This window comes from Nelumbo nucifera, chromosome 2 (genome assembly GCF_055504915.1).
Source record: "Nelumbo nucifera cultivar China Antique chromosome 2, China Antique-T2T, whole genome shotgun sequence".
Classification (NCBI taxonomy): domain Eukaryota; kingdom Viridiplantae; phylum Streptophyta; class Magnoliopsida; order Proteales; family Nelumbonaceae; genus Nelumbo; species Nelumbo nucifera.
In genome coordinates, this window is record NC_142650.1 from 38,936,240 (window position 1) to 39,080,418 (window position 144,179).

The 144,179-nt window shown below is 38.6% G+C and overlaps 3 protein-coding genes across 5 annotated transcripts; all 3 read left to right on the forward strand.

The window, feature by feature from the left end:
• The first annotated feature begins 9,476 nt into the window (after positions 1 to 9,476).
• LOC104599141 (Galactosyltransferase family protein) lies at positions 9,477 to 10,742 on the forward strand. The gene has a single exon (XM_010261540.3). It carries the CDS (start codon positions 9,616 to 9,618, stop codon positions 10,588 to 10,590), a length of 975 nt encoding a protein of 324 aa, XP_010259842.1. The 5' UTR covers positions 9,477 to 9,615; the 3' UTR covers positions 10,591 to 10,742.
• Positions 10,743 to 20,486: 9,744 nt separating this feature from the next.
• Positions 20,487 to 114,915, forward strand: LOC104599142 (SET domain-containing protein). Its single transcript, XM_010261541.3, has 12 exons — positions 20,487 to 20,740; positions 22,123 to 22,215; positions 25,505 to 25,633; positions 25,808 to 26,099; positions 26,279 to 26,397; positions 80,349 to 80,481; positions 95,729 to 95,805; positions 96,057 to 96,254; positions 97,182 to 97,371; positions 113,440 to 113,606; positions 114,305 to 114,399; positions 114,485 to 114,915. The coding sequence occupies exons 2-12, from the start codon at positions 22,144 to 22,146 to the stop codon at positions 114,642 to 114,644; spliced, it is 1,632 nt and encodes a 543-aa protein (XP_010259843.1). The 5' UTR covers positions 20,487 to 20,740; positions 22,123 to 22,143; the 3' UTR covers positions 114,645 to 114,915.
• Positions 114,916 to 128,314: 13,399 nt separating this feature from the next.
• On the forward strand, positions 128,315 to 134,941 carry LOC104599143 (Syntaxin/t-SNARE family protein). 3 transcript variants are annotated; one of them, XR_016082584.1, is made up of 7 exons: positions 128,319 to 128,760; positions 128,969 to 129,083; positions 129,261 to 129,956; positions 130,107 to 130,212; positions 134,178 to 134,242; positions 134,558 to 134,598; positions 134,671 to 134,941. XR_016082584.1 is itself a non-coding variant. In XM_010261542.3 (6 exons), the coding sequence occupies exons 1-5, from the start codon at positions 128,678 to 128,680 to the stop codon at positions 134,201 to 134,203; spliced, it is 1,026 nt and encodes a 341-aa protein (XP_010259844.1). In that variant the 5' UTR covers positions 128,315 to 128,677; the 3' UTR covers positions 134,204 to 134,242; positions 134,558 to 134,941. The 3 variants fall into 3 exon arrangements, 2 of the variants coding, with proteins under 2 accessions (XP_010259844.1, XP_088754439.1); XM_010261542.3 differs by having other exon boundaries at positions 128,315 to 128,760; positions 134,558 to 134,941; XM_088898313.1 differs by lacking the exon at positions 134,178 to 134,242 and having other exon boundaries at positions 134,558 to 134,698.
• Positions 134,942 to 144,179: the final 9,238 nt, after the last annotated feature.

Below are 144,179 nucleotides of genomic sequence, written 5' to 3' on the forward strand. Positions count from 1 at the left end.
AATCGGACCGGACCAGATGGTCGGACCAAAAAAACCAGGAACCGATTAGGTGGTCAGTTCCGTTTTACCCTAGAACCTTATTTTGCCAAAAACCAAGAACCGATCAGGTGACCTGAATGATTGAACCATTTGAATCATCTAACGGTTTGACCATTTTTTATTTTTTTTTTAAATTTTTTATCAGAACGGGCCATTCATTTGATTCAAATAATCGAACCATTCAACCTAAAAACCGAATCTCTGACCGGTTCGTTGTCCGGCTCAATTTTAAAAACCTTGGTTTCACGGGTTAATGACCGACTTGCTCCCTCCTGAACTTTATTATTCATCAAACGTTCAATCCAAAGATTAGGAAGAGCATATGATAGTGACATAATTTCTATTTGGACACGTTTCCTACCGTGGTGTCATGGTATGCCCTAAGGTCTTTTTCTTAGGGCCACTGTTGTATTTTAATTTTCCAAAATACCACTTTAGTCCAACAGACGTTACAGTGGATGGTAAAATTTTAAAACTGCGTTTTAGTTCTAGATGTCATGAAAGTTAAACTTATGTACGTACTTTCTTGGAGAAAATTATCCAAGTTTGAATGGCAAAAGATACTTATTTCTTTGGAAGAAAGTAAACTCTGTTTGGATTTTTACCTATTTTAATCTCTCAGCAAAAAAAAAAAAAAAAAACTCTCAACATTAATAATCGCACCAAAGGAATTGAATTTAGGTCATCCGGGAACATGCCTTCAAGGAAAGAGACGTCAAATTCTTCCGGCAACACATGTATGGTGATGGATGCGAAACAACAGAATTGATGGATACATTACATTAGTGAATCTAAGAAATACATCAAACATTTATAGACTGAAAGACCAATTCAAACCAAACTCTATCAAACAATCCTAATGCCTTTCAATCTTATTATATCTATAAGTACCAGTTTCTTATAAATATAATTTGATCTTGTCGCCAAAAAGATATTGTAATAGTAGAGCATCATTATCAATATATATATATATATATATATATATATATTAATATTTGCTATAAATCATTAATTGCAAGAGTTAAATAGCAGATTCTAAAGGTGAGCATTCGCTTTATTCTGTTAAAAACCGAACTGAATAAATCAAAATTTTTAAAACTGAAATAATAAAATGACAACCGAAACTAAAACCGATTTTTAATAAAACCGAAATAACCTATAAAATATAAATATATATACATAATAAAATTTAATTTCATTATAATGCATTATATATAATATATTAATATATAAATATATAGCATATTATATATTGTATATTATATTTTATATATTATATACTGAATTTTAACTAATTTGGTTTTTTCGATTAACCGAATTTCTAAATCTGAAAACCAAAACCGAAATTGTTAAAAACCGAATTAAACAAAAACTGAAAAAACCGAACCAAAATTTTTGGTTCGGTAATTCGGTTTTAACCAAATGATGTTCACCCCTAGCAGATTCAATGAGCAATCAATAGAGTTTCTTGTTTTGAGTTCAGCTTTGGATCCTATGGATGTTTATAAATCCTTCAAAGTTGATGATATATGTAATTTGGTCGATAAGTTTTATCCTTTATATTTTTTTATCAAGAAAAAATTCAATTAACATATCAATTATAGCATTATAAGCTTAATGTGCCCAACCATCCAAATTTGTAAAATTTACTTGTTAAAGGTTGATGGAAACTAGAGCGTCAAAAGTTTATATTTTAATTGATAGACTGATTTGTCTTATTTTGATTATTCTTGTTTCAACGACAACTACTAAGTGAGCTTTTTCAGTCATAAAAATTGTTAAATCGGCTGCAATATGATAGAGGATGACTTTATCATAGATTATTTGATTGTCTACGTTAAGAGGGAAATTGCTGAAAAAGTTTTAGTAGACATGATTATAGATGATTTCTACTTGATGAAAGGACGATAAACCCAACTTAAATAGTAAGAATATATAAAGTTATTCTCAATCTCTCATAATAGAATATACAAGTTACTTACATACCTAACTATGTATTCTATAATTCTTTATTTTGATATTTATAATCATGTATTAGATTTTGTTAGTATTGCTGTTCAAGTAAAGATATTACCTTTTGGCATATGAACGAATTCTCTCACTTTTCATTTGAAAGAAGTCCCTTCAAGTAAAGTTGTTGTATCTCATTTTCTTAATACAAGTCATTATTTATCATGAGGGATTCATCTTTATGTAAAGAAGAAAGTGAAGTATATTTTTTATTTGAAAAGAACCTTTGGCTTCTTCCCTTAATGAGTTAATCCTTGAGCTTTTTAGTACAGCCTTTGTGGAACTTTTATGCGTAGAGAGATCCGAATAAAATCTCTCAAGAGGATCTAGCAAACCCACTCCCTCACGCCTTGTAGTAGGCAGAGTGTCTTCTTTCTAAAAAAATGACAAATGTTAGGTGGCATATCCTGTCCACCGCTAGCTCCAGCGTCCAAACATGTCAATGACTCAATGGTCTTAAGTTAACTGCATAGATTAAACACCACTTGCCAGATCAAATTTACTAAAGCATTATTTTAGATCCTAAACAGTTGGTTATTAAAACTTTCAAGAAAACGTATGGTTATTAATAGTCAATTAGTGTGAACTTTTGGTTTCTCGTTGAAAGGGCTGCCCTACATTTGGATGGTCCAAGGTTGCTTTTTTATGTTTTTTAAGCAGCTTTTTATGTGTTTTTTTTGGATTTGAGCTTTTGAAACTCAAAAAACACAAAGCTCCATTTTAGGTTTTTTAGGTTGGGGCTTAAAATTGTTTTGGCTCATGAGATTGTCATTTATTTATTTGGTGTTTGGAAGCGTGAACGCTTTTTGGGACCAATTTTTAAGAAAAAATGTCCATGCTTCCAAGACCCGTTTCTCACAAAATTATATTTTTGCCACATAGGTAGTAAACAACACTATGTTATTTAGTAAGGTGATTTTCATCATCGATTTTCATGTATGTACTGACAGATAAGCACCACATAGGATACACATCAGTCAACCGTTGGGGGAAATGGTTCACTGATTTCATGCATTAGTGGGGTCCTGATTTTTGAGATATGCCCGATTTTTTTAATAATCAGCTGAACCAAACAATGAGATACATGGGTGTTTGTTGAAACGCCTATATAGATCCGACGTGGCACCGCTTTTATGAAAAATGGCCATGGTTCCAAACATCCCCTTAGAAGAAGGGTAAAAGGCTTAAACCTCTATTCATGTTTATTTATACTAAATATTATCACCTCCCTTTTATTTTCAAAATGTACAAATAACTCCCTTATCAGGTTATGTCATTTAACAAAAATCTCTCTTTCGTTAAAAATCTGTTAAGATGCCATCGCATGTGATTTCATGTGTGGCTAATGGCCCATTCATTTTTGGGATTTTGAGAGTGGGGAAATTAGTCAATGGGATTTTGGTTCTTATTGGTCAACACTTGGATAGGACAAAATTACCCCTTTTAATAATGATTTTTTATAGTTAAAATATACATAAGAAATAAAAGAACATGGGTTAAAACTTTGCTTTCAAATCGCTGTTGAGCTGGATGGTCAGACCATTTGGCCTAGGAACCGTCCAAGCAACCAGTTCCATTTCACCCTCAACCCAATCCTTAGCAAAAATCCATTGATTTGATCAATGACCCACTGACCAAATATCATGGTCTCATGGGAGGTTTAAGTCATTTAGGCTCAGTTTGGAAAGAATACAAATGCAAATATGTACATTATAAATACATAAAAAAATAATATAAAATAAAATGTTTTGTATTCTACTTAGTGTACTATTTGTAGTCTTTCCAAACTGAGCCTTAAAAGCAAATATTACTATACACTTTGGTTCATAGTTTAAAGGGTAAATTACTGAAACCTCCCCTAAAGTTTGATAAATGCAACTGCCTCTCTTGAACTTTCTGATACAGTTGCAAGTAAACCCCCTCTATAATCTTCCAAAAAGAGACATTAAAATGTCCAAAATACCTGACATTTACTATTGAGGCTGGTTCTACAGAAAAAATAATACAAACTTTATTAAAAAAAAAAAGAGAATTTAAAAAATTGCAACTTTACCTTTGAGTGATTGATCTAAAGGGCAAATTTGAAAAATAAATTAATTTTAGAAAAGAGATTGAAAGGATTTGGGGTAGTGATTCATAAATAGAGAAAACTTGAAAAATCAACATTTTGATCAAAGTAACTGCTTGGGTATTTTGGACATCTTCATGTCTGTTTTTACAGGATTTTAACAGAAGGGATCTAATTGCAACTATGTTAGAAAGTCCAAGAGAGATTTTAGCAATAACCTAAAACTTCAGGGGTGGTTTTAGCAATCTACCCTTTTTTAAAATCAAAAGCTTCCTAGCTGAGGCTGCTAAGCATAAATTGGCAACCCAGAGTCCTAGACTGTACCGCAGTATGAAAAGATTAGAAAAAGAAGTCCTGGCCCATTGGGCCAAGGTCAAGCATAGAAAACTCTTTCCAAGTTGGCCTGTCCATCCAATAAGGTCTACATAATGGACAAGCCTGAATGGATGTTCGTTCTAGGCCTTTGTAACGTTTCCCATCGTCCAGTATTTATGTTCAATTGGTGGCGCACCCATGTAACATGTATGGAGAGAGATATAGAGGAAACGTCACCTACACGCACGATAAGAGTAAAAGCAGTGAACATTCACAGCAAAAACGTGAACAAGGCACATGGATTGAATGAACTTCTCAAGTAACAGCCCCACATGGGCATCTTTCTATTAAGAAAGATTGCTAAAGAGAGAGGATATGGCGTTTCTCTTAAGTATGGTTTAGAGTACACAAGCAGTGACCTGCATCATGTAGCATTGCCATGTGTGAGCTTTTCTAAGCTACAGAGTCTTTGTAATGAATGAAGAATTAAAAAACAAACAAAACTTAAAATACCAATTGAGGGGTCGCTCGTTGATTTGTTATCTGATTCGTTCCAGTATTGACGTAGTATCGATTCGGGAAAAAAAAAAAAAAAGAAGGAAAGAATCCCAAAAAAACAGGAAGTTTAAAATAATAAGTTTGGGTCCAGTCTTGGTATGTTCTCTCAGGATCCACTGAACGGATGAACCCCAAAAAATCCATAATTAAGGCTGTGTTTTGGACCGGTAGAAAATAAGTGAAAAGCGGAAAGCATTGGTTAAAAGAGTTCACATCTCCACTGTACATTCCTGCGTGCATTAGAAACATCTCTTGATGATAATACCGGTTCTGATGATATCATCATTGGGAGATGTTCCTAATACATGGCAGTGATGTGCTGTGGGGCGTTGTGGGGAGGCTCCTTATGGGGTGGAGATGTGATCTCGGGTTGAAAATGGCCCCAAACCGATCTGAGACAAAATTACAATTTACCACCCCAAGCCCATGCAAAAATACCTAACGCTACGTGTTGACCTTGGACTTCTAAAAAAGAGTACAATATACTGAAGTGGAGCTGAAGTTAGGCTCAGCTCCATTACCTTTTTCCGTCTTTGAATTTTTTGTAGTTGCATAAAACCCAAGGAAGAAAAAAATCTAGTTTTACAACTTATTAAGAAACCGAGTCGACTGTCCAGCCTTTATTAGTCGCCATTGACCAATCTAACCTTACCGGTTACAATTAATGGGATCGGGTCTCATGCGTGTCAGGTAGCCCTGGTCCCGACCCCTGACCCGATAAACAGCCAGTCTCGATATAGGGCTATCAACGGGTCGGGTATGGTTAGGGACAGCTTGTATCACTCTTGAACCATTATTAACCGGGGCAAATCGATAGACCCTGAACGGTCTCGATTATTAATTGGGATAATCGATTAGACCCGACTATTATACTGACATTTTATGTAAATAACAACTTAAAGTTTGATTTTTGATAAAATTACTCCAATAAATATGACAGTAAAATAGTAAATTATTTATATGTCAATAAATCAAGTGATTTTAATCAAAACTATCTTATATTTTTTTTGTCAACCTGTAATTAAGTACGTGTATTTGTATATGGAAATTTTAAATTATAAAAACAATTATTACTATTATTATTATTATTAAACATTGTATTCTATTTCTGGAATAAATAAAAATAATTTTTATTTTAATAATTATTTTTATTTAATATGATGAATATACAACATTAGAAATGTTTCCAAATGTTTTCGATAAGATTCTGTACTTTTTTGTTTTTTGTGTTCTATCTTTTTTAGAATATTTATTATTCCATTATCACATCATGAGTTTCTTTAAAAAGTTGGATCATTGACCCACCATCTAAATAATAAAATAGCATTGCTTTCTGATCAGTTTTAAATTATATATTTCATCTTATTATATAAATAATTATTTATCACACTTGACTTTTATTTAACATAATTAATATATTTTTATATATTATTTTGAATATTTGTACTTTTTTATTTTTTTAAATATTTATTATTTAACTATCGTATTATCAACTAATCTATTTGACCCAAACCACTAACCCACCACTTGAAAAGAAAAATAGTTTGATTTCTAGGTTGACATTAAATTTTGTACTACATCTCTATCATTGATAAAATTATTTCCTATGTATAATACTTATTTTTGTTCAATATAATGATTGCATAATATTAGAGATGCACCCAATATTTTATTTTTATAAATATATAACATTAAATATGTGCAAAAACTTTTCTCTATTTTTTTATTTTAGTGATTCTTTGTATTTTCTGTTTTTTAAAAAAATATTATTTGATTATGGCATCATTTTATTTCTATGTTGATTTTAAATTTGGTATTCCATTTTCATCATTAATAAAAATACTTATTACATTTCATACTTATTTTTGTTTAGTATAATGAATATATAATATTAGAGATATGTCCAATTTTTTTGTATTATATATTTTATTATTTAATTATAGCATTATTTATTAACCCATTTAATCCTAAATGATTGAATACTTGAATTGCTTACCCACCACTGGAAGGGAAAAATGGTTTTGTTTTCAAATTACTTTTCAAAATATTTATTTTTATGCTATTAAAATTAATATTTTAGATTTAATTAGTTTAATTTAATGATAAGAAAAAATATCTTAAATATAGGATTTAATGAGAGAATATACCTTAGATATGAGATTTAATGAGGGAGAATAGGAAAATAGTTTTATTTTCAATTGGTTTTAAATTTTACATTACATTTCCATCATTAATAAAAATATTCATTATTTATCATACTTATTATTGTTTGATATGTTGAATATATGATGCTAAAAATGTTTCCAATTTTTTTTTTGTATTTTATCTATTATTGAATTTTATCATTTAATTGCTACAACATGGATATGCCCATTTGACCCAAAGTGGTTTAATTTCTTACCACTACTTAGACGAATACACTATTTTTTTTTGAGGTAGATTTTAAAAGTATAAGTTTTTATGTTATTGGAATTATTAGTTTATTATATATTAATTTAATTAATAGAATTTAATGATGAGAAGAAACAAAAATGCCTTAAAATATATGATTAAATGAAGGTGAATGCAAGTTAATACCTTAAATGTTGGATTTAATGAGAGGGGATTGAATGCATTAAATATCTTAAAATTACCTCTTTTCTACTCATTTAATATCAATAAGTCCAAACCAAATTTGACCAAATTATTTATTAGGACAAAATCATAAAACCAAAATAGATATAATCAATTTGGTTTGGTTCAATTGGTTGGATAGAATTGACCCTTTGACAACCCTAGTTCCAAACTAGACCATGTGGGGTTTGTAATTGGAACTATTGAGTCTAACCAAATAAGACCCAATTACAATATAATAGATGCTTAGACAATTGTACTTTGGGTTAGTTACTTAAATAGACCCTATAATGTGACCAAACTACTTAAATATACCCCATGGTTTCAAAAGCTACTTGAATATCACTTATAAGATGGCTCGACATAATACAAATAGGCCTTCCCTTAGGCTATGTTTGGTTTGAAGGAAAAGGTAGGGAAAGGTATAAAGACCTATACAAGGTTTTTTAAGGTTTTCCTGCCTTTCTTTTCCTTTTCCTACTATTTCCTTCAAACCAATCACAGCCTTAAAAGACATTTAGAATTGTTTTACATGCCTATTAGATTTTCTTATAATCTCAATTTTACCCCTCATTCTTCTATTATAACAAACAAGAATGTTTGGTGTTGAAGCAACAAAGGGATGGTTGACCAATTGGTCGTGTTTGATACCATTTCCACTTTACTTGCAAGGTTTTAAGATGGTCAATATAAAATTTTGAGAAATTGTCTTATCACATCATACCAGATAACCACATCCACTAAAAAAATATAGGCAACGAAACACAAATTTGATACTTTTTGAAGAAATAGCAATGGTATCAAACATTGTATTAATAACTCAAAGCATTTGTGGTAGAAGAAAAATATATTCTCATCAAATTTGTATTGACCAACCTAATACCAAATACATTTTGTGTTTTTACCTAAAATGTTTTGGATTGATCAATACAAACTGGTGAAAGATATATGTATTGTCAGGTCGCATGTGAGAGTTACTTCAACTAGAATGATTAGACTTCAACCCCAAAATTTAAAAATGAACTGGAGCTCATCTGAATGGACCTTTTAGAGGTTACTACAATATACTTCTCCGGTAACTGCAACTCTATCATTTTAACGCCCACTTTAACGACTGTTATGCTGATTCACCATTGATAGAATGAAAACAGTTTTGACTTGTGAACTTTATATCACTTTATCCCCCACTTCATATCAACTACTTAACACCCATTTTAACAGCGATTGGAAGGAAGAGGGGTTGTTGAGATCAAGAAACCTCTCCCGCTTTAGTGCCCATCTGAGGAACTTTGGCTTGGCCTGGTGGCTGGAGCGTGAGGTCAAAATGTAATGTTCTATGCTCCCAGAAACGAAGCATTGTGAAAGGCAAAATCTAAGGTTTTCAGTTTGAGAGTTGTTGTACTATAGAAAAGAGAGAGGGGGCTTGGATACAGAAGGCCCGTTTGAAAATTTAATGAACAACTGAGGGCATTCTTGTCCTGTCAATCTTTAACGGTTAGAGGTATTTATTATAAGTAAATATGGAAACCCAAAATATATTTAAGTAGTTTTAATAAAACCACAAGTAATATTTATGTAATTCAACTATAAAACCACGGTTAGAGGTATTTAAATTGACACTTTTTGTTCGGGTCTTATTCGGTTCGGAACAACCAAAACTGATTCCAACCCAATAGTAATCAGGATCAGATAATGGACAGAGACCCACCCTGGGCCACTAGGTTCGGATCTATCCATGTGCCCTACCCATTAACAGCCCATGACGTTTGTGATGGCTCAGAAGGTCATATTAGTCCATTGGCCATACTAAAGTCATGCTTTTCACTATTCCGTCATCTTCCTTCCCGGAAAGAAAGGTCAAAAGGAAGACCCAAATGCAAGAAACTGCCAACTAGTCTGTTGCGCTTGCACCTAAGAAAGTTAGGCCTTAGGAATTAAAAACAACGTGAATTGGTATATATTCAGTCTCCCTGTATCCATGATTCATTTCTTCTCCATCAGCTTCAATCCAGATGATGATGAAGACTACTACTGCAAGGCTCGACCGGCGACAACCGTCCCCAAGACTAACATCCTTCGCTTTATCCACTTTCTTCCTCATCGTATTCCTCTGTGCCTTGGCTTCCATCAACGGAGTGCGATTCGAGGGTCTATTGAACATGTCTTACCAGAACACCACCTCACCTTCTAATGCTTCGCTGCCGGAAAATTCAACTTCAGCGGCGGCACTACCTGAGCTCCGGGTACTCATAGGGATTCCTACGCTCCCGGACCAGTACCACAGGCGCCACTTCCTTCGAATGGTCTACGGCACACAGTCACCAGTTGGCGCACAAGTGGACATCAAGTTTGTGTTCTGTAACTTGACCAAGGAGGATCAAACGGTCCTGGTTGCGCTCGAGATCATGCGCTACGACGACATCATAATTCTCAACTGTAAAGAGAACATGAACAACGGTAAGACGTATACGTATTTCTCTAGCTTGCCTGAATTACTGAATAGCACAGATGGGCCGTACCCACCTTACCATTATGTGATGAAGGGAGACGATGATACTTATTTCAGATTGGATAATTTGGTTCAGTCCTTGAGGCCCTTGCCCAGAGAAGATTTGTATTACGGCTACGTTATTCCTTGCCCAAGCATGGACCCTTTCCGTGAATACATGTCTGGCATGGGCTATTTAGTCTCATGGGATATTGTGGAATGGATTAGTACGTCCGACATACCGAAGAACCGCACAGAGGGGCCTGAAGACAAGGTGTTCGGCGAATGGCTTCGTGATGGGCACCGGGCCAAGAACAGGTACAACGCCAAGTGGTCGATGTACGACTTCCCCCAACCGCCGACTGGATGTACACACGAGCTCTGGCCGGACACGATCGCTGTGCATCGCCTCAAGAATCAGGAGAAGTGGATTCAGACCTTGAAGTACTTCAATGTTACTGATAAGCTTAAACCATCCAAGCTCTATCATATTCCGTAGGTACTGCTTTGCTGGCTGACCATTTTGTTCATTCTTTTTTCAAGTTTATAATCAATAAAAAACCTGATTTGGAGAACAAAGTTTCTCCTTTCTCTTGTAATTTTTGGACCGGGGAGTTCAAATGTAAACCAAAATTTTGGCCTGTTCTTTTCTTTTTTTTTTCATTTGTTTGTTGGGACGGAAAGAACAAAAAAGAAGACATAACATAATCAAAAACTTGATTTTTTTTTTCGCTTTTTGTTGTCTGTTTTCTGAGGTTGAGACGGTTGGACTGGATAGAATCCTAATCTTTAGCATTCTGGTACAAATGTGAGAGCTCGCTAGGGCTTGAACAGGGTCAATGTGGATTTGTTGGAGGTTGTCATTTTATCTTTGCTGAATGAGGAGTTCGGATTGATTAGCTAAACGCCTCGTGCTGTTGAGCAGGCTGTGGGTCCACTTAGCACTCTTTCCGTTAGTTTTTCACGTGAAGCATCATTTTTATGTGCCAATTGCTCTGACAAATCTTATGAGAGTAGTTTGAAATTTGTTGTAACTTCGCCTCCTTAGGTAGAGAGGAGTTCGAAAACCAAGTTATGAGCACTGCTAATGGCAGTCTGATTATTATATCATAATCAATTTCCATATCTTTTATGAGAAATTTAAGCCACAACAACTCACACCCCAAGGGCCATATCCCTATACTCTGCCCTAGCTGAAGATTGGGCAACAACAGACTGCTTTTCCTCCAGGAGACAATGTTTCCAACCATAATGGCATAATAACCCGATGTGGTGCTTCTATCATTTATATTGCCTACCTATTCAGCATTTGTATATGCTTCTAACTTTATATGTCGATGCTTAGCAAAGAATATACACTTCCCAAGAGTCCTTTTAAGATAACACAACACCCTTTCTATAGTAGCAATATGTGTCTCTCTAAGAACTTGCATAAGCTAGCTAATCACACTCATAACATAGGAAATGTTTAGTTGTGTCATACACATGTATAAAAGCTTCCCCAACAATCTCTGAAACACTCCCTTATTGGTCAAGAACTTCCCCATCATCAACCGAAAGCTTAGGATTCACATCAATAGGAGTAGAAGCTGACTTGGCACCAGATTTCCCAATCTTAGTGAGAAGGTCCAACACATACTTTTTTCGAGAGATGAAAAACCCCTTTTTAGACCCATGGTTCAAAGTATCAATACGATACGACTTTCGGTTGTATCGTATCGATACTTAGAAACGATCGGTACATACTTTTTTTTAGTTTTTTGGGAAGCTTATAAGATATTTTTTATTATTAAAAAAATTGGGGGTCTAAAACACCTGGAAACATATTTAGACCTAGCAACCTCAATGCTCAAAAAATACCGCAACTCTCCTAAATCACTAATCTCAACTTTAGAGTTAAGGAAGTATTAGAAGTCATGAATTTCTTGTGCATCACTACTTATGACAACAAAGTCATCCATGTAAACAATGAGGAAGGAGCATGAAAAGCTTTCGTTGTCACAAATAGAATGTGGTTTAATTGTGTCCGTGTATAACCAAACTGAATAAGTGCAGCATAGAATCTATCAAACCAAGTACGAGAAGACTATTTAAATCCATAAAGATATTTCTTCAATTTACAAGCCTTACCTTGCATCTCCTTATCATACATTCCAATGGAATGACCATATAGACCTCTTCTATTAAGTCACCATTTAGAAAGGCATTTAATTTTTATATCAAACTAATAAAGCGGTCAATCATGACTTACTACCAAAGACAATAAAACTCTCAAAGATGTCACCTTAGCTAACGGAGAGAAGGTCTCCATATAATCAATCGTATAGACCTAAGTATACCCCTTGGAAACAAGGTGGGCTTTATACCTCTCAACCTATCTATCGACATGGTACTTTATGGCAAGGTTTTAAAAAGCTAAAGGTGTAGTTGAGGCGTAATGGACCAAAAAGGTGAGGCGCAAGCCTCAAGGTGTTGCAAGACATAAACCTCAAAGTTTAAGAAAAAAATTAATTAAAGTTTATAAATTGATGAAAATAACATATAATATACTAAATTAAAATGATAGAAGGTACATATATCTATAAAATAGGAGTTTATAAGCAATAAAGTTTGACATTTAAGCATTAAATAAAATAATAACTAATCAATTAACAATTATAAACATTTTATATTTCATGTAAAAATAATTCAGAAGAAAGCAAACAACTTAGTTGATTTGATCTATGAAAATATTTTAGAAATTTATAAAAATAAAAATATTAATAATGAAATAATTCTTGTAGTAACTAAAATTTATGAATTTTCATATAATACATATCTTTGAAATTTAAACAGATTTGATATATTTTTATAAATTATCAATTAATATTTTGATTTGCATTTTATAATAACATATTTATTGTTTACCAAAATGAAAATATTGTTCACCAAAATTTTGAGAATTAGTTTTAGTTATCATTTTTGTTAATGTTAAAAATTATAAGTAGTACAATAGAAAAAAAAAGATATAATAACTGAAATATAATAGTTGGATATGTTTTATGCCTTGAACTTTAATATAAAATAAGATAATATTGGCTTTGTGCATGTATTGATTTGTAAAAATATATATAATGTCTCTTGGAATCTTGATTGATGCATATCAATAAAATTGTATGATATCTTTGCATTCGGCTATATTAATTGTAATATATATCTTCATATATACCGCCAAAATATACAATTTTTATGTATTTATAATTTATTTGTAGCTATTGTGACATTAAACATATTGTTAGTAATATATTTATGAAATTACTATTCATTTTCCCAATGTATCCAAGTGTTTTCATGTTTTTCATCTGTATCCATGTGTTTCCAAAGTGTACTCATATTCGTATCCGTATCTGAGCTATCCGATATGATACCCGGTACCGATACTTCAGTCCTTGGTAAGGCATGGGTAGCTAGGTGATCGGCAATTGCTTGGCCTTTGATTGTAATTTGGTGTGTATACTAGATGTCAAATTCATAAAGAATAAGAAGCCACTTAGTAGAGCGACTAGTGAGAGCTGGTTTGTTAAGGAGGTATTTTAAGGGGTCAAATTTATTATTTAACTTGAATTCATGATTAAGTAACTTATGAGCAACGAAGACAACATCTAAACAAGTTTTCTCTAAAGGAGTGTAGTGGCATTCATATTCTACTAAAGTGTGGCTTAGGTAATAGACAAATTGCACTGTGTTGGAAGAGTCATATTGTGCTAATAAACAACCAAGAGTGGCATCACTAACAAAAATATAAAGGAGTAAAGGCTTGTTTGGTTGAGGTAGGATAAAAACAGGAGGGAAAAGGAGGAGAGGGACTTGATGTCTTCAAAAGCTTTTGGACAAATAGGGGTCCACTCGAAGGGAATGTCCTTTTGTAAGAAATCACTAAAAGGTTTGCAATAAAGGGCTTGATGGGGAATAAATCTACGAATGGATGTGAGTCAACCAAGGAAGCTACGCACCTCACTAATAGTTCTAGGCGGTGGCTTGTTTTGAATTGCTTTGATTTTGAAAGAGTCCACTTCAATTCCCCAATGGTTAACTATGAATCCTAAAAGCTTACTGAAGGTAACGCCAAAGACACATTTTTGGGGATTAAGGCAAAGCTTGTAAGATGAAGGCGAGTAAACACTCTTCTAAGGACAAAGAAGTGGGACTCTCGAGTTTTGGATTTAAGTAGGATGTCATCAACATAATCTTTTAAGATGTCATGCATGAGATCATGGAAAATGGTGGTATGTGGTTCCTTCATTTTTTAGACCAAAAGGCATTACTTCATAACAATAGGTGCTCCAAGGGGTTATAAAGGCTGTATGGTCTTTGTCTTTCTCAGCTAGATGAATTTGGTTATAACCAGAGAAGCCATCCATGAAGGACACCATTTTATGACTGGTTGTACTATCCACTAACAAGTCAATGTTTGGAAGGGGGAATTTATCTTTGGGGCATGCACGATTAAGGTCACGATAATCTACACAGATATGAATTGAACCATCTTTCTTTGTGATGGAACTATGTTAGCTACCCAACCGGCATAAACGGTGGAGGAAATAAAGCCTACATCAACTAGTTTTTGAAATTCAACCTTAACATCTATGGCTATGTCTGGATGCATATTCGACGTAGCTTTTGGGTGAGGGGCGAGGTGCTAGGCAGAATGCCAAGGCAGTGGACAACTAAAGAGTGATCTAAGCTAGGCATATCGGTATAAGACCAAGAAAAACTATCTTGAAACTCTCTAAGTAGTCCAATTATGTAGATACATTCAGATTTTGTAAGACAAGCTCCTATTTTAACAATGTGTGGATTTTCTTGAGTACCTAAGTTAATATTAAATGTGTCTTCGGTGAGTGATGTAGGGTCATTTTCTAGTTGGTGAGGGGTTGTGAGCACTATAGGAAAGTTAGTATCACTGAGAAAGTTTATGGTATGAGTGGATAAAGGAGAATGATGAGGTAAAGAGGAGGATTGTAGTGGTGAAGGTAAAAGTGAGGGCTCTAGTGAATGAAAGTTGGCGTTTTTTTTTTTTTGTATCATGGATAAAGGTGATCAATGGAGGAGGACTAGGTAGTGGGGGCAAGTGGTTGGGGTGGAAGTCTATCAAAGGGAGGATGAAGGGGAGGTAGACTGGGACGTGCGTGTGTGTGTGTGTGGATCATGTGAATGGTGTGAGGAGAGTCAGCAAAGAAAATAGGAAAGGTAGAAGCTAGATGAATTGGAGATATAGTTGGTTGAGTAGTATCATATGCTAGTAGGGTGGGAGAGGAAGTGTTAATGCAGGGGCTATGGGAGTGGACCATGTGAGAAATGAAGTTAGGGGTTGAGAAGATAAAATAATAGAAGGGGGTGAGTGGTAGGTTGAGAAGAAAGCATTGTGTCCGTGTGTGAAATTATGTTTTGGTACCTAAATTGGATGTGACTAATGTTGGTGGTAGAAGGAGAATATCCTAAGATGGTTACCGTTAAAGGGGAATTTGACACATTGATGTAAACTAGATGGTATGGCGCCAATGTCGTGGATCCAAGGGCGGCTTAAGAGCATACTATAGGAAGTGGGAATGTCTAGAATATAGAAAAGGGTGGGCGGACTAAGGGACCTACCTATAATGGAAGCCAAATAGTGCCAACTAATGGTCTTGTCATAGGCGGTGATGACTATGGGGCATTCACTAATGTGTGTTGTATCTATGTTTAATTTGTAAAATGTGCCAAGTGTGAAAATGTTGTGTGCTGAACCGTTATCTATTAGGACATTATTAATAGTTTGGTCTTGAATTTTAGTTGGTATGTAAATGGGTTATGTTTTGTGCTTTTTGTAGGAACAAATGTAATGACATTAGGAGTGAGTAGGGGTTCATGCAAAGCATGTAAATCAAAGGCAATAAGGTAGAATGAACATGTGTATGAGCCAAGATATCATTAAAGGTGGTTCTATTGGTGTTTGAGTTTTTAAGGAGCTAGGGGAGTGAAATATGTGTAGCTGTTGGTTGTGATTTAGGGGAAGGTATTGGGGGTCTATTAATATAAGGAATATGGGAAGGGCGGTAGTGAAAGGATTCGATGTGGTGGTGTGGTTACCGAGATGATGGATCCCTAAAGTGTTAATTTGGTGAGAATTAAGTGTTGTTGTGAAAGAAGAGATAGGTTGAGGCATGTTTATGTCAGTTGGGTGTGGAGAGAGTGGGTTTGTAAAGATTCCTACATCAAAAGAGGGTTGGTTGTATGGTGTCCTGGAAGAGTGAGTGGTAGGTGGGGGGATGCCAATTGAGAGTTTTTTTTTTTTTTTTCAATTAAATCTTGGACAAAATATTTAAATGCATTACAATTACCTACAAGGTGTCCTAGTGTGCGGTGGAAGTGGTAGTATTGGTCTTCTCTATAATTTTTATGTTTTGGTGCATCCGGTTTGATTTATAGTGTTGGATCATATTACGTTGGATGAGGTTATGAAAGAAGTCTGCATAATTGATGCTAAGTACTTTTAGTAGTTTTCATTCATTTTTATGTTGGGTTGGTGTATATGTAAAGTGTTGATCTGTGTTATGGATGGATGAGCGGGGTTGGGTGTAAATGCGAGAAGATGTGCCAAGAGATGACCTAAAGGGGAAGGTTCCGTTTTCTTTAAAGGCTCTTTGGATAGCTATACCGTGTTGTATAACTTTTTCAAAGATAAAGAGGCAAAGGATTGATAGTTGAAAGCGAGATTGGGGAACAAGAACACGCATAAAGGTTGAAACAAATAAATATTTCCATTAGTTGCAAAACTAGGCAAATGTTTCATCATTTTTTTTTTGTCTCGTGTTGGTTAAATCATCTAAGGTAACTTCAACTTCAATATTATAAGAAAAATGGTTAATGAATAGGCGTGATAGTTGGAAAAAGGTGGTGATAGATTGGCTAGGAAGATTTTGAAACATGTAAGTGCTAAGCCTGTTAAATTTTGGGGGAAAAGTTGTAAAAGTAAGGTGTCATTGTGCTGAATATTTACATATTTAATGAGGAAAGCTTTTATGTTTGTATAAGGGTTTCCTGTTCCATCATATAAGGTGAATTGGGGAAAAATGAAATTTGGGAGAAAGGGGACAATGCTAATGTGAGAGGGGAAGGAAGGGAACAAAGCTTGTGTAAAGAGGAAGCTTCTAAGGAGGTTTTGTGGTCGTCTAAATATTTAGCTATTAGCTTGTTGACCATTAACTCTATGTTTTCTTGATGTGGGTGGGGAATAGGAAGAATTGCTTTTAGTGGGAGTGGTTAGGTAGTAGGTTGAGTGGGTAGAGGAGATGGTGATTGTGTAATGTGTGATGTGTGTTGTGTGAGTGGTGTATGCATAGATTGTATAGAGGGATAGGATGGAGTTTGTGTGGAATGTGGAGTTTTCTATTTTTAGCGGTCAGTGCGGCTAGGTGTTGATTTAGTGCAGTAATTGCATCTTCGTAAGGTGTAGAAGTAGAATTTATAGGTGAATTGGGCGTTGTTTCAACTATGGTTGTTTGTTGAGTAGGGGGAATGGTGGGGTGGGTGGAATTTTCCAAGTTGAGTTCAGGAAGTTGGAACTTGTTTGATGCCATATTGTGTTTTACGCTTCTAAGTTTTTGTAATTAAATTTATACTAGCATGCAATGTGGAAAATGGGATCAGGTGTGTAGGGAGCATGGGTGTGCCAAAATGAAATCACACAAAATAGAGCAAACTACAAATAAACAGTAATAGCATGAACTGGAGCTTAAAAGTATACAAAGCAGAATTACAGTAGAGAGATATTTACAAGCAATAATAAAACTAAAAGAGGGGGGTGGAGAGACTGTGAACATAAAATATGATGGAGCTAGCTTACAAGTAGTAGTTAAAGCAACTTGATGGTTCAGTAGTGAAACTTTAAGACAAGGAGTAAAATGATGCAATACTAATAAAAGAACAAAAGAAAAGAAGATGCTTGGGAAAGAATCAAATGAGGCTAAGCAAACCAAACAATGAGGTAAAGAGTTAATATGACAATTGTATATAGCTACTCTAATTACGAAGGGAAGATGGAGTGGGGTAAACAAAAGTGACAAATAAATAATTTATACAAGAATATATTGGTGGTAAAGATGATATTAAACTAGCCTAGAGAGTTTGTGAATGAATAAATTTGAATTCCAGCCAACTAACGAATGGTCAATGATACATGGAGAAAGAATAGCAGAATTTCGACAATATTAACTCCTAGTCCAGACCTAAGTATTTTAATGAAGTGAGAGAACAAGAGACCCTGCTATGAAACAAATTGAATGGCTGAGACATTGGATGGTTGAGACCCTGCTATCTCGTGTTTGAGCGTCTTGGATCACTTGGGGAGATGGTGGATTGTGAAGCGGCCCTGCTATGAAACCAATTGGATGGCTGAGACAATGGTTGCCCTAATGAAGTGAGAGAACAAGAGAAGAGAATAGCTGATGAAATTTGAATAGAACTTGGATGTTGAGTGGATAGAGTGTTGTTGATTAGACAATGGTTGCCTCTGTGTTCTGTTGTAGCCAAAGGAGAGATGAGGAACCTTTTCTTTTGGGAGAATGACCAATCAGCCCAGATCAGAATTTTATAGCCCTATAGTACAGGGGGAATGCATTCTGACCGTGAATTGATGCCAAATTCATGGGCAGGATGTGGTTTATAGGAGGGGAGAGGGCTAGTAGTAGGGGGGCTGGAATTCAGAATTCTGCATTGGGTGTTTCTGTACTTCTCCGTTTTCTTTTTTTGGAGTTTAAAAAGTTCTAGGAGGAAGATGTTAGGGCTGGGCATGGGAGGAGAGAGAGGAAAACTAAAATAGAAGGAAGGAAAAAACGATTGGGAGGAGAAGATGGAGTGGAAATCAAAGAGGGTGATTTAGATGGAGAAACGGGCAGAGGGAAGCATCAAGGGAGGAGAAGAGAAAAGGAAAGAAAAGAAAATGAAGGGAAAAAGAGTTGGGCCCCTAGGGGAGGGAAATAACAATAAAATAAAGTAAAAGAATGATGTTTACACCACCATTCCTTCCAATTGAACCAAAACTTATTTGAAAAACCTCCGTATTTTGGAACCAACATCTCTTTCATCTTTTCAATGAAATCTGGTTTGTGGTAGTTGATATATGGTCCTCCATATAAAATCAGAGAGAACAAGACTTAATTGTATGCCCCATCCTTCCATAGAAACTTTTACATGAGCAAACTTGGTTCATCACTCTATGTCTTTCATGTTCGGTGTGTATGGGCAAATGACTATTCAATCCACCTCAGTTAGCCCTATCATACAAGTAAGATGAATCTTGATTGTGGATTGATGTCAAATCCACAAGTAGGGTTTGATTTATATGGGGGCGGGGGCTATTAGTAGACTATGGGGGCTGTAATTTCAAAATTCTGTAATGAAATGCAGTGTACTTCCAAGAGGCTCGTACTAGAAAGCGCGATAGGGAAATCCTATAGATGATGTATACTTTATACTTACAAGATCATGAAGTTTTTCCTTGAATTTTCACTTTGCCGCAAATACCCCTTGACCATTAAGTCAGATGATAAAAAGCATTAAATTACAAAAATACCAATATGAACTTTTCTTATTTTCTTTTCTTTACCCATTTTCTCTTAAACCCTAATTAACACAAAAATACCTCCATTTTTATGCCTCGATCATTTCTCGCCGAAAAACACTTTTGTTGCCACACCAACAAAAAACTCTCTGTTACACTATTGTAGGAGAAGGAAAATTTTTTGGTAAGAGTTAGTTAATCGTGAGTTGATTATCTATATTGCCAAATGTTTTTTGAAATCTATGGAGCACAATCATCACTCTTTCTTTAGATAAACTAATTGTACTAAATGGTCCAGCATGTACTTGGTATGTATAACTCAATATTATATTTAAAAAATTAATTGAATCATAAACCATTCAAATAAATAAGAAAGGTAGTTTGGGGATTTGGGAAACTTAAAACATCCGAATGAAAAATTTTCGAAATTAACCAATGGAGTCCAAACAAAAGGGGTATCCATGGCAAAGTGAAATTCCAAGAGATCTTTTATCTCAAATGAAAAGTTTTTTTTTGGTAGAAAACCCAAAGCCCCATTTACTTTCTGGGAAGTTAGTGTTTCCTAAGAAATACATACTTACCCATGCATATATCCATACTCTTTTATTTTCAATATAAATAAAAAAAGGACCATTTTATCCTCATTGTTCAAAAAGATAATTTTATCCCATCCAAATGTGATAATTTTCACTATGTGGGAGTTACTCATCTAGGAAATGGGTGCCTTCGTAAGATAAAAAATAATCTAAAAAAAGAGTATTGATATCTTCGTCAATGAAATAAAAAATCCCGGACAAACTTTTCCGCTCTCAAAATAATAAAAAAAGAGAACGGCCCAAGTGACAGCGTCAACTCTGGGAACTGACTGCTATCAGCAAAAAGTGGATTCCTCTACTTCTGCTTTCGCTTCCCACTCATACCAGCACTCGCAGTCCCACTTTGTCATTTTTGTTGTGCAGTGCTAAATGTCATTTGGTCTAACTTAAGGATTTACTTCTGGTTTTCTTTCATCCTTCACGCTTTAGCTCTGGTCTGAGTTCTCACGGAGGATCTCCAATGCCCTACTGAGGTAAAACCTTCTTTCTTCTGCATGTTAATCTTTGCAAATTCGTCTAACTCGAAACAATTCTGTTATTCTCCATTTGTTAACTCTTTAGGAGATTGGTTCGTGAAGCTGCATATCAATTTTCAATGCCAAACATGTCTAATTCTCAAATCAGAAAATGAGAACCAATCAAAGATAGAAAGAACATTTTGATCAACTTGTATATTGTACTCTTTGTCTGGTCTTTTTTTTCCTTTGGTTTGTTATTAGCAGTTATTATTTCAGTATTAGTGCATAAAAACTTTGTCATTCTCAATCTATTTTGCAATATCTTTGTCCCTTTTCCCTGTTGCGTTGTATTTTGACTCTGTTTTTGTTTACTAGGTCCATTATGACGTGATTTGTTCCTGGAAACACGCATACAGACACACAAGTGTGAATTTTCTATTTATGCAATTGCCAAATATCTTAGATTCAGACTTGCTTTATGACCAGTGTTTCTTACTCCTAAATAGATGAAGTATGGACTCTTCTAAATGGATGAAGTCTCAGTGTCGAACATGCATAATTCTGAAATTCCAAGGATTCTTGAGGGGCAATACTATGTACCATTTTGTTTTTTATCCATCTTTATTTGACATAAATGAGCAACAAACGTGCATGGAAAAATAAAACTTTCTTTTTATAGAAGAAACTTAGACTTCTATAAGCATTTTAGAATTCCAGCGTTAAGAGCTACTTTAATGCTCTTCACTTTTATCTAGATGTGTACTCCATGCTTCTTTTGTCTTGTAGAGTCAGCTCAATTTAAGAAACTTATAAGATATTGTAATCTCAAATCAAGGAGGGAAATGAAATAAAGAAAGAAGAAGATAGTCTCCTTTAGTTTGTACCTCATACTATTCTCTTCTCCTTTTCTTTTCTTGCTTCCTTTTAGGCTGTTAATACCTATGATATAATTTTAACAATCTGATCTTTCGGGGCTCTAGTACATGAGCTTATTCTTGTATTATCAGCTTTATTTTTCTATCAACTTTTTTAACTGTTGTCTCAACAAAAGTAAGTTTTTCATGGAAAATGAGACACGATTTGTTCAAATGTCTCACTGAGGTGAAATATGTGTATCAATCCCTAATTGTGTTGTATTTTGTTTTTCTTTAACTTTTCCCTTTCAGGTAGGGACCATTGTTTTTGAGGCTTGTTTTCTTTGTATCCTTCTGTTTTGATCTTTAATGAATTCTTCATTTTTAAAATGAAATGGAACAATTGATTTCATCATATTACATCATTTCAAGCTGTTTGAGTGGGGTTTATGTACCAATTATGTTGATTTTATTTATTAATTTATTAGTTTTCATACATATGACTTTTAGAATCTGTAGTACTGATTGAACTTCATTTTGCAGCTACTCTTAAATTGCTGGAATATGGGGATTAATGATAGACATTCCCTAGTCCTCAAAATCTCTAAGGATGATCCATTACTTGAAAAAAAGAAGGTGAGCATTTTCTAATGTCAAAAGCTATCTTATTTGTTTTTTTGCATCCAAATTTACTTCACCAAATTGATACATCCTTATGGATATGGCAGTTGAAATCAGACTCATTAGACACTTGGAGTCTAAAGATCACATATTTTGAAGATAATGAAGGAGCCTACATTTTTTCCTTTTTTTGTCTTTTTCACACTTTTACAAGGTCAACTGAGTCATGCTGCAAGTAGTTATTTAGTATAACTTACCATGATCTTTCAACCAGGAAATAATTGGATGTATGATGTGGGACTATGTAGCTTGGTAGTGACAAACTTTCTATCAGTAGTGTAATGACTTAATGCATGGAAAAAGACCGTTTACATTCACATTCAAAATGTACTCAACAAAAATGAAATTGGCAGCACAACAATGTTTAAATGAAGAAAATGAGCATCAAGAAGCTTGCAGGAAATATTGTTTTCTTTTCACTTTTTGATACTTGTTGTTCAGCATATTGAAATGTAACATATCTGGGTCAAGTGCAAGAGGTCAATCAAAAGTTTTCCATGCAGGTGGAGGACATGACAAAAGAAAACGGAACAGTAAAACTAGTTAAGTTAGGCTTGGTTTGGAGATAGATTAATGGTTGGATTTACAAAATAGTCATTAAAATCAATTCCAAACTCAGTTATAAGGCCTTTAGCTTTCTATAAAAGAGGATTCACAATTATTAAGGTTGAGTGCAACTCATCATTGGCAGATTTAGTGAAAGACTCAAACTTTAGTATTCCTTACTAGACTCAAGCATGACTTTTTCCGGCTTTATTGCTTAAGATCATATTTAGACATTTATTCAGGAGAGCTGATGAGACTGCTACTTGGATAGACTTACAGCCATTATAGATGGAGATGTAGTATGACCCGAGTTTCTTAGTATGAATTTCAGAAGTACTGCTTTAGATGGGAGCTATATCTAGTTTATATTCAATAAAAACCTTATATTTGGTCAATGAGAATTCTTTTGAAGGTCACTTTTACTATTTGTGTCATGTGGAGAAATGATATTGCCAATCCGTGTCTCCTATTGGATAGGGAAACTCTACATTGACATTATTCAATCCTTGAGCCCCATTTATTGGAATTTTCACCAAGTGAGAAGTGAGATTGGACCCAAACTTCAGTTTTGTTCATGAAAAGGGGCTTATTTTGGTGCCCCATGAATAGAGGGTAGGGGGGGGGGGACATGTGGGGACTACTATTCTCTCTCTTTCCATGTTCTGGATTGCTGAGTTGTTTAAGATTTATTTTCTAGATGCATGGTTGATAAAATTCTAAGCAGTAATCTGCAGAGTGCGGCAGATTCGATGGAGCCCATGTCCTATGAGAAATAAATCCTCATACTTTGGTTTCTTTGGAAAAATAGAAAAAAAAAAATTTAACAATCGGTGTCTTCCCCCGTCAAGTATTATTGTGAGAGCTTTGAACTCTTATAAGGAATCATTTTTGTGTGTAGCAAATATTAGCAATCCAAATAATTTAAAATCGTAAAGGCCCATTGTCTGGAAGACACCAAGAGATGGTACTGTCAAAATAAACTTTGATGCATCAAGAAAGGATGATGGGGCTTGTTTGATTGCTTGCATTGCTAGGAACCTTGGTGATGAGCTAGATGCTAAAGCTTATTCAATTGGCATGGCCACTATTAATGTTGCTGAAGCTTGGGCGGCTTGGGAAGCCCATAATGTTGCTTTGAATTTCAGGGACCACCCCATTTGTATTGAAGGTGATTCTCTCCTTGTTATTTCCTGCCTTAAGAAGCTGATCGATGTTCCTTGGAGGCTGAAGACTGTCATTGGTGAATGTTTGAAGCTGGCCGATAGTCTGGAGTGTGGTATCTCCTATGTCCACTCCTTTAGGGAAGTGAACCAAGCTGTGGATTGGATGATGCATCAAGCTCTCTCTTCCTCTACCAATCCTCTAAACTTTTGTATTTTTGCTCTTTCCTAGTGCCTTAATGTATATTTATAGAGGCGATGCTTGGGGCAGTGCTATCCCTCATCTTGTGTAGCTCCTAATCTTACCGAAAAAGAAAAGTTATAAGGTGTCACCTAGGCAACTAGGTGCTCTTCAATGCCAAGAAAAGATAGTTTTAGGTGACTAGGCAGGTGCCTAGAACTAAATATATAATATATAATGCTTATTAAATAAAAACAAATATAAATATATAATATTTTATTGGTTGGTTTTAGTTTTTTATAATAGAACCTGTTGCATGTTATCATGTTTTTGTTGTGAGGAAAGTAAAAACAAACTTTATCTTCGAGGGTTTCACTTTGACAAAAGAATCGAACAGAGGAAGAGGAGAGGACAAGAGCCCTCCATCGTTCCCCACACAAACTTTATCTTCTTCATTTTGTGCTTTGTTTCCTTCCCTTTTGTTGGTTTAAAACAGTGGTTATGCCCCATTTTTTCCCTCTTTCTTTTTGTATCTTTTCCCCAAGCTTTTTGAATCATTTTATTGGACTGAAACAGGGGCTCTGCCCCCTTCTTTTGTTCTTAAATTTCTTGCATTCTTTCAGTTTTTTTTTTTTTTCTCATCATTGGTGTTTGAAACAGGGGCTCCACCTCTTCTTTTCTTCTTCATATTCTTCTTCTATTTTAGTATATGTTCACCAGCTTTTCTTGGTCTAGAACAGGGGCTCCGTGGCCTCCGCCCCCTACCTTTCTTATTCGTTTTCTTCTTTTATTTTAGTATTTGTTCCCTAGGTTTTCTTGATCTAAAATAGGGGCTCTGCCCCCTTCTTCTTCTTATGTTCTTTTCTTTTGTTGGTCTAAAACAGGGGCTACACCCCCTTCAGTTCTTCTTTTAAGTTCTAACTTTGTAAGTTGTAACTCTAATATTCTGTTTTGCCTACTTGAAGCAAGACTGCAAGAAACACTAGCACAGAAGTGAGTTCAGAGGTTTGTAGGTTGATACATAAACCGAAAAAAAACCTAGTTCAGAAGGGGAAGAAATCCATCAGCTTCTTATTTTTAAATTCCATCGCCTAGATGAGGGCTAGACACCTAGGCACCTAGGCGCCCCGTGGTTGCCTAGCCTTTCCTTGGTGCCATGAAAACTATGACTACACTTTGGTGTCTCATGTTGGCATATTATTTTTGTCTTTCTCTTTTTCTGATTCTTGTGAATGTCCAAATATGTAGCTCATTTCTACTTTCCTTTTGTTCATCTTTTAATCCCATAAATCTTTGTGATAGGATGCCATTTAGTTAAATACAGTTAAGTGTTTAATGATGCCTCTCCTTTCAACAGATTTTGATGCATATTAATGGTTCAGAATCTGAAGTTCGGATATACTTCTCAAGTGCCACATGTCCTGAATGGACAAAGATTACACTGCAAGCAGCTCTCCGTTACGCAAGAGTAATACACCTGAATGAGGTAAACTGTGGCTGCTCTGCTCTCTATAGTAGGTCTAGAGGCACAACTAGGTTTCCGTCTTGAGCACTGTTTTTCCTGCCAAAGACCAAAATTTGGGTAAAGCTGCCATCTGATGACTATATAAATGCATTGTATTGTCATCATAATAATGAATGGTGTTCATTGCTGTTTCAGGCAGAACTTTACTTTGGTAGAGGCGATGTACCATTGGACTTCTACAGCACCAGGAATGAGCTGGAGTCTCTTAATTCAATTCTCTCAGTCATTGATACTTTACTCTCAGGTGCTACAAGTAAGAGCAAGGAAGATCTGCAAGACCTAAAGGGTGCAACTATAGATCTGATCAGTTCCTTAGGGGACAAGAATGACGAGGAAATAAGAATTGAAAAGTGTAGCTGCAGCACCGTGGAGCTTCTATTACAGTGGGGGAAAAACAATGGAGTTAAAACAAAACTGCAGATTGCTTGTATGTCTTCATTTTGTGTTACTTTTTTTTTCTTGTGACTGAATTTAAGAATCACAGTTTAAATTGGATTTTCAGTTAAGAATAGGCACAGTATCCAGTAAAACAAAAGAACAAAGAAGTCTTAGTTGTATGTATGTATTTATTTATTTTATTTATTTCCATGCTCTATTGATATATAGATATTGAAGGAGCTGGAAGAGGAGCTGTGGCAATGGAAGATCTGAATATTGGAGACACTGCTTTGGAAATACCCGAATCAATCATCATTTGTGAAGAACTAGTTTATGAAACGGAGATGGTACATTTCAATCTCCAAGCAGTGAAATTGCCTATATTTTCTAGATTACCTTTATCTGATCATACTTTAGACCCTTCAATTATGGTTCTTTTATCATAAATTATCCAACTCTGATCCAAGTGTAAGTAATGTAGTCATGAAATGAAAAAGAAAGGTATATAGAATCATAGAAGAAAGCAGATTCAAGCCCTTCATCCAGAGAATAGACCACATGGATGAGAAAGTTTCTATTCGAACCATTAAGAAATGTTATTAGAAGTCTTACAAAGGATTAACATTTGACAATATTTCAATACCAAGATAATTATATGTGTTGGATTGAAGTCTCTTTATGTATGAGTGTTCGGCTGATAAGAGTTCTTATTAGCCTATACTTAAGTTTAAGTTATCCTGTACTGGGCCTGTGTTAATGGGCCTAAGCCTATTTAATGTTTTAAGTTGTCTGGGTGTCCCATCACTAATCAGGGGTATTCCAGTAATTCCTTGTATCATTGTACTACATTCTAATATAAATAACAGTATTGTCGACTGAGCTATTCAGTTCGACATTCACAGTATTTCAGAGGTCTTCTTCTCTTCTCTACTACTTCGAATACAGCTCCTAAGCTCACATGGTATCAGAGCATTAACTTCTCCCTGGTTTCAGCCGACGCACTCTCTCTTCTCTTGCTGTCTTTTCATCTTCTTTCTTCTTTTCTGGGTTGCTGCAATGAAAACTTAGGGTTGTAAGAGAACAAAGCAAGTCCGAACCTAGGGTTTCCCTTGGTTGTAGGGCTCAAGGGAAGTAAGACCCAGAAGCAGATGCCCTACTAGGTTATTTCCAGCAAATAGTAGCTATTTGGCTACTAAGAGAGGTCTGTATAGGACAAACCTAGTTAAGGACTGATTTCAGCAGTCCTAGCACTAGCTGAAAGGGGGAGAGCTTCTTGTATAGTTGCAGCTTTGAAGCTCCAACAAGACTTGCACAGCATAGTGGTAAAGAACCCTAATTTCAGGTCGGTTATCAGCCCAGAACCTCTCACTTGCTATTGTACCCGAACTGCTTAAGCTCAAGTGAAGTCTACCTAGCGAGCTACCAGCACCTGATTGTCCAGCACTATGAACACTTCGGCCAGCTCTAAACAGAGCCATCTACTCTAAGACTGAAGTCAAGATGTCCTCACTATCCGGAGAAGTTTCCTCTAGAGATTACAGACCTGCTGCAAGGTTCTCAAACCTGGAAAACCCTAATCTGCACAGCTTGCAGATTACAAGTGTGCTGCTGGATGAGTATAACTTCAGAGAGTGGTCCGTTTCAACAAGACTTTTCATTACTTCCCGTGATCTCACAGGCTATTTAGATGGGGACAAGAAGGAACCTGAAGTCGGCAGTCCTGAGCATGCCGTGTGGCGCAAGGAAAATTCCACAGTCATTTCTTGGTTGCTGGCCTCCATGACTCCTCGGGTTGGCAGAACTGTTCATCATTTCCCTACGGTTGCTAAGATTTGGGAAAAGGTATCTAAGACCTACGGGCAGAAGAACAATGCTAGAATCTACAGATTGAACCAAGACATTGCAGCTCTAAGGCAAGGAGATATGACGGTTGCAACATACTTTGCAACTCTGGAAGGCCTTTGGGAAGAGCTTGATCATCATTTGATATTGGATTGGAAAAATGGCAGGGACAAGGAGAGACATGATAAGCAAATTGAAGAGAGCAGAGCCTTCAAGTTTTTGGTTGGCCTAGACCCAGTGTATGAGGGTATAAGGTCACAAATTCTAGGGAGAGATGAATTACCGGAGCTACACCATGTCTATTACTTGGTGAGAAATGAAGAAGTTAGGAGAAAGGAGATGCAAGTTGATTCTCAAACACAGTCAACTGAACTATCTGGAGAACATTCAACCCTAGTCTCCACTAAGGGAAATAGATATCCAGATAAGAAGTCCCTCAAGTGCATCCACTGCGGTGGCGAGAAACATACAAAAGAAAAATGTTGGGTCCTGTATCCTCATCTGAAGCCAGCTGCATTGAGAAAGGACAAGAGACAACATAATGGTCATACGACAAGTGGGAATCTTGCCACCAACAACAACAGTGGTGACAACTCACAAAGTACTCCAACAGTGTCTTCTTCCTCCATAGGGTAGGTTGCTGACTCCTCTAGAGCTGGTACTTTGGGCTTCACGGCTAGTGAAGTAGAGGTTCTCAGCCGGGCATTAGCCTGTCTAAAAAACAAATCTTTTGCTTCCACCTCTCTTGCCAGATCAGGTACAGTCTCTGCCTTTAGTGCAACTAGCTCCATTGATTCTACTTCTTGGGTGATTGATTCCGAAGCAATTGACCATATGACACATATGTCCTCCTTATTCTCTTCATATCATTTGTTGTCTGGCCAGGATAAGATGAGAGTGGCTGATGGGTCTTTTTCCACCATCTCTGGAAAGGGGGTGGTTGACCTAAGCAAGGACCTCTCTCTTAAATCAGTCATACATATTCCTAGTCTTGCCTCTAATCTTTTGTCTGTTTCAAAGCTTACGAAAAATTTGAACTGCAGTATAACTTTTTTCCCTACTCATTGTGTCTTCTAGGATAGATTGTCGAGGAGAACGATTGGGAGTGGTCATGAGTATGGAGGCCTCTACTATTTTGATGCAGACATCGGCTCAGCCCTACAAACTTCTACTGCTACTAGTCCGGAAAGTGTGGAGTCAATAGCTAGGCTGCACCTGGGGCATGCTAGGCTAGGTCATGTGTCTTTCTCTTCATTAGCAATGTTGTTTCCCGAATTGTTTAAGGGCATTCCAAGTCAGAGTTTAATTTGTGATGTGTGTCAAATGTCAAAACAATGTAGAACAATGTATCCAACTTCTAGTAATGAAATTCGAGCTCCTTTTGATTTGGTTCTTTCTGATGTTTGGGGACCTTCACTCATTGTTTCCATTGATGGCTTCCGTTACTTTATCAGTTTTATTGACCATTATTCTCGGTGCACATGGATTTATCTGTTAAAAGGATGAGATGAAGTACCATGGATAACTATGGCTTTTTGCAAGATGATTGAAACACAATTTTATAAGAAGATTAAGCAATTTCGGTCAGACAATGCTGCTGAATACTTTGAAAAATCCCTGAACTCATTCATGGAAGATGCTGGCATGTTACACCAATCATCCTGTGTTAATACCCCTTAGCAAAATGGAGTTGCTGAGCGCAAGAACAGACATCTATTGGAGACAGCTCGAGCCCTACTATTCCAGCACAAAGTGCCCAAGCAATACTGGTCTCAAGCTGTACTCACTGCATCATACCTGATAAATCGGATGCCATCTAAGGTATTGGGTATGAAGACCCCTTTCTCTATTTTGTGTCCCATTCTTCCAGAATTTCCTCTTCCCCCACGGGTTTTTGGCTGTATATGTTTCATACATGTGAAGGATTCAAAGAAAACCAAGCTGGATCCCAAGGCTACAAAGGGAATATTTTTGGGGTACTCTCCTACACAAAAGGGGTACAAGTGTTATGATCCTGTCTCCAAGAAAAAGTATGTCACCAGAGATGTAGTCTTTTTTGAGTCTCAACCCTATTTCCAGTCTTCTTAGAATCCTCTTCAGGGGGAGACTAGTGGATTGGAAGAGGATTTTCATTCTCCCTCATTTTTTGTTCCCCTATCTGACTCAGGTCTTCCATCATCTTCCACTACTCCTAGCTGTGACATTCCGGGTCAACCTAGTAAGGCTCCAAATGTGCCAGTTACTCCTCCTGATGCAACAACTACTCCTGAAGATTCCAATAGGCAACATAAGGAGATACTTACCTACAACAGAAGGAAAAAGGGCTCTCATCCTCATGATTGCAACCAGTTGGAATCAGATCAATTTGTCTCTGCAATTCAAGGTAATTCTGACTCACATACTTCGGATTTGGATCTTCCTATTGCTTTTCGTAAGCCTGTCCGTTCTTGTACCACTCGACATCCCATAGCTGATTTTGTTTCTTACTCACAATTATCTCCTGCCTATCACTCCTTTGTGTCTGCTCTTTCCTCTGTACGTGTTCGTTCTAGGTACTCAGAGGCAACATCTGATCCAAGGTGGAAAGAAGCTATGAATGAAGAGATGAAAGCCCTAATGAAAGCAAGAACTTGTGAATTAGTGGACCTGCCAGAGGGGAAGGACACTGTTGGGTGCTAGTGGGTATTTACAGTAAGGCACGGGGAGAATGGGTCAATCGAGAGGAACAAGGCTAGACTTGTGGCAAAGGGATTTACTCAAAAGGAAGGAATTGACTACAAAGAAACCTTTGCCCCAGTAGCAAAGCTCAACACAATCCGGGTTCTATTGTCACTAGTAGCAAATTTCTCATGGGAACTTCATCAGCTGGATGTGAAGAATGCCTTCCTAAATGGTGATCTTCATAAAGAGGTATTCATGGAACCTCCACCAGGCTATGATGTTGGCAAGAAGGTGTGTAAACTAAGGAAAGCATTATATGGTTTGAAGCATGTTAGTGGTGTTAGTGAAGGGGTATTTCAGTCTTTGTACTTGTTGAGAATGCTGATGTGTACTGTTATATTAGTTCGAGTGCCTCTTACTTAAAGAAGGGCACTCAAGTCTTTTCCAATAAGTTAATAATATAATAACAGGTCTGGCCGAATCAAGGGATTAACTTTTTTCCCTAATTCGAACCAGCTTTTCTCTCTTCTCTCTCTTCTCTCTTTTCTTCTTTCCTCTCCTACTTCTTGCTGTCTACTTTACTCTACAGTCAACGAACAAGACAGAATTCTATGGCAGGTCAAACTTCAACATGGTATCAGAGCTAGGTTCACCAAATCAGACTTGCTAGAATTCTGCCTTCTGCGCATTCGAATTAGGGTTTCACTTGGGGTTCTCAGTTGTGAGTTGGAAACTGGGAAAAGGGCTGAAAAGGAGTGATCGCCCTCTTCCCTAGGAGGTCTCTATGCCTCCGATTGTGTCGTTGGTGATTGGTTGCTGTGGTTTCTAAGCCCTAGTTAGGGCTGGTACGTCTGGTGCAGTGGTGTCTCAGCCCTTCGTATGGTTGGCCTTCAGGCGATGAGGTAAAGTTTTTTTTATATATATTTTTTTTGGAATACATGAGAGGTGTAGTACAGTTCGCATGATGGGTTTTCAGATTGCAGTATGCTAGGGTTTATGCTAGGGTTTATTCTGGTTTGTGTGTGATTCGAATGGCAATAGTGTCTACTGAATGGTGAAGCTTCCTATAGTTGTGGATTAATGTTGGTGGTGTTACTAGTGTAGTTTTCAGCATTTAATACTGCTGAAATCAGTGTACAGATTTCGGTGAGTAGGGTTTGTGGTGTTGCAGTTCTCAGCTGTTGAAATCAGTGTGCAGATTTCGGTGAAGTGTCTGTGTGTAGTGTGCAGTGTGTAATGCTCCTAACTCAGTGCTCAGAATTAAGGGAGTTCGGCAATGGCAGATAATAGTGATAGTAAACCTAGTGTCATGATATCTACTGACTACCTGAATGTCCAAATGACCTCCATTAAACTGAATGGAGAGAATTATGTCCCTTGGGCCAAGTCTGTAGAGGTTTTTCTGAAGGCGAAGAAGAAAGTGAAGCATATAAGAGAGGAGAAACCCCCCGCTAATTCTCAGGAGTATGAAGACTGGGAACAGGAAGATGCACAGATCATTACATGGTTGTGGAACAGTATGGAACCCAAAATCAGTGTGAACTTCAGGTTTCTTGACACAACCAAAGAGGTGTGGGATCATGCTAAGAAACTGTATTTAGGTCAGGATAATACCACTAGGGTATATCAACTGTATCAGGAATACTTCAATCTGCAACAGGGAAATCAGAGCATTGAGGAGTACTATGCCAATGTGAGGAATATCCGTAATGAGTTAAATGTCTATCATCCTCTCACTTCAGATGTCAAAGTTCAACAGCAACAGCGAGAGCAGCTTGATGTGACACGGTTTCTGGTGGGGCTGAAGTCTGAGTATGAACCTGTACGAGCCCAGATACTAGGGGGATCTGCTCTTCCATCTTTAGAGGAGGTGTTTGCTCGTCTTCGGAGGGCTTCCATTGGATCTATGGACTCTAATGTCTCCGATAAATCAGCATTTGCAGTGTCAAGAGGCCGAGGTGGCAGAAGTGGGACTCGAGGAACCCAACCTGGCAGGAGTGGTAGTGGTGGATCTACACATATCCGTGGTGGTGGTCGTACTGGAGGCAGAGATTCAGGGGGAGCTCGTGGTAGAGGACGTGGCTCGGGTCCACGGAAGTGTACTCACTGTGGTTTGGATGGACATACCATTAACTACTGCTATGACTTACTTGGTCCTCCCTCGACGTGGGCCAACCATGCCATGACTAGTGACACCAGTTTCAGCTCTACACAGGAGAAACGGTCAGCTGACCCGATGCCTTCTACTCCCTCAGATGGTCCAGGCAAGGAGATGGTGAGTGTTCCTCGTGATGAGTATGAGAGGTTTGTTCAATCCAAGTCGCAGCAGAACACAGCTTCCTTTGCACACTCAGGTATGGCTTGTTTGGCATTCACACCCAACCCCTGGATTATTGACTCTGGAGCCTCCAATCACATGACGGGAACTCCAGGTGTGTTTTCATCTCTCACTCATTGCTCAACATCACAATCTGTTACCCTTGCTAATGGCTCCACGTCATCTATCTGTGGTGTTGGTAATGTTGACCTAGACCCTGTATCCCTATCCTCTGTTTTATATGTACCTAAGCTTCCATTTAATCTTATGTCTGTTAGTAAGCTGACCAAGTCCCTTAAGTGCTCCATCACTTTTTACCCTTCTATGTGTGTTTTTCAGGATCTCAAGACGAGGATGAAGATTGGTGGAGGGCATGAAGCCGGTGGACTGTATTATCTTGATGGTGGTGGACGAACGTCAACGGCTCTTCAGTCATCCATTTCTCCTCTCCAGTGGCACTGTAGATTTGGTCATCCTTCGCTGAAAGTGTTGCAGTCCTTAGTCCCTTCATTGAGTCAACTTTCTGTTTTAGATTGTGAGTCTTGTCAATTTGGGAAACACCATCGTGTTCCCTTTCGTTCTAGGGTCGATAACCGTGTGTCGAGTCTTTTTTCTTTAATTCATTCAGATGTTTGGGGTCCTTATAAAGTGATGTCATATAATGGATACCGATATTTTGTTATTTTTGTTGATGACTGTTCAAGAATGACGTGGCTCTATTTAATGAAAGAAAGAAGTGAATTATTTTCCATCTTCTAGAAATTTTATGCTGAGATCCGCAATCAATTTGGTATTCACATCAAAATTTTCCGTTCTGATAATGGTCGTGAATACTTGTCTTCATCTTTTCGAGAATACTTGGATCAACATGGCATTATACACCAAACTTCATGTACCTATACTCCGCAACAAAATGGGGTTGCTGAGAGAAAGAACCGCCATCTTGTAGAAACGGCACGCTCCCTCATGCACCACATGAATGTTCCCAAAACTTTTTGGAGCGATGCAATGCTCACCTCTTGTTTCTTAATTAATCGGATGCCCACGTCTATCCTTGATGGTCGTTCTCCTTTTAGTGTCTTATTCCCCAACATGTCTCCGTTTCCGCTTTCTCCTCGGGTATTTGGGTGTGTCTGCTTCGTTCATAATCTGAGTCCCGGGACTGACAAGTTAGATGCACGTTCCGTGAAGTGTATCTTCCTTGGTTATTCCCGAACTCAGAAAGGGTACAAGTGTTATCATCCTAGTTCTCGTCGTTCCTTGGTATGTGCTGATGTTACATTCTTCGAGTCTACTCCGTTCTTCGTGGGGTCCGGTGCTGCTGCTTCCCCCACATCACCATCTCCTCTTCCTCTTCCTGTGGCTGATCCACCTCCTCTGGTTCCAGTCATGCCTACGTCCTTGCCTCCGGTGCCACCATTGGTTGACCGTCCACCCATCCGTCACGTGTATACACATCGCCCACGTGTACCGGCTGCAGCTCCTCCAGCTTCATCACCGTCGACAGATCCAGCTCTAGCTCCGACACCAGCCTCCGACCTAGATCTTCCTGTTGCCTTACGGAAAGGTAAGCGTACTTGCACCCTTCACCCTATTTCCAATTTTGTTTCACTTACCCACCTCTCCGCTTCCCATCGCCAGTTCATATCTTTGTTATCCTCCGTGGTTGTTCCTAAGGATGTCCAGGAAGCCCTTACCTCTCCAGAGTGGTGCCGTGCTATGGAAGAAGAGCTCTCTGCTTTGCATCATAATCACACTTGGGATCTCACCGCTCTTCCTCTTGGGAAGCAGGCTGTCGGTTGTAAGTGGGTGTATAGTGTTAAGTACTTGCCAGATGGTCGTGTTGAGCGCCTGAAGGCGCGGCTGGTTGCCAAAGGGTACTCCCAAACCTATGGCATTGACTACACGGAGACGTTCTCCCCGGTTGCTAAGATAGGGTCAGTTCGTGTCGTCATCTCTCTTGCAGCTATGTCTGGTTGGCCTCTCCATCAGCTCGATATCAAAAATGCCTTTTTGCATGGGGATTTGCTCGAGGAGGTCTACATGGAGCAACCACCTGGGTTTGTTGCTCAGGGGGAGGATGGTAAGGTATGCAGACTTAAGAAGGCTATTTATGGACTTAAACAGTCCCCTCGAGCATGGTTTGGTAGGTTCAGTGAGGTGGTCAAGAAGTTTGGTATGAAACAGTGCCAAGTTGATCACTCTGTCTTCAGTCTTGACTCTTCGGCAGGTAAAATAATATTGGTGGTGTATGTGGATGATATCGTTGTGACTGGGAATGATAAAATGGGCATTGACAGATTGAAGGCATTCCTACAGGAACACTTTCAGACAAAGGACCTTGGCAAGTTGAAATACTTTTTGGGCATAGAGGTAGCAAGATCTAAGCATGGCATTAATTTGTGCCAGAGGAAATATGTGCTTGATTTACTGGAAGAAACAGGATTGTTGGGTACTAAACCGGCTGAGACACCTATGGAAACAAATACGAGGCTGAGCAGTGATATAGGTGAAGTGTTTGAAGAGCCTGGCAGATACCGATGACTTGTAGGCAAACTAAACTATCTAACCATTACTCGGCCAGATATTTCATTTGCGGTCAGTGTGGTGAGTCAGTTCATGCAGAAACCTTTGGTCCCACATTGGAATGCAGTGCTAAGGATTGTGAGGTATCTGAAAGGAGCTCCTGGTCGTGGTTTGCTGTACAGAAGTGGTGGAAAACTGGTAGTAGAAGGATACACCGATGCTGATTGGGCAGGTTCTATGTCTGATAGACGATCTACCACAGGCTATTGCACCTTTCTGGGGGGTAACCTGGTAACATGGAAAAGTAAGAAGCAAACAGTTGTGGCAAGAAGCAGTGCAGAAGCAGAATATAGGGCCATGGCACATACTGCTTGTGAACTAGTGTGGCTGAGGAACCTTCTACAGGAGATAGGATATGACATCAGTACTCCAATGAAGCTCTATTGTGACAATCAGGCAGCGGTTCATATCTCTTCCAATCCAGTGTTTCATGAAAGAACCAAGCACATCGAAGTTGACTGTCATTTTGTGAGAGAGAAGGTGCTGAATGGGGTGATAGAAACTGCATATGTTAGTATGGGAAACCAGTGGGCAGACTTGTTTACAAAAGACTTGAGTCGGGGGAGAGTGGACTACATATGTAACAAGCTGGGATTATATGATATATACTCACCAGCTTGAGGGGGAGTGTTAGTGGTGTTAGTGAAGGGGTATTTCAGTCTTTGTACTTGTTGAGAATGCTGATGTGTACTGTTATATTAGTTCGAGTGCCTTTTACTTAAAGAAGGGCACTCAAGTCTTTTCCAATAAGTTAATAATATAATAACAGGTCTGGCCGAATCAAGGGATTAACTTTTTTCCCTAATTCGAACCAGCCTTTCTCTCTTCTCTCTCTTCTCTCTTTTCTTCTTTCCTCTCCTACTTCTTGCTGTCTACTTTACTCTACAGTCAACGAACAAGACAGAATTCTATGGCAGGTCAAACTTCAACAAAGCAGTTTCCCTGGGCATGGTTTGAGAGATTTTGTATGGCCATGAAGAAAGTGGGGTACACTCAGAGTGGTGCAGATCATACCTTGTTTACAAGGAGACAGGATAACAAGCTTACGACACTCATTGTTTATGTGGATGATATGGTGATTACCGGGAATGACTTGGAAGAGATAAAGAGACTGAAGGAGTTCCTAGCTTTAGAATTTGAGATCAAAGACTTGGGAAATCTGAGATATTTTCTTGGGATTGAAGTTGCTAGATCAAGAGAAGGAATCTACATATGTCAGCAGAAATATGTGCTAGATCTCCTAGAGGAAACATGCATGATGGGATGCAGGCCAGTAGACACTCCAATAGAACAGAATCATGGCCTACAAGAATCAATGGGTGAGGACTACTGTGATAGAGAGAGATACCAAAAATTGGTAGGAAAGCCGATATACTTATCCCTTACTTGGCCAGATATTGCCTATGTAGTGCATGTTGTCAGTCAATTCATGCACTCACCAAAGATCCCTCACATGAGAGCAGTTGAAAGAATTCTCAGGTACTTGAAAACTTGCCTAGGGAAGGGAATTCTATTCAGAAAAAAACAGTAAACTTGAAATTGAAGCCTACACTGATGCAGATTGGGCTGGGTCTGTTGGAGACAGAAAATCAACCTCAGGTTACTGTACATTTGTGGGAGGAAACCTGGTCACATGGCGCAGTAAGAAGCAGAATGTAATGGCTGGATCAAGTGTAGAAGCAGAATATCGAGCTATGGCCCACGGGGTTGCTGAACTCTTATGGCTCAGAACTCTTCTTAATGAGCTTGGCATTAAGGCTGAAGGTCCTCTCAGGCTGTATTGTGACAATAAAGCTGCCATCAACATTGCCAACAATCCCGTGTAGCATGACAGGACAAAACATATTGAGATTGATCGACACTTTGTTAGAGAGAGAATTGTCTCGGGAGAACTCTATGTGCCTTATACTCCATCTGAGATGCAAATTGCAGATGTATTGACTAAAGGGCTGGCAGCAGCAAAGTTGAGGGACATACTTGGCAAGCTAAACATGATTGATATCCATGCTTAGCTTGAGGGGGAGTGTTGGATTGAAGTCTCTTTATGTATGAGTGTTCGGCTGATAAGAATTCTTATTAACCTATACTTAAGTTTAAGTTATCCTGTACTGGGCTTGTGTTAATGGGCCTAAGCCTGTTTAATGTTTTAAGTTGTCTGGGTGTCCCATCACTAATCAGGGGTATTTCAGTAATTCCTTGTATCATTGTACTACATTCTAATATAAATAACAGTATTGTTGACTGAGCTATTCAGTTCAACATTCACAGTATTTCAGAGGTCTTCTTCTCTTCTCTACTACTTCGAATACAGCTCCTAAGCTCACAATATGCATGAGTTTACTAATGTTTATTATAAGCATAAAGATTATGGCAAAAGCTAGGAATTGGGATGTGCTCCTCCTACTGACCTCCCAGCCACATCCCACTGTGTATTGGGAACATCTTCCATGAACAATAATATACAAGGGAGATGTTCCAGATGTGCGGCTGGTACATACTGCGAGGTCTGTGTGAGGAGCACTCTGTGAGGGAGCAGATCTGGACTCATGAGCTAGAACTAAACCAGAACTGCAAAATTAGAAAAACATCAATAAAAAGGTAAATAACATATATTACAGTAGTTGATTACTCTGCCAAACATGAATTAGAACTAAGAGGGAAAAATATGGAAGAGGGCAGCATACAACTCCTGGGATGAAACCTGAGAGCAGATAGTTTTTTGAAACCTGTTATAGAAAGATTTGGAAAGAAACTGGCTGTGGAAAAGAAATTATATCTCTTTAGGGGGTAGAATAACCTTAATCAAATCCACATTAGCAAATCTGCCCATTTACTACCTCTCCAACTTTAGGATCCTAGTCGAAATAGCTAAATAGATTGAAAAAATTATGAGGGGCTTCCTTTGGGAGCCTGGGGATGAAAGAAGGATCACTTGATAAAATGGGAGCAGGTATGTAAATCGAAGGAGCAGGGTGGTTTAGGTATTGGGAATTTTTTTTGATGAATATTGGGAATTTGACCAAGTGGATTACGGCTCTACTAGGGAAGTGGCTTTGGAGATTTCCCTTAGAAGGAGATAGGCCGTGGCACAAGGTCATTTAAAGCATGTATGGCTTAGAGGAGAACGGTTGGGTTGCAAAGCTGAACTCTCACACCTCTTCAATATCTCCTTGGAAAGCAATAATTGCAGTACTCCCTTCTTTTCTTAGTTCCATCCAATTTGACGTGGGTTGTGGGAATAATTCTTTTTTGGGAGGATCTTTGGGTTGGTGATATGCCCCTTTGCCAACAATTTCCAATTCCTTACTCCCTTTCAAACTATAAGTTCAAACCTATTTCCAATTTTGGTGCAACCTCCCAAAATGAGATTAACTGGGATTTTGGGTCCAGGAAAGGCTTAAGGGACTCTGAATGTGATTCATTCATCTCTTTGTTTACTTGTATGGAGACTGTGTTCTTGGACCAAAATTCACCTGATGTCAGGGTCTGGGCTCCGTCCCCTGATGGCTTGTTCTCTTGTGTTTCCTTCTTTAACCTATTAATTAACTCCACCTCCGGGGAGATGACCGTCCCAGTGAAAGAAATTTGGTGTAAACCCATCCCACCTAATGTTCAAGCTCTGCGTTGGGAAGTATTCCTTGGTAAGGTTAACACTTGTGACATGCTACAGAAAAGGAGCCCAATTCTTGCCTATCTCCTCATATGTGTGTTCTTTGTAAGGCTTGTGGAGAATCCATTTCTCACTTATTAATCTCCTGTCCTCTTGTGTTTTATATTTGGGGATATTTTTGTTCTCTATTTGGTTGCAGATGGGTCCCTCCACAAGAATGGTAAGCTTATTCAACTGCAACCTCTTAAGGCTCAAGGAAAAGAGTGGGAAGATCATCTGGAGGACAGTTAGAGCTGCCGTGGTGTGGACAATATGGGAAAAAAGAAATAATAGAATCTTCTGTTGGATTGAAGTCTTTGTATGTATGAGTATTCGGCTGATAAGAGTTCTTATTAGCCTATACTTAAGTTTAAGTTGTCCTGTACTGGGCCTTTGTTAATGGGCCTAATCCTGTTTAATGTTTTAAGTTGTCTGGGTGTCCCATCACTAATCAGGGGCATTCTAGTAACTTCCTGTATCATTGTACTACACCATAATATAAATAATAGTACTGTCGACTGAGTAGAAGGTTCGACATTCCTGCATCTCTTCTTCTTCTTCTTCTCTTTTCTGCTACTTCGGCTACAGTAATTTAGCTTTCATGGTATCAGAGCCAGGTTCTTCCTGGTTTCAGCCGGCACACACTCTCTTCTCTTGTTGTCTTTTCATCTTCTCTCTCCCTTTTCTGGGTTGCTGTAGAGAAGACCTAGGGGTGTAAGAGTAAAGCAAGTTCGAACCTAGGGTTTCTCTTGGTTGTGGGACTCAAGGGAAGTAAGACCCAGAAGTAGATGTCCTACTAGGTTATTTCCAGCAAATAGTAGCTATTTGGCTACTAAGAGAGGTCTGTGTAGGACAGACCTAGTTGAGGACTGATTTCAGCAGTCCTAGCACTAGCCGAAAGGGGCTTAGCTATTTCTACAGTTACAGCTTCGGTGCTCCAGCAAGACTCGCACAGACTTAGCTTCTTCTACAGAGCCCACTGTTCACTTGCTACTGTTGCGGCCTCGAACTGTTCACTCACTACTGTACCCGAACTGTTGCAGTTTTTGGTTCAGCCCAAGTGAAGTCTATCTAGTGTTCTACCAGCACTGTGAACACTTCTACCATCATAGCAATGTGGCAAACAGCTCCAAGTTCAGGGTGGTTATCAGTCCGAAACCCCTCACCACTGCTGTGAGATTACCTAGGGAGCTGCCAGCTCCAGATTGTTCAGCACTGTGAACCCTAGTTGAGGACTGATGTCAGCAGTCCTAGTATTGGCCGCAAGGAAGGGCACTCTCTTTACAGTTGCAGTACTCAAAGTTCAAGTGGAGTCTGCATAGCACAATAGTTGAGAACCCTTAGCTTCAGGTCGGTTACCAGCCCAGAACTCCTTGCTTGCTGTTGTAACTGAACTGTTTCAGAACTGTGACAGTCTCGGCAAGTCTGAAACTGTGTCGAGTGCTGTCAGAACCTGTTGTGGTCATTTCAGCTAATCAGATCTGCTCCAGAACTGGTTCAGAACCTTCAGAACTGCTTCGGCTAGTCTCAATCAGTGTCACCTACACAGTGGCTGCAGTCAAGATGTCTTCAATACCCAGAGATGTTTCTTCTAGAGATAACAGGCCTGCGGCAAGTGGGAATTTTGTCACCAGCAACAATGATGACAACTCACAAAATACACCAACAGTGTCTTCTTCTCCTATGGGACAGGTTGTTGATTCCTCTGGAACTGGTACATTGGGCTTCTCTGCTAGTGAGGTTGAGATCCTTAGTAGGGCATTAGCCCGTCTAAGAAATAATTCTTTTGCTTCTACATCTCTTGCTAGATCAGGTACAGCCTCTACCTTCAGTGCCACTGGCTCTATTGACTCTACTTCTTGGGTTATTGATTCCGGTGCTACTGACCATATGACACATATGTCTTCCCTATTCTCTTCATATCATTTGTTGTCTGGTCAGGATAAGATGAGAGTTGCTGACGGGTCTTTCTCCACTATCTCTGGAAAGGGAATTGTTGACCTAAGCAAGGACCTCTCTCTTAAATCAGTTTTACATGTTCCCAGTCTTACCTCAAATCTCTTGTCTGTTTCAAAACTTACCAAAAATTTGAACTGTAGTATAACCTTTTTTCCTACTCATTGTGTCTTCCAGGACAGATTGACAAGGAGAACGATTGGGTGCGGTCATGAGTATGGAGGCCTCTACTACCTTGATGCAGACATCGGCTCAGCCTTACAAGCATCTGCTGCTAGTAATCCGGAAAGTGTGGAGTCAATAGCTAAGCTGCATCTTTGGCATGCTAGGCTAGGTCATGTGTCTTTCTCCTCATTAGAAATGTTGTTTCCCGAATTGTTTAAGGGCATTCCAAGTCAGAGTCTAACCTGTGAAGTATGTCAAATGTCAAAACAATGTAGAACTGTGTATCCAATTTCCAGCAATGAAATTTGTGCTCCTTTTGATTTGGTTCATTCTGATGTCTGGGGCCCTTCACCCATTGTTTCCTTTGATGGCTTCCGGTACTTTATCAGTTTTATTGACCACTACTCTCGTTGTACATGGATCTACCTGTTAAAAGGACGGGATGAAGTACCACGGATAACCATGGCATTTTGCAAGATGATTGAAACACAGTTTAATAAGAAGATTAAGCAATTCAGGTCAGACAATGCTGCTGAATACTTTGAAAAATCCTTGAACTTATTCCTGGAAGATGCTGGCATACTACATCAGTCATCCTGTGCTTATACTCCTCAGCAGAATGGAGTTGTTGAGCGCAAGAATAGACATCTATTGGAGACAGCTCGAGCCTTACTATTCCAACACAAAGTTCCCAAGCAATACTGGTCTCAAGCTGTACTTTCTGCATCATATCTGATAAACCGGATGCCATCTAAGGTGTTGGGTATGAAAACCCCTTTCTCTGTTTTGTGCCCCACTCTTCCAGACTTTCACCTTCCTCCTCGGGTCTTTGGCTGTATATGTTTCATACATGTGAAGGATCCAAAGAAGACTAAGCTAGATCCTAAGGCTACAAAGGGAATATTCTTGGGGTACTCTCCTACACAAAAGGGTTACAAGTGTTATGACCTTGTCTCCAAGAGAAAGTATGTCACCAGAGATGTGGTGTTCTTTGAGTCTCAACCCTATTTTCAGTCTTCTCAGAATCCTCTTCAGGGGGAGACTAGTGGGATGGAAGAGGATTCTCATTCTCCCTCCTTTTTTGTTCCCCTATCTACCTCGGGTTTTCCATCCTCTCTTCCTACTCCTTGTTGTGACATTCCGGGTCAACCCAGTGAGGCTCCCACTGTGCCGGTTACCTCTCCTGATGCTGCAGATGTTCTTGAAGGCTCCAGTAGGCAACAAAAAGAGATACTTACATACAACAGAAGGAAAAGGGGTCCTCAACCTCATGACAGCAATCAGTTGGACTCGGATCAATCTGTCTCTACAATCCAAGGTAATTTCAATTCTCATACTTCTGATTTGGATCTTCCTATTGCTCTCCGTAAGCCTATCCGCTCTTGCACCACCCGGCACCCCATTGCTGATTTTGTTTCTTACTCACATTTATCTCCTGCCTATCACTCCTTTGTGTCTGCTCTTTCCTCTGTGCGTGTTCCTTCTAGGTACTCAGAGGCTGTGTCTGATCCAAGGTGGAAAGAAGCTATGAATGAAGAGATGAAAGCCCTAATGAAAGCAAGAACTTGGGAACTAGTGGATCTGCCAGAGGGGAAGACCACTGTTGGGTGCAAGTGGGTATTTACTGTAAAGCACAGGGAGGACGGGTCCATTGAAAGGTACAAGGCCAGACTTGTGGCAAAGGGGTTTACTCAGAAAGAAGGGATTGACTACAAAGAAACCTTTGCCCCAGTAGCAAAGCTCAACACAATTCGGGTTCTATTGTCACTAGCAGCAAATTTTTCATGGGAACTTCATCAGCTGGATGTGAAGAATGCCTTCTTAAATGGTGACCTTCATGAAGAGGTATTTATGGAACCTCCACCAGGCTATGACTTTAGTAGAAAGGTGTGCAAATTGAGGAAAGCATTATATGGGTTGAAGCAATCTCCTCGTGCATGGTTTGAGAGGCTCTATGGGGCCATGAAGAAAGTGGGGTACATTCAGAGTGGTGCAGACCATACCTTGTTCATAAGGAGACAGGATAGCAAACTTACTGCACTCATTGTTTATGTGGATGATATGGTAATTACCGGGAATGACTTGGAAGAGATAAAAAGACTGAAGGAGTTTCTAGCTTCTGAATTTGAGATCAAAGACTTGGGTCATTTGAGATATTTTCTTGGGATTGAAGTTGCCAGGTCAAGAGAGGGAATCTACATATGTCAGCGGAAGTATGTTCTTGACCTCCTAGAGGAAACAGGCATGATGGGGTGTAGGCCAGCAGATACTCCAATGGAACAGAACCATGGCCTGCAGGAATCAGTAGGGGAGGACTACTATGATAAAGAGAGATACCAAAAATTGGTAGGGAAGCTGATATACTTATCCCTCACTCGGCCAGATATTGCTTATGCTGTGCATGTTGTCAGTCAATTTATGCACTCTCCAAAGATTCCTCATATGAAAGCAGTTGAAAGGATTCTCAGGTACTTGAAGACTTGCCCAGGGAAGGGAATTATCTTCAAGAAAAACAATAGAATTGAAATTGAAGCCTACACTGATGCAGATTGGGCTAGGTCTGTTGGAGACAGGAAGTCAACCTCGGGTTACTGTACATTTGTGGGAGGAAACCTGGTCACATGGCGTAGTAAGAAGCAGAATGTAGTGGCTAGATCAAGTGCAGAAGCAGAGTATCGAGCTATGGCCCACGGGGTTGCTGAACTCTTATGGCTCAGAACTCTTCTTAATGAATTTGGCATTAAGGCTGAAGGTCCTCTCAGGCTGTATTGTGACAATAAAGCTGCCATCAACATTGCCAACAATCCCGTGCAGCATGACAGGACAAAACATATTGAGATTGATCGGCACTTTGTTAGAGAAAGAATTGTCTCGGGTGAACTCTATGTGCCTTATACTCCATCTGAGATGCAAATTGCGGATGTACTGACTAAAGGGCTGGCAGCAACAAAGTTTAGGGACATGCTTGGCAAGCTAAACATGATTGATATCCATGCTTAGCTTGAGGGGGAGTGTTGGATTGAAGTCTTTGTATGTATGAGTATTCGGCTGATAAGAGTTCTTATTAGCCTATACTTAAGTTTAAGTTGTCCTGTACTGGGCCTTTGTTAATGGGCCTAATCCTGTTTAATGTTTTAAGTTGTCTGGGTGTCCCATCACTAATCAGGGGCATTCTAGTAACTTCCTGTATCATTGTACTACACCATAATATAAATAATAGTACTGTCGACTGAGTAGAAGGTTCGACATTCCTGCATCTCTTCTTCTTCTTCTCTTTTCTGCTACTTCGGCTACAGTAATTTAGCTTTCATCTTCAATGAAAAGAGTAGATCAAAGGAGGAATTGTTGGAAGCTATCCTAGTCGGATCTGCACACTGGGTAAAAACTTTGGAGACTTTCAGAATCTTTTCTGTCAACAATATTTTCAGATCTTGGCCTGTAGTTGCACAAACTGGAAGCCACCCTGAAGAGGTAAGACAGGATTGGAAGGCACTGGCTGAAATTAAATAAAAACGGAACTTTGACGGTAGATCCATGTGTAACCCGGGAAGAGCTGGTATTGGGGGAGTGATTAGAAACTGTCAAGGTTTGGTGGTTGTGATGTATTTGGGCACAGCAGGTTTAGGGGATTCAGTCAAGGCAGAAAACTTGGCACTTCTACAAGGATTGAGATTAGCACAACAGCATGGTCTCAGAAATTTGGAAGTTGAAGGTGATTCACAGTTAGTAATTCATTGGGCAAAGCTCCTCAATGAAGCACCATGGAAATACAGACATACACTTGGGGAGATTGATGTGATTGCAAAGAAATTAAATACAAGCTTCAGCTGGGTGAGAACTGCAAACGGGTAGCAGATGCATTCGCAAAACAGGGAGTAAATAGGCAAAGTATTTTCTGGGCATACTAATATGGAATATAATTCAGCAATACCTTGTTGACCTAGTAAGCTTAGAAGCTAGGGATGAAGGCCCAAGTGGTAGGTGAAGATACATGATAGGCTATAGGATTGCCTGACTTATCAAAGGCTGTAGATGGGCCATTGGGTCCGGGAGAACTCGTATTGCAGCTGCTCTCTAAATGAGACAGAAGACAATTAAGCTTGTCTATATCAGCCCCGGTAATGCTAAGGGCTTCCCATGACTAGAATTCATGCAAGTAGAAGTAATAGATGAAGCCATCTCTAAACCAGCATCAACAATAGCATTAATCCTCTTCGTTCCTCTAAATTTAGTTGGCATAAAGTATGTATATTATTTCCAGAACTTTTCTTTAGAGTGTTTTTTCTTTTTGTAATAAGTCACATACAATCTCTTCTCCATCAGTCATTTGGCCTCCTCTTGATGCACCACTCTACATAGGTTTAGTTGACACCAAAGCAGAGTGATCAGACCCAAAAGTAGGCACCATTGCTGCCTTACGACTCTCAATCTTCAACAAGAAAGTAAACTATGAAAAAGAGCAAAATCTAAGTATTCAATATGTACTTTTTTTGATGAATAAAGATAAAATTTATTCTCAATAAAAGAGACATCAGAAAGGTGATAAGGTATCACCGAGAGAAGAAAAGCAATCTCAAAGACCCTTTGAGAGCCCACTACCGACACAACTTACTAACAAAAATGGACACTCAATCAATTCCAAGCTAAGTTCAAGGAAAAACCCCACACAAATCCCCATTAATACATAGACCATCAGCCCAGTAAGAGTAAACAGAGCTACTGATTTTCCCTGGAAACAAGTTGTTATCAGTTAAGAACACTTTCATTCTTTGTCATGTAAAAATTCTCCAATTAGGAGGAAAAAGAAGAATATATATGACCAGTGAGAAGATGGAGGAAGGAGGTTTCTCACCAGCGAGAAGACGGAGGATGACGTTAAGATTGAAGTGAAGACTTTTGTTTTGGATGAAGTCTGAAAGTAGTGGAGGAAGGTGTCTTTGATTCTTTTATTTTTTTTGAAGAGAATAAAAATTTCATTAAACAAAGAGAACTACTACAATATGAGAGGTGACAATATGACGCCTCATAAAAGAAACATATCAGAAATCTAATCTACTACAAACTGATCAACACTACAAGCTTGAATTTCAAGTGCAATCCAATGGCTGTGGAGATTACCTGTGGAGATAGACAAATTTTGGGCTAAAATGGTGAAAAGCATTAATGGGCTTGAGGATAATGGTTGGGATGCTGGTGTACTAACTAGGGCTACTAGAGCTTTCCTTTTTTTTTTCTTTTTTTTTTTTTTCAGTTTGTCAGGAGTGATCTTTGTTCTGAGAACCATATAAAATTCTAGGAACAATTATGGATGGGGGATCTGTGATGTTTCGGATTTGATCCTTGCCTTTGATGTAATTTTTCTAGACCCTTCCAAATCTGACAGCGGCATCTGGACCTTCTCCCCTTCTGGTGTTTTTTCCTCTGCTTCCTTCTTCAAGGCCTTGATTCAACCTGTTGATAGTTTGGGCTCTCCTTTTCCTATTAAGAGGGTTTGGTGGAAACCTATCCCTCCTGTTAGAATGTTAGAGTGATGTTCGGCTGATAAGAGTTCTTATTAGCCCATTCTTATGTTTAACTTATCTTGTAACTGGGCCTGTGTTAATGGGCCTAATCCTGTTTAATGATTTAAGTCATCTGGGTGTCCCATCACTAATCAGGGGCATCCCAGTAATTTCTTGTACCTTGTACTTCATTCATCTATAAATAAAAGACTGGTCGACTGGCTAGTATAGTTTGACATTCTCTTCATTTCTGTGGTTCTTTTCTCTTCCTTGCTACTTCGAGTATAGCTCCTCAGATTACATGGTATCAGAGCATTAGCTCCTTCCTGGTTTCAGCAGGCGCACTCTCTTCTCTTACTGTCTTTTCATCTTTTCTCTTCCTTTTCTGGGTTGCTGCAGTAAAGACCTAGGAGTGTAAGAGTGTAAGAGTGTAAAGCAAGTTCGAACCTAGGGTTTCTCTTGGTTGTAGGACTCAAGGGAAGTAAGACCCAGAAGTAGATGTCCTACTAGGTTATTTCCAGCAAGTAGTAGCTATTGGGCTACTAAGAGAGGTCTGTATAGGACAGACCTAGTTGAGGACTCATTTCAGCAGTCCTAGAACTAGCCGAAAGGGGGAGAGCTTCCTCTACAGTTGCAGCTTCGGTGCTCCAGCAAGACTTGCGCAGAACAAGTGGTAAAGACTTAGCCTCTTCTACAGTTGCAACTTCGGTGCATCAGCAAGACTCTTACAGAACTGTGGCAACTTCAGTTACTGATTTTCTTCAGGTCGGTTACCAGCCCTACTTCTGCACTGCACAGTTACAGACCTTTACTTGCTACTGTACCCGTACTGTGAACACTTCTACCAGTACTGTGAACACTGTGACCACTTCGGCTAGTCCTAAACAGAACCACCTACAGCACTGTGAACAACTCTTGGACTGAAGTCAGGATGTCCTCACTATCCGGTGAAGTTTCCTCTAGAGATAACAGACCTGTCACAAGGTCCTCAAACATGGAATACCCTAATCTGCACAGCTTGTAGATTACAAGTGTGCTGCTGGATGATGAGTATAACTTCAGAGAATGGTCCGTCTCAGCAATGCTGTTCATTACCTCTTGTGATCTCACAGGCTATTTGGATGGAGACAAGAAACAACCAGAAATTGGCAGTCCTGAATACACCGTGTGACGCAAGGAAAATGCCACAGTCATGTCTTGGTTGCTGGCCTCCATGACTCCTAGGGTGGCCAGAATTGTTCATCACTTCCCTACAGCCGCTAAAATTTGGGAGAAAGTATCTAAGACATACGACCAGAAAAAGAACAATGCTAGAATCTACAAGCTGAACCAAGACATTGCAGCCCTAAGGCAAGGAGACATGTCCGTGGCAACCTACTTTGCAACACTGGAAGGCCTCTGGGAAGAGCTTGACCACCACTTAATTTTGGATTGGGAAAATGCCAATGATAAGGAGAGGCATGACAAGCAGATTGAGGAGGGCAGAGCCTTCAAGTTTCTGGCGGGTCTTGACCCTGTATATGAAGGTATAAGGTCACAGATTCTAGGGAGAGATGAATTACCTGAGCTTCACCATGTCTACTACCTGGTGAGGAATGAAGAAGTAAGGAGAGAGGAGATGCAAGTTGACTCCCAGACACAGTCAACAAAACTACCTGGAGAACATTCAGCCTTAGTCTTCACTAAGGAGAATAGATTTTCAGACAAGAAGTCCCTCAAGTGTACCCATTGTGGTGGTGAGAAACACACAAAGGAGAAATGTTGGGTCTTGTACCCTCATCTGAAGCCAGTTGCTCTAAGGACAAAAGGCAACATAAGGGCCACACAGCAAGTGGGAATCTGGCCACCAACAACAGTAGTGACAACTCATAGAGTACTCAGACAGTGTCATCTTCCACCGCAAGGCAGGCTGCTGACTCCTCTGGACCAAGTACTTCGGGCTTCACAGCTAGTGAGGTAGAGGTTCTCAGCCGGGCATTAGCCCGTCTGAAGAACAATTCTTTAGCTTCCACTTCTCTTGCCAAATCAGGTACAACCTCTGCATTTAGTGCAACTAGTTTCATTAATTCTACCTCTTGGGTGATTGATTCCGGAGCCACTGACCATATGACACATATGTCATCCTTATTCTCTACATATCATTTGTTGTCTGGCCAGGATAAGATGAGAGTAGCTGATGGGTCCCTCTCCACCATCTCTGGAAAGGGGGTGGTTGACCTAAGCAAGGATCTCTCTCTTAAATCAGTCCTACATGTTCCTAGTCTTACCTCAAATCTGTTGTTTGTTTCAGAGCTTACAAAAAATTTGAATTGCAGTATAACTTTCTTTCCTTCTCATTGTGTCTTCCAGGACAGATTGACGAGGAGAACGATTGGGAATGGTCATGAGTATGGGGGCCTCTACTATTTTGGTGAGGATGTCAGCTCAGCCTTGCAAGCTTCTGCTACTACTAGTCCGGAAAGTGTGGAGTCAATAGCTAGGTTGCACTTGTGGCATGCTAGGCTAGGTCATTTGTCTTTTTCTTCTTTAGCAGTGTTGTTTCCCGAACTATGTAAGGACATTCCGAGTCAGAGTTTAATTTGTGATGTGTGTCAAATGTCAAAACAATGTAGATCAATGTATCCAATGTCTAGTAATGAAATTCAAGCCCCTTTTGATTTGGTTCATTCTGATGCTTGGAGACCTTCACCCATTGTTTCCATTGATGGTTTCCGTTACTTTATCAGTTTTATTGACCATTATTCTCGGTGCACTTGGACTTATCTGTTGAAAGGATGTGATGAAGTTCCCTGGATAACTATGGTGTTTTGCAAGATGGTTGAAACACAATTTGATAAAAAGATCAAGCAATTCCGTTCAGACAATGCAGATGAATACTTTGAAAGATCCCTGAACTCATTCATGGAAGATGCAGGCATGTTACATCAATCATCATGTGCTTATACTCCTCAGCAAAATGGGGTTGCTGAGCGCAAGAACAGGCACCTATTGGAGACCGCTCGAGCCCTTCTTTTCCAGCACAATGTGCCCAAGCAATATTGATCTCAAGCTGTTCTCACTGCATCATACCTGATAAATCGGATGCCATCTAAGGTACTGGGTATGAAGACCCCTTTCTCTGTTTTGTGTCCTACTCTTCCAGAATTTTCTCTTCCCCCATGGGTTTTTGGCTGTACATGCTTCATACATGTGAAGGATCCAAAGAAAACCAAGCTGGATCCTAAGGCTACAAAGGGAATATTTTTGGGGTACTCTCCTACGCAAAAGGGGTATAAGTGGTATGATCCTGTCTCAAAGAAAAAATATATCACCAGAGATGTAGTCTTTTTTGAGTCTCAACCCTATTTCTAGTCTTCTCAGAATCCTCTTCAGGGGGAGAGTAGTGGGTTGGAAGAGGATTCTCGTTCTCCCTTCTTTTTTGTTCCCATTTCATCACCTTCCACTATTACTAGCTGTAACATTTCGGGTCAACCTAGTGAGACTCCCACTGTGCCAGTTACTTCTCCAGATTCGGCTGATGCTTCTGAAGGTTCCAGTAAACAAGAGAAAGAGATACTTACATACAGTAGAAGGAAGAAGGGCCCTCAACCTCATGATTGCAACCAGTTGAACTCAGATCAATCTGTCTCTGCAATCCAAGGTAATTCTGACTCACTCAATTCAAATTTGGATCTTCCTATTGCTCTCCTTAAGTCTGTTCGTTCTTGTACCACTCGGCATCCCATAGCTGATTATGTTTCTTACTCACATTTATCCCCTGCCTATCATTCCTTTGTGTCTGCTCTTTCCTCTGTATGTGTCCCTTCTAAGTATTCAGAGACGACATCTGATCCAAGGTGGATGGAAGCCATGAATGAGGAGATGAAAGCCCTAATGAAAGCAGGAACATGGGAATTGGTGGACCTGCCAGAGGGGAAAGGCACTGTTGGGTGCAAGTGGGTATTCACAGTAAAGCATAGGGTCAATTGAGAGGTACAAGGCCAGACTTGTGGCAAAGGGATTTACACAAAAGGAAGGAATTGACTACAAGGAAACCTTTGCCTCAGTAGCAAAGCTCAACACAATCAGGGTTCTACTGCCACTAGCAGCAAAATTCTCTTGGGAAATGTGAAGAATGCCTTCCTAAATGGTGATCTTCATGAAGAGGTATTCATGGAACCCCCACCTGGATATGATGTTGAAAAGAAGGTATGTAAACTAAGGAAAGCATTATATGGTTTGAAGCAATCTCCCTGGGCATGGTTTGAGAGACTTTGTTTGGCCATGAAGAAAGTAGGGTACACTCAGAGCAGTGCAGATCATACATTGTTTACAAGGAGACAGGATGACAAACTTACAACACTCATTGTGTATGTGGATGATATGGTGATTACTGGAAATGATGTGAGAGAGATGAAGAGGCTGAAGGAATTCTTAGCTTCAGAATTTGAGATCAAAGACCTGGGAAATCTGAGATACTTTCTTGGGATTGAAGTTGCTAGATCAAGAGAAGGAATCTACATATGTCAAAGAAAGTATGTGCTAGATCTCCTAGAGGAAATAGGCATGATGGGGTGCAGGCCAGCAGACACTCCAATAGAACCAAGCCATGGATTACAAGAATCAATGGGTGAGGAATACTGTGATAAAGAAAGGTACCAAAAATTGGTAGGAAAACTGATATACTTATCCCTCACTCGGCCTGACATTGCCTATGCAGTGCATGTTGTCAGTCAATTCATGCACTCACCAAAGACCCCTCATATGAGAGCAGTGGAAAGAATTCTCAGATACTTGAAGACTTGCCCAGGGAAAGGAATTCTATTCAGGAAAAACAACAGACTTGAAATTGAAGCCTACACTGATGCTGATTGGGCTGGGTCTGTTGGAGACAGAAAATCAATCTCAGGTTACTGCACATTCTTGGGAGGAAACCTAGTCACATGGCGCAGTAAGAAGCAGAATGTTGTAGCTAGATCAAGTGCAGAAGCAGAATACCGAGCTATGGCACACGGGGTTGCTGAACTCTTATGGCTTAGAACTCTCCTTAATGAGCTTGGTATCAAGACTGAGGGTCCTTTCAAGCTGTATTGTGATAATAAAGCTGCTATCAACATTGCCAACAATTCCGTGCAGCATGACAGGACAAAACATATTGAAATTGATCGACACTTTGTCAGAGAGAATTATTTCAGGAGAACTCTGTGTGCCTTATACTCCATCAGAGATGCATATTGCAGATGTATTAACAAAAGGGCTGGCAACAACAAAGTTCAGGGGCATACTTGGCAAGCTAAACATGATTGATATCCATGCTTAGCTTGAGGGGGAGTGTTAGAATGTTAGAGTGATGTTCGGCTGATAAGAGTTCTTATTAGCCCATTCTTATGTTTAACTTATCTTGTAACTGGGCTTGTGTTAATGGGCCTAATCCTGTTTAATGATTTAAGTCATCTGGGTGTCCCATCACTAATCAGGGGCATCCCAGTAATTTCTTGTACCTTGTACTTCATTCATCTATAAATAAAAGACTGGTCGACTGGCTAGTATAGTTCGACATTCTCTTCATTTCTGTGGTTCTCTTCTCTTCCTTGCTACTTCGAGTATAGGTCCTCAGATTACACCTCCATATATTTGGATGCTTTTGTTGGAATGTCATCCTAATTGGTGCTTATCCCCTCATTGGTGTGTTATATGTAAGGGTAATGGAGAAACTTGCTTTCACTTATTAATCTCTGTCCATTTTCTACTTTTATTTGGGAATTGTTTTTTCTCGTTGTTTGGTGTAGGTGGATTCCCCCTAATGTGCAACGTTTGTTCTTTAGGAGGCCTAAGAAAAGGGGAAATGTGTTGTGGAAATGTGTGAGGGCTGTGGTAAGCTGGACCATCTGGGAGAAAAGGAACTCTAGAGTCTTTTCACATAATGAAAGAAGCAAAGAGGCAATTATTGAGATCATTATGGTTAGAGTGGTTCATTGGGTGAAGTCTTTGGAGCTTTTTTCTGATTTTTCTTATAACAACTTGTTGAAAAAATGAAAGGAAGTGGCTTGCTCAGAGTGTCACAAGGCTATTGCAAGTTCACTTTGGTTTCCTCCAGCCAATGACTATATTCAACTGAATTTTGATGGGAGTAGTGCAGGAAATCTGTCCCTTCTAGTATTGGAGGTGTGTTTAGAAATGGTGAAGGAAAAGTAATTGGCCAGTACTTGTGTCCAATTGGGGTGGGTGACTCACTAAGGGCTGAGATTTTGGCTGTTATGGAGGGAGTGTAGAAGGCAAAAGAATTAAATTTGAGTAAACTGGTGATAGAAGGTGATTCAAAGTCGGTAGTGGATTGGTTGCAAAAGGAAGTGTAGAGAGAATGGGCCGAATGGCCCATATGATGCTTTTATTTGTTTATGTTTCTGTTTCTTTTGTTAATGGGCCTTTTATGCTTCTTTATGTTATGCTTAATTATGTTAATCGCCCAATTAAGGGCCTCTCTGTAAATACCAAAATTTTGTAAATTATGTTTTAACGAAAAGGATTAGGGAACGGAGAAACATTCAATTGACAATTCTCCCAAAACCCTATGCCGCCAACTTCTTCTTCTTCTTTCCTCTTCTTTTCTCTTTACTACTGATATTTAATACTTTTTCACAACTTTTAAATCAGTCCTCTCATTTCTTTGGACTGTTTTTCTTCTTGGTATCAAAGTGGGCTCTCTTTCTCCTTTTTTTTTTCTTCTTTTTTCTCATACACAGTGTGTATGGAGAGCTGAATCAAATGAGTCATTTTAGAAACTTTTCAGTCCAGTTGTTAGTGGATTTTTGGAGAAAAGGATGCTGTCTTGGTCATTATTCCGACAGTCGCTAGAGTTTTTTGCCCAAAACCCTAATCAATTGGAGAGTTCTGTTTGTGGGCCCCACATTGAGCTTCACCTTGGCACTCAGTGATTGAGGGGGTTCTTTCTCTTTTTCTTCAAGATCGATCCAAGTCTTGTGGTGCTTTGTGTAGCCTACAGGGAGCGGCTGCTGTTTTCTAATTTCTCTCGGGTTCCGGGTGAGACTTAGTTGGCTGATTCGACTTCATAGAGGTTGGTACTTGGTGTCTGCTTTTTTTTCCTGTCTTCCTTGCTTTATCATTTGAAGCTGTTTGAAGTTCTTTTGGAGTTGTTTGAGGAAGATGGATACCTCGGGAGTTGAAAATAAGTGTGGGGCTGAATCCGGACAAGTTCCGGGAGCTCCTATAGACTCACTGTTGGCTGTGACCACAGTCAAGCTCGATGGAACCAACTATCTAGCATGGTCACAGTCAGTAAAAATTCATATTTGTAGTAGAGGCAAGTGGGGGTATTTCTCCGGGAGCAAGAAAGCACCTCCGGAAGATGACCCATCTTATGAAAAATGGATGCAAGAGAATTATACCGTCATTGGATGGTTAGTGAACTCAATGCAAACCACAAATCAGTCAACATTATTTATGGATGAATTCAGCCAAGGAAATATGGGATAGTGTGGTTGAAACTTTCTCACAAAAACTGAATTTGGCTAGGGCATATAAGTTAAGGAGTGACGTAAATAATTTAAGGCAGGGGGAGAGACCTTTAGTCGTTTACTTCTCAATGCTGAAATCTCTGTGGCAAGAGATAGACCTAATGGAAATTGTTGTCTAGGAATGCACTAATGATGCTGAAACATACAAGAAATTAGTTGAGAGAAATAGGGTATTTGAATTCTTGACAGGGCTGAATCCCGAGTTTGACATTACCAGATAGAATATCTTAGCCAAGGATAATGTATTTTTGTCTCAGGCCTATGCCATGGTGAGTAGTAAAGAGAGCAGGAGGCTGGTCCAGGTTCAAGGGACCATCCCAAGTGACCATTTTGCTAATATGGGGCTGAAATCGAAGGTGACTACAGGTAGTTCTTGTGGTTTAGGAAAAAGGGAAGTTGTATGCGAGTACTGCAAGAAACCCAAATATACAAAAGATAAATGTTGGAAACTGCATTCGGAACTCCTTACACCTCGTTTTCAAAAGAAGGCTGATAATGGGAAGTTAGGAAGTGTCAACACAGCCACAGTTCCAGATAATGACAGGTGCTTAACTGAAGGATTTCTAATGAGCAGTTAGCAGTTACGGAAGCAGATTATGAGAAGTATGGGAGGATGATCAGTCACCTTGAGAGTGTAACCTCCTCCTCCAACCCTCTGTGCAATCCAACTACTGCATTTGCACATTCAGGTATGCGTGCTATTGCCAATCATGCAACTATCTCAAGTAATCGTAGGATCCCTTGGATTATTGATTCTAGTGCTTCTAATCATATGACCAACATTTCCACTTTGTTTATTTCTTATTGTTGAGTTGGTCCGAGTTGTTTTTTATTTAGTTAGGAAGTTGTTGGGCTTTAGGCCCATTAGTTTATGTTTTTTTAAGTTGTGACTGTTCAGCTATATTAGTAGCCGCCCTACTAAGGGCATCCTTGTAATATCTCATCCTTTAAGTTAAGTATAAATATAATGAGAGGTAAGCAACTATGGTTAATTTTACAATCCTGGTTGACTTTCTCTTCTTTTCTTCTTCTCCTTTCTTCTCTACTGCTGAAATCTTCATCTTCCCCCTCTTTCCTTTCACAAGAAACTCGACTAAATCTGCAATTAGTGATTTCTACTTGGTATCAAAGTGAGCCGAAGGTTCCTTGAAGTTGTTCTCTCATGCAGCCCTAGATCGGCCGATTGCATGGTGATTTAAGAGGCTGATCGAAGCTCTCAGGTAAGCCTTGTTTTTGGATTTTTTTGGTGGATCTGTGTGCCCTATAGCTGGTCTAGGGTTTCTCATCAAAATCAAGAAAAGTTGGAGAAAGGGGAAGAGTCCTGTTTTTGTTAGACTCTTTAATTTTGACCTAGGAAGTGGCACCCTAATTTTTTAAGGTTCCTTGGAGTTTTTTGTAAGGGGTGATTCAAGTCCTGCCTGATTTGGAGGCTTCTAGAGAGAGTGGCTGCCTCTTTTCTCTCTTCTCCCGGTCCACAGAAAACGAATCTTTTGTGGGAAGAAAGTGTTTTGTTTGATCTTGTTGCAAATTTCAGTTATTTTCTTTACATTTTTTGAGAAGCATGAAGGGCCACGGAGTTGAAAATAAGCCCGGGAGTGAAATAGGTCTAGTGGGAGGAGGTGCTGGAGGCCCTTTTGGGGTTGGGACCATTACTACAGTTAGGTTGGATGGTGCAAATTACTTAGTATGGTCACAATCTGCAAACATGGCCATTGGTGCTCGTGGAAAATTAGGGTATATCACTGGTGAAGAGGTGAAACCCGAAAGTAGCAACTCCCGGTGGGTACAGGAGAATTATATGGTGATGACTTGGTTGTGTAATTCCATGTTGCCCCATATAAGTAAAAATTTTTTATAGGCAAATACAACTAAGGAAATATGGGATGGGGTTGCAGAAACCTATTCATAGAGGGAGAATGTTGCTAGGGCTTATCAGTTGAGAAATCAGATTATTTCTACAAGGCAGGGAGATAGACTTGTTGCAGCCTATTTTTCAGCCCTTAAAACCCTATAGCAGGAGATTGACCATTTAGAGACATTTGCTTGGGAAACCACTAAGGATGTAGCTACCTATTAGAAACATCTAGAGAAGTATAGGGTGTTTGAATTTCTTGCTGGCCTTAATCCTGATTATGCTATTGCACGACAACATCTTTCCAGGGACAGTGTTACTCTCTCCCAGGCATATGCCTTTTTTGTCAGGGGAGGAGTGCAGGAGAGATGTGATGATGAAAAACCTTATTCTTGATCAGTCTGCCATGGTAAGTGTTGTGAAACCTAAACAAAGTGGAGATCGGGGTGACAGTGAAATCAAGAAGGAAGATAAAAGAGATTTGATCTGTGACTACTGTAAGAAGCCTAAACACACAAGAGATACTTGTTGGAAGTTTCACCCACATCTTGTGCTGACTAGATTGAAAAATAAGAAGGGAAATGCACACATGGCAGTTACTGGTGACATTCCGGCCCCTCCTACTACAGCTGCTCTGGAGTCTGTTGCAGTTGCTACAGTAAGGGCCGAACTTGAGAGGTATGGGCTACTTCTGAACCAGCGGGATACAACCAATTCCAGTTCAGCCGCAAGCGGACAACAAGGTACTGGTAGCACTGGTGGAGTCCACTCTACTTCCTTTGCTCACACAGGTAGTTCACACATCACTACAAATTATGTTTCTACTTCAGGTAAGGAGGGACTTCCTTGGATTATAGATTCTGGAGCCTCAGAGCACATGACCCAGAGCTCTACTATTTTTTCAACTTACCAGCTCTGTTCTGGCAGAGATAGGGTCTCCACAACTGATGGATCTCATGTTCTTATTGCTGGGAAGGGATCTGTCAAGATTAGTGATTCTATTTCTCTACCCTTTGTCTTTCATGTTCTCAGATTGAGCACTAATTTGTTATCTGTTAGTAGTTTGATTAAGAACCTGAACTGCTCAGTAATTTTTTCTCCTGGTCATTGTATTTTGCAGGATCTGGATTCAAAGAGGACGATTGGGAGTGGTCGTTTAGTGAATGGAATCTACCTCCTGGATGTACTTCCTTCTCATCAGAGTCATCATGTCAGCAGGGATAGTGAGTCAGGGTCTGTGGGTCAAATTATGCTTTGGCATAATCGTTTGGGCCATTTACCTTTTTATTCTTTGAGTTTTTTGTTTCCAAAACTTTTTGAGTCTGTTAGTTTGTCAAGTCTGGAGTGTGAAGGTTGTCAACTTAGAAAGCATTGTAGACATTCATTTAAACCTAGTAATAAAAGATGTTCTTCTTCTTTTGATGTTATTCATTCGGATGTGTAGGACCCTTACCATGTTCCTTCTATGGGAGGTTATTGATATTTTCTCTTATTTGTGGATGATTTCTCACGATACTCTTGGATTTACCTGATGAGATCCCGCGATGAAGTACCATCCTTGGTGAGGCAATTTCATTAGATGGTACTAACATAGTTTGGAACAAGAATAAAGGTGTTCAGATTTGACAATGCCAGGGAATATTTTGAAAGACACTTTGCCTCATATCTGTCTGAATATGGTGTTGTCCATCAGAGCAGTTGTCCCTACAGTCCACAGCTGAATGGTGTTGCAGAAAGGAAGAACAGACACATTGTTGAGATTGCAAGAAGCATGATGATGACATCTACAGTTCTAGTTCGGTTTTGGAGTGATGCAGTTCTCACAGCAGTATATCTGATTAACAGGGTGCCCTCTCGTATATTTGGATTCAACACCCCATTCAATCTCCTTTTTCCTCAGGGGGAGATGTTTCATATTCCTCTCAGGGTGTTTGGGTGTGTCTGCTTTGCACATATCCTTGGTCTTCCTCACCGCTCGAAGCTTGATCCCAAGGCAAAGAAGTGTGTTTTCCTTGGATATGCAGAGAATTAGAAAGGGTACTGCTGTTATGATCCAGTCTTTGGGAGCCGGTATGTTACCATGGATGTCACATTTTTTGAATCCACGTACTTCTTCTCAAAGAATCCTTCTCAGGGGGAGTGTTTTGGGGAAGTGAGTCAGCAGTCTATTCCTCTCCCAGTTCTAGTCCCTGTGTCTACTCCTATGCTTGACCACCACCCTGTGTCACCTACCTTGCCACCTCCTTTGTGTTCTGCTTCTCAGCATTACTTACGACAGAGACTTCACAAGGAGGTTGATTCCATTACAGCAGAACTCACATCACTTCCTGTCGATTCCTTGGAGACTCCAGATTCGGCTGACATGGATTCAGGTATTCCTCTTGGTCCCACTACTATTTCAGTTCCCATTGATTCTACTAACACTGTTACAGATAACCTTGATCTCCCTATTGCTCTTAGAAAAGGGAAGAGAAATTGTACTGCTCATTGTATTTCACAGTACTTATCCTACAGTGGACTTTCTCCTTCCTACCGTGCTTTTCTTTCCTCTCTTGATTTAGTGTTTATACCCAAGGGTGTTAGTGAGGCTCTCTTCAAACCTGAGTGGAAGACAACTATGCAGGAAGAGATGGCAACTTTGATTAAGAATCAGACATGGGACATCGTGGATCTACCAGAAGGCAAGGAGACTTATTGCAGATGGGTTTATACAGTAAAATATAAGGCAGATGGAAATATAGAAAGGTATAAGGCAAGACTTATTGCAAAAGGGTATACACGAACCTATGGCATTGATTACTTAGAGACCTTTGCACCAGTTGCAAAGATGACCTCTATTCGGATACTTCTTTCTCTTGCTGCCTCATACTCTTGGCCCTTGTTTCAACTTGATGTGAATAATGCTTTCCTAAATGGGGATCTGCAAGAAGAAGTGTATATGGATCTTCCTACTGGCTTTTACAATGATACTGAAAAGGGAAAGGTATGCAGGCTTAAGAAGTCACTTTATGGCTTGAAACAATCTCCTAGAGCATGGTTTGACAGATTCAGAAAGGCCTTGATTGCTTTTGGCTACACTCAGACTCAATCCGATCACACCTTGTTTGTGAAGCGAAGGGGATCTTTGGTGTCAGTCCTAATTGTTTATGTGGATGATATTGTTGTCACCGGGAATGATCTGAGTGAGATTGATGGTTTGAGAAAGGGCCTACATAAAGAATTTGAAATTAAGGATCTTGGAGAACTGAGATACTTCTTAGGCATTGAAGTTGCAAGATCAAAACATGGAATTTTTATCTCTCAAAGGAAGTATGTTTTGGATCTTCTTCAAGAGACAGGGAAGCTTGGAACAAAGGCAATCAGCACCCCTATTGATCATAACCATAAAATCAATGCATCAGAAGGTGAACCAGTAAAGGACATTGGGAGATATCAGAGACTTGTGGGTCGGCTGCTATACTTGTGTACGACAAGACCAGACATTTCCTATGCAGTAAGTGTAGTAAGTCAATACATGCATGTTCCACTAGTCTAGCATTGGGAGGCAGCTGACAGGATTCTTGCTTATCTGAAGGGACACCCGGGCAGAGGCATATTGTTTACTGATCATGGACAGTTGAAACTAGAGGCTTATACAGATGCAAATTGGGCACAATCAGCTAAGATGGCTATTGGTGCCCGTGGAAAATTAGGGTATCTCATTGGGAAGGAGAAGAAACCTGATACAAATTCTTCCCGATGGGTGCAAGAGAATTACATGGTAATGTCCTGGCTGTGTAATTCTATGTTACCTCATATTGCAAAAAATTTCCTATGGTCTAATAATGCTAAGGAGATTTGGGATGGAGTGACTGAAACCTACTCTCAGAAGCAAAATGAAGCCAGAGCCTATCAGTTAAAGAATCAGGTGATAAGTATGAAACAGGGAGAAAAACGTCTTGTTGTGTATTTTTCCATGCTGAAAACCCTATGGCAGGAAATATATCACTTAGAAACTGTGGTATGGGAAAGTGTAAATGATGCAACAACTTATCACAAACTGTAGAGAGGTGTTAGCGTAGTGGTATTTCTGTCTTTATACTTAGATTAAGGTTGCTGATCTGTACTATTGTGTTAGAACCAGTACTCCTTACTTAAATAAGGGCACATATGTCTTTTCCATTAATTTTAATAATAAAAGCACATGTCTGGCTGAATGGGAGTTATGTTCTTTGACTTCCAGTTCGAACCAGATTTTCTTCTTTTCTCTCTCTCTTTCTTCCACCTTCCTACCTCTCTCTACGTGACTGATCTCAGGCAAACAGATCTCCAAGGCAGGCCGAATCATAACATGGTATCAAAACCACTCAAATCTGCCTAGATTTCTGTCTACCTAGATTTCTATTCTCTGCGCACCCTATCTAGGGTTTCTCTTGATTTTCCTGCATTCAACTGGAGATGAGGGAAAGGGCTGAAAAGGAGTGATCGCCCTCTTCCCTTGGAGGTTTCTATGCCTCCAGTCGTGTCTTGTGTGGTCGGTTGCCGTGGTTTCTAAGATCGCTCTCCCCTAATCGATGAAGAGAAGAGGGTCGATCTGTGTGGTGTAGTGGCTGTCTTGTGTGGACTGATTTTCTGCTCGTGTGGTTCCTTCAGTGATAAGGTAAGAGATTTCTGTGCATGATTTATGTTGTGAACAAATAGGAAGTATGTTTCAGATCATCTGCTAGGGTTTATGCTGTTTTTGTGTGTTTCGAAGGAAGAGTTGTGATCATATAGTGGTGAGATTTCAGGTAGCCATAGGAGTAAGGTTTGTGGTGTAAAGAGTACACTTTTCAGCAACAACAAGAGCTGAAATCAGCGTGACGAGTGTGACCTAGTCGTGTGCAGTGTGCAGAATTCAGTGGTAATAGAATTCAGCAAGTGTGCAGAGTGATAACAGAATGGGAGATAACAGTGATTGTAAACCTAATGTGATGGTGCCTACAGACTACCTGAATGTTCAGATGACCTCCATTAAACTAAATGGAGAGAATTATGTGCCTTGGGCTAAATCTGTCAAAGTCTTTCTGAAGGCAAAGACAAAGGTAATACATATAAGAGAGGAGAAACCCTCCACTGACTCTCACGAGTATGAAGACTGGGAGCAAGAGGATGTTCGGATCATCACATGGTTATGGAATAGTATGGAACCCAGGATTAGTGTAAACTTCATGTTTCTTGACACTGCCAAAGATGTGTGGGACCATGTGAAAAAATTGTATTCGGGTTAGAAACATACAACCAGAGTGTATCAGCTGTATCAGGAGTACTTTAATCTGCAACATGGCAATCAGAGTCTTGAGGAGTACTATGCCAGTATGAGAAACATACATAATGAGTTGAATGTCTATCACCCTCTCACTTCTGATGTCAAGATTCAGCAACAACAGAGAGAACAACTTGATGTGACTAGATTTTTGGTGGGACTGAAATCTGAATATGAACCAGTACGAGCTCAGATACTAGGAGGATCAGCTCTCCCCTCTTTAGAAGAGGTATTTGCTCAACTCCAGAGGACTTCTATTGGATCTATTGAGAACTCTAATATCTCAAATAGATCTGCCTTTGTTGTGTCAAGAGGCCGTGGTGTTAGAGGTGGAGCTCGGGGAGCTCAGTCTAGTCGTAGTGGTAGTAGTGGTCCGGTGAATGGCCGGAGTGGCAATGGTGGGCCTACTTATAATCGTGGTGGTGGTCGTACTGGGGGCAGAGATTCAGGGGGAGTCCGTGGTAGAGGACGTGGCTCAGGCCCGAGGAGGTGCACTCATTGTGGTATGGATGGACATACCATTAACTATTGTTATGATTTATATGGTCCACCCTCAACCTGGGCCAATCATGCTGTGACTAGTGACACCATTCCCAGCTTTAGACAGGAGAATCGTTCATCTGATCGGATAACTCTTACATCCACAGATGGTCCCGTGAAGGAAATGGTGAGTGTTCCCTGTGATGAATATGAGAGGTTTATCCAATCACAGCAGAACATGGCGACTTTCGCTCACTCAGGTATGGCTTGTTTGGCATCCACACCCAATCCCTGGATCTTTGACTCTGGAGCCTCCGATCACATGACTAGAACTCCAGGTGTGTTTTTTTCCCTATCTCATTGCTCAACATCACAATCTGTCACCCTTGCTAATGGTTCCACATCCTCAATTTGTGGTGTTGGTAATGTTGACCTAGACCCTGTATCTCTCTCCTCAGTTTTGTATGTTCCTAAATTGCCTTTTAATCTTATGTCTGTTAGTAAGCTGACCAAATCACTTAACTGCTCTATTACTTTTTATCCCTCTATGTGTGTTTTTCAAGATCTTAAGACGAGGATGAAGATTGGTGGAGGGCATGAAGCTGGTGAACTGTATTATCTTGACAGTGGTGGAAGAACTTCAACAACTCTCCAGTCATCCCTTTCTCCTCTCCAGTGGCACTGCTGATTTGGTCATCCGTCGCTAAAAGTCTTGAAGTTTTTAGTTCCGTCTTTGAGTCAACTTTCTGTTTTGGATTGAGTCGTGTCAGTTTGGGAAACACCATCGTGTTCCCTTTAGTTCTAGGGTTGATAACCGTGTGTCGAGTCCTTTTTCTTTGATTCATTCCGATGTTTGGGGTCCTTATAAAGTGATGTTATATGATGGATATAGATATTGTCATTTTTGTAGATGACTTTTCAGGGATGACATTGCTCTATCTAATGAAAGAAAGAAGTGAATTGTTTACCATTTTTCAGAAATTTTATGCTGAGATTCATAATCAATTTGGTATTCACATTAAAGTTTTCCGTTCTGATAATGGCCGTGAATATTTATCCTCATTTCAAGAATACCTGGACCAACACAGCATTATACATCAGACCTCATGTACCTACACCCCACAACAAAACGGGGTGGCTGAGAAAAAGAATTGATATCTCTTGGAAACAGCACAATCTCTCATGCATCACATGAATGTTCCCAAACCCTTTTGGAGTGATGTGGTGTTTACCTCTTGCTTTCTGATTAATTGGATCCCCATGTTCATCCTTGATGGTCATTCTCCGTTTACGATCTTGTTTCCCGCCTTGTCTCCGTTCCCTCTAACGCCTAGGGTATTTGGGTGTGTCTGCTTCGTCCATAATCTGGGACCCGGGAATGACAAGTTCAATGCCCGTTCTCTCAAGTGCATCTTCCTTGGCTATTCTCGGACCCAGAAAGGGTATAAGTGTTACCATCCTAGTTCTCGACGGTCCTTTTTGTGTGTTGATGTCACCTTCTTTGAGTCTACTCCGTTTTTTTTTTTTGGTCCGATGATGCTTCTTCCTCCTCATCACCTCCTCCTCTTCCACTCCATTGCCGACCCTCTTCCCCTTGTCCCAGCCGTGACCAAATTCCTGCCTTCGGCGCCACCACCTGTTGAACGCCCACCTATCCGTCATGTGTATACACATCGCCCCCGTGTACCAGCTACTACTCCTCCGGCTACATCTCCGTCGGTAGATCCTGCTCCAGACCCAAACCCAGCATCTGAGCTTGATCTCCCCATTGCCTTGCGGAAAGGTAAACGCACTTGCACCCTTCATCCTATTTCTAATTATGTTTCACATACTCACCTTTCTGCCTCCCATCGCCAGTTTGTCACCTTGTTATCATCAGTTGTTGTCCCTAAGGATGTCCAGGAAGCCCTTGCCTCTCCAGGGTGGTGCCGTGCGATGGAAGAAGAACTTTCAGCCCTTCATCATAATCATACTTGGGACCTCACCGTTCTTCCTCCTGGGAAGCAAGTTGTTGGTTGTAAATGGGTTTATACAGTTAAGTATCTGCTTGATGGTAGTGTTGAACGCCTGAAAGCGCGATTGGTTGCAAAAGGGTACTCCCAAACCTATGGTATTGACTACACAGAGACCTTCTCACCAGTTGCTAAGATAGGGTCAGTTCGTGTTGTGATCTCTCTTGCAGCTATGTATGATTGGCCACAATATCAGCTTGATATCAAGAATGCCTTTTTGCATGGTAATTTACTCGAGGAGGTCTACATGGAGCAACCTCCAGGGTTTGTTGCTTAGGGGGAGGATGGTAATGTGTGCAGACTAAGGAAGGCTATATATGGGTTTAAACAGTCTCCTCGAGCATGGTTTGGTAGGTTCAGTGAGGTAGTAAAGAAGTTTGGTATGAAACAGTGCCAAGTTGATCATTCTGTATTCTGTCATGACTCTCCGGGAGGAAAAATACTTTTGGTGGTGTATATAGATGATATTGTTATTACCGGGAATGATAACATGGGTATTGACAGGCTGAAGACTTATTTACAGGATCATTTTCAGACAAAGGATCTTGGTAAACTGAAATATTTCTTGGGGATAGAGGTAGCAAGATCTAAGTATGGTATTAATCTGTGCCAGAGGAAATATGTGCTTGATTTGCTGGAAGAAACAGACTTGTTGGGTGCTAAACCAACTGAAACACCTATGGACACAAATACTAGGCTAAGCAGTGATATGGGTGAAGTGTTTGAAGACCCTAGCAGATACCGACAACTTGTAAGTAAACTGAACTACCTAACCATTACTAGGCCAGACATCTCATTTGTGGTTAGTGTGGTGAGTTAGTTCATGCAGAAACCTATGATTCCTCATTGGAATGCAATTCTGAGAATTGTGAGGTATTTAAAAGGGGCTCCAGGTCGCGGTTTGATATACAAAAGTGGTGGAAAACTTGAATAGAAGGGTATTCTGATGCTGATTGGGCCGGTTCTATGTCTGATGGGCGGTCTACCACAGGCTATTGCACTTTCCTAGGAGGTAACCTGGTGACATAGAAAAGTAAGAAGCAGACAGTCGTGGCAAGAAGTAGTGCAGAAGCAAAATATAGGGCTATGACACATACTGCTTGTGAATTAGTGTGGCTAAGGAACCTTCTACAGGAAGTAGGGTACAACAACAATACTCCAATGAAGCTCTATTGTGACAATCGGGCTGCAGTTCGTATTTTTTCTAATCTGGTGTTTCATGAAAGAACCAAGCACATTGAGGTTGACTGTCACTTTGCGAGGGAGAAGGTGCTGAATGGAGAGCTAGACACTGCATATGTTAATACAGGAAACCAGTGGGCAGACTTATTTACAAAAGGTTTGAGTCGGGGAAGAGTGGACTACATATGTAACAAGCTGGGAGTATATGATATATGCTCACCAGCATGAGGGGGAGTGTTAGCGTAGGGGTATTTCTGTCTTTATACTTAGAATAAGGTTGTTGATCTGTAATATTGTGTTAGAACCAGTGCTCCTTGCTTAAATAAGGGCACATATGTCTTTTCCATTAATTTTAATAATAAAAGCACATGTCTGGCTGAATGGGAGTTATGTTCTTTGACTTCCAGTTCGAACCAGATTTTCTTCTTTTCTCTCTCTCTCTTTCTTCCACCTTCCTACCTCTCTCTACGTGACTGATCTCAGGCAAACAGAACTCCAAGGCAGGCCGAATCATAACAAGAGGAATAAGGTTTTTTAGTTCTTGGCAGGGCTGAACCCTGAATTCGACATTGCTAGGTAGCATATTCTTTATAGGGAGGGTGTGACACTCTCTCAGGCCTATGCTTTTGTCTCTGGAGAGGAGAGTAGGAGGAATGTAATGCTGAGACAGCCTGGGATTGACCAGTCGGCTATGGTTGGTACAACAAAACCTAAGCCGAATGGAGACAGGGGGAGTAGTGAGACTAGAAGGGAAGATAAGGACTTGGTGTGTGATTATTGCAAGAAGACTAAGCATACCAGGGACACTTGTTGGAAGCTTCATCCAAATCTTATGCCTGCTCGGATAAGAAACAAGAAGGAAAATGCAAATGTAGCCACTACAGGAGACTCTTCAGCCCCTCTCTCCCAAACTGATTAGCAGCAGTGAGAACATAATTGGAGAGGTTTGGACAGCTTATGAGTAAGAAAGATTCACCCAGCTCTAGCCTTCCAGATGGAATGCAGAATGCAGGAGCCAACTACACACTTCCTTTGCACATACAGGTAGTTCATATGCAACTACGAATCTTGCATCCACTTCAGGTAAGAAGGGACCTCACTGGATTATAGACTCAGGAGCATCTAAGCATATGACTAATGCCCTTACCATTTTCAGTTCGTATCAGTTGTGCTCTGGTAGAGACAGAGTCTCTACAGCAGATGGTTCACATATGCCCATTGCTGGGAAGGGGACAGTTAGAGTGACCAATGATATAACTTTGTCCTCTGTTTTACATGTCCCTAGACTTCATACCAACCTATTGTCTATTAGTTCTTTGACAAAAAAAATTGAATTGTTCTGTGACCTTTCTTCCTGGTAATTGTGTTTTGCAGGATCTGGAGTCAAAGAAGATGATTGGGAGTGGTCGTGAGGTGAATGGAGTCTACCTTCTGGATGAGATTTCGAGACATCAGGGCCATCATGTTAGCAGCAGCAGTAGTAGTGGGTCAGAGTCAGTAAACCAGATTATGCTTTGGGACATTTTTCTTTTAGTTCTTTGAATTGTCTTTTCCCAAAGTTGTTCGAGTCTGTTCAGTTATCTACTTTGGAGTGTGAGAGTTGTCAGTTAGGAAAGCATTGTAGACAGTCTTTTAAATCAAGTAATAAAAGAAGTAATGCTTTTAATATTGTTCACACTGATGTATGGGGGCCATATCAAATCCCTTCCATGGGAGGATTCCATTACTTTATCTTGTTTGTGGATGAGTATACACAAAATTCTTGGATATATTTGATGAGATCACGTGATGAGGTTCCTAACTTAGTACGACAATTCCACTAGATGGTTCTCACACAATTTGGAGTGAGAACTTAGGCTTTTAGATCAGATTATGCCAGAGAGTACTTTGAGAAGGACCTAACCACATATCTCTTAGAACATGGTGTAGTTCATCAGAGCAGTTGTGCATATACACCGCAACAGAATGGAGTTGTTGAGAGGAAAAAACAAACACATTATGGAGGTGGCAAGGAGTCTTATGGTGTGGGCTTCAGTTCCTGTGTAGTTCTGGGGAGATGCAGTTCTTACAGCTGTGCATGTGATTAACCATGTTCCTTCACGGACTTTGGGGTTTAAGGTGCCATTTAGCCTTCTTTTTCCAGATGGAGAGATGTTTCATATACCTCTGCGGGTTTTTGGCTGTGTTTCTTTTGTTGACATTCTTGGCCCTCATCGCAAGAAATTGGATCCTAAAGCCAAGAAATGTGTTTTTCTTGGGTATGCTCAGAACCAAAAGGGGTATTACTGTTATGACCCAATGTCGAGGAGCAGATTTGTCACTATGGATGTTACCTTTTTTGAATCCACATTCTTCTTCTTGAGTGGTTCTTTTCAAGGGGAGAGTTTTGGGGAGGAGAACTCACAATTTGTTCCTCTTCCTGTTTCTGTGGTGCCTCCATCAGTTCAGCCACCACCTGCACCTCCAGTTTCATTACCTGAGCCACTACGGGCAGCCTCACAGCAATATCATCGCCGACAGATGATGGTTGATGCCACACATCCTCGACCCACACCACTCTCTGTTAGTCCTTCTGAAATTCCAGATTCGGCAGATACAGTTCCAGGTATTCCTCTTGAGCCTGAGCCTGTTATGTTTTCTGATGATAATGTTTCTGTCCTTAACACCATTGTTGCAGCTGATCCCATTGACCTTGATCCTCCCATTACACTTCATAAGGGGAAGGGAAAGTGTACAACCCACTGCATTTCACACCATCTTTCCTACAGTGCCTTATCACCCTCTTATCGTGCTTTTCTTTCTTCCCTGGATTCTGTGTCTATACCCAGGAATGTTACTGAGGCTCTCTCCAAACTTGAGTGGAAAACAACCATGCAAGATGAGATGGATGCTTTGATCAAAAACCAAACTTGGGAAATAGTTGATCTCCCCCCAGAGAAGGAGACAGTCGGATGTCGATGGGTATTCACAGTGAAGTATAAGGCCGATGGCAAGATAGAGAGGTACAAGGCAAGGTTGGTAGCAAAAGCGTATACTTAGACCTATGGTGTTGATTATCTAGAAACCTTTGCACCAGTAGCTAAGATGAGTTCAATTCGTATCCTTTTATCTCTAGTAGCCACCTATTTGTGGCCCTTGTTCTAGCTTGATGTCAAAATGCTTTCCTCAATGGTGACTTACAGGAGGAGGTATATATGGACATTCCAGCAGGCTTTTATGAAAATGTTGGTAAAGGAAAGGTGTGCGGATTCAGAAAATCTCTGTATGGAGTGAAACAATCACCTAGGGCTTGGTTTGACAGGTTCAGAGGGGCACTCATCCATTTTGGATACACACAGACACAGTCTGATCACACCCTCTTTGTGAAGAGGAGAGATTCTTTGGTGTCAATTCTGATTGTGTATGTGGATGATATAGTGGTGACAAGAAATGATTTGGAGGAGATTGATGATCTCAAAAAATCATTACAGCAAGAATTTGAGATCAAAGATCTTGGTGAGCTCAAATACTTCTTAGGGATTGAAGTTGCAAGATCCAAGCATGGGATCTTCATTTCACAGGGAAAATATGTACTTGACTTACTGCAAGAGACTGGGAAGCTGGGGACCAAACCAGCAAACACTCCTATTGATCCAAATCACAGAATTAATGGTGTGGATGGTGAATTGGTAAAGGATGTGCGGAGATATCAAAGAATGGTGGGCCGACTGCTGTATTTGTGTGACACAACCAGATCTTTCTTATGCTGTCAGTGTTGTGAGTCAGTACATGCGTGCACCTGGGGTTCAACACTGGGAAGCTATTGAGAGAATACTTGCATATCTGAAAAAGCACCCTAGCAGAGGCATTCTTTTCTCAAATCATGAGAATCTGAAGCTAGAATCCTATACTGATGTAGACTGGGCAGGATGCTTAGATGACAGGAAGTCTACATCAGGAGTGTGTACCTTTGTAGGTGGAAACTTGATCTCTTGGAAGAGTAAGAAGCAAGCGGTTGTGGCATGGTCAAGTGCAGAGGCTGAGTATAGATCCATGGCTCATGGTGTCTCAGAACTTCTTTGGGTTAGATCTCTTTTGAGTGAGATTGGGGTGAAAGCAGAGGAACCTATGATGTTATACTGTGACAATCAGGCTGCAATCAATATTGCCCACAATACAATTCAACATGATAGGACAAAACACATTGAAGTTGATAGACACTATATAAGAGAAAGGGTAACAACCGGAGAAGTTTGTTTGCCCTATGTCTCTTCAGAGTTGCAACTGGCTAATGTTCTCACCAAAGGGGTGGCAAGGAACAAGCTTGAACATGATCTACGCAAGTTGGGAATGTGTGACATTTACTCCCAACTTGAGGGGGAGTGTTGAAGATTAATTAGTTTTATGATGTTTTTCTGAGTAGATGTTTTATGTTAGTTGTTAGATAGGAGGTAAGGACCACAATAGTTATGTGAGTCCAAATTTTATTATGTTTTTTGAGTGTTATATATGTTGTTTTATGTTTTGCCGCCCTATAAGGGCATAGTTGTCTTTGTACTGTTCTATTATTTTAGTATAAATAATAAGTGAAGGGGGGTGGCCAGATTACAACTCTCTTTTCTTTCAACTTCTCTTCTTCTCTTCTTCTCCTTCTCTCTTTCTTCTCTCTTCAAGAAACTACTTTTTTTCATATTTTTTAATTTAGCAGATTTCTACTCCATTTACCCTCGATGTGAGGCTATAGATATTTTATCTTGTTCATTGATGATTTCTCACAATATACTTGGTTATTTTTTATGAGATCCAGAGATGAAGTTCCCAAACTTGTGAGGTAGTTCCATGAATTTGTTTTTACCCAGTTTGATACTAGAATCAAAATATTCTGATTTGACAATGCCAAAGAATACTTTAAGAAAAACCTAACCTCTTATCTCAGTGATTTTGGGGTTATTCACTTGAGTTCTTGTGTTTGTACTCCAGAACAAAATGGAGTAGCTGAGAGGAAGAACTGTCACGTAGTTGAAGTCGCAAGAAGCTTCTTGTTTGCCTCACATGTCCCTACAAGATTTTGGGGGGATGTTGTTCTCACTGCAATCTACCTAATCAACCGTATGCCATCTAGAGTGTTGGGTTTTAAGTCCCCCTTTAGCCTCCTTCATCCAGGTAAGGACCTTTTTCCTATTCCCCTTCGTGTCTTTGGTTGTTCCTTGGTTATGCCTATTCCTTGGTTATGCCTCCACACAGAAGGGTTATTATTATTTTGATCCTAACACCGGAACTCGTTATGTTTCAATGGATGTTACCTTTGATGAGTCCACTCATTTCTATGATTCTTCTTTGGGGAAGCATTGTTCACAGGGGGAGCATGTGTCACAGTTGTTTGCACTCCCCTTTCCTGTCCCTATTGAGTCTCCTTCTATTATTAATGAGTCAAGGGAGGAACAATCATCTCATGTTCCTTCCAATATTCCTATTCCTCTATTACCTCATTGTCCCCTCTTTAATCCCAGGTGGTACCAGCGGGAAAGGACCAGAAGTGAGCAGATTGTTTCCTCTACATCACATGAGCTTCATGCACTTCCAGTTACTGAAGAGACAATAGGTACTGATATAGCCCTTTGCAACTACCCTTTCCAGATTTTGATGTCCCTATTGCTATCAGGAAAGGTAAACAGAAGTGTACTACACATTGCATTTCCAAACACCTTTCCTATGGTCTGCTTTCTCCTTCATATTATGCATTTCTTTCTTCTATTGCTTTTAACCCTATACCCAGGTCTGTATCAAAAGCTCTTACTTTTCTAGAATGGAGGGATGCTATGAAAACTGAAATAGATGCTCTGCATAAGAATGACACATGGGAAGTGGTTGATTTGCCTGAAGGGAAGGAGCCAATGGGTTGTAAGTGGGTTTACACCATTAAATACCATGTTGATGGCTCCATTGAGAGGTACAAAGCTTGGATGGTTGCAAAAGGCTATACACAAATTTATGGGATTGGCTATCTGGAGATCTTTGCTCCTGTTGCAAAAATGACATATGTGCGGGTTCTACTATCTTTGGCTGCTCATTCAGATTGGCCACTTTATTAGTTAGAAAATGCATTCTTGAATGGAGAATCAATTGAGGAAGTTTATGTCTCTCCCACGAGGGATGTATGGCACAAATATGGAGGGAAAAGTGTGCAAATTGAAGAAGTCTCTCTATGGACTCAAACAGTCACCTAGGGCATGGTTTGAAAGGTTTAGGGCTGCCCTTGTTAACTTTGGTTACATACAGACTCAGTCTGATCATACCCTCTTTGTGAAGAGGAGATGTTCATTGGTGGCATATCTTATAGTCTATGTTGATGATATAGTAGTGACTGGTGCTGATGTGACGGGGATTGATGATCTTAAATCTTTCCTCCATATAGAGTTTGAGATTAAAGATTTTGGGGAGTTGAGGTATTTCCTTGGCATTACTTGAAAGAAGAAGTAGAATTGTTTATTGTATTATAGGTTTGAAGAGAAGAAGGAAGAGAGAGAGAGAGAGAGAGAGAGAGAGAGAGAGAGAGAGAAAGAGTGAAGAGAAGGGAAAAGAAAGAAGGGGTTCAGTGGTGAATGATCTACTGCCCCATACACTCCTTTATTTATAGCTTTTAGGATCCTTACAAGAATAGGAAATAAACAAAAAATAGAAGCAATAAGGCCAGCCAGCCCAACTTAACAGAATTAGAAACTTCTAATAACAGAAATTAGAAACTACTAAAAAGAAATTAGAAACAACTAGGTGTTGGTATGAATCCACACACACTAGATCCTGAGTGTGGGTATGGAACCCCGCACTTGTGGCTAACCAACTATTTCTTCACTCCCCCTCAAGTTGGGAGTATATATTTGTCATGCCCAACTTGCGTAGATTTGTCTCCAATTTGCCTTTTGTGACTGCTTTGGTGAAGAAATCAGCTAACTGCATGTCTAAGGCAATGTAAGGAAGGCATACTTCTTGAGATGCGACTCGCTCTCGGATAAAATGTCGGTCAACCTCGATATGCTTAGTCCTGTCATGCTGTATTGGGTTGTGGGAAATATTAATTGCAGCTTGATTATTACAATACAACATCAGAGGCTTCACATAATCAACCTCCAACTCATTAAGCAAGGATCTTATCCGTAACACTTCTGCAACACCATTGGCCATGGATCTGTGTTCCGCTTCTGCACTGGAGCGAGCAACAACATTTTGTTTCTTGCTCCTCCAGGAAACAAGATTTCCCCCCACAAATGCACAATATCCAGAGGTGGACCTTCTATCATCAGCACATCTAGCCCAATCCGCATCTGTATACACTTCTATTTTCATATGACCATTATTCTTGAAGAGTATACCTCTCCCTGGACATCTCTTTAAGTAGGCAAGGATCCTTTCTACTGTAAGGAGATGGGTAGTCCTAGGAGAATGCATGTATTGATTGATAATACTGACGGCACAAGAAATATCTGGTCAAGTTAGACAGAGATAAAGAAGTTTCCCAACCAGCCTTTGGTACATAGCCCTATCCTCAAGGAGTACTCCACTTTCTGCACTTATCTTATGGTTAGGCTCAATGTGAGTATCAGCGGGTTTCACTCCTAACTTGCTAATTTCTTCCAATAAGTCCAGAACATACTTCCTTTGGGAGATGAAAATGCCATGCTTATATCGAGCTACCTCAATTCCTAGGAAATAATGTAACTTTCCTAGGTCTTTCACTTTAAATTCCTTATGAAGGTGTTGTTTAAGGGTTTCAAATTGAGTTAGGATCATCTGATGGAAAGCTTGGGTCAGAGAGGGGACTTCATCTCGAGAGTGCATAAGATAGACCCATGAAAAACGGGTATAGTCATCAACAAATAATAAGAAATATTTGTACCCCCCATGGTGGGGGTATGGTAGGGCCCCCAAACATCGGTATGCACAATCTCAAAAGGAAGGTTGCTTCTTTTATTACTTAAGAATAAGATGATCTACTATGTTTTGCAAGTTCACAACTTTCACATTTTAACCTAGACACTTCTATTGACTCAAACAAGTTTGGAAAAAGACTCTTTAAAGATCTAAAAGATAAATGACCTAAGCGGTTGTGCCGAAGCATAATCTTACTACAAGACTAAGAAACAAACAATTTCCCTGCTTCACTCTGCTCCCCCTATGAATGTTCTAGTAGGTAGGCTCCATTCATCTCACGGTCAATCCCAATCACCTTCTTCGTTTCCAGATCCTGAAAAATACACTGATCAGGGAAAAAAAGTTATCGAACAGTTTTGATTTTTAGTAATACTACTGATTGAAAGTAAGTTAGCACTAAGCTTGGGAACATGCAAAGATGAGGATAGGGTGATGGTATCTGATAATTTGATGTCTCCTTTGCCAGAAATTGGTACAAGAGAGCCATCAACAATAGGAACTTTCTCTCTCCCAGTGGATAAACAATAGGTGCTAAATAGAGTAGATATATTGGTCATATGATCTGAAGCACCTGAATCTATTACCTAGGAAGGTCTAGTATTACTTGGGACAGAAGCATGACAAGCAGTAGCTCTTGTACCTGTATGAGCAAGGGCTGAAGTAGGCTATTGAGCCGATGTAGGCTGCGTTGAATTACTAAATTCATTTTCTAACAGAGTCAGAGCAGCTCGGACTGCAGCTAGGGTATCTAAAGGAGTGCCTCTTGTGCTTGATGAAGTTGTACTATTAGTGTTGACAACCATATTAGCATTCCCTTTCTTATTTATGAGCTTTGCTGGAACTAGATGAGGGTACAACTTCCAACAGGTGTCCTTAGTATGTTTAGGTTTCTTGCAGTGTTCACGTACTAAGTCCTTCTTAGCTTCCTTCTTCTCCTTATCTCCCCCCAGATTTAGGTCTAACTGCTATCAAGGCTGATTCGGAGGGCTGTTGCTGCAACATAACATTTCTCTTAGTTTCTTCACTATGCACTAGGGAATAGGCTTGTGATAAAGTCACACTATCTCTTGTCAACAACTGTTGTCTCACAATGTCATATCAGAGTTCAGACCAGCTAGGAACTCAAAAACTCTATTAGTTTCAACTTGCTTTCTATATGTTTGAGCATCTCTCTGACTCTCCACAGGGATTTTAAGGTTAAAAAGTAAAGAAAGACCTGCTTCCCTCCTTGCCTCAGATTTTTAACCTCACATTTTAGCTCATAAGCCCTAGCAACATTAAGAGGCTGAGAGTATGTTTCCTTCATAACATCCCATATTTCCTTAGTTGTTTTAGCCCACAAGTAGTTTCGGCTGATGTGTGACTGCATAGAGTTGCACAACCATGTCATCACCAAAAAATTTTCTTAGACCCACCTAGCATAAGTAGGGTCCTCCTTGGAGGGTTTCTTCACATCCCCTAGCAAGAAGTTCAATTTTCCTCTACCCCCAATAGCCATCATGGCTGATTGGGCCCATTCCAAGTAGTTTGATCCATCAAACTTAACAGTTATAATCTGAAAGGTGTTTTCAGTCATGTTACCTGAATCACCAATCCCAAAAGCACATTTCCCTTGGTTCTTGTACTCCATTCTAAGTTAAGAAGAGGCTTTAAACTACTGTGACAAGAAAAAACTGTATTTCAAGGCTGATAACAGCTGACCTAGGACAATGATTTTGTAGTTAGTTAACAGTCAACTACTGTCCTAGGATTGATATCTGTCCTGGAATGATTGATATCAGTCCTGAGATTTTCTATCCGTACCTCTTTGAATGAATAACAAAGTCCTTTTGAGTATCAATCTCAAGAAAATGTACTTACTTTATGAAGAAAAAAACCCAGAAAACTGATTGCTACCTTCAGTCTTCAAACTTGATCAATCGATTACTATCAGCACCTTGCATCTTGATCAAAGAACCAAGAAAAAAAACTGATCGGAACCTCCAATCTTGATCAAGAATCAATCTTGATCACTCAATTCCTGCTTGATTCTTCCTGATTACAAGAAACTCTCTCCAATCTTAGGACAGCTGCTAAAGCCTTCTTGCAACCTCCAAGAATCAGCCGAAATAAGGATCTTTCTGAACTTTCAGCCCTAAACAATTCTCATGTGGTCGGCTGAATTAAATCCACATGAGAAACCCTAGATCTAAGGCTTTGATACCAACTTGAAAGAAGAAGAACTATTTACTGTATTACAGGTTTGAAGAGAAGAAAAGAGAGAAAGAGAGAGAGAGAGAAAGAGTGAAGAGAGGAGAAAAGAAAGAAGGGGTTCAATGGTGAATGATCTGGTTCCCCATACACTCCTTTATTTATAGATTTTAGGATCCTTACAAGAATAGGAACAAAACAAAAAATAGAAACAATAAGGCCAAACAGCCCAATTTAATAGAAATTAGAAACTTCTAATAATAGAAATTAGAAACTACTAATAAAAGAAATTAGAAACAACTAGGTGTGGGTATGAATCCATACACACTAGAGCCTGAGTGTGGGTATGGAACCCCACACTCGTGGCTAACTAACTATTTCTTTAGCATTGAAGTGGCTCGGTCTAAGGATGGACTTTTTATCTCTCAACAAAAGTATGCGCTAAACTTGCTCACTGAAACATGCAAGATGGGTGCAAGACCAGTGGCTACTCCTATTGATATGAGTCACAACAGGTAATACTGTTTCTTGGAGAAGCAAGAAACAATCAGTTGTTGCCAGATCTTCAGCTGAGTCCGAGTACAGAGCTATGGCTCATGGAGTCTCTGAGTTGCCTTGGCTTCGATCCTTGATGGAGGAATTGCGTGTTGAGTATGATAAGCCATTGATGCTATATTGTGATAATCAGGCTGCCATCAACATTGCTGACAATCCGATGCAACATGATAGGACTAAACATATTGAAGTTAACAAGCATTTTATCAAATAAAGAGTGGCTTCTGGAGAAGTTTGTCTATCATTCATTACATTTGAAGAACAGTTAGCTGACATTTTTACCAAGGGAATCTCCAAGGCCAAACTACAACATGACACTGGCAAGCTGGGCATGATTGACATCTATGCTCAGCTTGAAGGGGAGTGTAGAGAGAATGGGCCGAATGGCCCATAGGATGCTTTTATTTGTTTATGTTTATGTTTCTTTTGTTAATGGGCCTTTTATGCTTCTTTATGTTATGCTTAATTATGTTAATCGCCCAATTAAGGGCCTCTTTGTAAATACCAAAACTTTGTAAATTATGTTTTAATGAAAAGGATTAGGGAAGGGAGAAACATTCGATTGACAATTCTCCCAAAACCCTATTGCCACCAACTTCTTCTTCTTCTTCTTCTCTCCTCTTCTTTTCTCTTTGCTACTGATATCTAATACTTTTTCACTACTTTTAAATCAGTCCTCTCATTCCTTTGGACTGTTTTTCTTCTGGAAGGAAATGGCTTCTGGATCTTTAATGGTGAGCGGAAGAAGTTCAATTGGTTGACATTGAATATGGACGTGAAAGTTAATTTGGACAAATGAACTGCTAATGCCTTTGCTGATGTTCTTGCAAAATAAGTGGTGGGAAGAAGTGAATTATTTTGTGCTCAATTGTAATTGTTTTTTGTTTGTTGAGGAGAGTTAAGAAAGTTTACCTCTCCTTTTCTTGTATTCCTATTGTTTAATTAATAAATTTTTTCTGTTATCGATAAAATAAAAAGAGTGAAGTTGAGAAGCTGAAGAGCAGTGTAGTGCATGATAGGGAAGGGGTTAGGAGGAAGGACAGAAAAAAAGAGATTAGAAGACGGGTGATTCTCAGGGTCTCATCACAGTTTTTTTTCCAATGAAAATTATAAGCTGGAATGTGTGAGGTTTGGGAAGGTAAAGAAAAGAAGATTAGTAAGGGGAGTCCTACAGAGAGAAAAGCTAGTTCTAGTTTTACTTCAGGAAACAAAGGTCTTAAAGTTGTTAAAAGGTGGATTAGGAGTTTTTGGGTTAGTAGGGGCTTAAGTTGGGCATTTACATCTTCTTGGGGTGCCTCAGGGGGAATTCTCAAGATGTGTAAAAATGAAGAAATGGAGTGTCTAGAGTAATTGATTGGACAGTACTCAATTTCAATAAAAGTAAAGAGGTTAAGTGATGGAAAGGAATGGGCTTTAACAAATGTCTATAGCCCCAACTCTGTAGAGAAAGATTTTTTCTCGGAAGAACTAAGTGCCATTAGGTTACTAGAAGAGGAGAGATTAGTTATATTAATAGTGTTAGAAATAACACATACCTTGTAAAATTAGAATTTTCTGAAGCGAAAGAGGCTGCTAAATACTCTGCAACTGACACCATCAGACTCCTAGGAGGTAAGTCCATCTCCGCCAGGTACTCTCATTCTCATTGACCCATTTGTCCCTATTTCTATTGATGTTCTTGGGGATGACCTTGACATCCCCATTGCCCAGAGAAAGGGTGTCATGTCATACACAACAAAATCAAGGAAAATCACACTCACTAACTTTGATTCCCTCAATTGAGAGCTCAAAACTGAGAAAAATTAACTTGGTTTGCATGAATGAGCATTTTTTCAGTTTGGCAGAAAAATTCTCTCTACTCAAAACATCAAAAACTTCACATAGATGTTGTGTGTGTTCATCAATACTTCTACCATAAATAAGAATATCATCAAATTATACAGCAACAAAATTGCCTGAAAAGGGCTGTAAAAGCTGAGTCATCACTGTTATGAAGGTAGATGGTGCGTTGGACAACTCAAATGGCATGACTAGTCATTTGTACAAACCTTCCTTGGCCTTGAAGACTATCTTCCACTCATTGCGTAGCCTGATGCAAATTTGATGGTATCCGCTCTATCTTGGTAAATAATGTGGCTTGACCGAGTTGGTCCAGCATCTCCAATGAAGGTATGGGGAATTGGTTCTTTAGAATGATCTTGTCGATGGTGTGACTATCTACATATTTTCCATGAGCCATCCTTCTTGGGTATGAGGAAGACGGGTACAACGCAGGGGACTCATATTGGGTTGTATTTGTCCTTTTCTGAAGCAGCTCATTGACTTGCTGTTGTAGTTCTACATGTTCTCAAGGGTTGAGCCTATAGTGGGGACGGTTCAGTAGTGGTGCTTAGGGGATGAGATCGGTCTGGTGTTGAATGTCTCATAGAGGGGGAAGATCATCAGGAAGCTTTTCAAGGAAGAGGTGCAAGTACTCATTGATAAGCAATTGTAGGCTTGTGGAGATTGCTAGTGCAACCTTGCAAGATGGACTTGCAACAAGGGCCAGCATCATTCCCTCCTTGATCTCCCACTTAAACGCCTTGCAAGGCATCAATCTGAATGCAATCCCAAGGGTCTTCTGCTGATCTCGTTGGGGTCGCGATGGTCTAAGTATATACTTCGTGCCTTCCTTGACGAGACCATTTGTATTATTTCTCTCATCATGGTTGGCACTTCTGTCATACTGCTACGGTTGACCCAGAAGTAGATGACAAGCATCCATCTGTATAACATCACACTACACTTCATTAGTATAAGACTTACCTATGGCAGAGCTGAACAAACAACACTTAGTGAATTTTACTTCAATACCCTTCTTTAACCAGTGGAGAAAGGGTGGGGATGAGTACTGGTAGGCAACTAAAGCTTCTGAACTGCTTCCTCTAACATGACGTTCTCGCAATTGCTTCCATCAATCACAATGCTGCAAACTTTGCCACTAATAAGGCATGTAGAATGGAAGATGTTGTTGCGAAGCCAGTCTTCTTCCTTCAGGGGTGCCAACAAACTTATTCACATGACTTGGGCTTCTCCACGAACTCAATGTTCTCCTTTGCATATCAGTTGGGAGATCGTTGTGCTGGGGCTCTGCATCGTTGTGCATGACTCATTTCAACTTGTACTCATTGGTGGTATGTCTGATGACCTCATTGCACCTAAAGCATCAGACACCCTTCTATGAGTCTAATCTCACTAGGGGCTTTGTTGAAGATGTTGTGCTTGGGTGGTTGGGGTCGTGGTCACTGGCTTGCTACTCTATGAAGGCTAAGATGTAGCAGGCTTGAGGAGTTTTTAGGACCATAGCTTTTCCATTCCTCATGCTACCTATTGAGCATTAGAGATGGAGTAGATGTGTGGAGCCACTTGCAACTGCTATCTTAAAGCTGGTTTCAGTCCTTTATACTGGATCATGGTGAACTCCTTGGGTTCTTACAAACTCATTCAGGCTGGAAGAGACTAAATCTCGAACATGCACTCGCTCACTGTCTTGGATCCTTGACATAAAGACTGAAACTAGATGAAAAGGCTCTGATGATAGATTGTGGGAAGGAATTCTCAATTTCTTTTTGGCTTTCATAGCATCTTAGGTCTGGATCTTTGGCTTGCCCTGTTGGCAGCAAGTTCCAGGGGAACCTTCTTCTCTTTAGGGACTGACTTGTAGTAAAAAAACTTCTTGACACTGCTCAACCAGTCAACAAAATCCTCTAGGCGAACGGTGCCTGTGAACTCGGCAATCTCACACTTGATACCACCATCCCAGTGACGAGGATGGTGCCTCTTTGCTGTTGCTTGGTGCCTGTGGTAACGGGGTTCTCGTTTTGGTGACTCCCAAGAGGAAGATATTGAGGCTTCTTCATACTCCTCCATGTCAACTCAACAAGGTGAGTGAAAAGGGGATGGAAGGAGAGACAGATGAGCACTTCTGGAAGCTCTCTTGCCTCATTGAAAGCACCCAGTTTGTAAGTTCTTGGACTTGAGTAGAAATCTGGCCAATTCGTCTATCTGTGTTGGATATGCCTTCCTCCAAGTCTTTCATCGAGGGAGCTTTCCTTTGCAAGCTTTGAATGGAGCTTCCTTTGGTAGTGTGCCCTCCACATCTAGAAGCCATTATAGCTCTAATACCAGATGGTGCGGCCGTAGTCCCTAAACGAAGGAAGACTCGCAAAAGACAACCAACGGCAATGTAAACACTGCAACAACTGTAGGGTTCATTACTGGTATGCCCAGATCATGCAATCTTGGTTGGATAGATAACTGAACTATGATAGCTGGATACCCATACAAAGGTATCTATATTGTGTTGGACACTTTGGTTTTTAGTGAAAATTCTATATCAAACACATGGTGTAGCTATGTCCTTAATATATCTGGGTAAATAACTAAATAACCTAATTCAATGGTTCCAAAATCAAGTAAAATGGGCAAGTTTTGATCCTTTAAATTTAGGCCACAAATAGTGTAATGGATCTAATATTTCTCTCTGATTTTAAGTTGGGGCCAACATTACTTTGAAATCATCTCATTTGTATCCTACTTCAGGAGATTCACTCTGGATGCCAAAGATCTAGTAACATGGTGAACCACCATATTTTCTCTTTGCAGTTTCATGTATTAAAAGAAATTGATGGCATATCTGCTGAGACTATGTTGTTGTTGTGGAGCATGAATGAGAGGTACAACCCTGATTCAAAATTCAAGATCTACTTTGAGACATTGCCAGAATCATTTAATACAGGTATTCCATATCTATGTTGTATGCTCTCTTTGCAACATTTGGTTGCCTCTCAGAATGCTTGTGTAACTAATAAGTGTACATGAACTAATTCACTCCTTTTCTTCTTGGCAAGGATTTAACATTTGTTACTTTCATAAAATCAGTGTAATATTTTTTTTCTTTGCAAATTCTCCATTGCTTACAAATGGCATGTTTTCTCAATAAGCTGGAATCATCATCCTCATCATCATCATCAAACCATTAGCTGTCTTGGCAAATCGTAACAAAAAAAATCCTCTTGTTGCCATTCCACTCTATATAGGAAACAAAACTCTGTTAAAGGGAGTTTCCTGTTATTTTTCAACTATTTCAACAGATGTCCTTTTGGCCTAATGCTTGTCCTTTAGAAGCCTTCAATTTACACCAAAGTTTTCATTCTCATGCAATTATTTGTCTTATTTTAGCCCTCTTAATATTTTCTAGTGCATATCTTTTTGACTTTTATCCAAGATCAATATTTCAAATCAAACTTTTTTCCCCCTCCCTGCTTTTACTAGACATCCTTGACAAGGATTTAGGACAGATTTGTAGTGGATCTCTAGTATTAAAGTTGAACAGATCCCACAGAGGTCATGGTTTTAGGGTTTGTAAGGTTCAGTACTTCAACAGTAGCACATTAGGACCATGTTTCACATTTTAGCTTTATTTGATGACATTCACTGAAATCTTGCCATTTTGTCAGATGGCATGAAGCATACATAATTGTTTTTTTCCTTGTATAATCTATATACAATGGATATATAGACACCCTTGACAAGGATTTAGAACACATTTGTAGTGGATCTCTAGTATTAAAGTTGAACAAATCCCAAGGTTTTGTAAGGTTCAGTACTTCAACTGGTGCACGTTAGGACCATGTTTCACATTTCAGCAATATTTGATGACATTCACTGAAATCTTGCCATTTTGCCAGATGTCATGAAGCATACATAATTTCTTTTTTCCTTGTATAATCTATACATAACGGATATTTCAAATGGCAATGATCAACTAAATTCTAAATATTCATGGTTTAAATTTTCAAACATTGCCAATATATCACAGATATTTAGCTAAAATAAGTTGAAGTTCTTGGAAATTATTTTTTAAAAGAAAATGGATTACTATTGTCAATTTGATTTATTATTCACTATAACTCATAAAAGAAAAGGACATTTAATTAGAAAAGGGGTTCTTATTCTAGTAAACACATGTAATAACAAAAAAGGCAGAAACCAAAATATTGCAACTTGGCAAGTGAATGAAATATGTTGAGAAGAGAAAATGACATTATCAAAATAACAAAAAAAAAAGACAAAAGAGACAGACAAACAGACAGGCAGACAGACAGAGAGATTGGTGACTTATTGAATTTTATTAGAAACTGACATGGTTGGGCAAAATATTTTAATTGTGTTGATGTGCAATACCATGGCCATAATACTCATGATAGATATGATTTTGAGTTACTTAAGAACTCTGTGGTATTGAAATCTACTATCAAGGAAGAAGATCAAAATAGAAGAGCTGTACTTGATTATTCATGTTTTTATATGCATATTTTGTATAATTTCCAATTCTAAAGACATGTTTTTTCCCTGATGGTAATGAATAAATGCATCAATTGATTGGTATATCTATTTAAGTCACCTAATCTTCTCTTATTTAATATACAAAGTTGTTTCTCATGGTTTTGTTGAGTATTAAATATACAATTATACTTCTTTTAACAATCCCTAAACTTTCATTAACAAACTCCATGTTTATAGTAATCTTTTGTAAGTTTTCTACATTTTCCATTGTAAGATGTCCATCAATATTGAAACTGTGAACCATGGTTGGGATAAGATTTGATTAGGGTTTGGAATGGAACTTATGACTTTAGTTGCTAGCATTGTTTACACAGAGGATAAAGTAAGAAAACTATCTGGCAATATGAGAAACTTTAGAAAGGAAATGCAAAATCAGTGAAACCAAGGAACTGAAGGGAATTAGAGTGAATGGCCCAAAAGGATTTTTAGGGGAAAGGTTTTTAAAGTGGGTGTCCAGCTGAATTTTGATTTATCTCAAGAGAATTAATGTTGTGTTTGGATTAGGGTTAATATGGAATTTGTGGCAGAACTAGAATTGCCAATTCCTATCTCCCACACAGTATGGCTTCATTTGGCTAGGGGGGATTTTAAGTGTTTGGATTCCACATCCTTTTTTCAGAGCTCAGCATAGAGGGGGCGGTAGTCATTTTAACACTTAGTGGTCTGATGCCATCAAACCCTTTCTTTATTAGAAATTGATTGTTTTATTAATTTAGAAAAGAATGGTATATAAACATGAGTATACTGTGCAGCCCATAGAAGCACTACCAAAGCTATCCCTAAGCACTTTCCTTTATGCTGTTACAAGTTACTCTCTTGGGAGCTCATGCAACAACATAGAGCCTTTGTTGCTCCTTATCTTGCCAATTTGTTTGCCAAATGCCAACCTGGTCATTGACCTATATGTCCATGTGAAAGATATATTAGTCTCCTTTGCCAGCCTTATACCTTCCTTGCTGCTTTCCTATATATGCAGTGCAAGAACCTACATTGCTCTCCTTACACCATCCCACTACTATTTGGGAGTCCCCTTCTGCCAATACATTAGTATATGTAAAGACTTTGCCAACCTTAGATCTTGCATGATAGCCATTGAGTCTATCTTTATGGAGTTACTCACTTTAATAGGACATAAAAATAGTGCTAAAATATTGCTTTTGAAGCCCTTGAACAGGCCACCTATGCTACATATCCCTAGATTACCCAAACTGTAGCCATCAAAGTTCATCTTGATTGAGTTTGCAGTTGGAGGGGTCTAAGTTTAAAGTGACCCTTCTAACAAATTAAATTTTAGCCACGGATAGAAAGTATCAGTAGAGTCATCACCATAGTTTTGAGTAATCCCTTTTTCTACAAGTCTAGCCTTAAGTGTCTCAATAGAACCATTTGGTTATACTTTGTAGTGTATACCTATCTACAACCAACAAGTTTCTTACTAGGGGGAAGAGGAACTGACTCCCAAGTATCATTCAAATGCAGGGCTGGAATTTCCTCTTCCATAGATGCCCTCCACCTAGAGTCAGTCATGGCCTCCTATAAGGAATAGAAATGTCTGATAAGTCTGAAATAAAGGAACTAAAAGAGATAAAGAGGTGTATGAAACAGAATTATTGATAGGATGAGCAGTGCAAGAACACTTACCCTTTTGATGAGCGATGGAATATGAAGATTAGAGGAAGCAGATCCATCAGATGCTTCAGCAGATGATGGTGGAGCTTGAGTAGGACAGTGCTGTGTGTAAACCTGTACAGATGGCTTTGGAGGTAACTTAGGAGAGGAAGGAGGCTCAACAAAAATAGGAATAAGAAGAGGTGAATTAGAGGTAGGTCCAATGGTGCACAAGTAGAAGATAAAAATAGGTACTTGTGGAGATTTTGTGACCTCATGTACTTTCTTTTTGCATTCTGGTAATTGTACATATGAAAATAAAAGAGGTTCTCTGAGGTGGGGGCCCATTCATTCTTGACACTCCTAATTTCTATTTTTAGCTTTTTCATTGTTACAGCTAGGAAAGTTTTGTTTTCTTTTTGATAGGTAAAGAAACTTATTAACAGCAAGGATCAACATTACAAACACCCAGGGAGAGGTGTGAGATTCCCCTCATCCTACAGCAATAAAGAAAAAACAGAAAATCAAATTACATTTGAGCCCAGAATAAGTGATCCCGAATAACCTCTAGCTTGGCTAACAAGTCAGCCATTCCATTGGCTGATCTCCTTTGCCATTGATACACCACTGAACAACCAGTGACAAGCCATTTAACCTTCTTAAGCTCATTCCTAAATTTCCAAGTGACAATCTCCGGATTTTGTAGCCAGCCCATTACTATCTTGGAGTCTCCTTCCACAATTAATCTGTTGAAATTCAACTCCCTTGCTAACTGTAAACCTTGGACAACTGCTAACAAAATTAAGCTTTAAAAACTCATTCACAGGAGGCGTCCAAGACACTACAGTCATCCTCCTTCTAGACGAGCTAGCAGCCACCTCACCCCAATTCCTCCACAAGTCATCAAAAGAAAATTGACAAAAAGAGTCCAAGCCTCCAAGATTTTCACTCAATGTATCACAATTGCCAAAATGCACTCCTTCACAACTTCTACACTCCTCTCCTTCACAAGGAAAATCCTTGCATTCTGTTCTTCCTACATAGTCCACAACACTCTGCCCTTGTGCACCTCCAAAGGATTCTTCACCTCTTCTTAGGCCACTGAAAAATGTGTGGCTCAAACAAACCTCTGACTTCTGTTGGTATAGTCCACCTGCTTCCAAAGAATGAAAAGAAACAATCCCAAATTTCCCTAGCAAAGGGACAAGACACAAAAAGATGGTAAGAATTCTCTCCATTATCCTTGCACAAGATGCACCAATTAGGGGACAAACAAAGATATTGTCTCCTTTTTTTCAAAAGGCGCAAATGTTGGGGGGGATGAGATTGCACCAAAACTCCTTGAAGGGAATAGGAAGAGCCTGGGCTGGAATACAAAGAGAGTTGAAAAACGGGGCACAAGTGAAGAAACCTCTTGGGTGTGGAATCCAAACACGTTTATCAGGCACAGAGCATAGTTTTCAAGGTGCCAAGGCAAGGCTAGGCGACAGGGGGCACCTTGTCACCTAGTCGCCTAGGCGATGGATTTTTTTAAGTAAAAACATGTATCCTAGGGTAGTTCCCTAGGTTCCATAATCATATTTCCTTAATAAATATCCATAATTTTCATAAGAAAAGTATAAACTTCATGTTAAAGTATAGAAAATCAACATATTCCAACATATTCATGAGAAGAAAAAGAAGAAATAAAAGAAAATTAAAAAAATATAGGGACTGAACCCCTATTTCTGTTATAGGAAAGAAAAAGAAGAAAAATCAGTATATACACACACAAAATTAGTAAAGAAAAAGAAGAAAATGTGTTGATTGGACAACATTTTATGTTCTTCCTTTCTTATTGGTTTAGGTTTTGAAGTCTTTTGAGGATTCAATACAGCATTTGGCAATGTTTGTGTTGATTAAACCCTAACAAATAAGAAAATAATAAAAAGAAATTAGTATATAAACACACAAAATGAATATTTTAGTTTAAAAATGTCTTTTATAATTATAACCTCAAAAATTAAGAATATAAAGGTTTTTTATAACACGCTATAGAAAACTTCTTGGCGATTAGATGAGGTGAGCCTCCAAGGGCGCCTTGCTGCCTAGTTGTTGCCTTGACAACTATGGCACAGAGAAGTCAAAAGAAACATTCCCCAGGATCTCAAGCAGCTGAACCAACTCCCCAACCTCACTCTCTCTGAAACCCCTTCTGAAGCCGAAATCCCAATTAGGAGACACGGGAATCAAAGGCTAAGAAAGGAATCTAGAGATAGGTTCCTTTTAAACAAAGAAACAAGGTATAACAAAGGAAATAAATCTTTCAGTGCGGAGTTACCAATCCAAACATTTTCCCAAATAAGATAGAGCTCCCAGAGCAGATATCATACCTGACATGATTTAATTACAGCTAGGAAAGTTAACATGGTATTAGAGCTGGTTGCTCTCTTATCTATTTTCTCATCTCTTGATCCACACTGAAAGTAGTAATCCTATCATCCTATTAAGATTTGCTGCCCTAACTGTTCGGTAAAAGGGATTAGGTCTGTTTTGATCAACCCTAATTGCTATCCTGTCTGTTTTGCACAACCAGCAGGAGAGATTTTATTAGATCTATCTTGGGAGACCTTGGATCTAGGCCAAACTTCAGATCTAGTGTTTCCTAGACCTGATCTATTCACCCTACAAACAACATCTAATTGGGTGAAGTTTTTGAAGGAGTTCAGATCTTCTTTCTGGGGCGGCAACAGTGTACAGTTTGCCTTTTTTGAACTGCAACATCTTCAGACTTCAGGTCTTCTATATAAACCATAATCTAGGCCTTTCTCTCCATATTGAAGGGTTATCTCAAGGACTTTAAGATCTGTGTTTGAATATTCTTTTGGAGTTCTTTTGAAGGCTATTTTGATCAGAACAAAACATTTTGACAATATGAGTGCGATCAAGATAGCATCCAATCCATTTTTTCATGAATGTAGCAAGCATATAGAAGTGGATTGTCATTTCGTCCGAGATCTCCTTTCCGGCCATATTTTTCTTTTCCACATTTCTTTCATATTGCAACTTGCCAATCTATTCATCAAAGCAATGACTCGGGCCAGACACATGTTTCTTATAGACAAACTGATGCTTTTTCTCCAGTATCAGTTTGAGGGGGAGTATATGCAGAGAAGAGATGTAGTTCTGTCTTCTTGTATTCGATTGTATGTGTTAGAGCTAACCGAATAAGGGTAGATTAGTCATTTTATTTCTATTAAGTTATGTGCTTATGTGGCAGTCTTAATAGAGACTTCCTGTCCCATACTTAAGTGGGGGCAGTTTAGTCTTTGTACTACTAATTAGAGGCTAATCCATATTAAGGGCTGACTGATAGGGTTTAATCTATCAAGTTCGACTGTTCTCTTCATCTTCTTCTTCTTCTTCTCTTCTCCTGGTTCGAACTACTGTAGCTACAGAACAAACATGGTATCAGAGCAGGACGTTGCTCTCTAAATCTCCTCACAAATTTGTGACCTCATTTTTTTCTTCTTTCTGGGCTGAAAAATGGAGAACACAGATTCGACCTAGGTCTGAGAACACCTTAGTTCTTTCTCTGCGCAGAACCTGACTGTTTTTTCAAGAGAACAACTTCAGGTGGATGGTCGACTGAAGCTCTCCATCGAAGGTTGGTTACCTCCTTTTTTTTTGTGTTGTTGGTATTTCTGGGTTGAAAGCCTTCAAAATCTGTGGGGACTGATCAGAACCTAGAGAACTAGGTTGTTTGTAGCCTTGGTTCTTGGAAAAAGGTCCAAGAATAGGCTGTGTTTACAGTGGCCGAATGGTGTAAGGGTATGTTTGACCCTTTTTTGTTGGTCTGTAGTTGTTTTGAAGCCCGTGTTGGTCACAAGTGACCTGGATTGAATGACAGGTTACTCAATGGCAATAGTTGATGCTTTCTTTGGACTTATAGTGCCCTCTGAAAAGGTCAGACAGATCTGTACCATGTGTGACAGCTATGGTTGTGTGGTGGTGCTTGTGATGCTCAATCTCTATTGAGCAGCTTCAAGAGGACTTGTATGCAGTCATTGAGTTGCTGAATTAATGTCGGTGTGATTCATGATTTTGTGAAATCAGTAGTGATGTGAACAAGAACAAAAGTTTGTGTACCTATCAACTATGTTTGGGGACTGCTGTAGTGTCTGGAACATCAAACTCCTGACAGCAGTACTTAGTTGGCCACCGGGAATTCAGATTAGAAGTAGCATTGGAAGAGCATCATGGCAGCAACTGGAGATGGTCGTAGTGATCAGAAACCTAGTGTGGTGATTCCCTCTGACTATCTGGGTGTGTAGATGACTTCAATTAAACTTAATGGTGAGAACTATGTACCATGGGCCAAGTCAGTGGAAGTTTTTCTCAAGGCAAAGAGGAAAGTGAAGCATGTGAAGGAAGATAAACCACTTGCTGACTCTTCAGGGTTTGATGACTGGGAACAAGAAGATGCCCAAATCATGACATGGTTATGGAATAGTATGGAACCCAAAATAAGTGCCAACTTTATGTTCTTAGACACAGCTAAGGACATATGGGAACATGCCAAGGAGCTTTATTCTAGGCAGGATAATACTACAAGGGTATATCAGCTCTATCAGGAGTATTTCAATCTGCAGCAAGGGAATAAAACCCTAGAAGAGTACTATGCCAGTATGAAGAACCTCAAAAATGAACTCAATGTCTATCATCCCTTCACTCCATATGTTAAGGTTCAGCAACAACAGAGGGAACAACTAGATGTCACTAGGTTCTTAGTGGGGTTGAAATCAGAATATGAACCAGTTAGGGCCCAAATATTAGGGGGCTCTACTCTTCCTACACTTGAGGAAGTGTTTGCACGGCTTCGTAGGATTTCTTTGGGACCTACAGAGAATCCCACACAGTCTGACAGATCAGCATTTGTGATAGCCAGAGGAGGTGGACGTGGTACTAAAGGGGTCGGACATGCCTCCCGAGGAGGTCGTGGTGGTTCCATATTTGGTTGTGGTGGTGGTCGTGACTCAGGGGGAGGCTGTAGTAAAGGAAAAAATAACTCTACAAGGAAGTGTACCCATTGTGGCAGGGACGGACATTCGGTGAATTTCTGTTATGATCTCCATGGCCCTCCTTCTACATGGACCAATCATGCAATACCTGGTGGGGTTGATGTCAATGATAACCAACAGACAGATCTAACTCCTTCCACATCTACATCTGTTTCCGGGAAGGAGATTGTGAGTACCGCGTGGTGAGTATGAGTGGTTCCTTCAGACTAGTTCACAGCATACTACTGCCACCCTTGCCCACTCAAGTATAGCTTGTCTGTCATCCAAACCCTCTCCCTGGATTATTGACTCTGGAGCCTCTGATCACATGACCGGGACTCCAGGTGTGTTCTCTTCCCTCTCTGAAACTTCCACATCTCAAACTGTTACCCTTGCCAACGGTTCCTCTTCTTCTCATCTGTGGTGTTGGTAATGTTGACACGGCTTCTCTTTCTTTATCATTTGTTCTATATGTCTCTAAGTTTCCATTCAATCTAATGTCTGTTAGTAAATTAACCAAGACTCTTAATTGCTCTATTACATTTTTCCCTTCCTTTTGTGTTTTTCAGGATCTCAAGACAGGGAAGAAGATTGGTGGGGGGCATGAGGCTGGTGGATTGTGTTACCTTGACGGTGGTGGATCGCCAGTTGCACTTCAGACTTCACTCACTCCTCTACAGTGGCATTATCGACTAGGACATCCATCTCTCAAGGCACTCAAGATACTGGTTCCGTCTTTGAGTCATTTGTTGTCTTTACAGTGTGAGTCGTGTCAGTATGGGAAATATCATCGTGTTCCCTTCAGTCATAGAGTTGAAAGTCGTATGTTGAGTCCTTTTGCTTTGGTTCATTCAAATGTTTGGGGCCCGATTAAAATAGAGTCTTATAGTGGTTACAAGTATTTTGTCACTTTTATTGATGATTGTTCAAGGATGACATGGATTTATTTAATGAAAGAAATGAATGAATTATTTTCCATTTTTCAAAAATTCCATGCTGAAATACGTACACAATTTGGTGTTCCAATCAAAGTTCTTCGTTCAGATAACGGTCGCGAATACTTTCTTACTTCCTTTCAACAGTATTTAGAACAACATGACATCATTCATCAAACTTCATGTGCATCCACTCCTCAACAAAATGGGGTGGCAGAACGAAAGAACCATCATCTCCTTGAAACTGCTCGGTCTATTGTTCATCATATGAGTGTTCCTAAACGATTTTGGAGTGATGTTTTACTTATTGTGCGTTTCCTTATTAATCGGATGCCTTCCTTCATTCTTCATGGTCGGTCTTCCTTCTCTATCTTGTTCCCCACCTTGTCTCCCTTTTCATTAACACCTCGTATCTTTGGCTGTGTGTGCTTTGTTCACAATCCGAGTCCTGGAATAGACAAGCTGGATGCACGCTCTATTAAGTGTGTCTTTCTTGGCTACTCTCGGACTCAAAAAGGGTACAAGTGTTACAATCCCATTACTCATAAGTGTTGTCTGTCCTGATGTCACCTTTTTTGAGTCTCTCCCCTTCTTCTCGGGACTTGAAGTAACCGTGTCTCCATCTTTGCTTCCTTTTCCTCTTCCAGTCAGTGATCCCGTTCCGTGTGTTCCAGTTGGGGTTGACCTTTCACCTCCTCCAGTGCAGATCCCTACTGAACGACCACCGATCCAGCACGTGTATACTCATCGACAGACACCGGCTCCTCCTCCAACTTCTACCTTGTCTGCGGATCCTGTTGTTGCTCTTGTCCCTAAACCTTCAGGACTTGATCTTCCCATTGCTTTACGAAATGGTAAACGTAGTTGTACCCTCCATCCCATTTCCAATTTTGTTTCAGTATCTCGCCTTTCTGCTTCACATCGCCAGTTTGTTTCACTATTGTCATCTATTTCTATACCTAAGAATGTCCGAGAGGCTCTTAGCTCACTTGGGTAGCGGCAGACAATGGAGGAGGAACACTCTGCCCTTCAGCATACTCACACGTGGGAGCTCACTGCTCTTCCACCTGGTAAGCATGTTGTGAGTTGTAAATGGGTGTATACTGTTAAATACTTGCCAGATGGTAGTGTGGAGTGTCTAAAGGCCAGACTTGTTGCTAAAGGTTATTCACAGTTGTATGGAGTGGACTATATGGATACCTTCTCTCCAATGGCTAAGATTGGCTCTGTCCGTGTCTTAATTTCCCTAGCAGTTATGTATGATTGGCCCTTGTTTCAACTTGACATTAAAAATTCCTTCCTTCATGGTGACCTTATGGAGGAGGTATATATGGAGCAACCACCTGGGTTTGTTGCTCATGGGGAGGATGGTAAGGTGTGTAGGCTGAAAAAGGCAATTTATGGGTTGAAACAATTGCCTCGTGATTGGTTTGGGAAGTTTAGTGAAGTGGTGAAGAATTTTGGAATGAAACAATGCTAGGTTGACCATTCAGTGTTCAACTATGATTCAGAAGCCGGAAAGATTTTATTAGTAGTCTATGTGGATGATATTGTCATAACTGGTAGTGGCAAATTGGGGATCGATAAACTAAAGGTCTTTCTGCAAAATCATTTTCAAACAAAAGACCTTGGGACATTGAAGTATTTTTTGGGTATAGAAGTTGCTAGATCAAGACAAGGTGTAAACCTGTGCCAAAGAAAATATGTTCTTGATCTGCTGGATGAAACAGGACTGTTAGGTGCAAAATCGGATGAAACTCCCATGGAACCAAATGCTAAGTTGAGCAGTGATACAGGGGAAATATTTGATGATCCTGGAAGGTGTAGACGGCTAGTGGGGAAGCTGAACTATTTGGCTATCACGACACCAGACATCTCCCTTGCAGTTAGTGTGGTGAGCCAATTTATGCAGAACCCTCGGATACCTCACTGGGATGCAGTTCTTAGAATTGTAAGGTACCTGAAAGGAGCTCTAGGCCGTAGGTTATTGTACAAACCAGGAGGAAAACTTGAAGTAATTGGGTATACAAATGCAGATTGGGTAGGCTCTGTGTCTGATAGAAGATCTACTACAGGTTACTGCACATTTCTTGGAGGAAAGCTTGTGACATGGAAGAGTAAGAAGCAGACGGTTGTGGCAAGGAGCAGTGCTGAAGCCGAATACAGAGCCATGGCACACACTACATGCGAATTAGTATGGCTGAGGAATCTCCTACAAGAAATCGGGTTCTCCATGGATAGACCTATGAAATTGTACTGTGACAATCAAACTGCATGCCACATCTCATCCAACCCTGTTTTTCATGAGAGAACAAAGCACATAGAGATTGATTGCCACTTTGTGAGGGAGAAGGTCCTTACTGGAGAGATAAGCACAGAACATGTGGGCTCAGGTGATCAGTGGGCAGATTTGTTTACAAAAGGCTGAACTATATATGTAACAAGCTGAGATTATATGACATATATTCTCCAGCTTGAGGGGGAGTGTTAGAGCTAGCCGAATAAGGGTAGATTAGTCATTTTATTTTTGTTAAGTTATGTGCTTATGTGGCAGTCTTAATAGACTTCCTGTCCCATACTTAAGTGGGGGCAGTTTAGTCTTTGTACTACTAATTAGAGGCTAATCCATATTAAGGGTCGACTGATAGGGATTAATCTATCAAGTTCGACTGTTCTCTTCATCTTCTTCTTCTTCTTCTCTTCTCCTGGTTCGAACTACTGTAGCTACAGAACAAACAATATGCTATTTCTGTAGTGTGTACACTATACAACATTGTATCTCATTGTATTTTTTCTTCTCTTGTAAAGATTTTGTCCTTTTATTCTTTTAATATAAAATACTGTTTCTGGGTTGGATTGACTGATTGAGACCAACCGAGCAGTCTTTGGCTCTTCCTGGTTTCTCTCTTTCTTTCTAGGTTAACAAAAGAAACATTACAGCAGGGATTTTTTGAGAAAAACAGATTTGGCAAGTGGGAGTTGGTGGTAACAAAGTTTGTTTCCAGTTCTTGTGAGCTAGAGATATCTGAATTGATGTCAGATAAAGGAGATGAGGCTATTAAAAGTCAGAAAAATAGAAAAAGATGTTGGGGAAAAAGAATTAAGCATGGAAACAGATAAGACACTTGTTACTATAGTTCATGAGGAGCTGCAGAAGTTGAAGAAGGGAATAGCATAAGAACAGTAAGTAATTGGAGGCAGTTTTTCAAAACTGATGATGTAGGTGAGAAGGAGTTTTGTGGAAATTGTGAGGAGGTAAATGACCTCTGGAAGTAGAGGATGAGGGAATGGTGAGAGGTAATAGAACTGAAATCAGAATCCCACTAAATCCCCCCCCCCCAAAAAAAAAAAAAATGAAGGTATCTAATAATGGTCAGTTGATTCATGTAACAAAGGTCTTTTCCAAATTGAAAGATGGCCTCATTGGCGGAGGCCCAAGTAGTAAATTCAAGAGGATGTACAAAAGAAAGAGAATGGAAGTCATGACCAGCTTGAACAGAAAGGAGGTTGGAAGAGCTCCTTCAAATCAAGTTCCAGATTGTTTGAAGAAGGGTTCAACTTCGGTTGCTCGTGAAGAAGATGTCTCGTTAAGAGAGGAGGGGCTGCCAAGGGCATTGGATGAAATAGAGAAAGAGAATGCAGAAGGGAAAGAGGAAGAAGAGGAGGTGATTGTTGATCAAGTGAGAAAAATAGAGAAGTGTGGATTTGGAAAAGATTGTGGAAATTGAAGTCCAAGTAAGCAAACTGTTGGGGTTATCTTTCATCAGAGGGGAGGAATTTGTGGGGAAAATGTTTTGGGAATTGGAGAAGAAGTTTCCTTTGAGTGGAAATTTCTAATGTGGATCTCTGAATGGTAGATGGTTTTCGTTAAAGTTGGGTATGGTTAATGGAAGGTGTAGGGAGAGAAGTTGGGTCCTTTGTGGGTTTTGGGTTTGACAAGGAAGGGTTTCTTTAATGTTTTAAGGGTTAAGCTCAGGAAAAACTATTGTGTTGTAAGGGCTTGGAGGGTTTTGGATTTTGGGCTTTGAGCTTCTATCTCCTCTGTGTGGGTAATATCATGTCACCTTTTATTTTGTGGTTTTTCTCTTTTAATAAAATTTCCTTTTTTTTATTTATTAACCAAAAAAAAGCACAACATTAAAAGTCTTAGGCCATGTTTGGTTCAATTCTCATTCTTATACAAGACAAAATTTTAAAATGGACAAGAATTGATAAAAATAGGCAGAATGAAAAAATATTGCTATGAACCAAACACTTTTTTTCCTAAATATGAATTCTTTTCAGACTGAAAATTGTCCTATTTGCTCATTTTCATTCTTAAAAAAAGACTGCCAGTATTCATAAACCGCCAGCCTAGGTCTCCAAAACTGTTGATATAGATGTTTACTGGTGGATGGCCGGCAGTCAATGTCTGTCGAGGTGAGTTTCCATGGTAGTCCGCTAATAAACATCTATGGCAGCAGTTTTGTTGTCAGAGTTTCCTCAATGAATGAAAATGAGCAAGATGGGGTATGATTATTTTTCATGATGCAGGCTACCTCAATTTTTGTGCTATGGGATGGTTTTTCTTTCTTAAAAGAATGTGGCCCATGGCAAGAATTTTGTAACCGAACACTCTAATGTTATTCATTCTTGCCCATTCATGTCTAGAATGAGCAAAAATTAAAAGAATGAGGCCCAAAGTAGTTAACCAAGCATGGCCTTAATTGCTCGTGTCCCACACTACCTAAGAGGAGCAACATAAGTACTAAATAGGGATAAGCAAAAACAAAACACAGAGAGAAACAAATCTTCCCATCTACCGACCATTCCCAACACAATGCAAATATGTTCCTGACTTGGTGGAGATAGGAAAGATGGGAGTTTGACCTACACAGAAACCTATTGATCAAAACCAGAGGACAAATTGTTCTGATGGAGATTTATCGGCTAATATTGGAGGTTATTAGAGGCTTGTTGGCAGGCTGCTATATTTGTGTATGACCAATCTAGGTATTTCATATGCAGGGAGTGTAATATGTCAAAATATTTATATCTTAAGAAGCATCTAAGTAGAGGCCTTTTGTTTGCTAAGCATGATCACATGAGGGTACATGCCTTCATATGCTAATTGCGTTATGGTCTTTGGATGATAGGTGATCTACATTTGGTTTTTGCACTCTTGTTGGAGGTATTTACCTTAGAAGCAGTAAGAAACAATCATTTCTAGCCAGATCTAGTACTCAGGCCAAGTATAGAGCCATGACACATGGTGCATTGGAGCTTTTATAGGTTGGATCTTTGCTTGGAGAACTGGGGATATGGACAGAGCAATCACTGATGCTGTATTGTGATAATCAGGCTGCCATAAATATTATAATACTTTCTAACATGAAAGGGCCAAACTTATTGAGATCGATTGACATTTTATTAGAGAGAGTTACTCTACCAGGTGGTTGAACTTTCTTACCATCCTATAATGTCTCATCTGAACACATTCTGACATGACCTCTTGATGTAGCAGAATGTACTTGGTTAGATAATAAACTCTCTCTATCTCGACACCACGAAAGGATTACTTTTAATCTTTTATTACATGGCAGAGTGCAGTAAAAGTTATATTGCAGTCTAATTGTTGGCATAGAGTGGTTCCAGGAGGTCATAACGGCTACAGCTGATCTTTCATAGATCCATCTTCAATTGTTGTTTATTTAGAACTATTATTTTGTTAAATGCACTTCTTGTTAGTTTTTCAAGACATTTATTCTATTATAGAGTGATGCTGTTACAGTGTATGTCCACATTTTGAGTTCGTTTTAAGCACTTGTTAGTTATTTGAACATCACAATTCTTCTTTTCTCGTAGTATCTCACCATGTTATCAGCATTTTACTTTACTGGATGACATTTTATGGCCATTTGCTATTGCTCCGGCTGTGTTTTTACATTTATTTATTTACTTACTTGAATGCACTATTTCAGGCTAACTAGTTGTACTGTACCAAGATTATTAATTATTTTCACTAATGTAGTTACATATTGAAAGTTTTCTTTTTTAATGGTCTGTTTTTTAACAGGGTTGAGCTTTGGACTTGATGCACTTGCTGCTTTAGAAGGAACCTTGTTGTTCGAGGAGATAATGCAAGCCAAAGAGGTTATGAAGTTTTCTTTTATACTACTAGCATTCAGCTTCTCATCCTTCCTAGAAAATTTTATGGTTTAAGATTATGTTTCAAATTATTGTTGTCCAATTTATTGCTTTATCCTTATCATTTCAAGATATTGTTGAGTAAGGTGGAATTTGGATTTTGCCTCATTATATAATTAAAAAAAAAAAAAGATGAAAAAGTTGGGTGGGAGTGCTATTGACCATGTGAATGTAATATCTTTTCCATTTTGTTACAGCACTTACGCACACAATATGATGAATTGTTTCCCATGCTTTGCTGTAATCATCCTGATATATTTAAACCTGAGCTATACACATGGGACAAATTTTTGTGGGCATGTGAGCTCTGGTACTCTAATAGCATGAAGGTTGTTTTTGCTGATGGAAAGCTGAGGACATGCTTAGTACCTATTGCAGGGTTTCTTAATCATTCTGTAAGATATACTTCTCTCCTTGTTCTCAATTTCCTTTTTTTATCATTTCTATTTCTGCACCAGTGCACCTTATGGATGGTTGAAATGGGATTGAAAGAAGAAATCTTCTTAGTGAGAACAGCATTGAGTTGAGCTGCATGGTTCCTAAAGAAAAAATCTGGGAAACTTGCAGGGTTTGTCTTGTGTAATAGACCTTGTGATGCACGGTCAGATGTTGCATCATTACATTTTCAATTATGAGTTTGACATAAATGCCCTTTTTTTATTATATAACACACATTACAGGGGGATCATGGGGTGGAGACAGAGCAGGATGCATGTGAAGTTCACTGACCTTACCACAGAGAGCCTGCCAATGCGCAGGTTCGATCCTGCATCTCCTCTCTTATTGGGATGTTGACTGACCATCCAAACTACTGGGTCATCATCATCATCAACCAAGACTTATCCCAACTATATGGGCTCGGCTACATGAATCCTGTTCTGCCATTCTATTCTCTTTAATGCCATATCCATATCCAAACTACTGGGTGATCGGTAAATATCCTATATTTATTCCTATAAAGGTTGTACTCAAGGTTTTGTTTGTTTGCAGTAAAATTTCATTTACACTAGTACAAATGCATGATAATGCAAATGTGAAGAATGCAAATTATTTTCCACTTTTTCTTTACTGTATATCTGTGCTTAAGGTTTTGTTTCACTTCATCTGCGCTACAAACAAACACTATAAGGTAAAAGTCGAAACAGAAACTTACACTAGTGCAAATGAAATTGCATTGCAAACAAACCAGGCCTAATGTACAAACAAGAAGTAAAATAATGATTTTTCCTTTCCAAATATGAAGAAAAGATTGCACTTAATGTAGTAAAGTCTTCACTGGTATTCTGAACCCTGACCTCAAAGCTTTCCTCTTTTCTTTGCAGCTATGCCCACACATAATGCACTATGGAAAAGTGGATTCAGTAACAAATTTCCTGAAATTTCCTTTATTGCTACCTTGCAGAGAAGGAGAACAATGCTATCTTAGCTATGGAAACTTTTCAAGTTCTCATCTAATTACCTTTTATGGCTTCCTACCAAAAGGAGATAATTCCTGTGATGTAATTCCATTAGGTAATGTTCTCACAATGATGTGTTTCATCAATCACATTTTTTACTACTTACATCTGTTTTGTTGATAACTAGGGTTATTTAGAAACCTCCCAAATGAAGTTTTCACTTGATCCTATTCAGATCGAATAAAATAGAATAATAAGAGGAAAAAGAAGAAGAAATCAGTCTTAGAAATCTCAGCCTTGAAGTTGAAGAGAAGGAATTGGGAGAGAGATAGGAGAACTAGGGATGAAACAATAGAGATTGAAGAGTCAATTTGATCTCTAACTGCTGCCCAGTTTTATTCAATCAATAATAATAAGCAAATTACAACTTTGCAATAGAGAAAGAAAATAACATAATGTAAAATGCCAACACTATAAATTAAAAGAAACAATAAGAGTTAAAAAATAAAAGAAAAGAGGAAGGTCTCTTGAAAGGAGAACAAGAAGTAGAGTTTGAGAGAAGAGGGAAGAGAGCCAATAATGATCCGGCCGCCTCTCCCATTTTCCTTTATACTTAAAGGGTAAAAAATATACAATGTCAAATATGTCCTCAATAGGGCGATTACTGTTGACACACTTAAACATAACCTTAACAAACGTTAAAATCATGGGCCTTGGGCCCAATAACATTAACTAAATAGCAAAAGCATATAATTAGGGTGGCAATTTTTCACCCAACCCGCCCATTTAAATGGGTTGGGTTGGGTTGGGTTGTGGATAACCATTAGGTTAACCATTACAGACATAAGTATTAATCCTTAGCCTTTTTTTAATTTTCTTCATTTGAACTAAATAATTTATAATTAATGCATTAATTTTCTATTAATTATTGACTAAATTTAGTTTTGTCTTGAATCAACACACTTCGCCCAACATAAATCCAAATCAATTTGACCCGAGTTTGGACCAGTTCAATGCAGTCTGACCCGACACAACATATACCGATCTGGGTTGACCCGAATCCGGAATAGAGCCCGGGTGGGATGGTTGGGTACCGCTTGCTCTGCCCGGTTTGGGTTGTCTTGTCCAACCAGTATTCACACAGACCGACCGACCGACCCGATACAAGCCGATCCGGGTCGACTCAAATCCAAAGCAGTTTCGGGAGGGATTGTTCGGTGTCCACATGCTTTGACTAGCCTGGACCGTCCGGCCCGAATATGGACCGACCCGATTTACTTATGTCGATCCGCTTCGGGTCAGTCGGTTCGGTCCCAAACCCGTGCACAAGCCTGATATGGTCCGGTCCAAGTCAATCCACCATCGACTGAACCTGTCCGGTCCGACCAGATTGATCCAGATCTAAACGGCCCAACCACCCTTAATGTGATTAACTCGAAGATAATCCAATTAGATCATTCAAGTTGGTTTGACCAGTTTGAACCTAAGTGGTTCGATCAAACCCAAAATCCGGACATAGTCAAATGGCTTCGCCGCTTGTGTAAAAATAACATGCATGTAATGTGATTTGAACCTTCACCACTTGTGTAAATAGTAACTCCAATTACCACCAAGCTATGACCAACTTATTTGTTAAGAGAGAGTTAGTTTGTTTTTTAAGTCCATAAATATAAGATTAATGGGTTTGGGTGGGTTGGATTGGGTTAAAGCGGGTTTGGGTTGAACCCAACCCATTTAATTTTATATAACCATTAATGGGTTGGCGGGTTAGATGGGTTGGGTTGAAGCTCAACCCAAACCCAACCCACCCAATTGCCACCGCTACATATAATAGTAAATCCTCGACACTCCCCAATTTGGGAATAAATGTCACACATTTCCAACTTGTGTAGATCATGTTCAAGCTTGTTTTTTGCAACTCCCTTGGTAAATACATAAGCTAGTTGTAAGTCAAATGAAACATATGGAAGGCATACTCTTGATTGCTGCTTGATTATCATAGTACAACATCATAGGTTCCTCTATGTCATTCCAAGCTCACCCAATAAGGACTGCTTCCAAAGAAGTTTTGAGACACCATGAGCCATAGATCTGTATTACCTCCAACTAAGGTGCAAAATCCTGATGTAGACCTCCTTTCATCCAATAATCCTACCAAGTCTGCATCTATGTAGGCCTCTTGCTTCATATTCCCATGATTAATGAACTATATTCCTCAACCCGGATGATTCTTTAAGTAGGTAAGAATCCTATCAATGGCTGCCCAATGTTGAACTTGAGGAGCACGCATGTACTTGCTCGCAATCAATAAACTAACCTATGATACCTCCCTACATCCTTTATTAGCTCACCATCTGAGGCATTAATCTTGTGGTTTTGATCAATAGGTGCATCAGTTGGTTTAACTCAAAGTTTTCTAATCTCCTGTAATAAGTCTAGCACATACTTTCTCTAGGCAACGAAGATCCCATGCTTGGACCTTGCCACCTCAATACCTAGAAAATATTTCAATTCTCCAATGTCCTTGATCTCAAACTCCTATTGTAGGGACTTTCTCAAGGCATCAATCTCGTTCAGATCTTTCCCTGCAACTACAATGTCAGCAACATATACTATTAGCACTGACACAAGGTATCCCCTTCTCTTCACAAAGAGCATATGGTCTAATTGAGTTTGTGTGTATCTAAAGCGAGTCAATGCTCCCCTTAACCTGTCAAATCATGTTCTGAATGACTGCTTGACTGCTTCAATCCATATAAGGACTTCTTTAATCCGCATACCTTTCCTCTACCTACACCATCATAAAACCCAGTTGGAAGGTCCATGTACACCTCCTACAATTCTTCATTGAGGAATCCATTCTTTACATCAAACTAAAAAAATGGCCAGGAAATTTTAAGCATATATGAAGATCTAGAAAGAAATAGGAGAAGGATGGAGCGTGCTGGAGGAGACTTCTCACTGGTAGGGAAAAGGAGGAGATTCATCAAGGTGGAATCCAAAGAACTGTTGTTGGAGCAGACATTTCATCATAAGGAAATTGCATTAAAGATTAGGGAGAGTAGAAAAGGGACAGTATTCCTGGTAGGGGAGACGATATTCTGGTTCCAAAGCTTCCTCGATGGAGCAGCGAATGTACGCTGGCGCTTGGAGTGGAGAGACAACTTCAAATCCTCTAGCAAAGAATACCTAGCCAGTAGAAGAAGGAACTCGAGAGGCTGGTTCGTGACCCTGGAAGAGAGATTTGAAAAGGGGAGAAAACAAATGATTGTAATACCAGAAGGTAGAAATCTAGGAGGGTAGATGGGGGTAGTTAATGAGTTGCATCAACTTATAACTGGGATTCGAATGTCAGAGTATCAGGGGTAGTTGGAGAAGCAGAAGCAAGTAGAAGATAGAACGATAGAGAAAAAGTTGGTGCCGAAGGAGGAGATGAAGGAGAGAAGAAAAAGACTAGAGAAGATGGGATTAGAAAATGACACAGAGGAAAATGAAATTATGGTGGTATCCCTATCCACCCCAGTTCCTAAGGTAATGATAGAAGGAGAAAGCAAAGACTGGAGGAGAAGATTACTGCTCTCTACGAAGAACATAGTGAGGGGCTGGAAACAAGTGCTGGAAGAAGTATCGAAGAAGTTGGGGCTGAAATAAACGACTATCCTCTTGTCATTCGAAGCGAACAAGGCGGTGCTGCCTGCTGGATGTGGGATTGGAAGAGGTAGACTTCACCACAGTTGAAACCAAGGAGGGCATTATAGTGGTGGAGAATTGGTGCACCTCATGTAACTCAAAGACCTTCAGCAATGGAGACTTTCGGTTGAAGTTGGTAGTTCTGCCGTTCAATCTGTGGTGTAAATCCTTGCTGGAGAAAATCGCTATCGCGTTGGCTGGAGTTCTCATCTCCTACAAGAAAACAGACCTAAAGGCTGTTGGGTTGATAGCAGGAGTGGAGCCAGATGTCGTCCCATAATCGTTCGAACTGTTAGCTGAAGGCATGTGGAGCAAGGTATGGGTTGCATTGGTATTGGAAGCGACACTATGGAGTGGGAGATCGTAGGTTGAAGAATATGGTGACATGGCAGGCTAGGTGACACATGGTGGTGATAGAGAAACCACAAGGCCCTCGTTTAAAAAACAGGTGGAGATGAGTATTGCTAGGGAAGACAAAGAGTCAAAGCTATGGAAGTTTTGGATTCCAGAATGGGAAACATGTTCAAAAAGTGGGGAAAGGAAGGCAGGAGGATTCTCTTTTAAGGAGATATTAATGAAAGGGACTGGTGTAGGGGGTGGGGTGGGCCAACAAGGGAGCAAGACAAAGGAGTGTCTGAACTCAAACGAGCCGGTGGTTCGAGCCAGGTCTAACACAACTAACTTGGCCCACCGAAAAGATAGTAAGTCAGCACATGACTTGTTAAGTCATCACGTGAAGCAACTTGATGGACCTTTGATAGATAATTTCTAGGGTCTATCATCGTCTTCAACCCCATCGAAGTCGAATGGATTGCAGAAGGGGAGCGGCTTGAGTTGGAATCCGCAGCTAGGGCTGTTCACGGGTCGAGTTGGGTCGGTTTACTGAGATTTTTCCAACCGACCCGACCTGGTCGGGTTACCTGAAATTGAAACCGAAACCGACCCTATGTTAAGCAAAACCAACCTGGTCGGTTTGAGTCGGTTTAGGTCGGTTTCGGCTCTAAGTTCAACATGGTAATAAATTGGTAAATTGGAGAAAGAAGACTGAAATTTGATGTAAAAAAGGACACCTAATTCTATTAGAGAAAGAAGACTGAAATTGGTAGGGGGGGCGAACCAAGTTAGAATAGAAGTTATCAAGAAAATAGAAAGTCAAAATGTATTAGAGAAAGAAGACTGAAATTTGTATATTTCAAGAAACCTTCTAATCTAAGTAAAAAAGGACACCTAATTCTAATTGTAATTGGTTGCCTATTTGGTGTAGAAGACCATAAAAACTAGGATCCTTTGATTCTTTTCTTTAAACTTTTCCAAAAAAATTCCTTGTCTAGTTGTCTTACAATACTTGCCATTAATGTCATTCCTAACTAGAAGACTAGAAATTAAGTTAGGTTGTAACTAGGATAGAGACAACTTAGTTAATTAGGAACTAAGTAGGTTGTAACTACTAACTAGGAGCTAACTACTAACTACTAAGTCGGTTCGGTTTGGGTCGGTTTCGGATGACCCGAACCATCATTTTATGATTTTTTACAACCCGAAACCGACCGGTGCTGAAGAAAACCCGGCCGACTCAGGTTGGGTTGGTCCGGGTTGGTCGGTTTGGTCGAGTTGGGTCTTCTTATGAACAGCCCTATCCGCAGCAAAGGAAGGTGGCCGAGCACCGTAACCCAAGATTTTCCAGACGGAGAAATGAGATACAAGAAGAAAGCGGTTCAGATTGGTGTGACTCGGAGGAAGAATCAGAGCTTTCTAGCTTAGACGAAAACTCCATAGTTGGAAGTGATCAAGTTCAGGAGAGATACGAGCTCTAGGAGTTGGACCTAAACCTAGAAGTCCTCTTCAACATTAATCTAGAAGTTCAAGCCTCTCAGTTTCAGTCCAGCCTAAAGCCGACTATAGACAAAAGGACATCGGGCATTGTAGAAGACCTTCCGTCAAAGGAAAAGGAACCAGACCAAAGCCAGAGACAGCTTTAGGGGACATCTACAGGGATGAGTGAGTCGAGCTAGGACATAAACACAGACTCGCCAAACAAGGTCAAGATGTCAGGTCCAGGCCAAGTCCACATGATTCAGAAAGATATTGACCAACCAGCAACACCCTCTGAGTTGGGAATGACGGATGCCATCCTTGAGCCCTCTCTGAGTCCTCCTACTAACACCCCAGGTTTACCAAGTATCCAAGGTAACTATAAATTTGTTTTCAGTTACTAATGGTGTTTGTGCTATCCCTATAGACGCTACAGCTGAGAACCAATGTCAAAGAGAGCCCCAGAATGCTGAAGGTGCCCAAACTGAAGGGGTAGCTAGTGATGTTGTAGGGGAGGTAGCAAAAGCTGATGATGTAGGGGAAAATAAAGAAGATCCTAGAGGGCAAACAGGGGTAGAAGAAGGTAGAGGGAAAGAAGTTGAGGATCATGGGGAGGGTGAATCTAATGAGGAAATAACACTAAGGAAATGGGCTAAGAAGATGGGGTTGAAAATTTCTTAGCTAGGTCCAGACAAGACTTAGAAGGAGTCTGGAGGGGGAAAACAAGTAAGAGGAAGGTAAGGGAGCTGGAAAAACAAAGAGGTGGGTGGGGCAAGAGGGTGAGGGAAGGTGGGAAAGGTGGAAGGAAAGGCTGAAAATAAAAGGTAAGGCAGGGCTAAGTGATGTGATGGTGAAATGAAGATTGTAAGCTGGAATGTTAGAGGACTGGGGAGAGCATCAAGGAGAAGGCTCATAAAGGAAGTGTTAAGGAGAGAAAAAGTTAGGTGTGGTGATGCTTCAAGAGTTAAAGGCACAAGAGATTGATAGAAGGTGGGTAAGGAGCGTCTAGGGAGGTAGAGGCATTGGATGGACCATGGCCCCGTCGTGTAGTCACTCTGTGGAATGAGGATAGGGTGGAATGTGTGGAGGAATTAATAGGAAGATTCTCAGTGTTAGTAAAATTGCAGAATTTAAATGATAATTTTACTTGGGTGTTAACAAATGTTTATGGGCCTAATTCGTATAGGGAAAGAAACGAGAGGCAGGAAGAACTGGCAGATGTGAGAAGTTTATGGAAAGGTCCGTGGTGCTTGGGGGATGATTTTAATGTGATCAAACATAATGCTGAATCGAATAATCCGAGACAAAGTGTAATCACGAGTATGCGGAGATTTAATAGTTTTATAGACACATTTGAACTGAAGGAAATTGGGACTGGATAAAACAGATACACTTGGACTAATTGTCAGGAGAATCCAATGTGCTCAAAGCTGGATAGGTTTCTTGTTCCTTGGGATTGGGAGGAAAATTGGATTAACATGGTAGGCAGGACATTACCCAGGATCACCTCAGATCATTGGCCAATATGTATCGGACAAGGGCTAAATGGAGAAGGGCCAAGGCCCTTTAGATTTGAGAACATATGGTTAACAGTCCCGGAGTTTGTGCAAAAGATCGAGGAGTGGTGGGAGGAAGATGACCCCCATGCTGAGTGGGAAGGGATTAGATTCCACAGGAAGCTTTGGAACCTAAAAAGAAAAAAAAAATCAAGGAATGGAATCTTAATAAATTTGGGAGGATAGAAGAGAGGAAGGTAAATCTGATAAACAGAATTGAAGAGATAAATAAGGAGGAACCAGGTTCGTTGGAAGTAGGGGAAAGAGATGAGATGTTTAATTTAAGAAAAGAGCTGGAATCCACACTCCTTAGAAAAGAAATGACTTGGAGGCAGAAATCAAGAGTGTGTTGGATCAAAGAAGGGGATGGGAACACAAAATACTTTCACATGATTGCGAATGGAAGGAAAAGGAAGAATCTGATTTCTATGTTAGAATTGGAGGATCACACAATAACTAATCATGATGAGATTGCAAAGGCCTTGGTGAATCATTTTAAATCAATCTTTAAAAGGCCTCTTTTAGGAAGATGGAATGTGGAAGGTTTAGATTGGCCAGTCCTAGAAGATGCCGATAGTAGGAGCTTGGAGAGAAAATTTTACTTGGATGAGGTGAAGAAAGCAATTTTTTCTATGTAACGCTCTAAAGAACCTGGACCCGATGACTTTACTATGGTTTTCTACCAGGACTGTTGGGAGTGGTTAAAGGACGATGTAATGCGAGTCTTTAAGGAGTTTTGTTACAGGGGGATTGTCAATAGAGGAGTAAATGCTACTTTTATTGCATTGGTCCCTAAGAAGTCAGGTGCTTGCTGTCCCAAGGACTTCAAGCCAATCAATTTGGTGACAAGTTAGTACAAAATTCTTGCAAAAGTCCTCTCCCTTCAATTAAAAAAGGTCGTCCCATCAATCATACCTCAATTCCAAGGAGCTTTCATCCGAGATAGGCAAATATCAGATCAAATACTCATTGCCAATGAATGTGTGGAGGATTTCAAGAAAGCTGGAAGGAAGGGCATTGTGTGTAAGTTGGATCTAGAGAAAGCCTATGACTTTGTGGATTGGGAGTTCTTAATTGAGGCATTAAGGAAGTGTGGTTTTGGAGCAAGATGGTGTAAATGGATTGAAGGATGCCTACAATCATCTCACTCCTTAGTGTTGGTAAATGGTGTAGTCAAGGACTTTTTTGGTGCCCTAAGAGGAGTGAGACAAGAGGACCCTTTATCCCCCTTCCTTTTCACCATATTAGCTGAGGTTTTTAGCAGATTGATCTCGAAGGCAGATGAGGTAGGTTTGTTAAAGGGTTGGAAAGTAGGGAAGGAGAGGGTGGTGGTAACTCATCTACAATTCATGGATGACATCATTATTTTTTGTGATAATGTAGACGTGTTAGAAGCAAGAAACCTAAGGATGTTGGTGAACCTTTTTGAAAAAGTGACTAATCTGACGATGAACCTTAATAAAAGTCTGGTGGCAGGGATCAATTTAGCACAAGAAGATGTTAATCTGTGGGTTGAGGAGCTAGGATGTTTAAGAAGTGATTGGCCACTGAAGTATTTAGGCCTCCCCCTTGGTTCAAATCCTAGAAATTTAGATTTTTGGAATCCAGTTGTGGGAAAAGGTTTGAAAATAAACTCGCTGCATGGAAGAGGAATTATATTTCTTTGGGGAGCAGGATTACTCTCATTAAATCTACCCTAGCAAACCTTCCAGTTTACTATCTCTCGGTGTTCAGCGTGCCTCAAGCTGTTGAAAAGAAATTAGAGAGAATAATGAGGGATTTTTTTTGGGAACCAGGAGAGAAGAAGAAAGATCACTTAGTAAGATGGGATCTAGTAACTAGGAGGAAAGAGTTTGGAGGTGTGGGGCTAGGGAGATTAAAGGAAAGGAACGAGGCTCTACTAGGAAAGTGGTTATGGAGGTTCCCACACGAAACAAACAGGTTGTGGCACAAGATTGTGACTAGTATATGTATACATGGGCTCTCAGAGAATGGTTGGGATGTTGGAGTGTCTAGCAGGGTTTCCATCGCTTCACCTTGGAAAGCAATTCACAAACTACTTCCATTGCTCCTCAATCATGTCAGGTTTGATATTAATTCAGGTAACAAAGTTAAATTTTGGGAAGATGTGTGGGTGGGTGACTCTTCTTTAAAGACCTTATCCCCCTCAATTTATACCTTGTCCTATCTTAAGGGCAAACCAGTTGCTGATTTCCTTTCCCCTTCTCCTTCATAGTTTGGTTTTGCTTGGAATCTGGGTCTCCGCAGAAATGTGAAAGATTCGGAGCTGGATTTGGTGTCTTCTATTATTCAGCTGCATGACGGGGTATTTATTGATCCTGCTAAGCAAGATACTAGACTCTGGACTCCTAATCCCTCTAGAGCTTTCAGTTGTGCGTCCTTTTTCAAAACCTTGACCTCTCCTCAACCTGGGGTACAATTCCCAGTCTGAGAAGTTTGGTGTAACCATTTTCCCCCCAAAGTAGGCATGCAAATGGATCGAATTCAAATCAAATCAGGCTAGATTCGAATTCGAAACCGATTATAAATACCAATATCCGAAATCGATTCGATATCCAACGGATATCAAGTATATCAATTCGAATTCGATTTCAATTATTAAATCGAATATTCGATTCGATTCAATCCTATTCGAGTATTCGATTTGAATCCGATTAGAAGCAGATATCAATAGGACACACTGTATACATTTTGAACAGTGGTTTAAAGCAAGCACCATGACATTTCATTACATATAAACATATATAATTCCATTTATACACAGATTTATCTGCATTTATATATAATGCCTCTAAGTAAGGAATAGAATAGAACAACCATAAGTCTATAACCACGAACCAGGAGGAATAGGAGGAGAGATACATAGACAATTCCAATTTCAATACTAAAATATGTACATGTATATTGAAGACTGCCACCAATATATCATTATGAGGCAGCAGCTAACAATGCTCTCCACCTACGGTTGGTACCATGTCATCAGGCGCTAAATCCCTTACTAAGGGAGCTCCAAGAATTGGTGGGAATGCTGGTGCAAGCTTGAGACGAGGCCCCAGCCATCATTTCCTTTGTAACACCAGCGTTACAGATGTTAGCAAGGGAGCGCATGTGTTTCATCCCATACTGAGATAGAGATCCAGAGTGTGTCTCAAATGTTCTCACCTGCACAATGGAGAGTACATACATCATTTTAGAGCAGAAACTGTACCTTGAGTCATCAGTTTAACTACAGGCCTTTAAACTGAAATCAACATAATCAGCTCCACTAGTATACATCCCTCGGCATCGTCTTCTTACCATAGTTTTAAGGCAATCCCAGTCATCTACCAGAGGCTGCCCTGCAGGCCGAACAGTCTTCAGCACTTCAGGACCTTTCTCATATCCAAACAAAAGCTTCCCAATGAACATCATGCTGTGGTCTATGTGCATCCTGTGGGACATCATATCCAGGAACTGCTTTTGAGCTTTGAATTTCTTAGGTGAGCCTTTGGGAGCTTTCCGGAACTGGCAGAACAATATAGACATATTGTGTTTATGCTTGTGCAAAACCAGCATGACAAAGCTAGCCCATAGGAAGGTTGATAAGTAAATATAATTACTAATTTGGTTTTCATAGCATCATGTGTCAGAAGTTCATCAAGATGGAAGTAACCAGTAAATATAATTACTAATTTGGTTTTCATAGGAACAATATATAATTACTAATTTAATAAGTAAATATAATTACCCCTTGGGAAGCAACCAGTTGGTTGCCAATGGGTCTATATAGTTAAACACCATAAAGATGGAAGTATTGAATGGTTCAAAACCTGACTTGTTGCTAAGGGATATATACAAACTTATGGTGTGGATTATTTAGAGACCTTCTCACCAATGGCCAAGATAGGCATTGTACGGGTAAACATCTCCTTAGATGCCCGTTTTGCTTGGCCCTTGTTTCAGCTCGTTGTCCAAAAAAGGCTTTCCTCCTTTCCTCCATGATGATTTTCAGGAAGAGGTGTATATGGAGCATCTCCTAAGTATATTGCTTAGGGAGAGTTAGGAAAGGTATGTCGGTTGAAGAAGGCTATCTATGGGCTAAAGTAGTTACCACAAGCATGGTTTGGTCACTTCGTGTGGTGCAAGATTTTGGTTTGAAACAATGCAATGTTGATCACTTCGTGTTTAGTAGGGATTCTTCATCTACAAAAATCATCCTGGTAGTTTATGTTGATGATATTATTCTTATTGGCAATGATGCACATGGAACTAGCGAGTTAAAATAGTTCCTACAGCAGCATTTTCAAACTAAAGATTTGGGAACCTTGAAGTACTTTTTGGGAATTGAGGTAGCCCAATCGAAGTGGGGAATCTCTGTCTCAACGAAAGTATGTTTTGGACATGTTAGATGAAACTGGGCTGTTGGAATCCAAGCCAGTGAAATCTACTTTGGATCCCAATGTGAAGATAACTAATAGTCAAGGGGAACCATTAGAAAACCCTAGAAGATATAGGAGACCAGTAGGCAAGCTGATATATCTCATTATCACTAGGCCTAACATTTCCCTTGGTGTTAAAAGGGTGTTTATGTATTTAAAGGGTGCTCTTGGTCGTGGGTTGTTGTATAAGAAAGGGAGAGATTTGTCCTTAGAAGGGTATTCAGATGCAGATTGAGCAGGGTCTCCAATGGACAAGAAGTCTATTGCAAATTATTGTATTAGAGCAGTTCGACATAGAGTTGAATCAGGTGTCTAAGTTCACTCGCCCAAAAAAGAATAAATTATATTAGCTCTAAAAAGTATGAAAGGATGGTTATGTCCTTTACAGGCAAGGGAAATACAAATACAAGCAATAAAGAAAAAACATAATAAGATAAGATACAAGCAAAGTAGAATATAAATATGGTCCCAGCATCCCATATCTCTACACCCCCTTCAAACTGATACTAGGAAATAAGAATTAGTTTGTCACTAAGAAATTGATGGCGAGCACATGTTAGAGCTTTGGTAAAGAGATTTGCTAGTTGAAGATTAGAAGGCACATGAGGAAGGGTAATATGGCCTACAAGGTGTAGATCCCTGATGATGTGGCAACCAACCTCAATATGTTTATTCTTTCATGGAATACCAGGTTTAAGGCAACCTCGATTGCATTGATATTATCTGCATAGAGAGGGATAGAAGAAGAATAAGAAAGAATAATGTCATTCGAGAGAGCGCGAAGCCACACCAATTTACTAAAGGTCAAGAACATTGCGTGGTATTCTGCCTCATTGGATGATTTAGAGACTATTTGTTGTTTCTTACACCTATGATCTGAAGGAGTCCCTAAGAAAAACATACCACCCTGTAGTAGAGCGTCTAGTGTCAGGGCACCTATCCCAATCTGCATCAGAATAGGCCTTAAGAGTGAATGGGGAGGATGAAGAAAAGAAGAGGCCATGAGATAGGGTCCCTTGAACATAATGAATAATTCGATGAACTATGGACAATCTGACCTACATATGAAATGTCCAGTTGAGACAAACTGGCCTACATATGAAATGTCCAATTGAGTCACTGTAAGGTATGTAAGACTATCAACCAAATGCCGATAAGAGATAGCATCAACAAGGAGTTCACCATCTACCTTAGAAAGCTTATGATTAAAGCTCAAGAGGTGTATCAACCTGTTTATCATCCGTCAGAAATTCTAATTTCACCAAATCAAGAGTGTAGTTTTGTTTGATTGACAAAGTACCCACGATTAGAATGGGACACTTCTAAGCCTAATAAGTAAGATAGAAGACCAAGATCTTTCATCTTGAACAAGTGATTGGGAGTTTGTTTCAAGGAAGAAATACCATCAACTTCATCTCCAGTAATTAGAATATCATCTATACATAACAACAAAAAAGTGATGCCATAGGGACTCCTAAGGGAGAAAAAAGAATAGTCTACAAAACTTGAGTAATCCAGCATCAGTAATGATGGACCTAAATTTCTCAAACCAGGCCCTAGGCACTTGTTTGAGGTCATACAAAGACGACTTCAATCAACAAACCAACTCAGGTGCAGCATTATACCTAGGAGGTAGCTTCATATGCATTGCTTTCTACAAGTCTCCATGTAGGAAGGCATTTTTCACATCTACCTAAGGAATAACTCACTTCTTAATAGTAGAGATAGCAAGAATCATGCACACTGTGGTCGTTTTTGCTACAAGAGCAAAAATCTCTTCATAGTTGATGCCATATTCTTGCTTTTAACCTTCTACAACTAGGTGGGCTTTATATCTATCAAGGCTCCCATATGACTTCAATTTTATTGATTACACCCAACGACTGCCAATAACAGAAGCATCTAGTGGAGGATGAACTAGGTCCCATGTATCATTTTCTAGTATTGCCTGAACTTCAGCATCCAATACAAAAAAGGAACTATGGCCAGATGGGAAGCCATAGCAGTCAAGTGGGTGTGAAACATGAGTAGAACGATGTAAAGGTGTACCTAAGATGAATCAAAAGTAGAAGAGAGTGGAGTACTTATTGGATCAACAAGAGATAGAGATCCAACAACTAGAAGTGGAGGGGGCAAAGGTGCATGGGCTGGAGCAATTTGATGCCTCTTCATGTAGACTTGGAAGCAATGTTTTCGAACCATCGTTGACTTGGATGGTCAGACCATTCAGCTTGGGAACCGTACAGGCAAATGGTTCCATTTTACCTAAACCTGGTCCTTGGCCAAAAACCATTGATTTGGTTAGCGACCCGTTAACCCAAGCGATTAAACCATTAACCCATTCAATGGTTTTTGGCCATTTTTTATTTTAACTAATTTTAATTATTTTTTATTTTTTAAGTTGGAATGGTCCGTTTGTTCAAACTGTCGACCTAGAAACCTGTGGCTAGAATGGTTCTAGTTCCGGGTCAGTTTTTAAAACCTTGCCTACAAGGGTCATGAAGAAGGAAAAGATGATAAAGAAGAATCTATTGACCCTACAGAATCAAAAGGGATACAAAAACAAATAAGAAGTAGATGATTTTACCATGTGAGAAAAGAAAGAGATATTTTCCAAAGAGACTACATTTTGAGAGATACACACATGACAAAGTTGGGGATCATAGCAAAGAAAATCCTTGTTCTATATCCCACAAAAGCACACATAGCTGCCTAAGAAGTAAGCTTTGCGTGCTCATGAGGAAGAGACCAATGCAATGGGGAAGTGAAGGGGAAGGGGCATAGATTTGGGAGGCAATTTTCTCTTGAGTTTGATAAGAGACCTTCATCTACAACTTCTTGTCTTCTTTGTACTACTAGTGATGTTTTGCATTCCCATTGTAATAATTTGTGGCATAAACATTTAGGCCACACACATGCTAAGAACTTGGGTCATTTGTTTTCTTTTGGTTACTTGCCTACTGTTACTTTTGTTTTTAAGGATATTGATAAATCTTACATAACTAGTGATCTTAGCAAAAGTCATATTTTACCTTTTCCATCTTCTTCTAAGCATGTTATTGTTCCTTTTCAAGTAGTACATAGTGATGTTTGTTCATCTTCTGTTATATCTAGACTTGGCTATAGATATTGTCTTATTTATTGATGATTGCACTAGATACACTTGGGTTTGCTTTCTCCAAAAGAAATCAGAAGTACTTTCCACTTTTCAGAACTTTTACACTATGGTAATGACCTATCATAATGCCATCGTTGACATCCTATGTTTAGATTCAGGGGGACAATATTTGGATAGAAAAAATGGAGAGTTCCAAACTTACCTAAAGAAGCTTGGAATTCTGTCCCAAAGATCTTGCCCAGGAACTCCTCAACAAAATGGAGTTGTCGAATGCAAAACCCAACACATCTTGAGCATGGTGAGATTCTTTCTACTTGACTCCCATGTCCCTGTTATCTTTTGGGTGGAGGCGACCAAAACTGTTGTGTATCTCATTAACATCATTCCATCATCACTTCTCAATAACCAATCACCATTCAATTGTCTCTTACATTGTTCACCAAACTATTCTATATTTATCTCTTTAATTGTATTTGTTTTGCGCATCTCCCTCCCCGTGAGCGCACTAAACATATTGCTCAATTGGCTATGTATGCCTTTATAGGGTACAATTTAGAACACAAGGGCTTTCTCTTTTATGAACTTATGATCCTAAAGTTCGTCTTCTTCACATATCTCAAAATGTAATCTTTCTTAAAAATGTGTCCTTTGAACACATTATTAAATTACCTGCACCATCCTCCTCCATTTTGTATAACTTTGCTCCTGAAGGTGATTTTGAATCTTCAATTACCACTTCTAGTCTACCTTAGGAAGTATCCAACTGCACTAGTGCCTATGCTTCCTCCTCCATCATCAACTCCAGTTGTCTGCTCCTCATTTGCTTCTCATGCAAGTGATCCTCCACCTCCTACTCCAACTCCTTCACATCTTTCTTATAAAGTTTCTCATTCTCTTGACCACTATGGATTTCCTACAACCTATAGCTAGCCTAGAGTTTCTCATCCTCCTTTACCCAAGGAACTGAGAAAGGTGTTCCTCAGCCTAAGGTGGAAGACAACTTTTACAACCTTGGCGTGTATAATATCTAGCCTAGCTTGAGGAAGAGCCTTCTAAGGTGCCTATTCAGGGGTATTTTTGTTCTTTCTTAGTTTTGTTAATGAGGGATTATATTGTAATTATGCACATATTAGTGACAAGTGTAAATCCTAATGAGAATGCTACAGCCAGAACCTTTTGCCTAACTTATTTCTGCGCTCTTTTATCTTTTTCCTCGTTCACCCTGTTCAAAGTGTACAATTATTAACACCTCTTGGACTCATGTTACACCATAAAACATGATATCATTTGTAATCCTGCCTTGAGATACTAATCAATCAAAAGTCTGATTACACTTAAGAAATCAGATGGTTAGGAAATTTTAAGTGGGGCTTCTACCTGATGGTAAATCACAATATGTGCATTGTCAATTGATAAAATTTTATGTGCACTTGCAATGAGGTTTGCTTCTTCCAAACTGCCTGTTATCAATTAGGTGTTTATATTAAATTCCTAAAATCTCTTTTTATATGCGTTTCTTAAATTCTGTCAAGGTTTGACTTAACTTTCTTCTCCATGTTTCCCTGCAGATATAAATACCCCCGAGGCCAATGATTCTGGGGATTGCCTGGAATCTGATCCCATGCACATGGTGCGGGGAACATGGCTTTCAAGCAATCATGATATCTTTTATTATGGCCTGCCACCTCAGTTATTAGATCATTTTCGAGATGATAAGCTACACAAGAAAACCTATGTACTTCCCTTTCTCTGGTTAATGATATGCTGTTTTTTTTTTTCTTTTCTTGAGTGATGATTTACATAGATTTTGCATCATTAAATGATGATTTACATAGTTTTTGCATCAATTGCATGATATAGATCCCATACGTGGATAATTAATTGTTCATTTCTTAGATCATATTGCTAACTGTACATTCTGGGAGAAGTAGAAAGATGTATCAGTGATTGATTATTTGCTAGCAGATTATATTTGCATGTATCATTCAATTGGGTGCATTGGAGATGATCAAATCTCTCGTGGCATTTTGCCCAATGTACATTTATACTTTGTCAAGCGTCTGTCAGTACACCCTCAACAGCTCAACTTATCTCAGCTAAACATTTTCCTAATTACATGGGGTTTGATTACATGAATCCTATTCTATGTTCCCTATGTGCCCTTAAGTTATTTTACTACTTCAACCCACGTCCCTTTTAGTCTGCCCCTGATGGTCTTCTCTACTCATGATAATACCATCTTAGTCTACTTTCCCATATTTTGCCTCCGGTAGGTGGCAAAATGCCATGAGAGATTTGGCATGCCTAATGAATGCTATTACTTTTCTAATTTTCTAACTACAATCCATTGATTATGCAATTATATTCATGTTCAATACTAATTCAAAATTACTGATTTATTATATTTTCTCAAATAAATTTGTGCATGCATAGGACTACTTGGTAAAGGAGGTAGAAATCCTGGAACTACTCCAGTCAGTCTTCAATGAGATGATGGATGGACTTGGTGAATATGATTATACAGAAAGGTATATGAATTTTAAACCTAAAATAAGTTTCATTGTTCGTTGATAAGCTACTGTATTTTCTAAAATGAGGTACTCATCTTCACAGTGATAATCTAAATTGGGACGTAAAGCTAGCACTGGAATTTAAAGATTTGCAAAGGAGAATCATCTCTTCGGTTTTGGCATCATGTTCCTCTGGTCTCAAAATGTTGGAAACTGAACTTAATCAAATTTATTCGAAATCTGACAAGGATGGACTTGCCTAGATAGATTGGACCCATTTGGGGTTGGGGCTCCGTTACAAGAATGGGCAAAATGGTCTTTCCAACAAAGAAGACCATACTTCGCATCCTGTCCAACTGGTAATACCTTCCTTCTCTCGAATGTATGGATGTCACGCCACACTGTCAGTGAAATGTCATTTTCTAACCTAATGGTTGAGTCTTGTTTCCCTCAGCTGATGCTGTAAGAAACTTGAAGCTTGGAATATTAATTGATTATTTATAATGACACGACAGATTCGATTCTTGAAGCATATATAGGTACTGCTTTATTTTTTTCTTTTATTCTTTTGTTTTTTTAATAGAATAGCTCAACCAAAACCCTTATTTTAGTTAGTAAAAGGACAAGAAAAGGCATGGGTTCTACCCAGGAAAGCATGCGCCGTGCTTTTATGTGGTCAAAATGCTTATACAGGCTTCTATAAAAAAAAAAAAAAAAAACAAAGGAAATGCTTATACAGGCATTAAAAAAAGGGAGAATGACCAATCAGCCCATAGCAGAATTTTATAGTACATCGTGTGTATCCGTATTTATCCGTTAAAAAAATGAAGTATGCAAAAATGCAAAATTGACTTTGTTTAATGCCCCGGTGAGAATGACCACCCCATAATAAGTACGGGCCAGTGTTAATTAATTTTGTTTGACACCCATTATTTATGTTTCAAATTTAGATTATTTTTTTATATATAAATTTGTTATTTAATTTAATAGATTAAATCAAAGTTTACTTAATAATAATCCTATGTCATTTGAAATAAGCTTTCTTTTTTTTAAGTGGAGGTAAATACGTCCATTATTTGAAACTCATACCCTTTTTTACCGTGGGTACCATAATGCCTTAAAAGAAGGGAGAATGACAGTTCAGCCCAGGGTCAGAATTTGTAGGCTCAAAGTATATTTGGGGTAGGTGTCAGTTCGGAATTGATGCTAGTTTATGGGCAGGTATTAGTGCATAAAATGTGGGTTTTTGACATTTTGAATGTTTATAGCTCTGTAGTGGAAATCAAAAATCTGTATTGGGCCTGTCCGTACTTCTCCTCTGTAGTATTTAAAACTCTTGAAAATTGCCGGTTTAGTATCCGCTGTTAGCGGTCCATTATTTGACATGTGATGTATCCACGATCAATACATACATAGATACAACCTTGACTGGTACTATTTATGCTATTTCGAAAATAAACTGAATTAAAAGTTCTAGGTACGGATGACTATTTGGGCATAGGACAAAAAGGATTTTGAATATTTGCAGAGAATGCCATTAGAGAGAGACTAGTGGGGCCTCGTGCGATGCATGGGATGGGGCACTTCTTCCTATCTCTTGCCCTCGTAGTCAAGACACTCTACTCCATCCGGACATCCCCACCTTGTCCTTAGTGGTGAGGCGAGTTCGAGGCGAGGCACTCATTCCTTGTCAAAGATGGGGAATCTCTAAATTTTTCCCATCTTGAGGCAACCACCTAAAATTAATCTAGTTTGTAGATATTTTACAAATAAGATAAGATTATGGAAATTTGGGGGTATTTTAGGAGTTGGATTATGATAAGTTGGGGGTATTTTATAAATGGAATTGTGGGATCCTAGGATTATAAGAATATGAGGAAAACTTAAAGATATTTTAAAAATTAATATTAAATTTACTGATATTTTACAAATTTACCATTGAGTTTGGGGATCAAGGTTCAAAGTATCGATACGATACGCCCCATATTGGGTGTATCATATAGTATCTTTTGGTCTCAATACACCTATTTACAAGTGTATTGAGACCCCTATTCATTTCAATAAAAAAAAATACTTAAAAAACATTTCCAAAATTCAAGTTTTGAAAACAAAAACTAAAAAAAAAACATTAAGTGGTTAGTTTTTAGTATCAATACGCCCCTGTCGATACACAAGGGTGTATCGATACTTTGAACCTTGTTGGGGTGGGGTAGGGTAGGGCCCTAGTTTTATAGGGAAAAATGTCATCCCTACAATTCTAATAATTTTCTATAACTAATTAACTAATAGTAAAAATGTATAGTAAATTAGTTATTTACAATAACAATAAATTAATGTGAATTAATGTAAATTATTTACTATTAATCAAAGTGATGTAATTATAGTAAATTAATGTAATTATGGTAAATTACATTATTTGTAATTAAAAGTAAACCATTTGTTGTTAATTAATGTAAAACCAACTATGGTTGAAGTCCTAAGTGGTCTAACCGATGTCAATAGATTTAATAATTTTCCTTAATTATTTATTAAAATAATAGTAATGGATTGTTATTTAAATAAATATGAAACAATTTCTGATAGGTTAGTTTCCTAATTTAATTTTCCTAAAATTTTTAATAATTATTTAGTTGAATAATAATAATGAAGTAATGGACTATTATTTAAATAGTTTTAGAGAATATTTTTTCGTAGATTAATTTCCTAATTTTTAATTATTATTTATTTAAAAAAATTATGGATTATTAGTTAAAGAGTTTCCCTGATTTATTTGATAATTGTTAACTATAATTATTGATTTTATAGAAATTAATAAATTATGCCAATTAGTAATATCTTTTATGAATAAATAATTGTTGTAAAAAATTAATGAAAATTTATTAAATTACAATTATGAATGTAAATTATGCTAAACATTAAAAATTTAAACATTTATTAATTAACCAATGGTTGGTTAGAGTGACTAATTCCCTAACCCGACCAAATCAGTTTGGCTAGCCAAACAATCTCTAACCAAATTGAATTGCCTAGCGAACACTCCTAATTTCAGCTAAATTAATAGTCTAATCTCTAACAAATAACAATAATTTAATCTTCAATAATTATTGAAAATTTATAGCAAAAATACATAATTGCTAAAAATATATTTATAATGAAAATACAATAAAATAACTAATAAAAAGCTTTAATACCTCTAAGTTATTTAATCTACTTCCACTATTTCAATAATACTTTTTTTCATTTATTTATATTTTATATTCTTATTAAAGTTACTACAAAATTTTGTTATTTAATTTATTGTTTATTTTTTAAATAATATTTAAAATATGATTTAATATTCAACTTTTTCATATTGAAAACATTTAAAATTTATTTAAGAATAGTATATAAAACATAAATAATACCTTGCCCCACCCCGAACGGGACAAGTTTTCTTGAATCTTAAATAGGGAGGGAAGAGATAGGGTCGCGATGGGGAAAATATTTGTGCTCCAAAATTAGGGACAGGGTTTGCATATAATTCCCCAAACTCGATGGTAATACCTTGACTTTTATAAATATCTCTAAGTATTTCCTCACATTCTAATCATAGGATCCCACAATTCCATTTATAAAATACCCCCAAATTGTCAATAATCCAATTTCCATAATCTTATTTGTAAAATATCCACAAATTAGATTATTTTTAGGTGGTTGCCTCGGGGTGGGGCAAGTTTGGGGATTCCCCATCCCTGACGGGGAATGGGTGCCTCGCCTCCAACCTACCTTACCACCGGGGACGGGGCAGGGATGGGGTAGAGTGTCTTGACCAAGGGGACGAGGGACAGGAAGGGGTGCCACATCCCGTGCATCACATGGGGCCCACTAGTTATAATTACTTTTGTTCTTTTGAAAGTTTTTTAAAGTTATAACATAATTTTGTTATTTAATCTTTTTTTTTTGTTTTTGAAATAATATATAAGATATGATTTAGTTATTAATATTTTGATATTTAAAGTATTTAAAATTTAGTTATTTTCTTATTATTTAATTATTTAAATAATACCATTATTTAATTATTTAAATAATACCATTATTTAATTATTTAAATAATACCATTATTTAAAATATTAATTATTTATTAAATTTAATAGTCCATGAAATTATAATTTATACTATTATTACATAATTTTGATATTTTAACTATTTAAAATTTAGTTATGTTAAATATTTATTATTTAAATAATATGTAAAATATTTAAACTTTTTTGTTATTTAAATTTAATTTAAAGTTATTATGTAATTTTAAAAATTTTGTTATATAATTATTTAGATATTTTTAATATTATGTTATTTAAATAATTTTAATTATGTTTTTAAAATATTATTTAGTTATTAAATTGAATAATCCATAAAATTATAATTTATATTGTTATTACATAATTTCATTATGAATTTCAAAAATTATTAATAATATGAATATTATTAATCCTATTATAATTATTTTTTTGTGTTTTTAATAAATATTTTAAAGTTATTACATAATTTCATTATAATATTTAAATAATTTTTAAATGTTTTAATCGAAACTTTCTTTAGATATACATGGATGAAAAGTGTGGGAAAGGATAAATAGGAATTAAAAATACTTTAGGAGATAAAAAGGAATTAGGGAGAAATAGAAATAATTTAGGAGAAAACGGGGGATAGTTAATTTCCTAATAAAAAGGAGAGGAAAAAAGAGATAAGCCATATTAGGTGGCAACTCCTATTACTTCTAAAGGGAATCTTGCACCCCCTCTAGATTTGCTTGGTATGGGTAAAGGAGCAAGGAGAGAAGTGCCTACATGGCAAGCTCTACTTTAATATATATAGAGAGAGAGAGAGATTGCAATAGAAATAGAAAAAGAGAGTCAGGCAAAGTTCTATATGAAGAAATGGAGTGAAGATCAGATCGTTCTAAGTTGTAATCTCCAACGGAAAATCAGGCCCTAAAACTCCATACTGAATCATATCTAACATTATCCCATTTCTCAGATGAAACGTGATTCCTTCTGTAAATCAGGGCCTAAAACTCTTGCAAGTAGTTGCCAATTCCAATATTTGAAATTGATAAGGAAACCAGCAACATTATGGTTACGTTCCATACAAATTTCTCAATTTTATTTTTGTAAGTGTTCTCTTATGTTACACCAATTAGTGATGTACAGACTGCAGGCACATTACCACCTTCTGTCATCAAAGAAATTACTCTTTCTCTTCTATTTCATCATATTTCTTTTCTAAACTTTCTCAGTAGGGATTACTTGAACCTTTTTAATGTCTTCCTTGGCTCGATGGCAATCCTACAAACTTGAACCAAGGAGCTCAAAAATTCATAGCCATTGATTTTCATGGAGAAACAAGCTTATAATTTTATTTTGCTATCGTATAACTCGTTATATTTATGGAGTTCAACAAAGTGGAAGCGGATTAACGTAAAATCGAATAAATCCCAGGAAACAATATCCTAACTTGAAACTCGAATGACAGTAGGATCAGGACAGCGTTTAAGAAGATATGCATAGTCTGCATTGTTGATCAAAGATCTAACATCTTTGAATCGTTGAACAAATCAACTAAAAAAGAAAGGAAAGGGTTTAGGAACCTTAGAATAATCTGGTCTTTTCTCTTATTCTACATTTTCCCCATTGGAGATCATAACTCACAGTTTTGAATATTCTTCATTGTTGTTCTCTATCAACTACTTCCAATGACGATCTTCTCTAGCTATGAGATTGTAAAGAAATGAGTCATAGCAACAAGAGAGACTTTGTATTGGGAGAAGAGTTAGCATAAGGTGAACCCAATATGGTTGGTTGATAAAGAAAATTAGATGACACACTAAGCTTATTTTTGTCCTTTTACACGTTTTGAAGTTCTCGTTTGCGAAGGCTTTAGCAGTTTGACCATGATGATGTTATTAAGGCAGCGAATAATTTTGATCTTTAATTGGATCATCTGAAGAGAGAATCTGTAAGGATGGATTTCCATCTTGTTAGTCTAGAAACCTGTATTAACTTGGTGCTTTCTAAGTTGGCTCCTAAGGATTCTTATGTCGGGCAACTTGATTATTATGGTTTGGGTAAGCATCCTGGGAGGGAATCAGGTATCAGGATTATGGAAATAGATTTGGGTTGGGGTCAATCTAAGGGGTCAGATTCGGATACTGGTATGTTTTATTTATTACCTTTTGATAGTGGTCCCAGGTTTAATAGAAGTTTCTATACTTTGTTCTTATTATTTCATGGTGTAATATATGTAGTTCTTTATCACTCCAATTATATTGTAGATATCAAAATAAGGTCACGAGCATAAATAATTAGGGTGATAAACTTGTGATGAGCTTAATAACCATTGCAGATTTGCGACGACCTTAACAACTATCACAAACTTGTGATGAGTTTAAAATCCATCGCAGAAATTGCAATGAACTTAAAAGCTACCAAGATCTGTGATAATCACGGAAGGCCATCCAAGACTTGCGATGAGCATAAAACACATTTTGGGACCCACAGTGAACAATGGGATTCGCTTGAGACTTGCTTTAACATCGCTAGTCATATCTTGTCCTTTAACACGTAAGAGGATGTAACCTACATGTGTCACGTGAGAATCCTTAAGAGAAAGGAAATTGTTTTTAAAGGATCTCGTTAGATACATGGCAAAATCTCAATAGTGCTCTCTTAATAGACGATATAAAGACCCCCTTTCTTAATAAGAAATGTCTCCTTTTAGATCTTTCTTCTTATAACCTTGAGGTCCTCTCTATAAAAAAGGGAATAACTCTCCTCCACGTCAAACACTACCATATAGCCCTGACCCTAAGGTTTCTCAGATGAGGTTTCTCTCTCTCTCTCTCTCTCCTACACTCTTCTCCAACCATCCTCTACAACTAGTATTCCCCCTCACATTCTCTCTTTCTAGCCACCTTCTCTAGACCTTTAGAGGCTTGACCAAGCCATGGTGAACATGGAGTCTATGGCACCTATACATGGTTGTTTAATATTTAGTTTATGTTACTATAATTTTCTAGTTTGCTATTTATTGTTTTTTGTTCTGTTTCATTGTAAGTTGCTCTTGGGGGAACTATAGAAGTACTCTTTGGGAAAGGAAGCGTGGATAATCTTTCTCGACACCAGTGAGTTTCTTTTCTTTTTGTTCTTTATAGGTGGTGGTCGCTAGCCCTAAACAGCCGCACGAGGGCTCATGAAGGTTTGTAGCTAGAACTGCCAAGGGTGTGGCCATCCTTTGGCAATTAAAAGGTTGAGGAATTTCATTTTGCAGCATCATCCTAACTTTATTTTTCTTGGTGAAATGAAAATTCCCTATGATAAGTCCACTCATCTAGCTGTTGGCTACTGTTTTACGCTTCCTAATTATGTTATAGTTCCCCCAATTGGTCTTGCTGGTGGTATTGTCGTTTTCTGGAAGGTGGTTTTCAAGTTTCTAACCAGAATTTTATTATTTTGAAAATCCATAATGCTCCTAATTTTTTGTCTTGGTTTTTTTTTTTTTTTTGTATGGAGAACCAATTCGTAGTAAGAGAAATCATTTATGGCTCAATATTTATAATTGGCTAAGTGATATATCTAACCCTATGTTTATTATGGGTGATTTCAATGAAGTGGCCTTGATTGATCAAGGCAGCTTATTTTCCTTTCCTTTTGCTAAACATTGTAGTCAATGCCATGTGTCTAGGAATTTTGTTAATTTGATTCCGGATTTTGAACTTCAAGATCTTGAAGTTCAAGGAGGAGTTAAGCCAAAACCTTTCATTTTTTTTAATATGTGGCTGAGGGCCAAAGGTTGTGAAAATGTAATCAGAAGTGCTTGGAATTTTTCTATTAATGGATATGTTATTCACCAAATAGGGATTAAATTATATCACATCAATAGGGACATTAAACACTGGAATTGGAATAATTTTGGTAATACTAATGATCAATTAAAGGAATTAGAGGAGGAAATTTTAGAATTAAAAGGGTTAGCTAATGATGTAGATATGAGAGAGCATTTGTTGAACTTAGGAAATAGAAGAAATACCCTTATGGGGAGTCCTATCAGAGACAAAATTCAAGACAGCTTTGGTTGGAAGAAGGTGACCATAATACCCAATTTTTTCATAGAGTTGCTACAATAAGACAACATAGGAATACTATTGGTTGGATTAAGTTGGATGGTGGTACTTGGACCAGTGATCAAGATGTAAACTCAAGCTATCATTGACTATTTTAGAGATTTATATTCTCCTCTTGAGTGTCAAAATTTGCTTGTTATTTCAGATCTTATCTCTCCAATTGTATCTGAAGAAAAGAATAATAATTTGATTAGAATTCCACATGATTAGAAAATTAGAAATGCATTATTCCGTATTGATAATCTTAAAGCACCAGGACCTAGTGGTATACCTGTTGTGGTGTATAAATATTTTTGGGATAACATGAAAGAGTATATTATTGATTATATTAAGGATTTTTTGTAAATAAGAAATTGGTTAAGCATTTTAATCATACTTTTATTACTTTAGTCCGGAAGAAAGATAGTTCTTCCTAAGTTAAAGACTTTAGGCTCATTAGTCTTGGTAATGTTATTTATAAAGTCATGGCTAAATTGATTTCAAACAGACTTAGGTCTTTGCTTGAGAAGTGTATTTCTCCTTATTAGAATGCTTTTGTTCCTGTGTGTCATTTGATGAATAATGTTATTATTGCTTAGGAAGTTTTGCATTTCATCAAAAAATGTAAAGAAGGCCCTAGATCTGTAGCGATCAAGCTTAACATGATAAAGGCCTATGATCAAATTAGTTGGGATTTTATTATTAAAGTTTTGGAGGCTATGAGTTTTTCAGAGGATTTTTGCCAAATGATTTATTTCTATATGTCAACTGTTTCCTATTCTATTCTTGTTAATGGCTCGACTGAGGATCATATTACTCCTCGAGGATTGAGGCAAGGTGACCCTCTCTCTCCTTATTTATCTTCGGAATGGAGATTTTAACTAGACTTTTAGAAAGAGAGGAACGAACAGGTAGATATCTCCCATCTTTGTTGATGATGTCTTTCTCTTTGTTAAAGGTTCTACGGAAGAGATGGCTAATCTTTTGAATATTATAGATCAATTTCAAGCTCAGTCTAGCCAAGCTATTAATTGCCTTAAGTCAGGGGTCTTCTTTAATCGTAATGTCCATCATTGTGTTGAACGTTGTTTTGCCGAAAATTGAGAATGGGGAATTAGATTTCCAGGCAAAGTATTTGGGGATCCCTTTGTTCTAGAATAAAAGCATGCATGCCTTTCTTTCTTATCTCTTAGATAAGTTCTAGGCTAAATTGAATGGTTAGAAATCAGTTAATTTGTCCTAGGCTGGTAAATTAGTTCTTTTAGGCATGTTTGGTTTGAAGGAAAAGGAAAGGAAAGATAAGAAAATCTATATAAGGTATGTAAAGGTTTTCCTCCCTTTCTTTTCTTTTCCCTACCTTTTCCTTCAAACCAAACATAAGTCTACTCTTCAATCTATACCTAATCATGTCATGTCAATGATCCAGCTTCCTAATGGATTAAATGATAAGTTTGATAAGATTCAAAGGAAGTTTTGGTGGAATTTTGGGAAGAATAATAATAATGGTTTTGCTTGGACTAATTGGGATTTAATTTGTTCTCCTAAATCCTATGGTGGTCTTGGTCTAAGAAAAGTTTCATTTCAAATGAAGTTGGCCTAGTTTTTTTTTTTTTTTTTTTTTTTGAATCAAGATCAGAGATTATGGGTTAGACTTTTGAGAAGCAAGTATTTAAATGCTCATGTCTTGTTTCCAGATTAAAATATAAAAGTTCTCGAATTTGGAAATCTATTTTCAAGTCACTTTCATCTTTAAAATCTCATTTGATTTGTAGTCATTGATGGGGTTCATATTAACATATGAAATGTCCCGTGGGTTCAAGTTGAGTTTGTTTATATGGCTCCTATGGGGCCTATGGAAAATCGATTTAGAAATGTTGGTTTTAATGATCTGATTATTTGGAGGGTGAAATTCTGATAGAATCTCCCAAATATTGGGAGAGGGATGGGTTCATTACGTGAGGGAGACTCACATTTTCAGAAAACCTCAAGATAGGCATTTTATCTGGACCCAATCTATAAATGGAGATCTTACAGTTAAGACTGTGTACCTCTCGATTTGGAGAAAAGCTTTTAGGCTGAACCTGAATGTTAGGGCTGTTCACAAGTCGGGTTGGGTCGGTTTATTAAGATTTTTTCAACTGACTCAACTTGGTCGGGTTACCTGAAATTGAAATCGAAATCGACCTTGTGTTAAGCAAAACCGACCTAGTCGGTTTGAGTTGGGTTGGGTAGGTTTGGGTCAGTTTCGACTATAAATTCTATCATAGTAATAAATTAGTAGATTGGAGAAAGAAGACTGAAATTTGATGTAAAAAATGACACCTAATTCTATTAAAGAAAGAAGACTGGAATTGGTAGGGGGCGGACCAAGTTAGAATAGAAGTTATCAAGAAAATAGAAAGTCAAACTGTATTAGAGAAAGAAGACTGAAATTTGTATATTTCAAGAAACCTTTTAATCTAAGTAAAAAATGACACCTAATTATAATTGTAATTGGTTGCCTATTTGGTGTAATAGGCCATAAAAACTAGGATCCTATGATTCTTTTCTTTAAACTTTTCCAAAAAGATTCTTTGTCTAGTTGTCTTACAATACTTGCCATTAATGTCATTCCTAACTAGAAGACTAGAAATTAAGTTAGGTTGTAATTAGTATAGAGACAACTTAGTTAAGTAGGAACTAAGTAGGTTGTAAATACTAACTAGGAACTAACTACTAACTACTAAGTCGGGTCGGTTCGGGTCGGTTTCGGTTTTCACATATGAAAACCAAAACCGACCCGAACCATCGGTTTTTGAATTTTTACAATCCGAAACCGATCGGTGCTGAAAAAACCCGACCGATTCGGATTGGATCGGTCAGGGTTGGTCAGTTTGGTCGGGTTGGGTCTTCTTATGAACAACCCTACTAAATGTGGAAAGATTGTTGAGGAAATTTTGGAGGTTAAAAGTTGGTCCCAGATATAAGCTCTTCTTATGGAGAATGGTGAGATATTTTGTGTTTGTGGCCTCTATGCTCCAGAATCGTGGTTTTACTAATAATTTTATGTGTGTCATGTGTTCTAATCATAGTGAAACTTCTTCTCATTTATTCTTTAAGTGCCCCATTGCAAAAGCATTTTGGTTTTCTTGCCCATGGGGTATCAGAACTGAAGTTTTATCCAGTCAAGGTTCAAAGTAAATCGATCAGCCTGTATTGGTATTTTTTTATGTTTTATTTAATTTATTTTAAAACTAGTTCAGAACAGGAATCGGTTTAAATCCCGGTTACCCTCTAAACCATAATCTGACCCGATACAATCTCTATAGGGGTGTATCGGGAAGTCATCAACACAATACATATCGATCAAGACAATCCGATACATATCGATACTTTGAACCTTGTATCCAATGATGTTCCTTCCGAGTTGATATTAGAAATTTTGACTATGTTCAACTCTATGCTTGATAGAATGAAGTGTTTAGAATGTTTGACCATCACAATTAAATCTGTTTATATGGATTTCTTGGTTTCTGCCTCTCTTGCAGGATTAAATAGTCTGACTCGTCTGCAAGCATATCATAATCCAGAAATTATTCGAGTCTACCCTCTGTTTTATTTTTTGTGATGGGGGTATAATTGCTTCATCTAAGGGATCTTTTGGATTTGTCTGTTATGATACTAATGGTGAATTTTTTGCTTCATCAAGAGAAAAATGTTTGATTTAGGTCAGTCCAGTTGAGGCACAGCTATGGGCTATTTAGAAGGCTTTGGAATTTGTGAAGGAGCGAGGTTTAATGTCTGTGGTTATTTTGATGGATAGTTTAGTTTCGGTGGTGGCTTTATCTGCAGGAAATCTAAATCTTGGCAATGTTTTTTTTTGTTGGAGAAAATTTATCTCTCTTTTGAAAACCTTAAATTCTCTAAAGTCAAATATGTAAATAGATCTTTAAATATGCCTGTCCATACTATGGCCAGGGAGACTAAGTCTTTTGATCATGAACTATTTTAGGAGGGTAATCTCTTAACTTTTTGTAACAATATTCTATAGTTGTTATTTTCTTATAATGATAATGTTTATTTAGTGATAAAAAAGCAAACCACTAAGGAAATTAGTAATAAAGATGAAATAACTCCTTGTATGAAAGTGCTATATGGTTTAGGAAGAGAAAACTCCATGCCACTTGGTAGGTGTTTGATTCTATGGGCGTTTTATAGATGTGGTGTTTATTGTTTTAAACATTTATTTGAAAAATTTTACTTTAAACATTTCTTGTTTTTTGTTGTTTGGTTGGGCCTAACTTTAAATGTTTCTTATTTTTCACCTCAAATTAGCACCCCATAAAGTATGCACATAAGCATTTCATTTCAAGAAACATTAAGTTTGTATTTGAAACAATGCAAATAGAGTGTAAATCCCGGTTCAGGGTAAATTTGCACTTTGTTTCACTTTTGCTTATGGTTGGCAACAATATTACATTTATGCATTGACAAATGACAGACCAGTGCATATTTACATTGATAATAATATGTAAAAATATATCAATAAAAAAAGAAGTAAATTTGCATTCAAGTGGGCTTTTGATAAAAAAAGCATATGCTTTATTGAAATTCATGTTTGCATCCATTACAACTAAAAGCCTGTTTGGTAAGAATGCAAATTTGTTAGTGCAAAACTAACTCAATTTGCAATTTTTATGAACCGTTTTATACTCTACATATTTGCATTCACACTTATTTGCGTCGTTTCCAGACACAGTCTTAGGCATTGTAAAAACAAAGATTTAACATTTCCCCTAATGCCTCATGCACATAAATCCAAGTATTTATATTTTTTAGTGTTTATTTAATAAACATTGAAATCAAACAATGATTTTATACACAATAAACACCAACTATGTAGTGACGATGTGACAATATTTTTTCAATAAACATCCATGAATTGGTATATTTTATAACAAAAATACTATTTTTCATAAGCTTTCTTAAGGAAAATATGACGCCACTTGCTTGGAGAAAACACCCTTTGAATTATATATATATATATATATATATATATATAATCCTATTATTCAGTTTATTCAGTTGTTAGTTGGGCATACAGGAGCAAGATATTACAAGATTTGCTGTTTATTTTTATTATAAAGTAATGATTGTCATGCTCCTTCAAAGTTGTGGCCCACCGACCACATCTGAGAGTGGAAATCAATTCTTCAATCCACCTATTTTGGGTTTAGGGCTGCTAATTTAAGTTTTGCTAAAGTGAATTAAACAAACTTATGTAAACCTGTATATTAAAAAGAATTACAATACAAGTATAATCAGCAATATATTTTTGTTTTTGAGTTTATTCATTTTCAAAACGGTGCGAGAATTACCATTTTGCCACATTGTCAGAATTTGTCACATGAGCCTGTCTCATACTGACGGATGCCACATGTCAATATCTGCACGTCGACCAGATATTCCTACATCATTAGCCTTGCATTTCCTCCGCCACATAAGATTTCCACCAAGAACAAAAATGTTTCCTTTATTTATTATCTATTATTGTTTATTTATTTGGTCTCGTTTGAGGTGAAGATGGTGGATATTACGTGGCATCACTCACTTTCACCATTCTGCCATTATTTTAAGAAAACCCTAAAATCCTTTCTTGTATATCACCCTAGACCTAATCTTGACACGATTAAAATTAGCAATAATTTAATCTCATTAGTAATATTGTAATTATGGAATTTATCAGTGAAATGCAATCTGGGTCCCACCCAAAGTAGTTGGCGGCTCAAGGACAAAATTCGCAATCGACAACAGCTGTGGTGAATGGGCAACCCACCCTTCATTTTTTGTCCTCTCTCTCTCTCCTCCCTCTCTTTCTCTCTCTCTCTGCAACCGCCGACGCTTTTCCTTGTTGGGAGGTTTTTATTCGATTTTCCCAGCCCAGAAGCAAGAAAGAAGGGGGAAAAAGGAAGAAGAGAGAGAGAGAGGGTTAGAGTGAATTCCTTCTGTTGTGCCTCTCTCTTTCTCCTTGTTTTCTGCTGTTTGTTTCCCTTCTTTTGTAAGGAAGCACAGAGAAGATATTCCGTCCAAGCTTCGTAATTTTGAATATTAACACGTTTTGTTGCGCTCGGTCGGACTTGGGTTGTTTCTGGGTTTTGAGGTGTTGGTTTCCCGGTGAAGATGATGGTCGCTAATAGTTTTGATCTTTGGCAGAAGGATGCGTTCTTCTCTGCGGCCGAGGAGGTTCAGGAATCCGCAGACACGTATGTTTGACTATTTTTCTTTTTAATATTTCGCTTTACAGTTTTTTTTTTTTTTTTAATTTGGGTGGTAAGAATTTTTAGTTGGATTTCTGGGTTTTGGTTTCTTCTAATTGTTTCGTTTAGGTCTCTTGTGTTCTAGATCTTTTAGTCATTTTTATTCAGGTTGTAACTACTGAGCTTTTCTCGTATTTTGAAATCGGTATTTCAGAATGGAATCGGTATACAGGAAGTGGTTACGAGAGAGAAGGGAAGGGGTAGGAAGTGAGGACTTGAACGAGCTACGCAGGGAGCTTCAAACCGCTTTAGGCACCGCAAAATGGCAGGTTGGTTTCTGGGTTTATTTCTCATCTTTGTTACTTTTTGATTGTTATTAGCAAACGAGGTAGATGATCAATTAGAAAAACCCAGTTTGTCTTTTTGCTTTGATCTTGATTCCTTTAAGCTGGTGAATTTATTTTTCATAATAATTCTACACTATTGAATTGTGATTCCTAAATCAGTTGGAAGAGTTTGAGAGGGCTGTCAGATTGAGCGATGGGAACCATTCTGAAGACAATACAACAACCAGGCATAGACAATTTGTTGAAGCAATGGAGGACCAAATATCACGTGTAGAAAATGCTTTGAGGGAATCACTTGATGAGGAAGGAAAGCAACCCCTTCGATGGGTAAACTTGGATGAAGAAGAACGGGACGATTTGGCAGCATTCCTTGTTGGAACTCCAGGAACATCCCAGAGCACGAAGGAGCTGCATATCGACCTCAAACCTTCAACAACCAATAGCTCTTTTCAGGGGAACAAACTAATAAGAAAATCTTCAAACTTTGATATTGAGGCTGGGTCCAAAATAGATATGCCCAATGATGTAAAGGGTTTTAAGGAAGAGACGGATGCTAAGCATGTAGTAGAATTAGAAGATAAAGAATTTCCCAGAGAAAGGGATGACTTGCACCGACAAGCAGAGAGATTTAATAATCATAGGAGAATATGGAGTTCACCAAACTTTGGGTATTGGAAGATTGCAATTGCTGATGACGATGAGCAAAGGAAGACACCAAGGGAGAATGTTGAATCTCCTACTAAAGGAAAGGAGTTCAAATATGTTATTCGCAAGCAAAGGGGTAGCGAGCAACTCGAGGCAAAAGGAAGGGTGTTGAGTTATACAGACTTGAGAGGTATAAATTGGGTTAATCAGGTCAGTCTGAATTCTCATACTCAAGGCATTACCTTGTTTCTTTTTAATTCACAAATAAAACAAACTTCCCATGTTTGATTTATGTCAATTTAATTATTCCCCTGTTAAAACAGAAATGCTTTTTATGACCAATTCCTTTTGTCTTACCAGGGCGGATGGATTGGTGAGTTTCAAAGACGACTACAAGGAACACAACAGCAACTTAGTTGTTCCCTCCAATTTACACTTGTGCTAATGCTAACTATTTTCTTAATTGGTACGGCCATAGTCTTTATTAATTAACTCTTGACATGCATAATTATGAAAAGTTAATACATATTCATATAGAACCTTCTATCTTTTCTGAATTAGTTTTGTTTTTCCTCCACCCCCTTAAAAAATAAAAATAAAAAACTAGGTGGGCTTTCCCTCTTTGGCAAGTAAAAAATAGAAAGTTATAGAAACAAATTACAAGAGGAAGTATACTATGTATCCAAACTCTTAAATCTTCAATGGAAGCCTCCTGATCTAGAGATTCCCATCTCATCAACTTTATTAGGGGTGCAACTTGGGTGGATTGGGTTAAGTTGAGGGTCAATTAAGGCCCAACCTAAGCTTAACCCAACATAACTCTGGCTGAGCTCCAGCTTGTGTGGGTTTGTAAGGTTTGAAACGATTTTATACATATATGATTGCATAAGTATAATCTAGAGATTCCCATCTCATCAACTTTATTAGGGGCGCAACTTGGGTGGGCTGGGTCAGGTTGAGGGTCAACTAAGGCCCAACCTGAACTTAACCCAACATAACTCTGGCTGAGATCCAGCTTGTGTGGGTTTGTAAGGTTTGAAACGATTTTATACATATATGATTGCATAAGTATAATCTAGAGATTCCCATCTCATCAACTTTATTAGGGGCGCAACTTGGGTGGGCTGGGTCAGGTTGAGGGTCAACTAAGGCCCAACCTGAGCTTAACCCAACATAACTCTGGCTGAGATCCAGCTTGTGTGGGTTTGTAAGGTTTGAAATGATTTTATACATATATGATTGCATAAGTATAATTAGAAAAAGATCTTTTTTATATAAAATAAAATGCATAATATGTGTTTACAACTTTATTTATAAATGTTTGTGCATGGGTGTGAGTTTAGACTAATCATATGCATATCATAAATAACTAAATATACTGAACAGTGTAGCATAAATATGTAATGTACATAAATATGTAATGTACATAAATATGTATGTACCATAAATACATAATGTACACATCTACATAGGTGTGTATGTCATACAAGATCAGTGGGCTCAGGTTGGGTTAGGCCAGTCTTGGATTGCGCTTAGACTCAGGCTACCCTAGGCCTTAACCCCAGCCCAACCTGATTTTAGGTTAGGCTCAAGTTTTCTGGCTCAGGCCCAGCCTGGGTCCTGAAAACTCAAGCCCAGTCCATGCAAAATCTCAGATTAGGCCACACCAAAGTTGCAGCCTTAACTTTAATTGGTGGGTCATGGACAATCTACCATTGCAATGAATTATTTAGACCCCCTAAATTAGTGTGCATTGCATATAGGAAAGTTAGCTCTGTATTGGATGTTATCACTCTAAATTTATCTTTTTTTTTTCTGAAGTGTAAAGAAGAAAAAAAATTTATTAAAAATAAAAGCTGTTCAGTTGTCAAGATAACACCCCATAATCAATGCAAATATACATCAAGACTTCAGTTGAGATTGAACTGATTCACATTACAAGTTTGAATCTCGAGGATGTCCCAGAAATTCTCAGCAAAGTCTGTAGGACTGATTTGCTCAAATTCTTGACGAGAGATGACCCAGCTTGTGATGAGCTTGCCAGTAATGCAGCTCCAGGCAATTTTAGCTCTCAAACGTCCTCTGAACTTTGGCCAGGTAGAAAAGATTTCTACTGATGTTGATGGCTGGAAGATGGGCATCCCTAAGAGGGAGGAATAGAATTTGCTAAGTGGTAGGAGAAGAACAAATGGAACACAATTTCCTCATCTGACTTGCACATCTAGCAATAGTTGGCCATACAGATCCCTCTACTTTTTAGATGATCTGTTGTGAGAACACTATCCATTGCAGCCAGCCAAGCAAAAGCTTCAATTCATGGGGGTACTGGATTTCCCCATATTCCACTTATTTGGTTATTGATTACACTGTCCTTGATGAGAGCCATGTAAAATGATTTCACTGTGAATTTTCCATTTCTGCATTCCTTCCCCCACAGGCCATCTTCACTAGTTGTAGAGATTCTGGTTTGCTCCAATTTGTCTACCAAGAGAATACATTCCTCCAACTCTTGGTCACGCAGAGGTCTTCTAGACTTAGGACTCCAAACCACCTGATCACCATTGACTTCATAACACTGGGCCACAGAGACCTGATGATCAGTCAGCCTATACAATCTTGGGCACAATTCACACAACTTCCCAACCCCACTCCAATCATCCTCCCAGAACCTCACTCTGGATCCATATCCTACATTAGAACTAACCAGGCCTCTGAATCTTCATTAAAGCTCATTATACCCTTCCAAACACTCACCCCATTAGGAGTTGGAGGTCTCCCTTGGTTCCACCCAAATCTCACCACCCCATACTTCCCTACCACCCTAAGTTTATCACCAAGCATAGGCTGGGTTTTTTATTTGATTTGGGAGACTATTAGGTTTGATCTATTATTAGACAACACACTTTATCTAGAATGTAACATCTCAGATGCCTTTGTTCTGGGTTTTTTATTTTCTTTTTGTTTAGCCCCTTTTTCCTGAGTGGAGGACTAGCCTTGACGGCCCTCCTGTCTGAGGGCTTTGTTTTTATATTAGATATCTACCTGGATGTCTTGTCGAAATATGTTTGTTTACCACTGGCACTATTTTCTGGAAATTGGCAGTGTTGGACACGGTTTCATATTTACATTTTGTGATGAACTTCTATGTTGTTATGCCAAGTTCAGGTTTTGAAGATGCCAAGTTGAACATCTTGTACTAGTTTCCAAGAAGTGTTCATGATGTGATAACATGTTGGCAGTTTATTGTTCATCTTTTCATCTGGAATTTGCATTACCTTATCAGACCTTTAGGGTGGAATTATTTTGTTGATTGTTTTTTAATTGCAATTTCAATATAATCTCATAATTTAAAATGGATTACAGGACCCTTGATGGAAGTGGAGTAATATCTTTCAAGAAGTTTAAGATTGAGCTCATTTCATTTCTTATATTCTCTGTTAACTTCTAGTTATCACTATTCAATTACTATGGGAATGAAATGATTCTTCCCACCTGGATTTCAATCACTCCTTTTATGATGAAATTGCCAATATATTTACATTAGTTGTTTCTAATAGCAAGTTTTCAATTATTAAATAAAATCTGGCTCTTTTGTTTATCTTGTTACAAGAAAATGGTTTATCGAAGTACTTTGCCAGTGTTTGACATATACAGCCTCTACTTGTAATAGATGACATCTTTACTGGTGTAGTAGATGTTATACTTGGGCCACTTAATCTGAAACAGAGAAAAACACTAAATTAGGCTCCTTAATTTCTTTCAAAGATGCAAGATGGAATATGCAACATACGTGAACCTGTAAAAGAGATTCTGTTGACGTAATAAATGTAATCCATGATCAGGGGGTTGATCATACCTACTATCCCAATGGGTATGGGTAGCAACTGAGGAATTCCTCTTCCTACTCCAGAGTTGGCCTGTAATGATGACTATAGCAATAGAGACTTGAATGGAAATAAGTTCCAAGGATAATCATCTAGCAGGTTTAGTTCATCTACAATAGACCTACATGTAGACTATCAATTAGTTTTCCCTGTTTCTTTGCACAGGCAGCCTTTATATGGCTTTTTCACTGATATCCTGTTTTCAAAGCCTACTTAAAAGCGAGTTCTTTTATTCTGCTTTTACCATTTCAGCTTAGGCCAGGTTGTTTTTTGAGGACTAATTTAATTTTCCCACTCATATATATGGCTTTTGCACTGATATCCTGTTTTCATAGTCTACTTGAAAGTGAGTTCTTTTATTCTGCTTTTACCATCTTAGCTTATGCCAGGTTGTTTTTTAAGGACTAATTTTAATTTTCCCACTCTTATGGAGGATATATGCTTGATGTAGATAACATAAAATGAGAAGAATTTGACTATGCACATGTTTATGATGAGCTTTTTATTTAGTTAACAACCATTTTGAAGTGTCGTATTCTTCTTGCAGTGCCATTTTTACTCTATGCAACTTAGTGCATCTAAAAATTGATTATTCAGAATTCAGCTTTAGAGGTATTGTGTCTATAACCTTGTAAACTCACTACTTAGGATTTCAAGAACTTTCTTTCTTTTTGTTATTTTGTTCCCAAATATGTATCAAGATGGTCTCTGAGCACAAAGTTCATCCAACTGATACAAGCTCAAGGCACGGTTTTATCGTTATATGCAATAACCTAAAACTGTATAAGCTTTGTGAAATCATGGAATAATACCTAAGCATCTATGGAGCTAAACCTGTTTGTTTTTCTAAATGATCCAAGTTAGCTATCCTTATTTCTCCACCTTTATGTTAATTTTTACCTTCAAAATATGTTTGATCATGTGCAGGTTCTTAAATCCATTAACCATGGAAGAAGTTTTTCCAAAAGGTGGGTTCTTCCTTTTTGGATATTGGAACTATGTTACTCCCCCGCTGACTCTCAAGAAATACTTTTAAGCAGGATAAGAGTTCCCTATCCTTTCCTTTTGAAAGCAGTTCAATGATGCATGAAACCTGAAGTCCAGAAGTGCTGGTAGTAAATACGAAATACTTCACATCATTAGATTGAAGAAAGGTTGTTCAGATTATCTGGAGCCAGAGCAACGGCTCTAAGTTTCTTTGTATCCTCTGATTAATTATATGGTTAAAATTGTAAACAAAGGGAGTCTTAGCTGTTGAATGTTGTTTTTTTCTTCTTTTATGTATTCAATACCTTGATCTTTTTCTGCAAATGTTAGATCTTTTGTGTGCGTGTGTACGCGTGCGTATAGGGCTGTCAATGTACCGGATATGACTCCAACCCGATCTGGATTCAATTCGATTAAAATGGATTTGGACATCCATCAAGTTAATCGGATTGGATTTGGACGTAAATTTTAATCCCATTATTGGATTTACTTTGAACGTCCACCACGAATATGATGCAAAGACATATTTTGGCAGTTAGAGGAGAAAAAATGACGAGAGAATTTATCCAAATCATATTAATTTATAACTAATCAATTGTGGGAGAAAGCTACACTACAAGGTGTTACCGTGTTACAACTTACAATAGTTACGGTTGACCACGACCATTATAGAGACTACCAAGTACCAGTTATATTGCATTGTCCAATACTACAATTATGAAAATTACTGTTTTTATTTTTTATTTGAGTCTTACAAGCGTCTCGATGAGGTTAGCTAAGGGATGGATGTTAATTAAGGCTATGTTTGGTTTGAAGGAAAAGGCAGAGAAATCAATACAAGGTTGTAAAGGTTTTTCTACTTTTTCCTTTGTTTCTTTACATTTTCCTTCAAACCAAACATAGCCTAGGGGTGTGTTGTCATAGATCACATCATATAATGTGAACAGTGTTTATTTCACACGCTAGTTTTTGTCTTGTTTAACATGCTTGTTGTTTTAGCCTTGAGGTTATCACACTATCCTAGAGTCGATCCAAAGGCTGATCCGCTTTTGCCTTCAAATCACCGGTCATCAGTTTAACTTGGGGTCCTAGCATTATATATGTAAAAGTATATATTTTATCAATAAATAGTGTATAATTATGTTTTACATATAATTGTTAAACAGTGTATGCCCTTAGCTCCAATCAGATTGATGTACATTATGACATTTATTGTAAATAAATAAAGTACATATTTAATTCATGTAATAGTAGTGTGTTTCTGTGTAATACCCTTAAATTGGACATATATGAGACTCGTGTTAGTTTAGAATATTCACAGCTGTTGGATAAGTTTGGGGAGATTTATCTTACCAAGGCTAACACTGGTGTGCCACCAAGTGTTGGGGTAGTCTGTCTCAGCTGCTAGGGTGAGACCCGAGGTACATGCAGTGTAGGTTTACTTGAAACCCTAAACCGGACCAGATTTCTAGTATTGCCCTGGACCTTGGTGATTAATGGGCAAAACTAGAAAGTTACACCTGACCCCTAAACTCGATTATGATACTGCACTAGGTGTCGGATTGGACTGTCTTTGATATGTCACTCAGTGAGATCCTTAGCAGGGGTCAAAAACTGGATATGTTGGGACAGTCCGAAAATTCATCTGAGTGGGTGATCATAGTGACAGGATCAGCCCCTTTGTCGGACAAAGGTAATGATCAGGGATGCACTCTCTTTAATGGAAACCAAAGCTGCCGGCAGCCGATTTCAATCGTTGAAATTTGTTTTGCAAAATATATTTATATACGAATATATATGGTTTCAAAATGTTTGCAAAAGGTTTTAATTCCCGGGATTTATGTGAGTAGAGAGTGCAATACTATTCCTTGCAGCCGAGGGAGAGGTCATCTCTTGTCGGACAGTGTTTGATCATTATGGGCTGAGAGGTTAAGTGTAAGACCATTAAGGGTAATACTTGATGAGCGAATCTTGCATCTACCCATAGTCCCTAGGTTTTTATAAGGTGGCTTGGCCCAGGGACCACTTAGTGTGAGTATTGGGCTCATTAAGAGCCCATGTGATGGGATTCAAGGGGTTCACTGTCTTTTCAGTGAATTCGGCTAGGCCTTGTAATAAAGGTTGGGCTAAACTCATGTGGTTTATGTGTAGATCAATGTTTGGGTCCCACGCCATACAAAGAAGCCAAACTGGCAACAATTGGGAAGGTTAATGAGCATATAGACTTATTGGGCCTAAAGCCCATTTTGAACTAGTTTAGTTAGACTAATTAAAGAGAGGGGCGGATCTAGGATTGGATCAGTAGATAGGATAGGGATAACTCCCTATCCACTTAGAGAGTCCATATCTGAATTTGGATCTTGAAACCTCCTGATGATATTAGGAGAGAGTTGATCTAATCTACAGATAAGATAAGGATTTATCCTTATCACTTAAAGAGAGTCCAGATTCAAATAAGGATTTGAATCAAGAAACTCCTAATGGGATTAGGAGTTGATCTCTTTAAGTCTATAAAAGGAGGAGGGGGCGAACCATTCAGTTCATCACATCACATCCCAGCATCCCAAAGATTAGATCTCAGATCACACAGAGAGAAGACAACAACAGTGTGACTGCACCATTTTCTCCCTGCGTTCTCCTCCAGTTGCCGCCTACTGCCAATTCGATCTCCAATTTTGTAGGAGCAATCAAAAATTGTTCTTGATATCAGTCTTTAGAGAAAGGCTGATCTGAAGTCGTGCTCACAACCTCCATCGAATTCTTGCTGAAGGATTCGGTTCTTATGAAGAACACTGCTGATTCTGCTCCACCCTACATTGTGTCATCTTTAGTGGGAGCAGTCTTTGGAGACTTCTTTGGGCGTGAACACCTTCATTGGAGGATATTGTTTCTTCGTATCAGGTATATCTCTCTCCTACTATTTTGGTTCAGATCTGGTTTGGTTCTTGGTTCAAGATTGATCCTTGAAAAATGCAGTTTTTCTAAAATAGGGAATGTGATTCCCAGATGGGAGAGAGAAATTTTTGAAATTTCGCCCAACCTACCTGCAAGGTTTGGCCATCCATATGATGGATCTCTCATCCCTTCAATAATATATGTATTATTTTGCATTTAATTTAGTTTTAAAATTTTTTATTTATAAAAATATAAAAAAATTGCAACTTGAGGTCAAAAAGGGATTTTTTTTTTTGCAAAAATAGTGGGGCAAGATGCTTGTGGCACCTTGGGATGTATAAATCTCGAAAACTTATCCAAATCAGAAAAAAAAAAAAAAGATCACCCTAATCAGACATCAAAGTACAAAGTTATGGCCTTCCAAGGGAAATTTCACCATTAAATCGACCTACAAAGAAGCTTGCTGCATAGCAAGAGGCATAGGAGGAATAAATCAGGTTCTAAGTAAGATTTGGGGTCCTAAGTTACCCATAAGATTAAAGACATTTCTGTATTTATTTTTAAATAATCGCCTCCCCACAAATCAATGCTTATTTCTAGAGGGCTTCCCATTGATGGCTCTTGTAGTTTTTTGTAGTGTGGAAGAGGATAGTGAGCATATTTTTCTAAGGTGCACTCTTGCGGTTCAAGCTTAGCAAATTTTTAATCCTTCAATCATGGGGCAAGGATTTTGTGGCTCTTCTATTGAGGATTGGTGGTGTAATTTGCATAATGGTGCAATTGGAGGGGAACAAGTGCCCTATGAGAAATATAGCTTTACTCTTTGGATTTTATGGACAAATAGAAATGAGAAAGTGTTTAACAATAGATCCTTTTCCCCTTTGGTATTGAAAAGTCCCAAGCCTTATATAGGGAAGTAAATTTGGTCTAGTTATGGATAATAACATGAATAAATCAAGAAGTTGGAAAGCCGTATTTTGGAGAGTTCCAAAAGAAATAACGATTAAGATTAATTTTGATGCCAAGAGAAGAAATGAGGGTGCCTGCTTGATTGCTTATATTGCTAGAAACTTTAGTGGGGAAGTTTTAGAGTCCTCTTGTGACAAAAGCTCTATGCACACTAATCCCTACATCCAAGAAGCTTCAACTTCGAATGTCAATGAAGCTCTCTGGACCTAGAAACCCTAAACTCAAAGGTCTACAAGGGTTTGCTACATATTAATGAAGCTCTACATGTCATGTCCTTGGTGAAGAAATTTTTTGTAGGTAAATCCCTAAATCCAAGAGACCTTGGGCTCAAAAGTTTATGAAGCTCTGGACCTAGAGACCCCAAACCTAAAGGTCTATGAGGGCTTGCTGTTAATGAAGCTCTACAAGCCATATCCTTTGGTGAAGAAGTTATATGTAGGCTAATCCCAAAATCTAAGAGACTTTGGACCCAAAGGTGTTAAACAGTGGATGCCCTTAGCTCTAATCACATTAATATACATAGACATTTCAATATGAGTAATATAAGTACATTATTGTTTTATGTTCAATTGATGTATTTTTTGTGAATTACTCCTTAAATCAAACACTTAAGAAACTTGTATTAGTATAAAATTTCTCAACCAATGAATAGACTTTGGGAGTTTTATCCTAACAAGGCTAGCATTGACGTATTGCTGAATTGGTGAAGCAGTTTGTTTCAATTGCTAGGGTTAGACCCCAAGCATAGTTAGTGGGTGTTTGGAAGAAACATTGAACCTAACCCATTTTTCAATTATGTCCCGAGCCTTATAGATAGATGGGCAAAATTGGAAAGTTGCACTTAACCCTAAACTTGATTATGATATTGCACTAGGTCTTAGACTGAGCTGCTTTTGATATGCCAACTAATGAGATTCATCAAGGATCAAATATTTTGGCATTTTGGAGCAGTTTGGGAAATTACTGAGTGAGTGATCGTAATCAGCCCCTTTGTCAAACAAAATGAATGTCGGGGTTAACACTCTCTCTAATGAAAACCTAAACTGTTGATAGGAGATTTTAATTATATTTAAAATCTGATTTACAAAATGTATTTATTATATTATTATTTGTTGGAAAGGGTTTTCAAAAGGTTTTAATCTTGTGATTTATCTAAGCATGGAGTGTGACATTTCATTTTGCAATTATAAATAGTGTTATGATGATCTAAGAGATAAAAGGGCAAGAGATCATCACAAGACTGATAACTTAATGGGCTTCATCTTACATAAATCCACCATTCTTGGATCTTCATAGGGTGGTTGGATCCAATGATCATTTATATTTAAATGTTGGGCCCAATGAGTCCAAGTTGATTGGGTCAGGGATTCAATACCTTTAGGTAGTGAATTCAGCCTACCCTTTTTCAAATGTAGGGCTGAACCCTTGTAGACTTATATAAGACCTTTATGGATCCCCACACCATACAATATTCAAGCCTAAAGTGGCCATGCAATGCCTAGGGAGGCGAATCATTAGAAAATAGATATGAATATGGGCATGGAGCACCCATTTGTCTTAAGAAGAAAATGTGTATCTAAATATAGATAATGCACCCTAAAACCCTAGTTTGATCTAGCCATGGTATGGACTAATTCTCTTCAGTCCTTAGCTTGAGTTTTTGGAGAAAAACATTAGATTTGTCAAATTTTGCACAATTGCACCGATTCCAAGAAAGTTGGAGCCGGAAGGTCTATGAGGGCCTGCTACTATTGAAGCCATACAAATGTGCCAAGTAGAAAAACTCTAACTAATGGAGTTTCATAAAAGTTGATGCAATTCATATATAGTACCTTGACAGTCGATGACACTATGCATAGCACGAATTTCATAGTCCTACATAAAAAAAAAGATTGCAACCGTGAGATTTCATCTCAAAGAACAAAGTGATATATTGAGGTGATGCAAACATCAATTTTTAAAGTGTCCCGCATATAAACACCAATCAAATTACTCTCATTATCACCAGGGCCGCATTCATGTTAACTACAAGGCAAGGTTGTCAAATGTAGCTATTGCATGAAATGCGATTATGAGGCTTGACAAGTTTCTTGCAAGAGAAGTTTAAAGATTGAAGCGAAGGGAATATATGATAAGTAATTGGACAATTTGGTCGACACAAATGTACAAGGAAGGAAAGAGCAGTTAAGCAGGGCAGGCCCAAAACTTATACGTGGTATGGGTACACTGATGATATCTGCATTTCTATAGAGGTATTAAGAATGCGGTTGTGGATGTTGACAGAAAACTTATCTTTGTGATGATGATAAGGGCGAAATTCTTATAGTTTGGACAAAAATAAAGCATCTACGAAAAAACCCCGTCAAATTATTGAAGTAAGCAAGAGCACATACCTCTGCTGTGACAACACTAAACAATTATTACCTCTGTGTTCAAAAGGAAAAGACAAGAAAAGCATCATTACTAGTTTAGGAATATAAGAAAGAGCAAGAAGATTGTGCTAGTTTGGAGTGCAAAGTTATGCTATGCTTTCACAAGGATGACTAGTCCCATGAATGTTTGGCTCCTTTTTGAAAGAGTATAAATACAAAGGCTAGTCACAAGGATGACTAGCCTTGGGTTGTGGTTCATTGAATTGCTTTGATGGTCCACTAATGATTGTTATGATCAAGAGTTGTACCATCACTTACACCTCTCAAAGTGTTGATGGTCTAGGCTTCTAGCCTAATCTCACTTCCAGCACTCATTCTTCCAAAGGAACCCAGATTTCCTTATTCACTTTCTCTACCCACAGTACACTGCAGCCACACATCTAACAATATAAGAGGGCGATGTGTGGCTGCAATTCCAGGCGGGTAGAGCATGGGTAGAGAGTAGTAGTGGGCAGGCAATCCAGTTTGAACATAGAGATCCTAACCAATGGGTCGGGCCTATGTTTTCATCCAATGGCAATGCATACAAGTAGTCAATGGGTGCAAACACACATGTAGAGTGCATTTTGGTCCATACAAATGCAAAGTTGATTTAGTTTTAGTTTTGCATTGATAAATTTATTTTCTTACCAAACAATTTTTAGTTGTAATGGGTGCAAACACAAATTCCAAGATTAGAATATACCTTTCTCACCAACTTCGAGTGCAAAGTTTGCATCCATTTTTTTTATGCCAACAGCCTTGAAAACTGAACCAGAGTGCATATATGCACTGACCCGGCATTTGTATTGTCCCCAAATGGAGCTTAAAAAAGAAGATAAAAGGAAAGTGAAGCAGTCATTATGTGTCTTGTGATAGCTAATAAGAAGAGGACATGTGGTCCCTTAAATTGAATGCCAAAATGACATATATCCAAAAACTTGGTATCAAGGTTTTGTTTGTTCAATTTTTTCTAATGATCCATGTACGTTGCAAGGGATGTCTGATGTGCTCAAGTTATGCAAAAATATCCAAAATTAGTGTGAAGGTTACACGAAAGAGAACAAGTCGCAAAGCACATGATCAAAATGTTAGCTGTGAATTCACACGTACATAAATGGGAGAATTTAAACAGAAAACCTTTGATTAATGAAGATCTGGATAGGCTTGGAAGGCTATGTTTGATTTGAAGAAAAAGGTTGAGAAAGGTAGAAAAACCAATACAAGATTTGTAAAGATTTTCCTACTTTTCCTTTCCTTTTCTTTCTCTACTTTTTTCCTTCAAACAAACACAGCCTTAATGAACTGAACAAATAGATTTCCGCAAGATGAGCTTCAGGGAAGCACACAATGAGAAGGTTGTAATTGATTCGTCCATTATGATCACTGTACATGCAACAGAAAAAAGAGGAAATTAATTAAAAGCACTAGAATAACCACATATACCAGAAATTGTAGGCTCCCCCATGTCTCCATAGCTTCCACTCGCCAAGGTTAGTTTGCATGGCTAAAACAATTAAGGGGACATGACTTCACACATAGATGGGATAGGTGCAGACAATATATACGCGGTGCTATTGAAAGATTTGGATCATGGACTTAAGTTGCTACTAGTGTTCTCACATAACAAGGTCAAGTCATTAAGGCTGCGTTTGGTTGCAGTACAATTTTATTTGCACTAGTATAAAGGATGGGAGTGCAAATGAAAAAAAAATGTAAATTCTTGTTTAATTTTATTTTGGGTTTTACTTGATTCTGCTTCATGTCTTAATTTGTTTCAGTTGTACTGCAATCAAACAAAATAATTTAAAATTTAAAACAAAAATAGGTCAGAATTTACATTCAAATCATGTGCACTATCATAATTTTACACCAGCACAAATTTATTTTCATTGCAACCAAACACAGCCTAAAAGTGTACAAGAAGATGCTACATGAATTCACTCATGAAAATAAATGTAGTAGGTGTTTGGCATCAATGTTGTTCTTGCAAAAACGGTGCCATGCACATTTGGGCAAGAAAACATATGCTGTTTGGTTAGCCGTTTTTCCAAAAAAACATTTTCTCAGACTATGCCTTGGAAATCGGGAAAGGTGTGGTCTGAGAAAATACCCTTTTAGTGTTTTAAGTTTTTTCTATTGTTGCTAACAGCATGCTGACATGGCACTGAAAAGCGCCAATGTAGCACAACAGCAATGGTACTAAATAGAAAACCCAAAAAAAAGGTGCTCTCTGAAAAAATATAGCATGCTTATGCAGCACTTTTCTGAGAAAACGCCTCTTGGGAAATTGCATTGGTTCTAAACACTGCTGTAGTCGATCAAATGTTTTGCAAAAACAACTAAAATCAGCATTTATTATCTCTACCTTTGCAATTTAATTATAACTGGAAAGGATTGGGCTGCAGACTTGCAATAATGGGACACTACAACATGGAAGATATACAAACCAAAGGGGAATATCTCCAACTATAGTCTCAGATTTCAGTTCAGATCTCCTATTCATGTGCACATTGGAAACATTTTCCGTATTTGCATGTTACCATTCATGGGGAGATGTTCTCAATGTACAACTGTAGTATCATGTGGGTAGGAGATCTGAATTGCTCACATTTCCTGTATTTGCATGTTACCTTATGGTCCAATTAAGTTGTAAACAATGGAGATAGTAAGAAAATGAGATTTTGATGTGAATTTATAGAAATAGGGGTATCAATGGACTGGTTTTGGATTGGACCCATCTAAACCAAAATCAATTTGGATAGATTGGACAGACCAACAAAACATATCGAATTGGACCAGTGCAGACTTAATGGTCTAAAGTATTTATTGGATTGGATTGGACCTGGTCCATCTGTAATGAATTTATATTGGAATGGTTGGATTGAGCCAATATGTGGTCCATTGATAGAAGATAAGAATATAAGTGTCAATGGACCAGGTATGGGTTGGAATTGATCTAAATTAAAACAACTTTGAACATATTGGACGGTCCAGACATTGAATTGGACTAATCCAAAATGGTCATTGATTTGGACCAAATCCAGTCCAATTGACACCCCTACATAGAAACATAGTGTCCATATAGCATTAGGAATCTAGGCTTCTTTGAAGTCTCCTTTTCAAGGGACATAGACCTCGACATGAACTCTAAGGCTGTGTTTGGTTTGAAGGAAAAAATAGGGAAAGGATGGGAAAGGGAGAGAAACTTATACAAAGTTTGTAAGGGTTTCCCTACATTTCCCTTTCTTTCCCTACCTTTTCCTTCAAACCAAATATAACCTAAA

Excerpts from the sequence above, each read along its gene's own strand:
- LOC104599143 (XM_010261542.3), top strand. The coding sequence starts at position 128,678 with ATGATGGTCGCTAATAGTTTTGATCTTTGGCAGAAGGATGCGTTCTTC. Across the intron at positions 129,957-130,106 it reads GTATAAATTGGGTTAATCAG|GGCGGATGGATTGGTGAGTT; the intron begins GTCAGTCTGAAT and ends TTGTCTTACCAG. Across the intron at positions 130,213-134,177 it reads GCTAACTATTTTCTTAATTG|TGCCATTTTTACTCTATGCA; the intron begins GTACGGCCATAG and ends TTCTTCTTGCAG.
- LOC104599141 (XM_010261540.3), top strand. The coding sequence starts at position 9,616 with ATGATGATGAAGACTACTACTGCAAGGCTCGACCGGCGACAACCGTCC.
- LOC104599142 (XM_010261541.3), top strand. The coding sequence starts at position 22,144 with ATGGGGATTAATGATAGACATTCCCTAGTCCTCAAAATCTCTAAGGAT. Across the intron at positions 22,216-25,504 it reads CATTACTTGAAAAAAAGAAG|ATTTTGATGCATATTAATGG; the intron begins GTGAGCATTTTC and ends TCCTTTCAACAG. Across the intron at positions 26,100-26,278 it reads AACAAAACTGCAGATTGCTT|ATATTGAAGGAGCTGGAAGA; the intron begins GTATGTCTTCAT and ends ATTGATATATAG.